The 141,753-nt window shown below is 37.8% G+C and overlaps 1 long non-coding RNA gene across 1 annotated transcript; it reads right to left on the bottom strand.

Moving 5' to 3' along the window:
• Nucleotides 1-8,186: 8,186 nt before the first annotated feature.
• Nucleotides 8,187-76,892, bottom strand: LOC122211280. Its single transcript, XR_006198587.1, has 3 exons — nt 76,844-76,892; nt 8,589-8,741; nt 8,187-8,445 (listed from the first exon to the last, which is right to left on the bottom strand). It is a non-coding gene; the product is annotated as an uncharacterized LOC122211280 (long non-coding RNA).
• Between the last annotated feature and the right edge of the window lie 64,861 nt (nt 76,893-141,753).

Below are 141,753 nucleotides of genomic sequence, written 5' to 3' on the forward strand. Positions count from 1 at the left end.
CTGCCAGTCGACCAAGGAGATTTAGGGATTTAAGAGAAAATCCAAAAACCTGGAATACCTCAGAGTGCTAAAAAATTCTAAAGATTATTATAGTTGGAGAAACCATTTGGACATGGGAAGGCAGGGCCATGGGGCATGGGAGGTGGCAATTCTCACCATATTCTAAAGCTATTAATTCCATCTGCCTTTATAATTGCTATCACTGAGCTCTTATATCAGACACTGTGCTAAGTGGTTTACATATATTATCACGCTTAACTGTTGCAACTGCTGTATAAGTTACAGACTGAAATTATTTTAGACATGAGGAATCTGAGGCTCAGAGAGGTTATGAAATTTTCTTCCAACCACAGACTTAATGACTGGTAAATCTGGGACACAAACTCTGTGATTTTGATTACAAAGCCCTTGTTTAAGTACTAATATTGTTCTCCTGAAACACTTTTCTGAGAGAGAAAACAACTTCTGAGGTAAATAAAATTTAAATTCCTACACAGGCTTATAGCTCAGATTAAATGGAACAAACGCCCTAAAAATTGTTATTAAGAAGATGTTATGGGATTGTATTGAAAGAAGAGATAAATTCCACTGGGCTGAGGAAAATGGATGAGACTGAACACAAGAGAGGAGAGGCGGTGTGGATACAGAGACCAAACTTTTCACTGGCCTTTTTAGCATGAAGTAACTACCATCTCATAACACCTTCAGAGCCGTCCTATGAAGTATGCAGTATTTTTACCAATTTTACAAAGAGGGAAATTGAAACAGAGAAATGTGAAATGTGCAGTTTATAATTATATATGCAATGGGAGGAGTAGGAGCTAGAGACCATGTTGAGGTCCTGAACTCCAAAGACCTCATTCTTTCTGCTACATTGCATTGCATGAATGGGAAGTGTGATCAAGGTGGGGCTTGTATCACATCTAGGGTTTCCACAGGAAGAACAGGAAACATCCAAATAAAAGAGAGTCTGAGCTTGAAGATGCAGAGGTGGGAAAGTGCACTAAATTTTTGTAAAACTCTGAATAGTCTAATTTAGATAACTGTGAAGGGTCAGAAGACACTGGAGAAGAATGGCTCACAAAGTCATGAATTTTACCTTGTTCAAGGACTATGAAACTTCATTCTGGACAGAGAGAGTTACTGCAGATTAACTAAACTTATTGTGGTAATCATTGTACAGCATATGTAAGTCAAACCATTATATGTTGTAAACGCACACAATGCTGTACGTTAATGATATCTCAATAAAACTGGAAAAAATTAAAAATAAAATAAATTTAAGAGAAGGTCTTTTAGTCAAAGAGAAGGTGATCAGAGCAGTGCAAATACATCAGGATATATGCTATGTAAAATGGAAAGTTGGCAACTAAAAAATTTTCCTGATCTCTCCTTCTGAATCCAGCCCTGCAGGAACCACAGAAGCAAAAGGAAGATTGAGAAATCTGTCACAATAAGAAAAAATAGAGAAACACCAGAGATAAGGGAAAACAATGGGTTAGGTCCTTGCATCTGTTCTAGGTAGAGTAATCAATGCGGAACATCTGGATATGGAGCAAGGAAACAATTTTCTGTGCACTATTTTCTCTTGCCAATATCACCTTGAGATGACTAAACTACAAAGCAGATCAGGAGCAACCAGCCCAGCTCCTGCAGTGAGACAGAGAAACTTGGGGAGACGCTAACACCCTTCTGGAGTGTAAAGCAGCTAACCACAGGTGCTAACAGGTCTGGCTGGCCTTTCTGTGTTCCCTCCTCCCTGAACATCCCGTCTCCACACCAAATGCTAAGCGACTACAAGTAAGGTTACCCATCCTTGATTAAGAGGAGTGCCAAGATCGATATATAAGTAATAATTCATTTCATCAAGTACTTTCTCTGCATCAATTAAAGTTGTCACATGGATTTTCTCCTTTATTCCATTAATGTGGTAAATTATATTGATGGGTTTTCAAATGCTACACCAACTTGCATTCTTAGGATAAACCTTACTTGGTGATGATATATAATCCTTTTCATATATGAATACATTTGATTTGCAAATATCAAATTTGCATCCATGTTCAAGAAGGGTATTCATCTGTAATTTTACTTAATTTTTATGTTTGTTTTGCATTGTTATTTCTTTGCCAGGTTTTGGGATTAGTGTTTTCAAAATAAGTTTGGAAGTGTTCTCTCCTTTTCTTTTTTCTGAAAGAGATTGCATAAATTTGGTGATAATTCTTCCTTAAACATTTGAAAGCATTTACTCAAGAACCATCTGGGCCAGGAGTTTTCCTCATGTGAAAATTGTTGACAACAAATTCAGCTTCTTTAACAAACGCAGGACTGTTGATATTTTCTGTTTCATCTTGTGTTAGTTTTGGTAAATTTTATTTTCAAGGAGTGTGTATTTCAACTAAATTGTGAACTAAGGTTGTTCATAGGATTTTCTCATTTTTTACCTAATATCTGCAGACTCAACAGTGATTATTCCTCTATCATTTCTGAAAGCATATCAGTACATGATGTTCTTGATCTTTTTTTTCCTGTCCAATCTAGCTAAGAGTTTATCAATTCATTAATCTTTTCAAAGAACCATCTTTTCATCTAGTTGGGTTTTTTTCCCTCAAATGTAGCAATAATTTTAATCTGTACATCCCTAAAACAAACAGTGCAATTATAAAACCTTGAAGGTGACATGCACACTTTCAGGTGCAGTTGGAATGGGAGGATGTTATTAGCATCTCCGATTTTCCTTACCACTTTTAAAACCTATTTCCTTATGCAAAAGCAGTGAGTCAGGAAACTTCATCTGCAATGCTGAAGTTAAAGGTGAACTTCCTGAAATCTGCACATCTAAATATCACAAACAAAACTGAAATGACCTAGAGCAGTTTCATAAGGACTAGAGTAATATTGCTGGGTGTTCAAGCTGGGAATGAATGAAATCAGGGATGCATTGTCTGAAAAACTGAAAGAGATAATGTTTGTAACTGAGGGTCCTATTTCTGTTTCATAGTTGCTACCCATGTCTTTTCACCTAGCAAATTTTCCCTCTTGTTTGTTTGATTTCTACTTCATGGACATTTATTCCAACATTTATTAGAAAATCTTCCTTGTGTTTACTTTGCTTCTCTTTTTCTTGTTTCTTAAAGTAAAACTTAGGGGCACCTGGGTGGCTCAGTTGGTTAGGTGTCTGCGGCTCAGGTCATGATCTCACGGTTAGTGGGTTCGAGCCCTGTGTCAGGCTCTGGGCTGACAGTTCAGAGCCTGCTTCAGATTCTGTGTCTCCCAAGCTCTCTGCCCCTCCCCCACTCATGCTCTGTCTCTCTCTGCCTCTCAAAAATAAAGAAATGTAATAAAAAAATTTTTTTAAGTAAAACTTAATTGTAGACCTTTAGTTTCTGTAGGCATTTAAGACTATACATTTATTTTTAAGCATCTTGGACATTTTAATTTGTTGCCTTTTTATTATCATCCAGTTCATTGTTGCCTTTTTATTATCAGCCAGTTCAAATAATTTTCACTTTCTTGGTGCTTTCTTTACAGACCTATAGATTACTTAGAAATGTTTTATTTTCAAATATTCAGGGTTTTCCTAGGTTGTTTTCTGCTTCAATTCAATTATCAGCGAACATATTCTGCATAATCGCTATAATTTAAAATTTGTCAAAAATCATTTTATGGTACAATACACAGTCTATCTCATTGAATGTGCCACACACACTTCAAGAGAACAGGCATTCTGTATATCTTTAGTGTATTTTACTGTAATTATCAATTCGGTCAAGGTAATTGATACTGTTTGTCAGACTGGCTTTGTACTGATTTTGTTGTTATTGTTACTTTTTTATCAATTGCTAAGAGATAGGTGTTAACATTCTCAAACACTATTTGAAATTTTCTATCTCTCCCTCTAGTTTTGTTAATTTTTGCTTCATCTATTTTAAAGCTCTGGTATTAAGCAAATACACATTTAGAGTTGCTATGTCTTTGTAATAAGCTGACTCTCGTGTTTTTATGGAATGCTCTTTTTTATCCCTTTGTCTTAAAGAACTTATTTTATTTGATATTAATATAGTTACTAGCCATCCTTTGCTGTTTGTATATTATTTATTCCTATCCCTTTATTTTGAATCTCCTTATTTATAAATTGCATCTTTTATTCAGCATATAGCTGAAGAGGGGAATGTTATTGCTTTTTTTTCTCTTCTGATAATTTCTGCTTTTAGTTTAGTTAATAATAGCTAATATTGATGTGGTTTGATATAAGTCTACCACCTTATTTGCTTTCTTTCTTTTTTTTTCATATTTCTATCTCCCTGCTCTTCATTTCTTGACTCCTTTTGGATCATCTAACTATTTTATTAGCGTTCCATTTCAAGTTATCTTTTGGTTATCAAGTAATCTTTTGATTATACCTCTTTGTTACTTTTTAAAATTGGTGTCTGTGAATTACAGTATATACCCCAGGGTGCCTGGGTGGCTCAGTAGGTTAAGTGTCTGACTCTTGATTTTGCCTCAGGTCATGATTTCAAGGTTGGTGAGATCAAGCCCCACATCCAGCCCTGAGCTGGCAATACAGAACCTGCTTGGGATTCTCTCTCTCCCTGCCACCCATCTCCCCCACTCTCTCTCAAGACAAATGAATAAACTTAAAAATAAATGAATAAAAGTTTTAAATAACGATATATATCCCTAACTTTTCACAGCCTACTTTGAGTTACTATCACACCTTTCGTGTAAAATGCGAAAATCTTAGAGAGACCCATCTATCACCCCGTTGTTCTGTTTGCTACAGTTATCACATATATTATATATATTTCTATTATAAAGTTGATAAAATATTATAATTTTTGTTTTCAACAAATGTATTTTAGAGAAATTAATAAGAAAAAACATACAATATTTATCATTTCTAATGCTTTTTGTTTATTGTAAAAGATCTGAATTTCTTTTCAGGTATCATTTCCTTCAGCTTCAAGAATTACTTCTAGCATCCCTTGGAGTCTATATCTGCTGGCAATGAATACTCTTAGTCTCACTGCATCTGAAAATGTCTTTATTTTACCTTTACTTTTGAAGGTTATTTTCATGGGATGTAGATTTCTGGGTTGACCATTTTGTTTTTCTTTCAGCTTTAAAGATGTTTTCCCACTGTCTTATGGCTTTCTTAATTTCTGATGAGAATTCAGGAGTCTTTTGAATTGCTGCTTCCCCATACGTTGTGTATTGCTTTTCTCTAGCTGCTTTTGAGATTTTTCATCTGCTGTTTTCAGTAGTTCAGATATGATTCCTAGGTGTGGTTTACTTCTTAATTATTCTGCTCCAGATTCAGTGAGCTTCTTGAAAGTCCATGTTTATGCCTTTGCCTGAATTCGAAAACATGTCCACTATCCTTTCTTCAAGATGATATCAAGTAAAATTCACGTAACGTAAACTATTCAACAATTTGATGGCATTTAGTATAATCTCAGTGTTGTGCAACCATTGCCTCTATGTAGTTCAAAAAGTTTCATCCCCCACTAATGGCAATCCTGTACCCACTAAGCAACTACTCCTCAGCCTTCTCTCTGGCCAGCCCTTGACAACCACGAATCTGCTTTCTGTCTTTATGGATTTATCTACCCTAGATATTTCATATAAATGAAATTGTACAATTTCCGACCTTTTGTGTCTGGCTTCTATAGCTGAGCATAATGATTTGGAGGTTCATTAATGTTGCAGCATGTATCAGCACATCATTTTTATGGCTGAATAATCTTCTATTATGTGGCTATACCACACTTTGTTTTCCTCTCCATCCATAGGGGGATATTTCAGTTACTTCCATCTTTTGGCTATTGTAACTAGTGCTTCTGTGGCATTAATGTACAGGTATTTGTTGGAATACCTCTTTTTAATTCTTTTCCTCAGTGGCTGCTCCTTTTGACATTCCCACCAGCAATGTACATAGGTTCCAATTTCTCTACATTCTCACCAACACTGGTTATTTTGTTGTTGTTTTTTTTAAAAATAGCCCACCCTAGTGGGTGTGAAATGGTGTTTCATTGTGGTTTTGATTTTCCTTTCTCTAATAACCAAAGACATTAAACAACTTTTCATATGCTAGTTGGCCTTTTGTATATCTTCTTTGGAGAGATGTCTATTAAAGATCTTTGCTCATTTTTAAACTGTGTTATTTGTCTTTTCATTGTTCAGTGTGTTATTTATATATTATGGATATTAGACTTTTAACAGATACGTGATTTGCAAGTATTTTCTCTCATTCTATACATTGTCCTTTCACTTTCTCGATAATGTCCCTTGATACACAAAAACTTTTAATTTTTCTGTAGTCTAATTTTTCTCTTTGTTTGTTCCTTGTGTTTTTGTGTCAATTTTTTTTTCTGACCCACTGTACCTTTCTTGTCCTCTGCTATTTCAGTTATGCATACACTAGACTTTGGGATTGTGCCTCAGGTTCTGAGGCTCTCTCTTCTTCAGACTCTTTCCTTTGTCATCTCCATTCTTCAAGCCCACCTAGTACTTTAAGTTTTTTTCCTTTACATCATTACACATAGCTGCCTTAAAATCTATGTGTTCTAATTTCAGTTGGACTTAGTAGATTATTCTCTTTTTGAGAATGGATCATATATTACTAGTTTTTCAAATGTCAAGTAATTTTCTATTATACCTTGAAAGATAACTCTGTTATATTCCTCTAGAGAATGAGTATTTTGCTCGTTTTAATAGACAATTAAATTGGTTGAATTCAAGTTGCAACTGTTTTGGGGGAAAGGGCTCTAACCTCAGTCCAGTTCCTTTATCTGTAGCTGGGTTGCTTTAATTCTGCCACATACATGTGTGGCTTCATGGTTAGAGAACTGGGTAGAATTTCAAAATTCAGGGCTCTCTCTCTTGCTCTTTCTTTTCCTGGATACCATCCATCCTCTTACTTTGCAGCAGCTGTAGTTCCCCTGAATTTTGTCCTCTGGTTCATTAGTCCAGAAAGTCTGTTTTCTATTAAGGTTTTAGGCTTTAGCCAACTTTCAGGCTAACTGCTATAATAATGGGAAATTAATCCCATTCTGTTCTCTTCTGGCAAATTCTGACTCTCCTTCAGAATCTGCCTGCTTTTGTCACTGTCTGGTACTTCCAGGTATTTCTGCATTTTGTCCAGAGTTGACAATTGTTGCACACAGGAGGGTAGATCCTGTTGGGGTTTACCCTATCATATACCAGAAACAGAATTGCTTCAAAGCTTTTTGAAAATATTTCCATTGCAGCACTTACTACATTTGATTATTGCTACTTATATTTTGCCTTTCCTTCCTGTTAGACTGTACTCTTCTTGAGCAAAAAGGCTATCTCCTTTTAAAGTTATAATCCTTTTACTCTTGAACAAATTCCTTTTGGAAACTCCCATTCTCTCTTTTGAGATGGTGTATCCATCACACAGCCCCATCTTTCCCACTCGAGATGTAGGTACATGCTGTAAGTAGAACCCATCACAGTCCCTTTTTTGAGGATTTGGCCACTTGAAGACATTGTATCTCCTTATGTCATTAAAATTTGGCCCATGTAACTCAGAAATTGCCAGCAATTTTATCTGCTGCCCTGTACAGAGGAAGTTCCTAAGATGAAAACCTATAAAGGGGTAGACAAGCTAAGAAAAGGAAAAATAATGAAAGAGAAGATCCCAATGGTGTAATTTAACCTTAGAATTCTATCTTGCTTAAAGAAAACTTCATTCCTTTTGCTTCCAAGTTATGAGAGTCATAAATATTTGCGAGAAACAGTTTGAGTTGAGTGTTATACTCTTAAGACATCTATAGTACTGAAGCTTCTATACCTGGCACAGCAAATACCTACTTAAGATAGATAACAAATGCTTAGATAAAGAATGTGTGATGACAGGCAGATATACTGTTAGCTGAGAAGGAACATCCTCCAAGTAAGCATGACATAGGCATCCAACATTGTCAAATGGGTCACTGATAGGGAAATTAAACAACTTTAGTTTGCCTTTCATTATTGTTCAGAGCTGACCTGACTCTTATCTGGAATCAGAATGACCTTTTTCACCTCTGCCAACATCTAGGCATACAATGAAATAGATACTCAGTTTTGTGGATAGCTTTGCTGTGAATTTGTTCACCTTCAATAATAAAAATAAAGCAGGGATATGTATGTTTGTTTATTTTTTATTGCTTGCTCCTAAGTGTTCCATTTTGAAAAGAAAGCAATTTGGCAGTGTTTAATGCCCTTTTCCCTAGTATCTTCACCTGGCATGTTCTGCTTTCTCTGTCAGACCCATGAGAAGATGGTCGTTTCTGGGTGATATGTTGTTCACAGTGTGAGAAGCCTCACTGACAGGGTCTGTTTCCAGTAGCATTTACAACATAGGGAGCACCATAACCAGCTGAGTTTGTGAAAGCTCTTTTCTTACATCTTGCCAAGAATTCAATCTGTTTCTGGTTCCTGCAGACGAACAAAAGCTGTTGCTATGTTATCACTCTAAAAGATGAAGCCATGTAGTCATATGTAAGCTTCCCTTTATATGGTAAAATGTCACCTAGTGACAGACCAAGAGCTTAGAAACTATATCTGAATGGTTAACTTACCTGTCAGCACCATGTTGACAGTCTTCAGTACAAGCTGAATACCTGCTTGGTGATCCCTAACTTATTCTGTATCCTTCCATTAAAATCAACAATAGATTTTTGAGAAACTTCAACTGCTTTGATTGATCCAAGACTCAAATCCAATAGCAGAAACTATGAAAGACAATTTTAAGAGAAACAAAAATGGGGTGTAAAATTGCAACTGTGGTATGATGGATATGTGTTTCTAATATATCAAGAACTCATAAAAATTCATAAGAACAATCCACCAAGTATCTCAGAAGAAGAGTATCTAAGGGATTAGAAGATAAAAAATCTATAGGATAAAAGGAGATAAATGGAAACTACATGACAAGAAATATTTAGCTTAACTAATAATCTAAGTAATATAAATTAGGAGATATAACTTATTTACCAATAATATTATCCAAGATGTGAAAAAAATATTATTGTCAATATTAGGGTGAAAGAAAAAAAATTTTTTAATCCCTGTGAGTATGCAAACATAGAGCCTCTCTGGGGAAAAAATGGCAAAATTTTGTGTACTGTATATTCATCCATTAATTTGTATCAGAAAAAATCCAAATTGATTAAAGGATACACAAATATAAGAAGAAGACTGAAAGAAGAAGAAGAAGTGGGAGAGGAAGGAAAAAAAGGTAGGAAGGAGAGGAAGAGAGAAGAGGACAATGTCAGAGACAACGCAGAGCTGAAAATGAGATTGGAAATGAAGAGTTTCCCAAACTCTTAAACTTATCTACCAGTCAGTGGACAAGGAAAATCATTGTGAAGAAAATTGTTCCTTCCCATCATAGTTCACTGGATCCTTTTCTTCAAGTTTTGTGCAGGTGCCTCAGCATAATCCAATGGATATTACTTTGTTTGCTTTTCAGAACTCCACAGATGGATGTGACTATCTTCCTGAGATGCACCCAATAACAGCTGGAACTATGTCTCCTCACTTGTTGGGAGGGAAAGAGCATCTTTGTTTCTACAAGGAGATAGTTGCATCCTCTTCAGTGCAAGCTTAAAGCTGTTTTATTATTGCTGCATTGAAATGTAACTAAGTGTAGAGGGTGTATACAGATCGTTAACAGACAAAGGGGTAGGGTATGGTGATTATTAAAATGCTGTCTCTCAGCTCTTCTACTGCTTTCTGATGCTAGAGTGGGAACTCTGTAGGCCATATTTCTCTTGCCAGCTGGATCCATTAGGCTCTGCACATAGAGATGCTCAAAGGAAGCCTTGAAGACTGGGGATGAAGAAGCACTTACTCTTTCCTGCTTTCTTTCCTGTTCCAGTCTCATCATTGCAGCAATGGATCTTCAATAACAATCTGTGCCATCAGCACTGCTTCTAGTCTGCAGTTCTCCCAACATCTAGAATCAGCCTCCCGTCCTCTCTCGGGAATGCAAACAGCCCCACACAGCACCCCTCCACAGAGGTCTGAGTCTCAGATGCATAGGGTCCTTCCTTTAAGCTCTTACCTTTTAATAATTCCAACTTCCTCCCTTCCCTCTTCATAGTCTTAGAGGTGCAAGTACTACTTCTGTGATACCTCAGTGCCACCTTTTTGATTTGATACTTTAAATTAAATTTTCTCTGTTGAAACAAATAACTCTTGCCCTCAACAAGTACAAAAAGATCTAGATCATACCGTGCATATTTTCAGACCACAGTGTTATGAAACTTTAAATCAACCACAAGAAAAGGTAAGAAATACTTACCTTGGAAAGGTAACAAATACTTGGAGACTAAGAACATCCTACTAAAGAATGAATGAGCTAACCAAGAAGTTAAAGAGGTAATTAAAAAGTACATGGAAGTCAATGAAAATGATAACACCACAGCCCAAAACTTTTGGGATGCAGCAAAGGTGGTCATAAGAGCAAAGTATATAGCAATCCAGTCCTTCCTTAAGAAGGAAGAAAGGTCTCAGATACACAACCTAACCTTACACCTTAAAGAACAGCAAATAAAACCCCAAACGAGCAGAAGACATGAAATAATAAAGATTAGAGCAGAAATTAATGCTATCGAAACCTAAGAAACAGTAGAATAGATCAATGAAACCAGAAGCTGGTTCTTTGAAATAATTAACAAAATTGATAAACCACTAGCCAGTTTGATCAAAAAGAAAAAGGAAAGGACCCAAATACATAAAATCAAGAATGAAAGAGGAGAGATCACAACCAACACAGCAGAAATAAAAACAATAATAAGAGAATATTATGAGGAATTATATGCCAATAAAATGGGTAATCTGGAAGAAATGGACAAATTCCTAGAAACATATAAATTACCAAAACTGAAAAAGGAAGAAATAGAAAATTTGAACAGACCCATAACCAGTAAAGAAATCAAATTAGTAATCAAAAGTCTCCCAAAAAACAAGAGTCCAAGGCCGGATGGCTTTCAGGGGAATTTTACCAAGCATTTAAGGAAGAGTTAACAGCTATTCTCTTGAAGCTGTTCCAAAGAATAGAAATGGAAGGAAAACTCCCAAACTCTTTCTATGAAGCCAGCATTACCTTGATTCCAAAACCAAACAAAGACCCCACTAAAAAGGAGAACTACAGACCAATTTCCCTGATGAACATGGATGCAGAAATCCTCAACAAGGTATTAGCCAACCGAATCCAACAATACATTAAAAAAATTATTCACCACGACCAAGTGGGATTTATACCTGCGATGCAGGGTTGGTTCAATATCCACAAAACAATCAATGTGATTCATCACATCAATAAAAGAAAGGACAAGAACCACATGATCCTCTCAATAGATGAAGAGAAAGCATTTGACAAAATACAGCATCCTTTCTTGGTAAAAACCCTCAAGAAAGTAGTGATAGAAGGATCATACCTTGAGATCATAAAAGCCATATATGAAAGACCCAACGCTAATATCATCCTCAATGGGAAAAAACTGAGAGCTTTCCCCCTAAGCTAAGGTCAGGAACAAGACAGGGATGTCCACTCTTGCCACTGTTATTCAACATTGTATTGGAAGTCTTAGCCTCCGCAATTAGACAACACAAAGAAATGAAAAGCATCCAGATCAGCCAGGAGGAGGTCAAACTTTCAATTTTCACAGATGACATGATACTCTATATGGAAAACCCAAAAGATTCTACCAAAAAACTGCTAGAACTGATCCATAAATTTGGCAAAGTTGCAGGATATAAAATCAATGCACAGCAATCAGTTGCATTCCTATACACCAACAATGAAGCAACAGAAAGAGAAATCAAGAAATCGATCCCATTTACAATTGCACTAAAAACCACAAAATACCTAGGAATAAATCTAACCAAAGAGGTGAAAAATCTATACACTGAAAACTATACAAAGGTTATGAAAGAAATTGAAGTAGACACGCACAAAAAAGGAAAAAGACTCCATGCTCCTGGATAGGAAGAACAAATATTGTTAAAATGGCAATACTACATATTCAATGCAATATCTATCAAAATAACACCAGCATTCTTCACAGAGCTAGAAAAAACAATCCTAAAATTTGTATGGAACCAGAAAAGACCCCGAATAGCCAAAGCAATCTTGAAAAAGAAAACCAAAGCAGGAGGTATCACAATCCCAGACTTCAAGTTGTTTTACAAAGCTGTAACCATCAAGACAGTATGGTACTGGCATAAAAACACTCAGATCAATGAAACAGAATAGAGAACCCAGAAATGGACCCACAAACGTATGGCCAACTAATCTTTGACAAAGCAGGAAAGAATATCCAATGGAAAAAAGACAGTCTCTTCAGGAAGTGGTGCTGGGAAAACCAGACAGCAACATGCAGAAGAATGAACCTGGACCACTTTCTTACACCATACACAAAAATAAACTCAAAACGGATGAAAGACTAAATGTAAGATAGGAGGCCATCAAAATCCTTGAGGAGAAAGCAGGAAAAAACCTTTTTGACCTTGGCCACAGCAACTTCTTACTCAACATGTCTACAGAGGCAAGGAAACAAAAGCAAAAATGAACTATTGGGACCTCATCAAAATAAAAAGCTTCTGCACAGTGAAGGAAACAATCAGCAAAACTAAAAGGCAACCAATAGAATGGGAGAAGATATTTACAAATGACATATCAGATAAAGGGTTAGTATCCAAAATCTATAAAGAACTTATCAAACTCAACACCCAAAAAACAAACAATCCAGTGAAGAAATGGGCAAAAGACATGAATAGACACTTCTCCAAAGAAGACATCCAGATGGCTAACCGACACATGAAAAAGTGCTCAACTCACTCATCATCAGGGAAATACAAATCAGAACCACAATGAGATACCAGAATGGCTAACATTAACTCCTCAGGCAACAATAGATGTTGGCAAGGATGCAGAGAAAGAGGATCTCTTTTGCACTGATGGTGGGAATGCAAACTGGTGCAGCCACTTTAGAAAACAGTATGGAGGTTCCTCAAAAAATTAAAAATAGAACTACCCTATGGCCCAGCAATTGCACTATTAGGTATTTATCCAAGGGATACAGGTATGCTGTTTCGAAGGGGCACATGAACCCCAATGTTTATAGCAGCACTATCGACAATAGCCAAAGTATGGAAAGAGCCCAAATGTCCATCGATGGATGAATGGATAAAGAAGATGTGGCATATATATACAATGGAGTATTACTTGGCAATCAAAAAGAATAAAATCTTGCCATTTGCAACTGCATGAATAGAACTAGAGGGTATCATGCTAAGCGAAATTAGTCAGTCAAAGAAAGATAAATATCATATGACTTCACTCATATGTGGAATTTAACCTATGAAACAGATAAGCATAAGGGAAGGGAAGCAAAAATAATATAAAAACAGAGAGAGGGACAAAACATTAGAGACTCTTAAATATGGAGAACAAACAGAGGATTGCTGGAGGGGTTGTGGGAGGGGGGGATGGGCTAAATGGGTAAGAGGCACTAAGGAGTCTACTCCTGGGATACCTCGGTGGCTCAGCTGGTTGAGTGTCCGACTTCAGCCCAGGTCATGATCTCACAGTTCATGGGTTCAAGCCACACATTGGGCTCTGTGCTGACAGCTCAGAGCCTGGAACCTGCTTCAGATTCTGTGTCTCCCTCTCCCTTTGCCCCTCCCCAGCTCATGCTCACACTCTGTCTCTGTCAAAAATAAATAAAAACTTTTTAAAAATTAAAAAAAAAGGAATCTACTCCTGAAATCATTGTTGCACTATATGCTAACTAACTTGGATGTAAATTTAAAAATTAATTAATTAATTAAAAAAATAAAAAATAAATAAAATAAAAAGATAAAAAAGAAATATATAAAGGATAAAACAGATAAAGATAAAATTCATCTCATGCACAATGTAAGCAACAATGGTTTCTATCCTATTAATTAATGAATAATTTTTCATTATCTACTCTATGTTCACCATGTGCTAGCATTCAAGAGAATGCAAGTAAAATATGGGTGCATGGTTCATATACCTAAGAAGCTTATCATCTAGTTGGATGGTTAAAAAAAATACAAACGAATGGGTGAAGAACAAAAATCAAGGAACAAATAACACTGTGTAACTAGGAAAAAAAAGAAAAAAAAAGAAAGGAAAAAATAACTCTCCTGACTGGAACCAAACTGATAAGTGGAGACAATAATACTGGTTTCATAGAATTGTGTGTGTGTGTGTGTGTGTGTGTGTGTGTGTGTGTGTAATATGATCTATATCTCTCAACAATTCTATATGTAATTATATGTTATATATCACATATATAAATACATTTTTTTATAAAATATACTTAGAATTTATATGGTACATAGTATACGCTCAGTATATATTGGCTATTTTGGGGGTGCCTGAGTGGCTTAGTCAGTTGAGCATCCTATTCAATTTTGGCTCAGATCATGATCCCAAGGTTGGGGATTGAGCCCCACATCAGGCTCCATGCTAAGCATGGAGCCTCTTTAGGATTCTTTCTCCCTCTCTCTCTCTGACCCCCTCCCTGCTTGTACTCTCTCTTTCTCTCTAAAATAAAAAAAAAATTTTAAATATATATATTATCTATTTTTACTAGTTTCAGTACTCCAATAATAAAAGCACCGCTTTAAGAATTGACATCTTGATGTAGGAGAGTTCTGGCTGATGTTAGCTAATGGAGTACATCCTAACTGCAAACTGCAAGACACCAGAAAAGTGAGAAATATTTATGAAGGAGGCAGGTGGTTCTACCTAAATTTTCTGAAATGAGAAATATCAAGTCTTTTTTTTAACTGAATACTCGTATGTAATCATCTTTGGACCATATGGAATATGGAAGTTCAGAAAGAGAAGAGAAACTGTTATGCATCTCCTTCTTGCTATATACCAGCTAATTTCCAATGTTACCCCATCCTCCCACTGTAGTGAGTTAAGTGTTATTCTCATTTCATGGTTGGAGCAACAAAAACCCAGAGAGGCTGAATAGGTTGTCTTGGGTTATGTGCGATAGCAGAGGGAGAGCCATGATGGGAAACAAGATTTGTATCTACAAAAAACACAAGCATCATCAGAAGGGAAATTACAGGGTGTCTTCATGTGTGTGGGGAAGACTGCAACAAATACAAGGAGTCAAAAGCTAATATCCACATGATGTTGAAGACTTTTTACAAGCCAATGAGGGAAAAACTCCACGGAGCTCAAAAGAGAAAGAAATGTGATCAAAGTCACATCACAAAACTGTTAGGATCAGGCCTATAACATGACACCGGGAAGTAGACAAGTGTTCTTCCCGTAAGCCACACGTTATTATGGAATTACCATCCATATCTTTACTGCTCACTGGAAAGAGTGACCCAGCCCTGGTCATGAAATCCACTGGCTTATATAAATTGTGAACTCTATGGGATTTTGAATGATTACCGTCACCTATTAGAAGGATGAAACATGTTATTTACCAAGGATGTTTGTGGCAGTTAGACACATAATGACTTTTTCACACAAAGAAAGAAAGAGAATTTTAAATTTGGTAGTGCAGGACATGATGCGGCCAGGAGAGGTAGAGGAAAGAGGACTGTTAATGTCTTTGTGTGCAAGGAGAAATGCACTGTGTCTTCCTATAAAGTTTACCTCAAAGGTTTCTAGTTATGTTACTGAAATAAAGAAATTCTATGCAGGGAAAGTTACATGAGAATATGCTATACAATGCTGATGGGCTGTGTCAGGGACACTTTTCATGGAAGCATGCTGATGCTGAACGAGAGCAAATATTCCTATGTGGAGCTGGGTGTGGGCTCCACTGACATAGGCACTTCCCAATCTAGAGGTCCCAGGAAATGCAAATTACCCACCTTTAAAACTATCAATTTTTGACTGTTTATCTTAGGATCCATTAAGCACTGTATTAGGACAGACTGATTTATGCTACAATAACAGATTAAATCCACAAATCCAGGGGCGCCTGGGTGGCGCAGTCGGTTAAGCGTCCGACTTCAGCCAGGTCACGATCTCGCGGTCCGTGAGTTCGAGCCCCGCGTCAGGCTCTGGGCTGATGGCTCAGAGCCTGGAGCCTGTTTCCGATTCTGTGTCTCCCTCTCTCTCTGTCCCTCCCCCATTCATGCTCTGTCTCTCTCTGTCCCAAAAATGAATAAACGTTGAAAAAAAAAAAAATTTAAAAAAAAATCCACAAATCCAAAAGCTAAAGAAACAAAGGTTTATTTCCTGCTCATACAGTCTTCTCTGGGCTTTTCAGTTTTCTAGGCTTCTATACCCCTGTGGCACCACACCAATGTGCTTATGTCCAAGAAAGAGCAGACTGGAAAGACCGGTTCCAGCAATTAAATATTTCTACCTGGAAGTGACACACATTACTTACGCTCCTATTCCACTGACTGTGTAGCCTGACCACTCTTGGTTTCAAGGCCATGGGAAAGAGCAAACTTCCTCTGGGCTTAGAAATAGAAAACTAGATAATGTTGAATAATAGCAATGCCTGGCCAGAGCCCTCTACATTCATTTCTCATTTAAACTTTCCACAGTCCTGAGATGTAAGCACAGTATTACCTTCTTTTTACAAATAAGGAACTTGAGTCTTAGAGTTATTCAGTAAATTTCCCAGTGTCACATGGCTACATAAGCAGCAGAGCTGAGATTCAAATACAGGTCTTATAACCCCAAGACATGCTTTTTATCACCATGCTATCCCATCTTCTTGGATGTCGATGGGCATCTGAATAGACATCTACTCTCTGCCATGATTATTTCTCTCTGGAATCATTCCCCCCAAAATAAAGGTTGAGAAAAGTCTAAAGTAACTTTGAATCTGTAATTCAGCAATCGACAGGAACAATGCACTGGGACCACAGTAAAAAAAAAAAAAAAAAAAAAGTTGCGACAGACAACTTCAGCTTTTTAATTTCTTTTACATTTTCTCTTGTGTCCCTTGTATTCTCCATAATTACAAACAGGAAAGCCATTAAGGGTTAAAGATACTGTGAGCTTGTCTTTGGGTTCAGCAGAAAGGATAATATCTAGGGTGATACTCTTTTTTTTTTTTTTTTTTTTTTTTTGGTGAAGTAAGAACCCTAAGGGATAGAATGAATGGTGACAGCATTAAAGAAGAGAAGAAAGTAGACTATGTTCCCAGTGCTGCAGGGAGAGGCAATGACCCTTCCTTGACTGAGAAATGTACCTGAGCAGAAGCAGAGCTATGCTGCTCTGCCCCACCAATGTTAGGATCTGGTTTTGTTTTCTGGGCATTGAAATGGGAGGGTGAAGTTATCTGTTGCTCTGTCATGACCAGTGTGGCTCATTTGCCAACACAAGAGTTAGGGTTTTCAGGATCAATTCAACAAACAATTATCAGGTGCCTATTCTACCTAAGGAGCAGCACTGGCTTGAAAGAATTTATAATCCAGTAAAACAGATAAGACAGGAGTACAAATAAGGATAAACCACACATTCAAGAGAAATCCAACCAAACTGAATAGGAGAAATTGATTTCATTTGGGAATAAAGATACAGAAGAATTCATAGGAACATTTGTCCTTTAAGTGGGCTGGAGATAAGGGTAGGGTTTGTAATGATAGAGATTAAAAGGCAAAAACATAAAATAGAGTAAAAAGCATTAGAAAATGAATGGATATGAAAAGGCAACAGATGTGAGGAAAAAGTCAGTAACCCACTTTGGATAAAGCATCCAATCATAAAAGATTTATAACAAGCTAAGTCTGGAAAGCTATGTTGGGGCTAAGTCATTGAGGTCTCTGAGAATTTTTCCCTGTGAAAATCTAACTGACCCCTTGAGTTAGCACATTAATCCTTCGATCTCTGCAGTGTAAAATATACAAGGTATTTGATATTGCCAAAGAAAAGAAGTAGGACTGTAAAGTAAGAATATCTGGGTTTGAATTATAACTCTACTACTAATCACTATATATAACTCTGAGAAAATTATTTAAATTTTCTGCTCTTCATTTTCTCACCTTAAAGTGGGGATAATATTAATTAGGGGTTGTTGATAATTCAGTTACAAAAAACATGTAAGGATCTTACAGCCTGGAACAAGGCAATCAGTCAATTAATGCTAATATTATTAACTGCTTTTATTCCATGACACATACTATCTTCTTCTTCATTAGGGATATGGCAATAACTGACACCATATTAATCTCCCTGTAGGAAGGGTTGGCACTCAGTACAAATGTTAAGTTCACTAACAACTCCCTGAATTTCAAGTAAATTACCAAGCCATCTCAAATCTGCCAAAGACATAGAAATCATTTCAAGGCTATAAATTAGCAAAGATGGGCCATAAAAACTCAAGATAAGGGCTTGAAACACAATGTTACTCACCAAAGTGTTGTGTCTCAGGGTGTTTTACAACATCCTAACAAACATAATGATGAACTAAATCTGCCTATTGACAGGCTCCATAGAATGGGTGGCTACCTGAAGCATCTTTAGGGTAGAATAAGGTGTAAAACCATTATCATTGTCATAGGTGTTCTGATTAGGTAAAAGGGCTGTCTGTAGATTTCATCACCACTCTACAACACATGTATACACACACACACATACACACACACACACACACACACACAAACACATTCTTTTGTTTGTGATAAAAACTTCTTTTATCATGACATTTAAATTAGTCACAAGTACATTCACGATATGCCCATTTCCATATGAACCAGGAGATTAGGAAGACCATCTTTTTCTGGACTTGTCTCAAAATACTTTTCTAGATCCTCTGTAATCACAGTTGAGGAGGAAGCATGAAAAATTACCTAAATGACTTGAATGTAGAATTCAAACAATACATTTTCTTGTTATTGTCATTTAGAAAAAAGAAGATTTGCTCAATTCTACCAAATGCAGTAACTTTAGCCAAAGCTGATTAACTTACTTACAATGTGGCCACCTGTACAATTTATTACATTTCAATACAATACAAAGAGCTGAGTCATTGTAAAGACTGAAAATGGTCTTAATTTCTTTTTGATTATGCAACTTCACAGTGAGTAGGGGGGAAAGGCAGTTTAGGATAGAATAGAATAATAAGGGTTGTAGAGATTTTTTTTTAAGTTTATTTATTTATTTTGAAAGAGAGGGAGAGCGCGAGCATGAGCAGGGGAGAGGCAGAGAGAGACTCCCAAGCAGGCTTCATGCTGACAGCACAGAGTTAGACTCAGGGCTCGAACTCACAAACCACGAGATCTTTGCCTGAGCTGAAATCTAGAGATGGGCGCTTAACCAACTGAGTCACCCAGGCACCCCAGTTGTGGAGATTTTTAAGAACATTTGAAAGGAACTATTTGGTAAAAGAGAAGGCTGAGAGAAGTAACATAGTAATCATAGTAATTTTTTCCTTTTTTGAGAGGAAAAAAAAAGTGACATATATTCAATTTCTAATACACTGTGCCATGGGCTTTACATATATTCTTTCATTTTATCATCATAAGAATAAACGAGGGAACTGAGGTTTGGAGAAGTTAAATTATTTACCCAAGTTTGATCACTAAGAAGCTGGCAGAGACAGAACTCAGTTGATTAAGCAAGTTATTATCAGAGAAAATACATTTTATCAAAAAGTAACGTTACTTTAAAAAACTGGTTAGTCCTTGGTATTTATTGTAATAGCACTTGACATTTGCAGAACCAAATAAAACAGAACAGAAAACTTCTTTTATCATGACATTTAAATTAGTCACAAGTACATTCACGAAGTAATATGAAGTCTGGAGAACACTTCTTAAATATGCTTTCATGATATAAAGCTGCATATGTGGAACAAGAATCCAAAGCTCTGAGATAACATGGGGAAAAACTGTTCTTATGGTTGTTCCCAACATGATGCTTTAAGAATTGTTTAAATTAAAAATCACTATGCTTTGGCTCATTCTGTCTCTTGCATCTTTTCATTTTTGTACTCAGGAGCCAAATACATCACTTCAAACAAAAATAATTAAAAAAAATCCATTCTCCATGTTTCTATGGAATTTTATTTCTTCTGCTCTCACCACCACATTTCCAAATGAACCACAGCATGGAAGAAGAAGCTTTGTGAGATTTCCTCTCGGGGGAAATGGTTTTATAAATGGAGCTCAGTTAAATTAAGCTGATAATTTGTTGACATCAGTGCAGTCATTCCTCTTTAGGTGGTTCCTAAGATTAGTTCTGAATTTCGACCCACGACCATAATTGATTGTTCACACCTTACTCTACTCTTCCTGGTATGAAGGCAAGATTTGTCCTAGAATCATTTAAGTGCAACAAACACTGTCCCTTCTAGATGTGAGGCACTAGGCTAAACACTCAGCACAGAGAGATGCTCAAGAAGCCAACCCTCTTACTCAAATCCCTGTAAAAACACAAATCACTGTGACACCCTGTGATATATGTCACAAATAAAGAATGGAGAAATGGAAAAAAGGAGAAAAGCTAGGATGGTAGGCAATGGTCTTGAAACAGAAAATATAAAAGAAGAAACTAGATTATGGGATTAACAGCAGGGGAAGGGACGTGCTGCTCTGCAGAAGAAAGGCTGTAATGTCCACCTTTAGGGTAAAGCCCGTGAAGCGTATGGGAGTGCACTTACCATCATGAGCACTGAGTGATGTATAGGGTTGTTGAATCACTAGGTTGCACACAAGAAGCCAATGTAACTATACTGGAATTAGATTTTTTTTAAATGTCCGCCTTTAGTGAAGACTTAGGTGTTACTGTCCATAGCATTCTACCTGGGTAAATTCCCAAACTTCCAGATGAGATTTAGGACTAATGCAATCATAACTCAAAGCAGCAACAGAGGACATATTCTAATTTATAAAATTTTTTCCTAGACAGTGATTTGGTGAGAAAGTGAAAAATCCTTATCAAAGGAACAGCTCTTTTGTATGTGTTATTTTAATTGGGTGATTTGGCATGCGTACCTGAGATACCTCTGACCTTACAAGAGAGTGTAATCATCATGGATACATTCTTTACTCCTTCTTTCCAAATAATAGCTTCCAAATAAATATTAATAAATTCTAAAAGGAACAGTTAGCCATCAACAAGATCTCATTTTTCTTACCTCTGGCTGAAGAACCCTTAGGCAAACTCATTAATTTTCTTTAGCTATAATGAAGCAGGCCACATTTTTTTTAGAAACTTCAAGTCCAGTTTTCTTGATTGTGTGTGTGCCTCAAGGTCTCCCTTTGAATGGGACAGAGGTGGACTGTTCCAGAGGAGGAAACCAGGGGCAGAGGAGAACAAAGAAGAAAAGTAATGGGAAAGACTCCAAACCATGAAGTCGTTCTGAATTGAGGCCAGACTCTGGAATGAAGTTCCCTGAGTATTAACCCACCTTTATCATTTATTGCTTAATTGATCTTGTGCCACTTAACTTACCAAAGGCCTCCTTCTCTCATCTCAACGGTCCTAATTGAAAAAAAAAAACCTGCCCTGTGGAGTTGCCATGAAAAATAAAATAAAAATTACATAATAGAACATAGTATGATACCTGGCCTAAAGTGTACAATAAGTATTAATTTTTCATCTATTATTTCAAAAAGCTGTATGTTCAAATTTGATGTCTTTGGATGAATGAATGTCCCTCTCTCTAAAGTGGGGTGAGTGGTGACTATTCAAGTGTCTCCATACCCTTAGCATATCTAGTTCCTTCCCCTACCTGCCAATACTCCTGTTTTCATCTCCTGCAATGGTTCATTCTTTACGATTATCTTTTTCTGCCTAATTTGGATTCACTTAGAAAACAGGTTTTGCTATAAAGGAGGGCACCATTTTTCTCAGATTAAAGTACTAAAAATGGCTTAGGAAAATAACCAAAAGAACTTTCCTAGAATTGTTGTAGATTGATGAAGGGCACCAGGCTATTTATCAAAGACAGAGTTTACGTATATAAATATGCAGAGGTGAAACTATTCCTAGAATAAGACACATGGCCTAGACAAAAGTGTAGAGCCAAGGAGTCATAGTTGTAAGACGTCATTGGCTGCATTTGAAGTGATCTTAAGGAGTATCAAGTCCAATGTCTTCATCCAGAGTGAGTGACTTTTACGGATATGAAGTCAATTAATGAACTACAGGACTCTCTCTTGAGTCCTGTGATATGTAGCTGAGTGGCTTTCTGTTGGCCCTAGAATGAACAGGCTAATAAAACCTCACAGCATCCCAGCATCCTAGAGGAAACAGAGGATCATGGAAGGGCAAGAACAGTGTTTTCTGAGGCTTCAGTGGGGAGGTTGGGCTGGTCTACTATCTCTTCATTCTAAGTGGTTCTGGTATGGCCATAAATTGGAATGGATAGGCTTGGTGAGCCAAATTCGTCCACAGTGACTAGTCTAAGAGCACAGACCCATTCAGGACCAATTAGATTTGAGACAGACAGACTTACTGCCCTCAGTAACATGAGCAACGGTGATGCCTGCTTAGAAGGCTGCCTACAGCCAGGGCACCTGGGTGGCTCAGTTGGGTAAGTGCCTGACTTCAGCTCAGGTCATGATCTCACGGTACATGGGCTTGAGCCCCACGTTGGGCTCTGTGCTGACAGCTCAGAGCCTGGAGCCTGCTTCGGATTCTGTGTCTCACTTTCTCTCTGCCCCTCCCCCGCTCATGCTCTGTCTCTCTCTGTCTCAAAAATAAATAAAACATTTAAAAAATTAAAAAAAAGAAGGCTGCCTACAGCCAATTTTTCCATCACACAGAAGGTCTCTCCATAGCAGGAGAAAATAAATCCAATAGGCTTACAGAAAAACAAAAATACAAAAATAAACAGAGCTAAAAGATGGTGACATATCTGATGACACAGTATGGTCACCTAGATCACACCATGCTGAAAGCCCATGTGACCTTGGACTTCCAAGCCACATGAGCAAATAAATTACCATTTAGCTTAAATGGGTCTAAGGTTATATTCCCAACATTAAGGGTTCTAATGCAAATACTTATGAGTGTTTCATCACTAAATATATAAATATCTGAGTCTAATCCTGAATTACCAATGTCTTAATGTCAAAACCATGAATTTTACATAGGAAAGGCTTACATCAGAGACAAATGGAACTGGCAGACAGTGAATGTTAAAAATTATTTAGTAGGAGGAATTTTTAAATGACACATTTTATAAGTGTATAAATTGCATTCATTTGTCAATCCTTTGCTGTATAAGGCCATATTTCTGAGAATAGGTCTAATGATTGGTTGCTCTGCTTTCACTGAGCTTATGTATAGCAAGGGAGTTGCTATATTAATTAAGAATTGCATTTAGCTGCCAGCAACAGAGAACATAAATAACTGTTTAAACAAATTAGGTTTTCATTCTCTCACATAACTTGAAGCCCCAGAGTTTAGCAGTCCAGGACAAGTATGGTCATTCTATGAAATTGTCAGAAGCCAAACCTTCACCTATCATTCTGCTTTATTGTCCTAAAGCACACTTTCCACTGTAAAAACTTCGTGGATCATGTCAGCTGCTAGAACTCCAACCATCAGAACCAATACCAGATTGCAGGGAGGAGAAAGGTGAATTAAATGGGCATATTTATGAGTTAACGCCTTCCTTGTCATACAACTTTTTCTTTGCATGTCATTGGCAAGAACTTAATTTCATGGCCACACTTAGGTGAAAAATTATCTGGGAAATGTCTTCTTTTAACTATGATCATTGCTGCCAATATAAAACTTGGACTCTGTTACTAATGAAAAGGAGCAAATGGGTATTGAGGGGCCCTCTCTTACGTGGAAAGATACTAGCTAAATTAGGTGAAACTCTACATTCTTCATGAGGACACCAGATTAATGGACACAGAGCCATTTTAAAACAATTAAATGCTACTTTAGTGCAAAGAAAATTTAATCGGGAGGAACACTGCTCCTTACCATGATGCAGAGAATTAAATGGGCATAGGATAATGAAAGATTCCTAAAAACCTCATTATTGCCATATGTATTTCAAAGCATCTTTGTTGGTATAGAGCTTTCATACATGTTTCAACTCAAAATTTAAACTAAAGAAGCCCCCTTAGTCTGAAAGGCAAGGCACAAATGGGTTGGGATAAAAAGATGCCCCATGTCATGACATGTGTCTCAAGCATGATTTCGGTGGTATCCCCCCAATATGTGACTTTCTGGCTTTAATCATGCCACATGCATGGCCAAGAGAACATAATTCCAAAGCTTCTGAAAAAACTGGAACCTCCAGGAATGATAAACACCGTGTTTGTCTCCCTGCCTTCCTCCCTTTGACAGCCTTCTACTTGTTAATAAGCATTTTTCAATTCTTAACCTCATTTCTCAGATCACTAATTATTATATGCCTCCCCCCCACCCCCCACTGTGGTGATGTGCTCAACAAACAGCTCCATTTCAGATCTGAGAAACTTGTGAAAACAAAACACCACCAGATTTTCTCACTGACATCATCCTGCTTCCAGTGACAGATCTGAAATGCCTGTGTATGTTAAATTTGGTGTTAAAAAAAACTTTAGTTGGTGTTCCAACTGTCACAAATGCTGTAGAGGGCCCTGACTTGTAAGAAGATGTGGTTTCTTGTTTTGACAATTCTGGGTTGTTGTTTTTTTTTCCTTCTAAAACCTGCAGGGTTTTAAAAACATGGGTGATTTTAGAGAAAAAGACTTTTCATCTTCCCTTTGGGTCAACAATCCCCACCCTTTGGGACACTTTCATTTTGCTCTATTCTGAGACACACCCTCCCTTTCACCTTCTGAAGATATTATATGGCAGGAATTCATTGTTTCAATTTCAATTAATTTTGTTTTGACAATCTCTTGACACCGCTTTATGGCTGAAGACACCCTGGGGTGTGGCAAAACAAAGACTGTGAATTACTGCTGTCTATGTTCAAAGAAAATAGAGTTGCCCCTGTAGGAAAAGACCTAGATAGAAAAGAGTAGAAAGTAGTATTCTGAGACAGCAAATTCTCCAAAAGGACCCAAACTGGTTATTAACTCTGCCTTCCAAAGTGGAAAATTTGGAAGAGAAAATTGTAGCTGATGGAGAATGACATAAAAGCCTGGAAAAACTTGGGAGAACACCTGCTTATTTTTCATTTTTTAAAGAATGTTTTATTTCTTTTTTCATGAGAAAAATAAAGGAAGAAACATCTCTAGCTTTCTTAAACTTTGGTGGAGAATGGCAGGGAGAATTCATATTTATAACCTCAAGGCTACATGATGTAGTAAAGTGATTTTCAAACTGCCCCTTGGAACCCCTTAGACAAGCAGAATGTTAGGGGTTTTAAGGGAGAGACCACCATCCTGACTTGAAGCAGAGATGATACATGCACATATACATATGTTTAATTTTAAATATAATTTAAAATATACTAATGAAAATATAATAAAATATAAGTTAGATATAGTGTATACTTACATACATAAATGTATAATGTATATTTGTATTAGCTTTTGATTTAGATAAACACATACAGAAAGAACACACAACTATGACTCAAGAAACTGATTTTACTATTCATTCTATAATTATGATCAAGTCAGTGTTTGGCTGTCATGGGGAAGAGTAGTGGATCGCAAGGTCTCCTTGAGTACTAAATTCTGTGCTTTGGTGACTCTTATAGTCCCAGGTATCCCTAGAGAAGAGGGAAAAAATAGACTTCTGAATTCAAGAATTAAAATGATCTTGGACCAAACAACAACAACAACAACAACAACAACAACAACAACAACAACAAAAACCCACAAAACCAGGTCATTCTTCACTACCAAATACTCTTGTAAAATACAATTAAAGATCAAGTAAGGAAAGCAGAAAAGTAGGCTACATGAATTTTATTCTGCCTCTAATTGAAGAGAAAATTTCTTTCTTCAGACTTTGAGGATAGATTTGTTCTTCCTACTTAGCCTTATATAGAGAAGACATATTTATTTGTGTGTCCCAAATGGGACCTGGCTGAAAACAAGAATAGAAAGATCACCTGGATGCTCACTCAGCAAAATGTTCCGTGCTTCCAGACTCTGAGGGAGGTCTGGTCAATATTTATGTCCAAGTGGCTCTACAGCCAGGGACACAAGCTAGAACACTATTCTATAGAGACCAGTGGCCCTTCACTCATAACAAAAGAGTTAGGTAGACCTTTTCCCATTGATTGGGACTATGAAGAGTATAAGCACTTCTAGAGCAGTTGTATTCATTTCTTTACCCATCATTTTGCTCTATTCTGAGATGCACCAGAATATTTTATTCTGGTTTATTCAAGCATTTAGCAAATGTCAGGGAAATAAAAAGATGAAGAAGGAATCATGAAGCATCTATGCTTTATAGTAGAGGTATACTCACAAGCAGAACAACATGTCAGGTTCACTGATGGGGATGAGTATGGTTTGCTCTAGTTGCACACAAGAAAGACTCCTAATACAGCTTGCAGTAAGCCATAGAAGTCTTCCTAAAAGAGCTGGTACTTAGGGAGAACCTTAAAGTAAGTCAAAATTCACTCACTGAACTGAGTGAGAAAACTGGGGGCAATATTAGCCTGGGAAGAGAAAAAAAGTATACAATTAAGAAACTGTGCAGTCAGACACAAGGACAGCAGAAGCACTATTGCTCATGAAAACCCCACCAGTAATTAATTCTCTGCCTCACCCTCTGTGAGCCAGGGTGAGGTTAAGATGGATGTGGTGAGTAGGAATGGGTGCCCTGGAGGATTGCTTGCACCTGAGCAAAGAAGAAAGCAGCTTTTTTTTTTTTCTTTGAGACATTCAAATGTGTAGTCAAACACATTTCTGAGCTCTGTCGCAAGCTTTAGCTTTCCAAATCCTACTTTTGACACTCTTTTGCTTCAATTCAAATCATCTGGTCTTTCTGGTTTGACAAAGAATAACGGTGACCTCCTAAATCATTCCCCCAAAACTCATCTGGATAAAGAGCAGCAACTTAAACCACACACAATCTACACATTCTGCATATATAAGCAACAGAAAAAAATAAAACTATGAGCTTGAAACACAAGTAGGAATATACTTTTTAAATCCAGTTCTGAAAAAGAGGCAGGCACAGATATTAAAGAGGTCTTAGGAAACAGGAGCAGGGACATGGGGAGGACAGAGTCCAAACAGAATTGCCCCAAAGTAACTCCCACCATGAAAGCCCCACCATGAGTTGAAAGACACTGAGAACAAATTTAAAATCTAGTAGATCAGAGCTCTAGCTGAAAAGGAAGAGATTTGAATACAAGGAGAACCCAAAGCAACACATCTGGATGGGGAATGGAGCAGCCTGAGAAGGACATATGCTCTCTGGTACCTAGTGATGAAGGGAAAAAGGAAATAAAAGTAGGAAACTGTCGTGTGTGTGTCTGTGTGTGTGTGGTGTGTGTGTGTGTGTGTGTGTGTGTGTGTGTGTGTGTGAGAGAGAGAGAGAGAGAGAGAGAGAGACAGAGAGAGAGAGAGAGAGAGAGAAAGAGAGAGAGAGACAGAGAGAGAAAGGATATCATAAGCAGAATAAATATAAATCCTCCTCCCACAAAACCAGCAAAATTAGAGAAACTGTACTTCACTATCCCAACACAAGAGGGCAGTCTTGAACTAAGGTACCTAGTAAACTTCTCAAAACTCATTTTTGGGTGGATACAACTGCCTTTGCTGGTTTGGAAAATTAGACATTCAAAATAAACAGAAAAAGCAAATGGCATCCACACAAAATTAGACTAAAGAGAAACAAAATATAAACTAAAATATATCAGCTGTTAAAAAAGCTCCTCAAATGTTAATCATGAAGTAAAAGAAAAGGTAGGGGGTGTGTAACATGATATTTCCACCTGAATTAAATACCTGAAAATAAGAACTTGCAGATGTGAAATAAATACCTCAAATCAGAAATTAAAACTCATAACCAATATGAACAAAAAGCCAGGAAGATACAAGATGACCAAACCCAGGAAAGAAATTGTAGAAAAACTCAAATTCATCTTAGAAATGAAGACATTAAAAATTGCCTGACAAAGAAAATGTTGCATTGAAATGTAATGACTCAGAAAGTCAAGAGAATAAAAACAGCCAAGAGAATGAAAATAAAATTAAAAAAGAACCAAGAGAAAGTATTTGGTGTAGGCAAAGATCTAATATACCTATAATTGGAGTCCCTGAAGAAGAAAAACAAAACAATGCAACAGAACAATATTTTAAAGCATAATCCAAGATATTTTTCCATAAATAAGGGAAGGACTATTTCCAAGTATTGAAAGGACACACTGTGTAGTGAAAATTGATCTGATCTGGAGTAGTTATATCTGAGACATATTAATAAAACTATTAGACTTTAAAAAAGAAGTCTAAAGCCAAAAACAAACAACACAGAAAAACCACAAACAAAAACCACATCATTTATAAAGGAAAGACAATCAAATTAGGAGCATCTGGGTGGCTCAGTTGGTTAAGTGTCTGACACTTGATTTCAGCTCAGGTCATGATCTCACAGTTTGTGGGACCCAGCCCTGCATCAGGCTCTGCAGTGGCAGTGAGGGGCCTGCTTGGGATTCTCTCTCTCACTCTCCCTCGCAGTCCTTCCCCACTTTCATGCAATCTCTCTACCTCAAAGTAAATACATAAACTTATTTAGAAAAACACAAAGGAAAGACAATCAGATAGGCAGAAAGACTTCCCTACAACAACATATAAAGCCAGACGAGGAGAAACATTTTCAAAAAACTCATATCTACCAATTATCTTCACAGTACCACCTAGATTGGTGTTTGATTGGATAGGACTGTATGTAAACCAAGCTGACACATAAAACTGGCCAGCAGACTAGTGATAACCTGATTAGGTTTCTAGATGAAACAACAGTCACAAGGGAATGCTAATGTCACTAGGGAGTTTCCATGTACCATTCAATTTACCTCAACAACCTCCCTCTCCTGACAATACTGTCCTCTCTGGGAGCACTTTTCAAACTTCATGGTGTGTTAAGAATCTCCTCAGGATTGGGACACCTGGTTAAGCGTTGGACTTCAGCTCAGGTCATGATCTCGCAGTTCACGAGTTCGAGCCCTGCATTGGGCTCTGTGCTGACAGCTCAGAGCCTGGAACCTGTTTTGGATTCTGTGTCTCCCTCTCCCTCTGCCCCTCCCCTGCTCATTCTCTGTCTCTCTCTCTCTCTCTCTCTCTCTCAAAAATGAATAAAACATTAAAAATTGTTTTAAATCTCCTCAGGATCCCGCTCAAAATGTAGATTCTGATTTAGCAGCTTGAGGCCTGAGATTCTGTATTTCTAACATTCTAACGAGTTCCCAGGCAAATCTGCTGCTGCTAGGCTAAGAACATGCCCTTAGAGTACAATTGCTGAGACCCCCAAATGCCCATACTAGTTTTCTATCACATCACAAAAGCTTCCTTTCCACGATGTGCCCAAGAATCCCCTTGAAGAGCTCATCTGTGGTTGGCAAAGGATGGACACTCTTGACACTGCACTTGAAACTGAAGCATGTCCTTCCCTCGACATTACACTAGGCATTAGCACCTTATACCAGATTTAATATGGCCTCTCATCATCTTGGCTTTTAAGTGTACTCAAACAGCTATTTCCTCAGGGCATGTTATCTGCCACCTGGATAACTGGGTGACAGCCTCATAGATCTGTAACCACTCTTCTTTTATCCAACCTTCTTGGTTTAGGGCACACTGATCTTATTCCTTCCTACTGTGATGATAATGATAACTCTGAGGCCTTGTTGCCCTTCCCTGTCACGAAATCTGGTCTGGGTTACTAGTGTCCACTCAAAGAGATTTTAATAACTTTCGATATTGAGGGGAAAAAAAGAGCTAGAGACTATATTTTTATGCCCAGAAGTTACCTTGGCTCATTAGATAAAACTGGCCCTCCCCACCTGTATTGGTTAGCTATTTCTGTGTAACAAAGAACACAATATCTCATAAGCATATTGTTATAGTCTCAGTTGTGTCCCAAAGAAATCAGTATGCTGAAGCTCTAGCCTCCAATATCTCAGATGGGACTACATTTGGAGATAGGGTATTTAAATAAGTATTTAAAGTAAAATAAGGTCATAAGGGTGGGTTCTACTCTTATATTAGTTCCTTATAAGAAGAGATTAGAACACCGACATGTGTACACATGGGGGAAAGTGCCACGTGAGGACACAGTGAGAAGATAGCCATCATAAGCAAAAAAGGGAGGCCTCAGAGTAACCTAAACTTGCTGACACCTTGATATTCAACTTCTAGTTTCCAGAACTGAGAGAAAATAAATTTTTGTTGTTTAAACCACCCAGGCTGTAGTATTTTGTTATGGAAGCCTTAGAAAATGAATGCACATATGCATTCATTTGCTGCTTGTGTTTCGGTAGGTTGGCTGGGATGATTTTGCTGATCTCAGTTGGACTTCTTTGAGCATCTGTTCCTAGACTGGAGGTCAGCTGATGTAGATTAGGCTCATCTCAGCTCACCTGGGTAGCTCTACTTCAAACCGTAAGGCTGCTTGTCAACTAGGTACTTTTTCTCTAAGTGTATCTCTTCCTCTTTGGATAGCCTGGGCATGTTCTTCCCATGAAGAAGACAGTGGCACAAGAAAGCAGGCAGAAACCCACTGTAATGCTTAGGGCCTATGACTGGAAGTGTCACACTGTCTCTTCCTCCTATATGCCACTGGGTGAAAAAAAGAGTTAGAGACTATATTTTTATGCCCAGAAGTCATCTTGGATCATTAGATAAAACTGGACTGAAGCAAGTCATATATCCAAAGTCAAGGTGTAGGGAAATACTCAGCATACACAAGGTCATGAAAAACATGTGAGTGTAGAGGCTAGTAATTCAGTCTACCACAGCCAGTGAGTACTCTTTAAGCTCAGCATGGTTACAATAGCCAAGATTTGTGGCATATTCACTATAGCCAAGACTTGGAGACAACTGAAATGTCCATAGAGAGATGAATGGATAAAGAAAATGTGATATATAAATATAATGGAATAGCCATTGAAAGTCTTTTATAAACCTTAAAACTTGCCATTTGCAACAACATGGACAGACATTATGCTAAGTAAAAAACGTGAGGCACAACAGGACAAAAATGTATGATTCCACTTAGATCGGTATCAAAAATAGTCAAATTCATAGAGGTAGAGGATAAAATCGTATTTGCCAGGGCAGGGAATGTGGAGTTACAATTCTATAGGCTTGTTGTACAACATAGTGCCTATAATTTTCAACACTGTGTTATATACTTAAAAACTTGTTAAGAGGGTAGGTCTCATGTTAAGTGTTCTTACCCCCCCTACACACACACACACACACACACACACACACACACACACAGCAAGAGGACACAAGAAATCCTTTGGAGGCAATGGATATACTTATTACCTTATGTGTGGTATTGGGTCATGGGTATATGTACATATCCAGATTCATCAAAATGTATATATTAAATATATGCAACTTTTTATATACTAAGTATACCTCAATAAACTTTAAAAATAAAAATAAAGATGCAGGGAATATCTTATTTGCCTTTGAATCCAAAGAGGCTAGCATAGCTCCTAGCGTACTGCGACACTGAGAAGGGTACTGTAATATGGTAATAAAGCATACGATATTGCATCAGGCTCCCTGGATTCAAATTCTAACATTTACTGGTTGGGTGATCTTTAGAAACTCACATAACTTCTCTGTACCTCTTTTCATCATGTGTAACTGGGGACTAAATACTACATGTCTCCCAAATTGTTGTAAGACTTAGAAGAGTCAATATTCAGAAAGCCATTCAAACAGTACCTAGCATATAACACAGATTCACTAAATGTCAAATAGTTTACATTGTAAATGTTTGGTTACTTGCCCTCCTCTCCCCTCCCACACTACCTCTTCTCTCTAGACCGTGAGCTCCTTTAAAATAAGTATTCTGCCTAAAATTGTCCTATGCGAGGTATCATGGAAGAAGCACAGACCTTGCTGTGAATCTTAATCTTGTTACTAATTAGAAGTTACTTAATTCCTCTTAACCTTAGTCTCTATGTTCACTTACTCATCCATCAAACATTATCTCCTCTACTAGAGTGTAAGCTCTATAAAGTCAAGGATCATATCCACTTTGCATTTAACTTCATTCCCACAGGCTAACATAGTTCACAGTGGACTAGTGATAATTTTTGATAAATGCACATATAAATAAATAAGCACTTAGTATTTACCAGGCATTGGGTATAGCCATCTAGGATAGAATGAGGAATAAGGCATGATCTTAGCCTTGCCAGAGTCTGTCATAAGGAAACAAAGAATAATAATGACTGCTCTTAAGATTATTGTAGAAATCAAGGAGATCCTATAAGAACTGCTGAGCAAAGTCCCTGGCACATAGTAAGATGCTCAAGGTTGGGGTCCTAACAGTGGTCCCATTAAAGGCATATATATTCCATATTTTAATATGACACATTACTAGTGTAATGTATGAAAAAGATCTATGAGGCAGAAATGCATCATTTAGTTTGTGTGCCCAGTTTTAAGCAAAATGGTAAATGAAGTAACACTTGAATAATGTAAGAAATATCCTGGAGCTGTTTAATGTTGAACTCTGATTGCAAGAGTAAGTAAATGTGTAAGAAAGTGAGTGAAAGAATAAATGAAGATATGAAGAAGTGAATGAATATAATGGGGCAATACCTGAACACAATAGCAAAGAAAGAGGTGATGCTGCATTTAAATAGTGCTTTCTCAGCTAAAGCTAAATCATTTTCCTGATTTGCACAGCCTGTGCCTCAGTCAGAAACAACCTTCCCTGGAGGGTTCACAGCCTCTGAGAGCAGATATTCTCAGAGGAAGTAAGATGATTCATGAGATGGCTCTTAGGGAGACTGTCAGAAATAAAATCTCTCAGAAAAAAAAGAGGGGAGACCAACAGAGAGAGAGAGCCCAGAGTGATTCAGCAGATTCATTTGCTTTTGATCATTCATTTAGTGCTATTTCTAGGCAAGATATAGTCTAAAGGGAGATAAAATGATACTGAAATGAGTTTACAAGGCTGGTTAGCCAAGATACGTAAAGGGACTTTGTCTCAAGATGATGCAAGGGAAGGAAGTTTGGCTTCAATAATCCCTGAGGTTTTGGAGGTGAGGCCTTCTAGAACTTTCCTCTTGGCGAAATAACTACACAATTTGAAGAGTTCTATACTATCTCTTTTTGAACCAACCGATAGGATTTTTACACAACATAATTCACACAATTTTGTGCACAATTCACACCTGAATGGGTAAAATGGCCTCTCTCTTCCTGGTGTGAATCGTGAAAAACAGTAACATTTTATCTGGTTGAAGGAATCACAGAATCATAGAATTTCATAGTTGGAAAGGTCCTAAGGGTCACAGAGTCCTCATTCTTCACTGAGCATTGAGGGGGGTGAGGAATTTTATGCGTTTCTGAACATGTGAGTCTCTAATGACAGCCCAGAAGAATAAGTTTAGGATGAAGGAGATGTTTACTAGCCTGGCAATTAACTAATGAGATTAAATATTAAGAGCATTATAATGAGTGAGCTAAGGGCTGACTTTTGCAGCAGATATTTTAGAAAATATTTGTTTTTGTTATCTACTAGAATTATTGACACTTTCCCTGTAACCGCTTTTCAAATCTCAAGCAGAAGCATTTACTAAGAGTGGCTCCAAGATCCTATCTTTACTTTCAGGGCCAGCATTTTTCAAAATGTGTCAGCAATGTTAGAACTTTGATTTTAGGGTTTTATGCTGAGATCTCTTCCTACCTGTACAAAGCCTGGAGGACAAATATAGTTGGTCCAGGCATTGAATGTGAAGGTTTTTCTGTGTGCTTCTGGCTCCTATAAAACAGTAATTTCTCTAACAATTTAGAGCTTCAGAAATCTCACTTCACAATACGCTGCTGCTGGATTCAGGTGAGGTCAAGGGTAATGTGCAGAGGGTATGTGTTCATTCAATCAGGATTTATTGAATAACTATCATGGGTTAGTACCTGTAATACAGACATGAATAATAATATCATCAGTACTATAGAAATATGAACAATGGTGTCACGGCAAGGAGGGCGACTAAGGCCACTTGTGTGGGAAGCAGAGCAAAACAATTTTGAACAGTCTTGAAGAATGACAGAAAAGGTTCCTGGTGGAGACACAGGGAAAGGTATGCCAAGCCGATTTTTATTGGTATCATTAACAGCTAACATTTATCGAGTGCTTTCCATGGCCACATGCTGTGCTAAGGGCTTTATGAGCATTTGTTCAGTTCACCCTCACAACCTCACAAAGTAGATACTATTTTTACTCTGTTCTTTTAATAGATGATGGAATTGAGAACTCAAGAGGTTAAGTCCTCTATTCAAGTTCACATAGCTAATGAGTGGCAGTCTGGATTAGAACTCTGGTCCTTTTGACCCAGAATGAAATATTCCACAAAATGGTTAACATTCCATTTTTTGATTTTGATGTTTACTCAACAATCCAGTGATCATTCAATTTCCTAAATTTACCATTAATGGGACAAGGTCACCTCCAAACGTGAACCTCAATATTCCAGTCACTACATGGATATTACAAACTTAAAATGTACATCTCTTTATATGGACGGACAAACTGCATTTCTGTTTTATGAAACTGAGCATCCGAAGCTGGATTGAGATTTCAGCTAGATTACAAGGCTTGGAGTAACTCTTCATTGAAGATTTCTATGTGATTTCAAAAGCAGTCATGAAGCACATGATCTGGAGGCAGGTTCTAAATCAAGTCAAATCAAGAACTGAAGAGAAAACCAATAAGAGAGGCTAAAAGGACCAAAATTCCAGGCCTTGCTAGGAATGTCAAAGGAGGTGTGAATGGTTTTAAAAAGTAAGTCACAGAAGAACACTCTGAACCTCTTAGCAAGCAACTCAGTTTTGTATTTCATTCCTAGCACTAAGGACAATGATGTCACCTATTAACGGACAAAATCACCTCAACACTTTCCCAGAGGAAAGAAAAAATGAAAAGTTGGCATCACATTTCTGAAAGGTTGCTGTTCTTTATTAAGGTTCTGAATTTTTGTCTTTACATTTGGTTATATTATCATTGTCTTATTGCTCAATATTTTGTCATGTTTATATAGAAATGCATGCTGTAGAGGATAAAGTCTGTTCTGCATTCTGTGCAGTGCGCTGGTGATACTGGCCCTGGCCCATTGATGCTATCATGTCCCTATGGTCTGTAAGTTATTTGGTAATTCTTGGAAAGCCATACATAGGCATTAAGGAGAAAACAATTGTTTATTGAATGACTCATTTGTTCACCCAGAAAATATTTCTGGAGTATCTCCTATATGCCTGGCACAATTTGAGAATAAGGGATACAATGGTAAACAGAATAGACAGGGTGCCTGTCCACAGGGTGTTTGTATTTTAGTGAGGAAGCCAACAATAAACTTACAAACAAATATCAAATTGTCAAAGCCTTTGATGGTGCTATGAAGAACAAGATTCGGGTAATGTAGTGGAGGGCAATGGAGGAAATGGGTGGTGTGTGTTCCTTTTGATGAGGTAGTTAGGGACAGCCTCTCTGAAGAGATAGTACTTGAGCTCATACTTGAAGTCCACCATACAATGAGACAGGGAAAGAAAGTCCTGGCAGAAGTAATCTTTAGATCAAAGATGCCGGAGCTGTAGCAAGTTTAGTGTTCAAAGAACAAATATGTAGGCTTGATTAGGGAAAGCTATAAAGACCTTGGGGCTCCCGAGGGAATTTTGCCATATTGGATAAGTGCTTAGCAGGCTTTAAATTTCCAGAAGGCACTGAGACTTTGGATCAGTAGCTTTCTAGGCAGCTATATTTTTTTGGACGCTAAAGGTGAAACATCCACAGATGGCTGCTGAGCTAAGTTCTGCCCTCCTACTTGAGTGTCAAAATACTCATTCTTGTATTTTTTGTTGCCCAGAAAAGCAACAGTGGTTAAGAGATGGCATCTGGAGTTAAAGAGACTAGCTTTTAATTCTCACTCTCTACCAGGTACTATCTTGGACAATTAATTTAAGCCAGTCTTTTCCCTCCACTTCTTTTTCCTCTTCTTGCTATTTATCACAGACACATCTGTGCACTGTCTCACATTCTCTTGGCCTCACTTCTGATTCCAACTGTGGTTATAGCAAATGGTTCTTAGGGTCTTTGACTCACTGGCAACATCTCACCTCAAGGATATACCACCTATTTTTCCCCCCTATGTTTTGGGTCTTCTCTGACATGGTGGTATAGCGAATAGGAGGACACTGCTCTTTCCTCATGTGCAGCCTGGAAGTGAAGGAAAATTAATGCCCTGAGGGCACCCTTCAACCAGTAAGTGAAGGAGTTTGAGAATCTTAACCCTTGAGGTTCTCCTAAATACTCCACCCAGGCAAAAGGAATTCCCCCTTATTCGCAAAAAGCAACTCCCATTGCCTAAACACCTTGACAAGGCCTTAACTGAGGCAGATGCCTTACAGAGCATTGCTTTTTTCTCTTCAAAATCCACTACCACTCAACTCTTTTTTTGCCAAGAACAAAAACTTGGGTCTTGTCTCAGCATAGCCTGAACAAAGATTCAGGATTTAATGCTCTGGCAAAGAGACCTGGAACCAGTTCAAATCCACTGTTGGATTCCTTGAAGATTGTCCACAATGATGGTGCACACTAAATGAGGTGGAGATGCCAGAACTGCCTAGACAGAAAATGGAAGGAGCCAAAAGGCTAATAAGGGATGTGAGAATGTTAGAATGGATTTATTATGTGAAACCAGAAAACCCCACTAACTGACTATTCAGCGGAAGGACCCATAGATAGAGACTCCTTTACCAAGACCACAATGAAGACTCCATGAAGAGTAGATTTTAGAAGCTCAGTGGAGACTTCTATCTGTTGGTGCTGTAGTAGAATTGCTATCTTCTTGTTAGACTGCTAAATATCAGTGGGTTATTAAATGATCTAATGATCTCAGAATAGCAAAGGCAAAATGGCAGTACTCAACCATTAGAGGCAAAGTAGATGTGATTATTATAATGGGAAGGGCCAAGATAACAATCAAAGTGACTTTACCTGAGGGATTCTATGGTAATGGCTCATAGATTAGAATGTTCCAGGGGACAAGATAGATGGACAGCTAACAAAGATGTTATTCAACTTGAATTAATGTAACCTCCTCTGTACCACCCAACAACAACAACAACAACAACAACAACAGCAACAGCAACAACAACAACAAAATTGAGAGCTGGCTGATGTCAGCCAACACAATGAAAACCTGTAGTCCTTCACTCAAATTCCAGATCTCTATTAGTTCACATACCCACAGGTTATCAATTGAAGAGGAGGCTTGTTTCTCTTAAGGAATAATATATATATAAAGAATAATATATATATAAGGAATTACATATATAAATGTGTGTGTATACACACACACACACACACACACATATATATATATACATATTCTTTAAAATTGATTTACTAGAGTAACTATACAAAAGGAACATGGTATACTTAGACCATTCAAGGACAGTTGAATACTGGATCTAAGCTGACACGGATACAGAGGATCCAAGATACTATCCAGGAGCTCCAGAAGGAAGCTAACAAAGGTCAGGTGATGAACAGTTCTGACATAAGTCCATTCCACAGAGGGTTCATTGAGTCCACAGATTCATCTTCCAATTCCCTAGTGTACAATTGAGGTAGTACACTTAACAGCTGGCAGAACACTTATTATTTCCTGACCTATGGAGTACAAGTCAAAGTTACAGGAAACTCCTGAGATTGCCTCTACCCTCTTGCCAAGAAACTTAAGCATAAGAAATACTCCATTCCAAGAGGAAATGTGGAGAATAGCCCTATCATCAGACTTAAAGGATGCAAAGATAATGCTCCCTACATATCCTTATTAAATTCACCTATATTCACCTGTATAGACCCTGAAGAAAAAAAGCCTATGAGTCATGGTGGAAGACAGTAGACTCATAAACTTCACCAAGTGTTATGGCCATCCCAATAAACCTACTGTGCTGAATGTAAAATCTTTGTGAAACAGAGCAACACAGACTTTGGTACTGGGTATGAGGCTACTGATTTTGTGAATGTGTTCTTCCCTAATTCTAACAGAAAGGAGAGTCAAAGACAGTTTCCTTTTATGTTATGAGGACAGCATTATACATCATTATCTTTTCCCAGGGCTATATTAAGTCTCAGACTTTCTGTCATGACATAGTCAACAGGAACCTTGACACTTCTCAGGAATTATACTGGTCCACAATATTGAAGATATCATGCATATTAGACTTGGTGAACAGAAAGTAGTAAGTATTTTAGTACCTTAGCAAGATAAATACATGTCAGAGGGTTGGAGATAAACCCCATAAAGAACTAACTACATACCACATTAGTGAATGTTTTAGGGGTCCAATTGTCTAAGACATGCTGAGACATCTAAGGAGGAGGGCAACTTCTGCATTTTGTACCTTTTACTGCTAAGAAGGAAGTATGGCATTTGGTACACCTCTTTGGATTTTGGATTTCTAACTATATTTTGAGAATAGCTCTCCAATCCATTTATCTGCTGACTTGAAATACTGACAGTTTTGAATGGGACCCAGAGTGAAAGAAAGCTCTGCAACAGGTCTTGGCTGTGTTGCTAGCCTCTCTGATATCTGAGCCGTATAATTTGGCAAAGCCAATGGTTCTAGAACTATCTGTGATATATAAGGATGCTGTCTGGAACTTCTGTCAAACTTCAATAGGAAAGCACAGCACAGACCCCTACCATAGCAGAGAACTAGTTATTATTTAAAAAGCACCTCCTGGAGTGCTGTTGGGTCCTGGTAAAGACTGAACACCCAACGGGGGCACCTGGTTGGCTCAGTCAGTTAAGCATCCAACTCTGGATTTCAGCTCAGGTCATGATCTTATGGTTTGTGAGTTCAATCCCTTGATTCTCTTTCTCCCTCTCTCTCTGCCCCTCCCCTTCTCTCTCTCTCTCTCTCTCAAAAATAAATAAATAAACTTAAAAAAAAGACTGAGCACCCAACAACAGATTACCAGGTAAGTGAAGCCATCAAACATGAGGTAGATATGATCAGATTCTCCAAATCATAATATTGGGCACAGCAACAATCTACTATACACTGAACAATATAAATTGTATATTTAGGATAAAGCCCAAAGAGGTCTAGAGACATATGTAAGCTATACTTAAGACGTGCTTCAACATATTAATGATGCTTCTTCCACAGTTTACATCTATGACCTCATATCACCTGATTTCCTGTGAATAAAAGTAGAGGCAGAAAACAATAACAAAAACAAAACCTAGCTTACAAGTTCTTTTTTTCCCCACTATGTTGATTTGAGCTGAAAATAGATGGTACTTCAGTATAGTCCTATTCAGGCTACATTCTAAAAGACTGTGGTAAGGTAAATCCTCTAAATGGAGAATTGTGAGAGTGCATTTGACTATTCACTTTGTATGAATTGAGAAATGACTTGAGTTAATAACATACACAGATCTTTGAGCACTGGCGAAAGGCTTGTCTACTTGGTTAGGGGCCTAAAGGAGCAAGATTAGATCAGAGATGAGGGTATACAGACATACCAATGAAAGTGGGGAAAAAATATGGACATTTTTATTTTCTGTGAATGTCCACCAGAGACCCTCCATTGCGAGGAGGTCCTTAAGTGGGTGGACAAGATGATGCACCATCCCGTGGTTGTCAGCCAGCCTCTATCCTTGGCCACGCTTGTGATTGTCAATGGGCCCATGAACTGAGTAGCCATGGTGAGAGAAATAAAGCCTATGGATGGGTCCAAAGTTTGGGGTCCTTCTTATCTAGGCTAACCTAGCTTCTGACATGCCCAAAATGCCAGCAAAAATCAACACTGCATCCCTTGATAGGGCACCATGTCCCCAGAATATCTGCCAGTAACTTTGTGGCAAGTTGCTTACATCAGGCCTCTTTCATCCTCAAGGGAGTTTCAATTCATCTTTAAACGAAATGGCACTTACTCCAGATATGTCTTAGCATTCCCTGCTGTACTTCCTCTAGTATCACCATCCAAGGACTTACAGAATGCTAGATTTGTAGGCATGGGATCCCATACAGTATTGCCCATCAAAGAGATACACTTTATAGTATAGAAGTTATAACAGTGGAGCAATGACCATGAAACATATGGAATCTTAACCATATTCCATATCACTCAGGACCAACCAAACTAATAGAATAGTGAGAAGACCTATTAAAGTCTCAGCTAAGCCACCAGCTTGGAATGTGGTATGGTCTTCAAGGAGGAAGCAAATGCTTTAAACTAATGGCTGATACGTCCTTGCTTTTCACAATTGAAAACAAACACAACCACTGTTAACATTGTTTGCATGTGTGACCAAATTTGTTTGTTTGTTTGTTTGTTTTAAGCAGGAGGAGGTGCCATTGCTTAGTGGATAGAACTCACACTTTGAAGCACTTTGAAGGTATTTAAAGTTAAAGGTATTTAAAGATTATTAGATGAGCCATAAGGGCAATGAGTTTATCTGTTTTCTACCGGTCTATCTTATCTATTCATTGCTGCATTTCTGGTACCTAGAAAAAGTGTCTGGCAATTAGAAGACACTTGAAAAAGTATTGCTGATGCAATGTACACATAACATTTAATATATTCAATGCTTAATAAAAGGTTATCATGATTATTATTTTTCATCCATATTGTGTGGCACAGTTCATTAGTCTGTCACTGTTCTAACTTATAATACCATCTCTGAGGCTTCCACATTCATGGTCTGTTCAAAGTGAATTAGCCTAGGAAAGATGGCCGGCTTTGCCATTGCTACTGCTGCTGCTGTTCGTCTCAGCCTCTCACAGCTGCATTGATCAGTATGAAATTGGGCTTTAGCATGTCATTATGGGGCCTCTTCCACCCTACCCTGCTTGTGGCCTCAACACTTAGATCCACTGTTCAGCTTTTGCCTGGGCGCCCTGCTGACATCCAACCTTAAGAAAATCCTCCAAATGCATGAACACCATAATTACACAGACTTAGACTTCTCCCTTCTGAGATAATTACAGAAATTAATTGTGTTTCTCAAACAGATCAGATCATACAGTTTTGGGGAAGGGTATCTTGGTAGGCATAAGGGATTTCAGACTTATTCTGGCTGCACGCCCAAAATCAGTGATACAAGGAGCCCTTTGCTTTAGCAGAGAGAAGCTTCTGTCAGAATCCTTATGGGAAATTTGTGCAAGCAATTCCTACCCTCATAAACAGGAATCCTGCTGGCAATTTGTTCTGTAAGGAAAACAGAAAAAGTGCTGATATAGCTTCATCAGGACCTATACCCTGGGCTTCATCAAGAAAAGAGGTAATTGAAACAATTCCTGATTTGTGGCCTGAAGGGGTTTGTCGCTTTCTCATTCCATCTTGCACAGAAGTTCTGAGCTGAGAATAAGGAAAATAAATCTAATGAATAAAATGTTGCAGGGATTGTGATTCTAGAAAGACAAAGACAAAGACAAAGGAAAGATCATTTTCTCAGTTCATTTGAGTTTGAGGGTCCAGGATGCAATTCATAAACACCTTTGAGTGGTAAGCTTTATGACCCCCTCTCTATTCTTGTCTCAACCCCTGCACTTGGAGATGAGCCAGTTTGTATCCCAGCCTGGAAAATTAGTGTTGTCACAGGGAGGTGAGGTGAGATGCATGTTGGACCACTGACACATCTTTTGTGGGGAGGTGAGAAACCAGGTTTCAGTAGCATCAATGTCACCAGGATATAGGATGGTGTGACTAGGGGCATTTCAGACACAGAAGCTTCAAGGGACTAAGATGATTTTCAGTGTCCATCTGGCCAGTGGCATGCAAGAACGAAGATCTAAGTGGTAAAGAATATCTAGTAAAGATGAACAATAGTTGGCTCCGAGTTTGTCCATGTATATGTCTCCTATCAGGTAGAAATATGAGGAGAGAAGGGTTCAGCTTTGAGAGAGAAGGCTTCCAAGAGCCAGGCAAGATGCTGGATAGAATTCAGAGAAATACCCTAAGCTGAACAGGGGTGTTAAATAGGAAAACTAAATAGAAACCATGAAGGAGGAAATAAAAATAAAGAACCCATGGCTAGGACTCATAAAACAGAGAAAAAGAAAAGGCTATATAATAAAGGACTCTCCAGATTCTCATTCCTGGTACATGGGGTCCTGAATCAGGTTGGCAGTAAGGTTACTCAGAGGGCATGTGACAGGCCATCAATATTAGCTGGACTTGGGGTCTAAGAAATGAGACTAAGTTCCAAGGTCCATTAGATAGGGGAAGAGAGGGCAAGGCTGCCAACATACCTCTTCATCAGAACTATCTCAGGATCTGAGATGAGTCTGGAGTGAGCAAATGGGGCTTTGTAGCTTCTATTTATTGAGGGCATACTATATATCAGGCCCTGGACTAAATACTTTACAACCATTATCTCTTTTTTACTCCCAGGAAATACAGTGGGAAGCTGTAGAAAACTATGGCATTTCTGGTAGTCAGATTTGCATGGCTATCTACTAAGAAGCTATAATATGCTTACAGCACTACTATAGCAGGATAATTTTCACCTAAATAAGAGAACAGAAATTTTGCTTATTCAACCAAGTACAGCTTTACTGTATAGAGCATACACTTTCTGAATCAAGCAAAATAAAGAATGACATTGAGATGTATAACAATAACCTTATAATGACATATCTGTCATATGTAATTGTGCATTATTTCATGTGTCCCCTCCATCTGAGTGAGCAAAAAACTAACTTGGAAAGGAATGATTTCTTCTCTGATCAAGATAGTTTTCTGGGATCTCCCATTGCTCTCAGACATGCTACTTGTGATTTTCAGTTAAACTAGCATTAGTATTGCTAGTACTTTAAAACTACTAATTGTTTCACGTCCCCTTTTCTGTGTGTCCTCCCTTTATTTTACCCTCTATAGTACAACAAAAGACTATTTTCAGGGGGGTAAAATAGCAATCAACTTCCATGGCAATAGTGTCATATGTATGATGCAGATTGTGCCAGAGAGGATTCAATCAAATGAGAATGTTGGCATTACCTAGCATATATAGGTATGTCCATTTCTGATTGGGTTTGATGTTCTGCTTTGGTATTTTGTTTATGTGGTTTTGATGTCAAAGTAGCAAAGTGTTTCTTGAGAAGAGCAGAAACCAGAATCCTTGGTACCTTTTTTCATTACAGTTATGGTCAGACTGGAGAGTGAGGTATAGTCTGATAGTTTAGACAGAGGTGTGTGCCTTTCCCACTAAGCGTATATAATTTTTTGATGGACTCTGGTGAAAGCTTCCACGCTCACCATTTAAGCCAAATTTGCTCAGGTTCTCTGACTCTATTAGGGTACCCTGACAAAGTAATGTATGTGATATACAGACTGCCAGCTAAAATTTTACCACTGAAATTTGAGATCTAAATATTCTAATATACATCACAAGTGATTACATTGCTAAGTTTCTAAAAGAGGAAAGGTTTACTCTGTGGCATTCTCTGACAATTAGTGTAATTTTTTTCAGAGAATATACCTCGAATTTTTGCCATAGAAGATAAATGCTTGGTTCTAGGCCACCTACATGTGTCCTTGGATGGGAAGGACAGAAGTAGGAATGCTGATGTAAATGCTGACCATACCCTTTGTATTATTTTATTAGGTTCATGTATTTTTTAAATTTTTTACATTTTTAAACTCCAGTATAATTAACATAGAGTATTTTATAGTAGTTTCAGGTGTACAATACAGTGATTCAATAATTCTGTACATTACTCAGTGCTCATCATGATAAGTATACTCAATCCCCTATCAGACTATGTTTTTTTGAAAGATAGTGCCTTTACCCTTGACTCATGTTTCCATGAAGAGGGACATAATCAGTATAACATTCTTGATTTTCTCTATGCCCTCACTAACTTTTCCTTATGGGAGAAGGATTAAATTATCTGATTCATAAATTTAGGAGTAAAAACTGGACAACTATGGCTGATTCCCTTCCCTCCTTCTCTTCTTTGGATCTACGGGATTTGGGGAAGATACACTCTAGTCTGTTCTTGGTCATTCAATGAGCTTCACAGTAGCAGCCCTGATCTTGTGTGTGAAAGGCTGTGGTTGACCAGCAGTACCTGACATTGAGTGACTAAGTCTGGACTTTAATGGAGTTAAGCATTAAAAAGCCCATTGTTGCCTTATGTGTAAGACTCATTTTCCCATAAATCCATCAGTAATGAACTAGGCACTTTAATCTCCATCTACCTGATTCCTTGCTTGTCTCCCAGCAAAGAATTTAGGCAGGAAACAGAATAACATACTCTATTAGGCTGCACTCAAACACCAACATATGCCATCAATAATTTTCACATTGTTTAGATTTACCAAGTTCTCTCCTTTGGTGAACTCCCAAATAGCACCATAAATGCTACTGCAAAGTGGGAGTAAACTACAACATTCTAAAAATGCATTCTTATTACGGCCTCCCCCCTCCCATAATATCCCCTTATTTTTTTTCGTCATAAGGCATCTCTTTTCCTAGAAGTATTAATGTTAGATATTAGTATTAATCTTAGATACCTTTGAGACATGTCTGATGTATGACCAAGGAGTAAGTCTAAGATAATTGCAGAAATAGGCCAATGGTAAATTTATACAAAATAACCAAAGAGTGGTTCACTTCTTTAAAAGATAAAATTCAGATTTTTAAAGTTATGAGATTTTATAAAATGAAAGGTAAAACCCCTAAATAGCAATAAATATCATTCCAGAGCCTGGAAGCCTTGGAGCATGGGTAGGGAGTTAGAATGAAATCACTCCAGGTTTTCACTCCAAAATGCTTTCTTACATTTGACGAGGCTGGGAAATGCACACAGTTGGCATACAATATGGAAACTACAGTTTAGATGGACAATAAGCAATTATCAGTAGGCTTAGAGGTAGGTAAAGCAGATAATAATTCAGGAATTCAAAAGTTGACCACCAGGTTTTCAGGTTTCGATTTTGCTCAGCAACATTTTAAATGATTCCCTTGTCTCATTTTTCTCTTGAGCAGAAACAGAAGTTATGTAACCAAAATGACAGGTTTTAATGGTCTTTTTGAAAGAAAGTCTTCAGCTCTATATATGTAGGCTTAAGAAATGTTATTAAAACTTATGCCAAAATAGATCCCATTCAGATAAAAATCAAGCACTTTATAAGTGAATTTTTAGTGAGGTTTTCTCATTCTCATTCTAATGCCATGTAGTTGCTTTTATTTTTTAATTGAAGTATAGTTGACACAATGTTATATGCAATGTATTTTTTTTTTAATTTTTTTTTAACGTTTTATTTATTTTTGAGACAGGGAGAGACAGAGCATGAACAGGGGAGGGTCAGAGAGAGGGAGACACAGAATCTGAAACAGGCTCCAGGCTCTGAGCTGTCAGCACCGAGCCTGATGCGGGGCTCGAACTCACGGACCATGAGATCATGACCTGAACCGAAGTCGGCTGCTTAACCGACTGAGCCATCCAGGCGCCCCTGCAATGTATTTTTTAAAAAGAGTTTTTCATTAAACTACTAGTCTTCCATGTTTGGGTCCAAATCATGTTCCAAAAGTAGTTTATCTTGATAGGTTATCCTTGAAAATATTTCAGGATACGCAAAGTCCTATGCCAAAGTGTTACCACTGTTTGTTACATCAGGGGGCTGAGAATGGAGCAAAATGTTAGGGAGATGGTTCAAATTTTTCTTTTTTCATTAAAAATGTTTAGCAACATATTTTTCAAAAGTTCACACACTGGGTTATGTTTTGAAAGCAATTGAAAGCTTCCCAAGAATTTTTAGTGTGTTTTTATTGTAGGATGGATAGGAGTAATCAGTGTTAATCCCTACATTGTCCCTACATTTCAAACCTCTGAATAATACAAATGCATAATCCCTTATTTGAAATTCTTGTGCAATTATGTTTCAGAATTTGGAAATTTGGGGCTTTTTAAACATTGAATGTGGTGCATAGACCAAATGACATAAAACAACCCTATCAGGGCCTGGAATAACACCCTTTAATTAAACACACATTAATATTTCCATCATGAAACAGATGAGGTTCATATGATGAGATAAAAAAAAGCAAACATTGATATTATCTATGTGTGATACGTAAAGACTCTAAATAAGTTCAGATGAGCCCTTGCCATCAAATGAGTTACAAAATAACTTTCATTTTTTCAGTGATTTCTGGATTTCAGGATTACAAATGAGATTTTTGTCCTAAAGTAATACAGATAAGCACTGAAAATAATTATGCTAATCACCTTACATATATTATTTCATTTAATCCTTTCAACAACCTTATTAAGAGGCAACTATCATAGTTCTCACTTAAAGATGAGGAAACTGAGACATGTTAGCTAGTAAGGGTAGAACCAGGAGTTGAATTCAGGCATTTTGGCTCCAGGACCATGGTTTTAACTACTATATTGTCTTTCTAAAGGGACAGTGTTGGCCTCAACAAAAAAAGAACCCAACCCCATACATCGTTGGTGTTGCCATCAAGAATGGCCATAACCAGTGGCTGTGACCTTATATAACCACTGCTCCCCTATTCCTCTGCCAATAATCAGTGTCTTCCATAAAGGCATTCCAATTTTTCTGGTCTTCTCTCCCATTAGCTCTCTACCTTATATTCCAGACAAGTAAATTAATGCTTTTTGTATTAGACTCAGCTTATGTGCCACCATGAATCTGCCCATTTGTTTTCTGGCTGCAGTGGCTCTAGGAAAGTTTTGCACTGTCCCCAAAGTCATGAAATCAGGTCACTGCTGCTGCTGCCACTACTGCTACAGACCAAAGAGCTCTGCTATGGCACTGACTGGCAAGGAGAGACAGGTACACGGGCAGTGAAGCCACCCCGAACATATGGGGCTCTTACTTTCCCAGTAGCTAAGAGGACTTGGAGGCATAACCCAGCAGTACAGGGAAGTTAATGGCCAAAGGAGTGAATTGGCCAAAGAAATCAAAGAGAAAGGACAGAGAAAGAGATACATAGGGAGGGAGGGGGGGAAATTCTTCCTTCATTCCTCTACTCTACCATGTGGACTGTTCTGAAATAAATCCAGCCTCTAGGAAGCTGTCCCCAAAGTCACAGCAATCAGCTGTGCTTTCTAGGTAGCTGTGGCCAGCCTGGGAAATGCCCCTCTTATATTTTCTGTCCCTCCATCTTTTTCTCACTCCATTTCATCTCTGCTTTCTGCTTCCCTGGGATAGCTCTACCCAATTAAGTATTAGTACAAAGCTTTGACCTCAGATTCCATTTTCTAGGGGATCTGGACTAAGACACATCCCAAAACTCTTAACATTTCTTTTTCGCCTGTAGGCTAATTTCTCTGCTTGTGCCCAACTGCCTCAGTAGCATCCCCCAAAATTAAAGCCATCCTTCAAGGTGCACTATTAGCATTAACATAAATTAATTTTCTCATCTCTCCAATCAGATATGATTTCTTCTTACTAAAAGGATCCTCATTATGTTTCATTTAGACTTTTCTATGGCATGTATCTCATTCTGTTGTGTGCTTTATTTAATGGCTTATACATCCTATTGGAGGCCAAACTTCACAAGGTCAGAGATTGCGTCCTACTAATATGGGTATCTTGCCATGCTGAATATTTGCATGTGAAGTTTTCAGTATGAGGTCCTTCCATATAGGATCTGGATCCTATTGCCCCCTCTAGCCTCCAAAACCCAATCTTAGCCACCCACCCCAACCTATGCTTCAGCCAAAACAAGCAGTGGGCAGATTTCTAAAACTCACAAGTGATTTCACAGTAATATATTTGTCATTGCTGTTCCCAAAGCGCCACTCTTATTTCTTCATGCTCAGAAACTTCTCTACGTCTCACAAAACTGAAATCAAATCCCACACATCAACCCTTCTTTGAAGCTTTCACTAACATACCTGGCTCCGTCTATAATTTATTGAACTCCAACCTAACTCCACTATAACAACTGTATTTATCTAGCAGTCAGCAAACTTTTTCTGTAAAGAGTAAGATAATAAACACGTTTAACTCTTGCAGGCTATCCAGTCCCTGTCCTGATTACTCAACTCTGCCACTGTAACACAATAGAAGCCAGAGAAAGCATGCAAATGAATGGGTCAATGAACTTGACAAAAACAGGCAGTGGGCACATTGGGTCCACAGGCTATACTTGGCCAACCCCTGAATTAACCCACTGTGATTCCTTAAATATCAGTGAGTTCTTCATTCTTAGAATCTAGTGCAGCACTTAACACTTACTATGTGTTCAGCAAATCTTCATTACAATGAATTAAACAACAAATAAAAACAAGTGATTAAATCACAACCTTAGATTTCCCCTTCTCTGTTTCTAACATGAACACTCCCTCCTGCATAAATAGTAGTTTCTTGCCTCTCTTTCTAAGCATGGAATTGGCCTGGCAAAATATAAGAGACAGAGAGAGCCACAAAAGTGGTGGAGTTTCATGCCAAGCCCAAAGAAGCATTATTGCTTTTGCCAGGTTATTTTCTGCCAAAATCTGGAATCAATCTTTCATTAAAGGAGCCATAGCACCTGTTGGAATCATAGCATTTATCTGGTCAGTAAACATTTTCATTCCTGACTCACTTCCCCTCTGTGTAATAAAGTTTTCTAGCTGTGAAAGCCATTGTTAAATTACTAAGAGCTACTGAAAGTAAAGGTGGTATGGAAGCTGGAGAGGTGTAGACCCTGTTCTTTAAATTCTGCATTTTTCCTCTTCTCCAGTAGTGACTTTTCATTCTGGTGGTGACCTTCATCTTTGCCAATGGTTTTACCATCATTCCTTTTTTCTGCCAGTTCTTCTGAACTCTTCCATTGTGTCTAATGCTTCTTTCCCATTTTTGGCTCCTCCTGTCCTCAGCCCCTCACTTCTTGTGGTGCCTTTCATTTCCTGCGGTACCTCCTTTACTCCCACTACATGAAGACTGCCATACATGCAAAGGTAGCCTCACTTCAAATTTTCCTTTCCTCTCTAGCCCACTGCTTCCTCTTTTCATCCTCACCAACCTCCAGGCTCTTCAATTTCTACATTAAATATTAATTTTCCATAAGTGCCAATTTCAAAAGGCAAGTTGGCAAGTTCTAGTGACAGAAAAACAGAAAATATGATAAATCAAATGTATCAACAAATTTAATGGCAAATGGAATATTTGTGTTTGTGGTTTAAAGACATATGTACTTGATTTATTAGGGCACATTAATATGCCAAAGAATTTTTAACTTTAAAAGCTGTGTTTATACCAAAAGGAGAAAAACATATGGTCATCTATGAAGTGCAGACTGTGCTAAAGACAATATTCACATAAATTGCAATGGATGCTGATGGGGGAACAAAATACAGCAGCCTCATTTGGGAACTGGAACATGCAACTGTAGCAAGTTTTCATTATCTTACAGTATTTTTTTAGCCACAGGAAACTCAGTAATCTTATGTTGATCAAAGATACTAGTAATCATGGTTCTAGTAGATGGCCAAGGAAACCAGTTAATTAAGATCTCTCATGGCTAAATGTTCTGAACTCATCTATAGGATTCCAGGAGCCTCTAGTTATATTGTGATGAAACATTTTCATTATAAGATATTAGGAAAAATCAATGACTCCTGAACTTTCTTCCAAAATATCATGATGGCAGAAGCCACACAAACCCAACTAGAGAGAAGCCTGGGAACAGATCAGTCCCTTGGCCCATCCCCAAGTGTCTGAGGAGTTCTGAGTGCTTCTAGTGGACCACTCCACAAAGTGTGGAGATTGGTTGCAAGTGTCCAGGGTCTTAAAATATGTTCAAGGAAATCAGGGAATAAGATGTATGAGGAATAAGTGACATTAAGATTATTAAAGATTCATTAAAGGAGTTGTATAATGGGTTGCTAAATTTTTTAAAGCCTGCTGCTATTGTATACATTATGAGCAGTCAATCCTTTAGGGGAATCTGGAAGGTGAAAGTCCAGCACTGGAGAGGAAGATGGCAAGAGCAAAGGCTTCATGAAACAGGTCATTGTTTAGGTGGATTTGGAGAGTTGGGAATTAGGTGGGGTGATAAAAAGAGGTGGAAGGGCACATAGGATCAGTGAGAAAACCAAATTTCTAGAGATGAAGCTGCATATTAAAGAAGTGTGAAGACTGAAAGGACAGTGAAGTGACATTTACTTGTGTACATCAAACTGCCACATGAAACTACAACATATGGTGGGATTTAAAAAATTTTTTTTGACAAAAGCCATACTGAGAATCTACTATGTATCTAGCACAGTGGTAGGTATTGTGAATTAAAAGGCAAATGAGGCTCACTCTTGCTCTCAAAGATTTCACAGTATAGCAAGACAGACTGAAGTATTATAAATAAACAAATATATTATGATCGATGCTATAAGAGAGTAGTTAAGATAAAAGTTTTAATAGTGGACATGTATGACTAAGGATTCCATGTCTCTCTCAGGGAAAGAGGGAAGGCTCATATACTGCATATATTGAATGTAAATCGTATAAATCTTTTTGAAAAGTAATTTGACAACAGGATGTTTCTTCATGACCCCTTATTTAGTAATTCCACTGTTGTTATTTTTTTTATTAGAAAGTATTAAACGTGTGAACAAAGAATTCTGTATTAGGAGAATTTGTCATGATTATATTCATAATGGTTGTCACTGGTTCTTGAGCCAGATAAACGGGTTTGAATTCCGGCTTTTGGATAAAGAACCCAACCTGTATGGTTATTAGTTTGCTCGTGTAAAAAAGGTATAATAAAAGCACCTCCCATAAAGGACTGTTATAGATCTTTAAAGTGTCACTAAATATAAAAGATAATATAAATATTAAGACCTATGATTGAGCATCTTTTCATGTGTATGTTGGCCATCTGGATGTCCTCTTTAGAAAAGTGTATATTCATGTCTTCTGTCCATTTCTTCACTGGATTATTTGTTTTTTGGGTGTGGAGTTTCGTGAGTTCTTTATAGATTTTGGATACTAGCCCTTTACAATAGAATACTACTTCACAATGAGAAAGAATGAAATCTGGCCATTTGCAGCAACGTGGATGGAACTGGAGGGTATTATGCCAAGTGAAATAAGTCAATCAGAGAAAGACAGACACCATATGCTTTCACTCATATGTGGATCTTGAGAAACTTAACAGAAGGCTGTGGGGGAGGGGAAGGGGAAAAAAGTTACAGAGAGGAAGGGAGGCAAACCATAAGAGACTCTTAAATACTGAGAACAAACTGAGGGTTGATGGGGGATGGGGGAGAGGGGAAAGTAGGTGATGGGCACTGAGGAGGGCACTTGTTGGGATGAGCACTGAGTGTTGTATGGAAACCAGTTTGACAATAAATCATATTTAAAAAAAAAAAGACTTGGCAGGATACCTGGCCCATAGAGAGTACGCAATAATTTTTAGCTCATTAATTTGTAGCAATGAAAAACTAGAAATACGTAAATGTTCCATAACAGGTGATTGGAGACATCATGAAACATTTTATGTAATGGAATATTATGTAGCCATAAAAAAGTTTTAATTCACTATTAAATGGAGGAAATGATGATAATATAATATTAATTACAAAATAGCAAGGTACATAATTGTATTTGCTGATTGTTTTGGAATTGTCTCAAAACTAAGCAAATAAATATAAAGATACATAACCTTGGGGTTGGGGAACAGAAGAACAAAATACCCTCAGAAGTTATCTCTGGGTGTTGAAATTAGAAATAATTTTTATTTTCCATGTGCTTTTTCTGAAAATCCTACAATAAACATTTATTACTTTTATTATGAGGAAAGGAAATTACTTAAAATAGTGCATTTTTCAAAATGCTGAAATCACTTGCCAGGATATGATACTAATTTTTGACAAATTATCATCTCAATCCTTTGAAAACATTTCCATATGGAAGGCTTTTCCCTTACTTAATGTTTTCCACTCAGTAGTCATTTGCTTACACAATGAGTCACTGGATTCTACTAGATTCTCAGTACCATTGTGGATATTTTATGGAAGACAGGGGAAATGAAGAGCATGGCCTTTATCTTTAGAGCATCTAGGAGAAGAATGAGACGCATAAGGTATTTAAACACTAATATAAGGTAAGTAATACAGGAATGAAGACTGTAGATAAGAACAGTCAACGCAGGCTTCAAGGGAATGAAGGGGTTGAATTGGATCCTGAGAATGGGGAGCTTTGAACAGCTCAAGTGCATGGGGTAGGATAAGCCAGATAAGAAGAATAAAAACAAAGCAAAGGTAAAAGTTAAGTGATATGTATAAACCATAAACCACCAATTCCAGGGAACCATGAGTGCCTCACCTAGAGACAGACAAAGTTTCACATTGAAGATGAGAGAGGTAGGTTCCACTTCACTTGCCAATTTGATTTTTTTTGTAGGACAGTGTTGATAAAGATCCTGGGACTGTACTGATAATTCTAAGGATGTATCTGAGAAGAAAAGAGTGTTGTCATAGAGTAGACTTATCTGTCTTGGACAAAAGAAAAGAGAATTGGTTTTTGCCATTATAGAGCTTACATTATAGAGTAATGATTTATGTCATAGAGGAATGGTTCTGGGTAGAAATGGAAGAGAGGAGTCTAGAACTTATCTGATCTCACTGAAGGTTTCCTAGGAGTGGCATGATAAATGGGGGGGGGAGAGGAGTGGGGGATACACAGGGAAGAAGAAAAGGGTGACTCAAGGAATTTTAACCTGGAAGATGGCATTGAAAATGACTCATGAAACAGAGATAAATAGAGGGCACAAACCATCAACTGTGCTTCTATAATTTGGGGGGAAAGTCACATTAAATTCTTCATATCTACTGTTGCTCCTGCAAAGGAGGAAGGCAAACTGGAGGATTCCTGATGCCTCTTCTAATTCTATGATCTATGACTCTAGGACTGCTAATGTGTTCAATGTAAAATCAAGTAATTAAAATCCAAATCTTCTTCCAGTGGCCATAATTCCGAATGGCAGTTTATCCCTGTCTATGTGTGTTTGAGCTGCTATAAAAAAATACCACAGACTCGGTGGCTTATAAACAATAGAAATTTATTTCTCACAATTCTAGAGGCTGGGAAATCCAATATCAAGGTGCCAGCATGATTGTGTTCTGGTGAGGACCTTCTTCTTTGTCCATAGCTGGCACCTTGCTATGTCCTCACTGAGTAGAAGGGCTAGGGATCTCTTTGGACCCTCTTTTATAAGGGCACTGATCTCATTCATGAGGGCTCCACCCTCATAACCTAGGCATCTTCCAAAGTCCAATCTTGTAATACCATCATTTTGGGGTTCAGGATTTCAATGTATGAATTTTGAGGGGACACAAACATTCAGACTATAGCAATTCTCTTTCAGAGGATTTTTTTGAGTGATTAAAAAGATCTTGACTACCGAATGCATAAACTTAATTAGCTTTAGTAGTTAATATTAGAAACAAAATGTGAACTAGAAGAGAAATAGCCAAAGAAGATAGATACATAAAATGTGGTCTATTTGGATGATGAGATACCATACATTAATTAAAAGGAAAGAATTATGTCTGTGTATCGCAATGGGTAAATCATAAAAATATATTGTTGAATAAAGTAAAAGCAAATTTCAGGACAATAAGTATAGTATGATCTTACTTAAATAATAAATAAAAACCTACAAGCAATACTCTATGTGTTCTATGAAAATAGACACAAACATGGTTATGTATATATTCAAGGGCAAGGATACTCAACACTTACATGGTTAATTCTGAAGACCAGAGTAATGAACTAAAATTAATAGTGTATGGACTTTATAATGTAACGTTTAAAAAGATCATAAATTCATGTATTACTTGGGTAATTTTAAAAATAAAAAAGAAGAAGGAAGAATCAACTAGAAAAGCAAGCATAACACAAAGAATATAACAGTGGAGTAAGAATCAGAAGACTAAAACTCCATGTGTTACTCTGTCAATAACTAATAGTTTAGTTACTAAGTATAACTCACTTATTTTCTTTGGGCACCAGTTTCTTCCATCAGATAAAGCATAAGGATCACAAAAGTTCTAAGACATTGAGATGTTTTTGAATTGTTGATATTTCATAGGACAGTGAGCAAATAACCAATGATATTTAGCACAAATGTCAGAACTTCTATGGGTGAAAAAGCACAATGACCTAACCTGCCAGGATACTTCTCTACTGTTTAGTGACTTGGAAAGGTTAAGCTCCCTGGGTAACACATTTGATCAGAATTCTATAGGGGGGCTGCCTACCTAGTTTTCCCACTCAGGACAACTGAATCTGGTCTGTAATCTGTATAATGTAATTATTCAAAATATCTAAATGCAGTAACGCCCATGTGGGGGGTGTTAACTTGGGATATGAACAAAAATGACAAAAGGATTTGTTGAGAATGACTAAAAAATGTACACTCTGAAATGAGAATATTTACAGTTTAATCTATAAATGATACACAGTGGATTCTGGCAACACTTTGGTTTCTCTTTTGCAGGAATTGATAATAACTCCTTCAACACAGTAGCTAAGGGAAGAGCCTTGTAGGCTAGTCTTATCTGGAGCCTCCTTTCTATGTTCCACCTTGTTCTATCACAAGGTCTGCTCTGGGTTGTCCACTCCTTGATGGAGGAGCTCCTTGCCACGTCTGAGTCTTTCCAGGAGAGTTTTGCTTGACTTGAACACTTGTTTGCCTATGCACCTTTGCAGAGAAGTCTCTGATGTGAACATGCTATGCTTATACTATCTTTGTAGGAATGCAGATTCCGTGGTGAATCCATGCTACTTCACTGCCCATGGGAAGAGTTTTAAAGTCACTTTTTTCTGGGTATTTTTTTTCCTACTTTGAATCCACATACAAACCAATGCCTTCTTTGTACAATGTCATGTCACTTCTTGTGTGTAGCAGGAATTAATGTTTCCATCCTTCTCTTTTTCCTTTAGTAATAAAATCCTCAAATGTTAGTTGGGTACATGGCCACCTAAAGTAAATACTGCACTTGCTAGAAATCAAGTTTTATCTTATTTAAGCCATGGTTATTTTGGGTCTCATCAGAACCATGAAACAATGTACTAATGAATCCAGAAACTGTAATGCAATGTAGCATATAGGACATTGACTTAATGGTTAGGCAGTGAGTAGCAAAGGATATAAAAATTAAGGCTGAAAATCTAATGGCAAACATTTGGTAAAAATGTTTCAGGTCAAGTCCTTCTCACATCAAATCACTTTGACTTCTTTTGTCTGTTTCATCTCCATTTGAGAACTGTTGGGCCCACGCAGAGAATCCAGGATAATTTTCCTCTCTCAGAGTCATTTTATTAACCTTAATTCCATCTGCTACCTTTATTCTCCTTTGCCACGGGAGTTAACATATTCACAGATTTCCAGGACTAGTACAGGACATCTTTGAGAGGCTATTGTTCTGTCCACCACAATGTCTTCTGTGATCATTTGAAAATGAGAAACCAAGCTAAATGAGCATATTACAAGAAGATGTTGAAATTTTTCAGAATACTGGTGCATGTTGACTACTTCTTGCCATTTTCCACAAAGCCATACAAGAGTAAGTTGAGCCAGAGGAAAAGTCAGCCTGCTTAGGAAGATGCTTTATTTTCATTTTCCTTTTTATTGGTCTGGGACAGGGTCCAGATATCTGGATCGTCACAGGGTTGGAAAGGCAATAGCTTCTATACTCTGGTGATTCTAAAGAAGGACATAAGTCTCTATAGCTCAAGATTTTCTAGAGCATATCTTGGTAAGTGTTCTCTGACAAGATAGAGATACACACAATGACACAAATCAGACTAAGGATATTTCCCTCTTAGCTGGGACTATTTTTAATGACCTCAGATACCTTGCAGGAAAAGATCAGTGTGGAGGTAAGTAGAGCACAAAAAATAAAACGCTAGAATTTTCATGCTTAAGAAGTATGTTACATGAGACCATTGGCTGTTGTTATTGTTCTCTGGGATTGATTAGAATCAAAAAGATCAGAAATTGACCTGGTTTTTCAGGGGATTATGATACTAAATGAATGGAAACTTTGTTGGGCAAAGCCTGAGACTGTTACACACTAAAACACCTATAAATCTTTGAACCTGCTCCAGTATAAGGTAGTTCGGTCACCAAGAAGGATAACCTTTCCAGTATCCACTTTGAGTGTACTGAAAGAGGACAATGGACAAGGCAAAATTCCCAAAAAAAAAGGCCAGGGTTTAGGGGAGGGGGGGAGCAGAATGATGACGAAGCAAGTAAGGCACTAGCCTCAGGTGCAAAATTTAAGTGACTAAAAAAAAGTCAGTAATGAAGATAAATGTATTTTCACGAAATACTTTGAACAATTGAAATTAATGCAAAAAGTCCTTCATGAATAAAATATAAAAAATTTTAAAGATGACAGGATCAGTAACAGTGTCATAGGAAGCCATACTGGAGCCTGAGGCAAAAAGGAAAAATCAGTTGTATTGATCCTGTCTTTATTAAAAATTGATATTTTGTTCATTGTGGATCTGTTGCATTCATTTTGTTTGCTTAAAATATCACATTTCTAAAATATTGTTCTCTTGATTACTGAATTTTTTGTACCCCTTTAAGTTTTGTGCCTGGGGCAAATGCCTGTCTCTCTAATCCCACCTCACTCTAATATGGGCCATAAGGAGATAGGACATTAATTCAGAAAGTTCTGCCCAATGAGCAGAACCAGCAATGCCAGAGGAATTAAAGAAGGAATTTACTCCACTGCCAAGGAAAGGAATTATAGACTCAGTTGTGTCCCTCCAAAATTCATGTTGACATCCTAACCCCCAATACCTCAGAGTGTGACTGTATATTTGGTGATGTGGCTTTCTAAAAGGTTTTTAAAAGCCTTGTTGAAAATGAGGCCCTTAGGGTGGGCCCTAATCCAATCTGACTAGTATCCTTATATGAAGAAGAAATTTGGACTCACAAAAGAGACATTATTAGGGTTGGATACGCAGAGGAAAGGCCACGTGAGGACACAGAGAGAAGACAGTCATGTATAAGACAAGGAGAGAGGACTCAGAAAAAAACCTCATACCTATCAACACCTTGATCTTGGACTTCTGGCTTCCAGAACTATGAAATTTTTGTTATTTAAGGCACCCAGTCTGTAATATTTTGCTATGGTAGCTCTAGAAAAACTAATATAGGAGTATTTTGGTATTTGATATTCCTTTACAGCAATATTTGCTAATTATTAGAAAGTAAGTGCTATATTGTTCTGATACTTCCTTTTTCTAAACAGGAGGTTTGGGGGATTTTGTGTTTCTTTTAATTGCCACTATACATCTCCTAATCTGCTGTTCTGCATTGCTGAGGGGTCAAATAACTGGCCTTTTATGTTATGTAGGTTATGTAGTTCACTGGGCCACAAGCAGCCACACCTTGTCATGGTAGAAAAGACTATGTATCACCTACAGATATTGGGTTTTGAACTGATATAATGACTGGTGTGTGACCTTCAAGGGTCACATACAAGGAGGGGTGAGTGTATTCCAAAATCAAGAAGAAGAATGCAAAAAAAAAATATTAGGGTGACCACAGGAACAGACTGGGATCAGAATTTCTATTGTTTCCCAACATCTACTTTCTCTTTCATCCTTTAGTAACAGAACTCTGAAATCTCAACTACAGACATGGCCATCCAGACTAAAAGTCCCTTTGTCAATAAATGGGACCATACACTTAATTCTGAGCAATGAGACATGAGTGGAAGAAATGTGTACAACTGCAAGATCATGTCCTAAAAGACGTGTGCTACATGCTCCCCATCTTTTTCTTTATCGGGCTTTTCCAAAGGCTGACATCGTGATGAGTCATTTTCAACTGTGCTGATAAGGGCTACATGCACCACTCCAATGAAACCACAGTTGTTTTTGTCACTCAGTTGGCCCTGGCAAGTATAGACAAGAACATATGGTTGGGAAATATTCATGGCTATATCCCCAAACCTGTGACAAAATAAGTGCAATTTTACTGTTCCCTGGGTTTAATTGGAGTAATGTGAATAGTTCAAATTATGTTGAATAAGAAGTGATGCAACACTTTGGGAGGTTGGTTAGGCTATCAATTTCTTTACTCTAAGACTAAAGAATCATGGTCCCAACAAGATAAAACCATCCTTCCTTCTCACATAACATCTGAACTGTAAGCAGTTGAGGTTAATATGGTGGCACCACAATGCCTGACACCAAAGTCTTGTCTATTTTGCAGCTTTGCCATCCCAAAGTTATAGTACTAGCCTTGACCCATCTCTCCTGAGTTTCAGACTAATGTGTCCACTTGCCTAATCAACATCTCCACTTGGATATCTCAAAGGGAACTCAAACTCACATTTCTAAAATAGAAATCTTGTTTTTCTCCCCTAAACAGTATCTCCCCCTACTGTTTCTCATGTCAGTAAATGGCACCACTACTCACCCTGTTGTTCAGACTCAATGACTCCAACCATAGTCCTGGGAATTATTGAGGACAACTTCTATTGGTTTGGAAAGATATGCCACGTCTGCTAACCTCCCAGCACCCCCACTGCAGCTACTCCAGTCTAAGCCGCCATTACCTTTAGACTACACAATCACAGCAGCAACCTAATCAGACTCCCTACTTCTACTCTCAGATTGTATATTTCTTCCACCACGCAGAAGCCAGAATGTATTCATACTCTTGTTGCTGTAACAAGTTACTACATAGTGGCTTAAACAATATAAATAAATTTATGGTATTACTCTTCTATAGCTCAGAAGTCCAACATGAATCTCACCAGGCTAAAATCAAGGTGTTGTTCAGCTACATTCCTTTTTTGGAGGCTCTTATGGAGAATCCATTTCCTTCCCTTTTGCTTCCATATAGAATACCCATGCTCTGGAGCTTGTGAGCACATTCCACCACCTTCAAAGCCCAGAAAGGTGGGTGAGTTCTTTTCACATAGTATCACTCTGACCTCATCTCCTACCTTCTTCTTCCACTTTTAAGGACCCTTGGGATCACACTGGGACAACCTGGATAAACCAAAGTAATCTCCCTATTTTATTTTTTTTTAATTTACTTATATATTTTGAGATAGAAAGCAGGGGAGGGGCAGAGAGAGGGAGAGAGAAAATCCCAAGCAGGTTCCACAGTGTCAGCACACAGCCTGCCACAGGGCTCAATCCCACAAACCATAAGATCATGTCCTGAGAGGAAATCAAGAGTCAGTCACTTAACCAGCTGAGCAACCCAAGCACCCCAAATCTCTCTATTTTAAGATTATCTTATTAGTAACCTTAATTCCATCTGCAATTTGAATTTCTCTTTGTCATGTAAAGTAACATGTCCATAGGTTCCAGGGATTAGAATATGGACATTTTAGGAAGGTCACTATTCTGCCTACCACATAGTATAATCTTAAAATGTGTAAATCAGGTTGTATTTCCCCTTCTTATGTCCTCCATTGCTTTCTTATTCACACTTACAAAAAATCCAAAACCCTTACCCCAGCAAACATCCTTTTTGTGAGCTGCCCATTTCTAGATTTATTCTAGCCTCCATAACCCTCTCCCACAAAATTCTATGTAGTCTCACCAACATTCTAGCTATCCCCAGAATGCCAAGTATATTCCCACCTCAGAGCCTTTGAATGTTCTTCTTCTTCTTTTTTTTTTTTTTTACAAGGAACTTCTTTTCTGTGTATCTACTTGATCCCCTCCCTCACTTTATTCATGTCTCTGCCCCAAAGGCACTTACTAAGAAAACAGTGACATTATCTGTCACTGTCACCATAATGCCTGGTACCAGACATTATGGTGCCACCATATCAGCCTTACTCTGAGTTATTGGTATTCATTGCTGACATTATGTGACATATTTATTTGTTCATTTCTGCTAGAATGTGAGTTCCATGAGGATAGGGGATTTGTCTTATTCTCTGCTTCATCTGTAGCACATAATAGGTGTCCAACTGATATTTGGCAAATGACTGAATGAGAAGCTGAATGTAAGAATAAAATAGCTGATACACTTGATATTTCTACCAAGTCTCAAACATCAATATAACTCAACCACTGTCTTGCAAGAGATGAACCATTTAGATTCAGAACAATCCAGGCAGAATTCTACACTTAAACCTCACTCAGTCCTATTTGCAATGCAATTGAAAGCAAGGGATTTGTTCCATTTCCTTCCTTGTGCGTCTTGGTTTTCAAATGAGGTGTTTAATTCCAGCCAGCATGCTAAGCATGTGCAGGCTCTGTGTTGAGCCTCCCATTCTACCTTGGGGATTCTCGCACAAAATAGGACAGAGTTGCTAATCCACTCTCTACAGATGCTGCAGCCACACCTTGCAGATTGTCAAAGAGGAGTGACAGATGTGCAGTGCCCAACAGCCCCAAAAGTTGCTCTATGGGATTCTGGACTAATGGCTTTTAGAAGAGTCAGTAAAGTTTCCACTCTGGGAAAGTGATGGCATAGGGAAAACACATTGTTTCATAACAGAAATGGCTTGAACTGATTTGCTCTTAACAATCTGAACCTAATAATCTCAATTCACAAGCCAGGGACTACAGGTCTATGTCAGGGACCATAGCATTCAAGAGAGAAGGAAATGCTGTCTTTATTCTCTGAATTCACTCATTGTAGTGATTTACACTAAAGTCCATTAATATAGAAAGAGGAAAATGATCCTGTCTTTGGAAGACCATTTAAAATATTGTGGGTGATATTTGACCTTGGTTACAGAAAACAAATGGAAAAATAGCCATTGTCAGGAGTTATTGTCTATTCTTTTGTACCATGATTATGGAGTATGGTCAAATTCCCTAATCATGTGAGCAACAAAGGATATAGTGGCAAAGATGGATGTTGGGTATACCTAAATTAAAACAGCTTCCCACCTATATTAGTTTCTGACTTTGCATTCTGTCTCCTGTATCTTGACTTAATGTATCTGAACCCATCTTTTATTCCAACTTGACCTCTTCTTCTCTGATCTATCTGCTTCTCCAAGCTTTAATGCTCCCCTTCTATTCTTGATCACTTTTAGATTTCTGGTCACTTATCTCAAACCTTGAAGACAAGCAGATTACTAAACCACTCAACTGTCAGACCGCAGGCAAAACTCCTGCCTGACTTTCTACCAATATCCTGCCTAGAGAACTATGCTATATTGCTGCAAGAATCACAGAATGACAGTCATAGAGATAAGGAGGTTTGAACAGGACACATTTGGAGACTGACCTGGTGTTGGATTCCCTCTGCTGGACAGCTTCACATTTTCTGAATAACTGAAATTTGAGTTCTGAGGACAGGAATGATTTTGTTTGGATTTCTTAAAAGAAATCATATGCAAGTGCACATGGTAGGAATTCATTTCGTTAAATCGAATTTAATTAAGATACACTGAAAGATAACTGAATAAAATGGCTAAAGTAATTGGTTTACTTTCACTCTGAAAACCTATTTGTGAGCCTTCTACACAGGTCCCAAATCAAAAAAATATTTGGCATCTGTGTTAAGTATAGGCATAGACAGGCTTATATAGGTAGGTAGGTAGATAAGTGAGTAGACAAGTAGATGATAGATGATTGGCAGAAGATAGATAGAGATGAATGAATGATAGGAAAGATAGAAAATAGGCTCCCACAGGAAGTCTAGAAGAAGCCATGAATATCAATCAATAAGAGAACCAGTATCCAATCTACCTAAGGGAATCTTCAGCTTGGCTTGTCTGAAAAACGTGAGATAGTGGAACACCAAGATCTTTTAAAGGCAGGTCTCTACATTGTGTTTGGCTATGAGAACATCAAACTTTCCGAGATTAGCAAGAAAGCCAAGCAATGGCCTGAAGTCCAAGGTCACTAAAAAGACAGTGAGTTAGAATTCATCATGTCAGTGATTTGTTTAGGGACTTCCAAGTGGAGGTACATACAACTGGTAACAGTCTCAAGATTTGCCCTTTTATATGTAAGTCATGAATCACAAAATTCTACTCCTGAAATCATTATTACACTATATGTTAACTAACTTGGATTTAAATAAAGTTAAAAATAAATAAAGAAATAATCAAACAAACAAATACATAAAAATAAAAAAATAAAATGAGGTTGTTAGAGTGGGCCCTAATCCAAAGACTCGTGTCCCTCTAAGAAGAGATTGGGACACAAGAACACACAGAAGCAAGACCATGTGGAGACACAGAGGTGGCCATCTATAAGCCAAGGAGAGATGCCTCAGAAGAAAACAACCTTGACCACCTCTTGGTCTCAGACTCCCAGCCTTCAGAACTGTGAGGAAATAAACGTCTATTGTTTAAGCCAGAAAAGAAAAAGAGAAAGAAAGAAAGAAAGAAAGAAAGAAAGAAAGAAAGAAAGAAAGGATTTGCCCTTTTAAATAAACATTGCTTAGAAGTATCTAAGCCCATTTCAATTAATAATTAGCTTATTTTTCTCTCTTAACCATTTGCTTCTCCATGTTCTCCCAGTGAAGGGAATGTGGTGGCCCTAAAGCAAATTTGTGTTTTTTTAATGTTTATTTATTTATTTTTGGGAGGGAGGGAGGGAGGGAGGGAGGGAGGGAGGGAAAGAGAGAGAGAGAATGAATGAACTGGGGAGGGGCACAGAAAGAAGGAGAGAGGGAATCCTAAACAGGTTCCACGCTGTCAACACAGAGCCTGATGTGGACTCACAAACCTTAAGATCATGTATGGCCTAAGCCAAAACCAAGAGTCAGACACTTAACTGATTGAGCCACCCAGGTGTCCCTAAAGCAAATGTTTTATATCTTTTGTGTTTGGAGAAGGTGGGGAGGGACAGAGGGAACCAGTATTTACTGAATTTCTCCTATGTACCAGATATCTTATATATATTAACAAATTTAATATTTACTAGTAGCCAGCATTTCTCTAATATACCAATTTTTTAAATGTTTATATATTTGAAAAGAGAGAGAGATAGAGTGCATGAGCAAACAGGGGAGGGGCAGACAGAGAGAGAGAGAGAGAGAATCTCAAGCAGGCTCCATGCTTAGTGCAGAGCTCCATGTGGGACTCAATCAAAATCAAGAGTCAGATGCTTAACAGACTGAGTCACCCAGTCACTCCTCTAATATACCAATTTAAATATATGAAGCAAAACTCAGAGAGTTTTCTAATACCATAGGGCTGAGATTTGAACCCAGGTATGTCTGACTCTTGAGGCAAAGTTCTTACCAATAAACTGCCTGCTAGAAAACCTGAGATTCAAAGGAAAGGACAGGGAGAATTACAAGGAGAAGGAAAGCAGAGAGCTGGAGTTACATTCTGCCTGTGTCAGACCTTACAGTTCAAATACAGAGCAACATGAGCTAGCCTGCCCTGCCTGTAGTGGACTGCCTGTATTAGGCAGACCTGCAAAATCTTGATGTGGAAAGGGTGTTAGTGGTAAATGAGTTCAGGATCTTTATCTTAGAGTTAAGGAAAACAAGATTTGGAATAAGAAAGCTCTTTGTCCATGGTCATATTTTATTTTTGACAACTGATCAGCATCAGAGCCAAACTTAGAACCCATAAATCTTGATTCTCCATTCAAGGCTCTTTCCATTATTCCATTCAATGTTCTCAGGAAGAAATTCTCAGACATGGGATCTGCACTCACTTTATGTGGAGACCAAAATCACCTGCACAAGAAAAGACTTGAGCCTGGAACTTCAGACTACTCAGAAAACCTAACACCTATACAGACTTATGGGTCCTATGAAAAGACTCTCTCTTATTACAATAAAGCATGAATTCAAGTTGCTACCAACCAAGAGGAAATAGATTTACTCTTAACCCCAATTTTGTCTGTTCCTTTGCATAAGAAGCATGGATTAAGGTAGCATACTTAACTTTCTGTGTTGCCTTAAACCACTAAACTTCTCTGAGCTGCATTTTAATCATCTATAAAATGAAGATAGTAATAATATACAAGTTCCTCATTATCTCAATTTTATTATCTGAGTCTGCACCGTAATGAGACTGCACAGGAAAGCAAAAGCCATCATAACATGAAAATATTCTCTAATGGTCTAATGAGTTGATCATGTATAAAATTAGTCTGCTCTCCACATCCCTTCTCTCTTAAGATTCGTATCTATCTCTAACCATTAAGTCAATGTCTTTGATCATTAGTCTATAAATATAACACAAGTTCTTTGCCAAGAAAAACTATAAATCTCAGAAAAGTTTCAGAATTTTGAGCGATAAATGGGAGTAGTGCTGCCAAACAGTGCAAATCACATAAAAAGCCACCACCATAGAAGGATCTGGCCTAGGTGAGCAGTTCAGAATTGCAGAAGAGAGGAAAGGCCAGGTTGATAACAAGGCAGGCATGTTGAAGGAGAAAGGTTCCAATAGCAAAACAATAATACAGGTCCTTGGGAAAACTGATAAAGCCTTGAACACTTCTAAAAAGTGACCTTCTCAATCATGCTTTGAAAGTCAATTAAACATTAAAAGGAGGGCGCCTGTTGTGATGAGCACTGGGTGTTGTATGGAAACCAACTTGACAATAAATTTCACATTAAAAAATAAAATAAAAGGATATTGCATTGTGCTTCATATCGTTTTGCCAGAAATCATGTTTTAAAAAAATTCACTATTTTCACTAATTAGCCCTAGTTGTCATTATAACCAAAATTATTATATTTATAGAAAAATACTATTTTTCATTACTTAATTCCATATTTCTCAAGATAAATTCTCAATTGAAATATTTTCCCCTTACACACTGTGAAAGTCTTGGTGCAGCTTTAAGTGGATTCCCTCGTAGGGAATAATTAGCCTTACACAACAAGACTCTTTTATCTGTACAACTTCATATTGTTATAGGGAGCAAATGAGATAAAACTGGCAAATGCATTTCTGGAATTCTAAAGTGCTATATCAATTCCGGAATTTATTCTGTTTCCAAAAAGAAAATGTTTTGTTTACTGTGTGCAAGTTACTTCCACATACATTATTTATTTTATTCCCATAACAACCCTTGGAGACAGGTATATATCATCTTCAAACTATAAATTAGAAAAATGAAGAAACCTGCTCAAGGTCACAGAATAGGTGGCTTAGCTATACTGAGAGTTGAAGCTGACTGTCCCCAAGTCCAGAGCATTCATTCTATTCATTTGAGCCATGCAGTCACGATTTTGTAGCTCAACAATGGTTGAACATCTGCATTTCACATGGTTCCACCTAACACATTCATTCGAGAAGTATTTACTGACCATCTACTCCCCATCAGACAGGAGTCCAAATTCTGGGGATATTGTGGTGATTGGTGCGAAGTCCTTGATCTCATGGAGGTTATCATCTAGTGGAGTACATTATATAGAAAACAATGAATCAAATAATGTAAATAAACAGGACAAATATCTTACCGTGTTATGTGCTATGCAGAGAATTAATAAGAAGTAACAATAGAAAAGTATTCTCAATGGATCAGACAACTCACCACTTTGCATAGATTAACTCATTTAACTCTCAACATTACTCTGTGAATCAGGGAATATCATAACCCTCATTTTTTAGATGAGAACATGGAGGCACAGAGAAGTTAAGTCACTTGCTCTGAGTTATACAGCCAGAAGAAGAGCCAAGCTTCTGGCCTAGGCAATCAGCTCCCAGAAGTAATCTTAAGCACTATGCTATGTAACAGGCTGATGTGATAAAAAGTAACTAGATAGCTAATAGATAACTAGAACTGCTTCTCTACATGACATTCTTTATTAGTATAGTGTTTAGAGTCTTCTAACACATACCTGAAATATAATGGATCAACTCAAATAACTTCTTCTAATTCTATTGCTAAATAGGGAGACTCTTTGAGGAATCAGAGCACATCAGCCAAGAACAATTTCACCCAAAGTCTACACAACTGCTTAGGTTCTCATTATCTCCAAATGGCCTCTTGCAAGAGTCTATTAATATGCCCAAAGTACTCATAGTCTTTAGGACAATAGTTTACCATTCAGTAATATTGGAATTGCACCATGCAGCCATGTGGCTACTGCTTCCAGAAAAGTGTAAAACTGGGAAGAAGTGCTGGATAAACTGATAATAGCCAACTTCAGGATGACTTCATCTCTCTCCAGTTGCCTCTTTACTTATTGTTCAGCTGTGATCCTTGCTCATCCCCAGATCCGAAGATCAGAGGAAATGATGATCGTATTTCCAATTAGAACAAATAGTAGCTATCTTGAGCTGTATCATTAATCCTTTCAGAGACATTTGTATTGTGTTACTTATTCTGTAGCCTAATGAGGCATAAAAGAAGAATTTCTTTCCTTTTCCTGTCTCTAAATGTAGGTCCAAATAATTGCTCCTGCTGCTGGAGACTAAGGTTAATTTGAAGTAAAGACCCAGCTGGGAAGTTTTCACTTGTCTAAGCAATGGAATCAAGTGTGTAGAGCCACTGTCATAAAACTGTCACCTGGTGACTTTCTTTTTGCAGTTTGAGCCTCAATTCTGCAATGCCTTCACTTGATTGTGCTTGCTGTTTATGAATATAAGCCAAGAAATATTCTATCAAATATATGCCAAGAATATTCTATCCTTATGCACCAAAGATTTTTCTCATTAAAACTGTTTAACATAGCAATTTTAGTATTTATTAAATCATTCATTTATTGACTAATAAATGTAGCAAACCTTACATTAAGGCTGGAGATGCAGAGATGACTAGAGAATTATGTCTACTTTTAAGGAGTTTAGAAAGCAATGGGGAGGAGTGCCTGGGTGGCTCAGTTGGTCAAGTGTCTGACTCTTGATGTCGGCTCAGGTCATGACCTCACAGTGGTGAGATGGAGCCCTACAATGGGCTCTGCACTGACAGCGTAGAGCCTGCTTGGGATTCTCTCTCCCTCTCTTTCTCTCTCCCTCTCTCTTTCTCTCTCTGCCTCTCCCCCACTCACATGCACGTGTGCACACACACACACACACACACACACACACACACACACACACACGTACTCTCTCTCTCAAAATAAGTAAACATTTTTTTTAAAGTAATGGGGAAGCAACGGACATACATTAATTTAACAGTGATGCTTCAGAATAGACATGATGAAAAATAAAAATATGGAAATAATTTTCCTTCCTAGCCTCTAGTGTTTTTTTTTTAAGTTCTCTCTAATACTAATCTTATTCAGTAGAGCCTGATATCCTAGATTTATCTCCCCAAACAATCTAGGGATATGACATATCCAAGTAGTGATAATGGTTTGCTTAGGTATGGGGGAATACCTATCAGTATCATGGTTCAAAATTTACCTTATAATAAGAATTAGCCATGGGGCGCCCAGCTGGCTCCGTGGGTAGGGCCTGCAACACTTGATCTAGGGGTTGCAAGTTCAAGCCACACATTGGGTGCAGACATTACTTAAAAATGAAGTTTTTTGTTTTATTTTGTTTTGTTTTGTTTAAAGAGTCAGCTGGAATGCTTGTTAAACACACAGATTCCTGGGCCCCTTTACTGGAGATTCAGATTCAGGAGGTCTGGGGTAGAACCCATAAATCTGTATATTTAGTAAACATCAAGGTGATTCTTAGCATCACACCTATTTGGGGAATGGAGTTTTAGAAACACTTTTAAAATAGCCCTATATTTTAAGCATTTGTACTACTTATTCTTTAGCTGCTATTTTGTAGCTTTTAAACTAATTCTCAACATTTGATGGAAAAATATTAATTTTCTTTCTAGAATCTTATTGACAGGTAGAAATTTCCAAAGCTGTTTCTTTGTTTTTCTCATCTAATCTCTACATATATTAAAAACAAAGGGATGTAGCTAACCAACTGGGAAGTTAAAACTTGCCCAAGTATGTTATAAAAGCACTAATATTTCCCCCAATCAAAAGGAAACAATGTTTTTTCTATTCAGTATATGGTAGGATTAGAAAAGAACCTTCTATCTGCATTCTCAGACATAGAAGCTGTGTCTAGGCAGCTGCTAGGTACTTTAACAAATTACTATGCCAAGCTCCCAAGTGGTTTGTTATGTCCACAACCAAATTATTGATTTTGGATCAAACTGCAAAATGCAGAAATGAAAGAACATGTTTATTAAAACTGAGCAAAAATATAACAGATTTATATTTGAAAACTATCTAGTATCAAGAAGTAAAGGGACTAGAGTTCAACCTATCCCCCAAATGCTACCAAGTTAGATGAAAGCAGCTCTCAGCAAAATTGTATGCTTGGAGAAATGTGGCATATCACTCCTAACTTCTTCCTCAGCTCATTTCTTCATCAGTGACATCATTTCCTTTTAAGAATTTGGAGTCCTTGTAGTATGCTCACCTACTTCCTGATCAAAACCTACTCTTATAAAAAGATCATATGATTTATTTGCCTTATAGACATCTGTCTGAAAACTACTTCCATGTAAAAAAAGTAATTCTATAGTTATCAAAAAGATAAGACATAACAAGTGTGGGTGAGGGAGTACAGAAAAGAGAGCTCTGGAACACTGTGGGTAGGCATGTAAATTGCCACTATGGAAAACAGTATGAAGGTTCTCCCCAAAATTAAAAATAGAACTATCATACAATCCACCAATTCCACTTCTAGGTATTTATCCAAAGAAAACAAAAACACTAATTCAAAAAGACCTATACACACATATGTTCATCACAGCATTATTTGCAATAGCTAAGACATGGAAACAACCTAAATGTTCGCTGATAGATGAATGGATAAAGATGTGTGTGTGTGTGTGTGTGTGTGTGTGTGTGTGTGTGTGTGTGTGTGTGTAATTAAATATTACTGAGCCATAAAAATGAATGAAGTCTTGCCATTTGCAGCAACATGGATGGACCAATAGGGCATAATGCTAAGTGAAATATCAGACAGAGAAAGATAAACACTGTATGATTTTATTTATATGTGAAATCTAAAAAATAAAAGAAACAAACAGAAACAGGTTCATAGGTACAGAAAACAAATTTATATCTAGAGGGATGGGAACAAAATGGTGAATAAAATAGGCAAAGAGGTACAATCTTATAGTTATAAAGTAAATAAAACAAGGGGATGTAGTGTACATCACAAAAAATATAGTCAATAATATTGTAACAACTTTGTACGGTGACAGATGGTAACTAGACTTCTTATGGTAACCATTAAATAATGTATGTAAATATCAAATCACAGTGTTATTCACCTGAAATTAACACAATATTGTATGTCAATTATACTTCAATTAAAAAAAGATAGGGGCGCCTGGGTGGCGCAGTCGGTTAAGCGTCTGACTTCAGCCAGGTCACGATCTCACGGTCCCTGAGTTCGAGCCCCGCGTCAGGCTCTGGGCTGATGGCTCGGAGCCTGGAGCCTGTTTCCGATTCTGTGTCTCCCTCTCTCTCTGCCCCTCCCCTGTTCATGCTCTGTCTCTCTCTGTCCCAAAAATAAATAAAAAACGTTGAAAAAAAATTAAAAAAAAAAAAAAAAGATATAATTCAGGGCGCCTGGGTGGCTCAGTTGGTTAAGCATCCAACTTCAGTTTAGGTCGTGATCTCACAGCTTGTGAGTTCAAGCCCCGCAGCAGGCTCTGTGATGACAGCTCAGAGCCTTGAGCCTGCTTCAAATTCTGTAACTCCCTCTCTCTCTGCACCTCCCCTGTTCATGCTCTGTCTCTGTCTCAAAAATAAACATCAAAAAAATTTTTTTAAAGAAATAATTCTAGTTGTAGTTGTAAAAATGTCAAGAATCATAAAGTAGGCTATGGAAATTTTGTTGTTTTGTCCCATAAGGGTGAAGCATCTGATACACAATATCAAACAATGTAAGCTAGGAATGTAATTACAACTAGATAAGAAATCATATTCCTATGAAGACTTTTTAGGGGCTAGTGATTACATTTGCCAAATTATAGAGTTATTGCTAATTTTGTATAAGTATAAACTAACAACTTTTTTATAATAGTCATAGATATCCAATTTATATATAATAAATTCAAAAATAATTAATATTTAAACCAAAACAGATTAAATCTACTTCTGTCTAGTTATGGTACAGTTCACATCATTGGGGACATAAATCTTTGTGGTCCCCCTACTCTCATATCCTTATAGCGGCTCAGAGAAATAAGACCACAAGGAGGTAGTACATGGCTTTGATTTTGAAACCTGAAGATGAGTTTTAGAATAAGAGCTGGAGAAAACTGCATGAATAAGTAGAAATAGTTTGGGAAGGGGGTGGGTAGAGTTTATTCCTAAGGACACTGGAAAGAGAGAAAAGGGAAAGGAAAATGAGATGATGTTGATGGTAACAAGTTTTGTAAAGGAGAGCAAATTTGCAACTTAGTTTATTTTTATGACTATATAAATCATCTCCATCTTCACAAACTTTCAGTACAACATCCATTGAAGCCACCCAAATACCACGTGAGAATGTTTTAATTTTCACAGTTTTGGTGGAAATGGGATAAAGAAGATGCATTCAATGTGTATATTATGGAACGGAGACAACATCCACAGCAAAATAGAATAATCCATACGCTAAACTGATTGATCAGAAACAAGATATCAGTACCAGAGGAGACCAGGATGATGCAGACATAACTCCCCCAACATCACCACCCAATCATATATACACATGCGCAGAGTCTCTGCTATTGTGCAATTGGGTGGGGTTTAAACAAACTTCATTTGAGACTCAAAGATAAGCTCACATCTGGGTTTTACATGTAATACATAGTACATAAAATAGGGCATTAGAAATAAAATGTATATTTATTTAAATCTTGTCCAAATATGGGATATAAATAATATAGGCATTAGCATTTGTGTATGTTGATGATACCATTTGGTCATTATTAATTTACTCTAAGTTCTCTTAGAATTTTGAATTCTGCTAGGCATTAGAAAGGACAGATCTATGGAAATCAGGGAGGTAAACAAGGAAGTATAGTATTCTATCCTAAAAAGAAACTTCACATCTAATTCTAAGTATTATAAATTATCGTTACAACCCAACTTCCTACTTTGATCCTAAAGTAAAAATTCTTGTCATAAAATTTTTTAAATGAACCAAACATGCATGACCCAAGTGCTGTCTCATTTTCTTTCTTCATACCCCTGCCCATGAGGAGTTAATTGTGCTCTGCTCCTACTTCTTTGAAATGAGTACACATAGGTCAGGACCAAAAAAATTCTGCTAGATGCATGTCTGTAGGCCTGTCTCTCTCAGTCAACACTAACAGGCTCAACAGGCATGTGGCAACAATTCTGGGCAAGTGAACCTACTTGGCAGATCCAAATTTCCCTTTGACTATGTTGTTCCAGTTGGGATAAAGGTAGTAGAAAGCCCAGTTGTGGCCATAGATCCAAGTAACATTTTGTAAACTATGTTTACTAAAAATATGTCTCTAGAAATTTGATCACTGTCCATCTTGTTCCTACCAAATTTTCTCAACTGACTCTAAACTTATACTGGGGCAGGAGATGCAAGATTAATTATACCTCAATAGTATAATCTATTTCCAGTGAGAATTCTGTTATAACTAAAACAGAAATAATCAGGTAATTGATGGTGAATGCCTTGCAGCTATGTCTTGGATGCCATTTCTAAAAAGGAAGCCAATTTTCTAAAAATGCATGTTAAATGCTGCACACAATTGATTCTGTGTGTCATTAAGCCAAGGAGGATATTACTTAGGGGGTTATTCATTTTTATTTTACTTTAATGAATGTTAAGGACCTCTAAATCACTTACAACAATTAAGACAATTAGCTCTGTGCAGAACTGTGAAGTTGGACCTCACTGTATTCTTTCAGTTTCTGATATTTTCTTCCTTTACTAGAATTCACTTTAATAGAACACAAGTCATAACAGTAGTTTATTTGGCCCCCTTTATTCATACATTGTGTATATTCCTGATGAATTTTAGTTTCCCTTTAAGATTTCCTGAGGAAGAAAATATTTCACAAGGCTGAAATATTTTGACAGATTCTGACTATAGAAATACTTTTCAGTTCTATATTTCACATAAAGTTTAGAGATGAACTTTCTTTTATTGAGTGTTCCAACAGATAATCAAAAAATGCTGGGTCATGGAGTACTTTAGTTAATATCAGTAATAATTTGAATATATATAATCTTATTCTATTAATAGTTTCAAAATATTTCAACTTATGGCACATCTATTTAAAATATTTTTTTCTAAATTGTATGGGTAAAAGATAGTGAGATGACAATTAGTATTTATTAAGCACTATGTTTCAAGTGTTTCATGAAATATGACTAATTTAACCTTTGTAATAGCCTTATTATGGTGTTCTCAAACTTTAGTCTACGTAAGGATCATCCATACAACTTGGTAAAAAGACAAATACCCAGGGTTGATTCAGCCATGATTCTGTCTCAGAAGATTTTAAAGGATCCTAGGGACCTATATTTTTAACAATCTTCACCAGATATCTCTGATATAGGTGGTATGTGGAACACATTATGAAAAAAAATTACCTATTATACCCATTTTTAGATGAATAAAGTTAGAGTCAGGAAGGGTAAGTAACTTGTCTAAGATTACTGATTCATAGAAAAGTGGGTAGAATTCTTTTGCTCTTGAGAGAAAGAAATTAAGTCTTAAGAAGAATGGGGAAAAGGTTACTAAACAAGAAGGAAAATATGAGACCTTGGCATAAGCAAGGAATGGCCATGGAAACAAGGGATATTGATTGGTAGGGCCTTAAGGATTTGGTATCAAACCTACCATCTACCAAAAGCAACTATAAAATGTGGACAAAATACATAAAGTAACTGTTTGTAGACATTGTTTAATGATCAACACAGGACTCTGGTCATTGAAAGAAGGGAAGCATGAAGGTGAGTACCACATTTATCTTCACTTTCTCCCTGAGGACACTATCTAAACTATGGCACAGAGAAGTAAAGCCCAACAAGAGGGGCAATCTTGCTGGGCTACATAAACAAAGATTGAAGTCTGAGGCTGCCAATACACAAGGATTTGGAGATAGGTTATTACATAGAAAGGATCCACAGGTAAGGAGCACCAAAATCAGTATAAACATCTTCCTAGGACTCTTGATTAATTCCTAAATTGCATGTTTATAAGACAAGTATCCCAAAAGCCTATCATAGGAAAACTACTGGGACGCTGGAGAGGTCTGCAGAAATTTCAGAAGCTGTAGAGTGTTGAGAAGATGTTGGATTTCAGGCCCAATTCAGTAAAGAGACCTTTGAAAACATCTCAGGCTTTCTTTCAAGTGAGACCATGGAAGAACCATGTTCTAGGAGTAATGACCATGTACTAGGAATAAAGGCTACTCTATAAAAAATACCATTGGAATTTTGATCAGTATTGCATTGAATATAAATATAGATGTGGGTAGTATGGACATTTTAATAATATTAATTCTTATAATATAAGACATTTGTCTTTCCATTTATTTGTCTTCCTCAATCTCTTTCATCATAGTCTTATAATTATCAGTGCAGAGATCATTCACCTCCTTGGTTAAATTCTTAAATTTATTTTATTGTTTTTTATTCCATTATAAACTGGAATTGTTTTATTTCTTTTTTGCATATTTCATTTCATATTCCAAAGGTATTTTTCACAGAAATAGAAAAAAATTCCTAAAACGTGTATGGAACCACAAAGATGCCAAATAGCCAAAGCAATTCTGAGAATGAAGAACAAAGCTGGAGGCATCATACTTCCTCACTAAAAACTATACTATACAGGCATAATAATCAAAACAATATGATACTGGCATAAAAATAGATACAGAGACATATGGAACAAAATCAAGAGCCCAGAAATACACCTACATATATGTGGTCAACTAATATTTGACAAGGGAGCCAAGGATACTCAATGAGGAAAGGATAGTCTCTTCAATAAACAGTGATGGGAAACTGGTTAATCAGATTCAGAAGAATGCAAGTGGACCCCTATCATACATGACTTACAAAAATCAACTCAAAATGGATTAAAGACTTAAACAGAAGACACAGAATCATAATATTCCTAGAAGAAAACATAGGAGAAAAATCCTTGACATTAGTCTTGGCAATAATTTTTTGGCTGACACCAAAAGCACAAGCAACAAAAAGCAAAAATTAATAAGTGAGGCTACATCAAACTAAAAGGCTTCTACACAGCCAAAGAAACAATCAACAAAATGAAAAGGCAAACAATAGAATGGGAGAAAATATTTGTAAATCATATATCTGGTAAGGGTTTAATATCCAAATATATAAGGAATTTATACAACTCAACAGCAAAAAAAAAAAAAAAAGAAAGAAAGAAAGAAAGAAAGAAAGAAAGAAAGAAAATCTGATCTAAAATTGAGCAGAGAACTAAATAGACATTTTCCCAAAGAAGATATACAAGTGGCCAATAGGTAGATGAAAAGGTGCTTACTAGTCATCAGGGAAACTAAAATCAAAACCACAATGAGATATCACCTCACAACTCTTAGAACAGTAACCACCAAAAAGATAAGAGATAAGAAGAAGAAGAAGAAGAAGAAGAAGAAGAAGAAGAAGAAGAAGAAGAAGTGTTGAAGAAGATGTGGAGAAAAGATAATCCTTGTACATTTTTGGTAGAAATTTGAATTGGTACAGCCACTATGGAAAACATCATGGGGGTTCCTCAAAAGATTAAAAATAGAACTACTATATATATGATCCAGCAATTCCACTTCTGAATATATATCCAAAAGAAATGAAGACAGGATCTCAAAGCTCTATCTGCATTTCCATATTCATTGCAGCACCATTCATAATAGCCAAGATATGGAAACTACTTGAGTGTCCATCAATGGGTGAATGGATAAGCAAAATGTAGTGTAAATATATACAACTGAATATTATTCAGCCATGAGAAAGAAGGATACCCTGGTGTTTAGAACCACACAGATGAAACTTGAAGACATTATGCTAAGTGAAATAGGTCAGAGAGAGAAAGACAAATACTGTATGATGTCACTTGTATGTGGACTCTAAAAAAGCTGAACTCATAGAAACAGAGAGTAGAAAAAATGGTTACCAGGAATTACCGGGTAGGGAAAATGGAGAGGTGTTTGTCAAACGGTACAAGCTTACAGTTAAAGGACAAATAAGTTCTGGGGGTCTAATGTATAGCATTGTGATTATAGTTAACAATACTCTATTACATACTTAAAAGTTGCTATGAGAGTAAATCTTAACTGTCCTCATCCCAAAAAGAAGAATAGTAATTATATGGTGTGATGAAGGTGTTAGCTAATGCTAGGGTGATAATCATTTTGCAATATATGTGTATCTAGTCAACAGGTTATGCACCTTAAACTTGCATAATGTTATATGTCAATTATATCTTAATAAAGTTGAAAAAAAAGAGTAAGGGCTACTCTTTAAGAATAAGAGCACACATGCAATAGCTCCAACCTGATCAAGCCTGAAGCAACCTTCAGCAGAATCAAAGTAACACCCAATTATTAAAATGCTTAACAAAACAAAGCATAACTCTCTTTAGGAAATGATAACATAATCTAGACGCTCTATAGTTTATCACCCACAAAGTTCAGAAGGTAAAATAAAAAATTACCAGATAAGTGAAGGAGGAGGAAACTGTAAATATTAATCAAGAGAGAAAGCAATCAATGGGAGAGAGACTCAGAGGAATTACAGATATTAGAATTAGCAGACAAGATCTTCAAATAACTGTGATTAATATGTTTAACAATATAAAAAGAAAAGATGGGCAAAAGGATGAAAAGTTAAAATATTTCAATGGTGTATCAGAGAAAATGATTCACATTAGCATTGAAGATCTAAAACATATAATAATTTAAAACTTCATTAGGTAATTAAAGAGAGGACTGAAAACAGTGTGTCACAGGATTGGTGAATTAAGAAACTGTTCACTAAAAAAAAATCCAAACTGAAGAAATGAACCAGAAGAATGCATGAGATACATGGGAGAAATACTCAAAAGGTCTAACACGTGTGTAATTGGAGTCCCAGAAGAGGAGGAGAAAATGCCACATTCAAATGAAAGTTGGCTGAAAATTCTCCAACTCTGATGAAAGACAACAACAAATTCAAGATATTCAACAAACTCCATGCAGAATTTTTAAAAAAATAAAAATAACATAGGCATGATATAGTCAGAATACTTTAATTCACCAATGAAAGAGCAAATCAAATAGGCAGGGGGAAAAACATATTACCTTCAAAGGAACAATAAAAGTGATAATAGACATTTGAATAGAAACTATGAAAGTTTCTTTAAGGAGCTGAAAGTAAAAGAGCTGCCAATGTGGAAGTTTATACCATGAAATAGCCTTCAAAAATAAAGGCAAAGACAAAAAAATGTAAAAATGAACAAAAGTTGAAAGGAAGACAAACAACAAAACCTGAATTAATTGCCAGTTGATTTGCATACAAGAAATTATCTCAGGTGGAAGTGCATACCTATGGAAATAAATAGAAATAACAGGAAAGGGTAAAGGTTTGAGTTATTCTTCAAATTTATTAAATAAAGAAGAATACAATGAAGATATCCATTTTTTAAAGATATACCATCACACCAACACATGGGAAATATTATTGAAATATCCAAGATTTTTACTTCAAGTCTTTGTATAAATTTCAAAAAGTGTTGTTTTCATTATGATCATTTGGTAGCAACAAGATGAAATCTATCAATAAAACTGACCCAATCCAACATATTGACCATATGCCATATATGTCAGAATCTGGTATGATAATTTCCACTATTCATTTTAGTCACATCAGAGACTCTTACCTAAATCAGCAGGTTTTCACAACAAACATTTTCTGGCTTGTAGTCTGAGATTAACAAGAAAGAAATGGAATGTGCAGTTGTAGTTCCATTCTCTAAACTTGATTATGTGCTCACTGAGGGCAAAGTATCAGAAGCAGATCCCTCTGAATATAAATACAAGGTAGAAGACACCGGGCCAGCCTTAATCAATTCTTAACTTCCTGTGAGCTAATGCAAATCAAGACAACTGAATAGTAGATGATTATGGAATTCTGTCTCCCAAATTTCCTATCCATGTGTCATTTATTATGATTTATATTTTTATAAATGATGCTGTCCTAAATGCTACGGAAACAAATATTAAGTAGACATACTCCATTCTCAAAAGTTTACAGTCTAATAATAGAAGAGAGAAACACAATAACTGATAAATGCAATAAAATGTTGTAGGTGAAAAATAGAAATCTAGAAGGTTGCAATGTGACACAAGGAAGAAAATGAGCAATTCATCCTGGAATGTGTCAGAAAAGTATTCATAGGGGAGGTGACATGAGCTCTAAATTATGAAAGATGAGAGGCCATTTGCCAATGGCCGTGAAAGAGAAAAGCATGTCAGGCAGAAGAGCAGAGAGGAAGGCATGGGTTAGAACAACAGTGTTACTAATTTGGTAGTGAATGCGGCACTATGTGTGAGGTGAAGCATGGTCAAATGGGATGCTGGGGAAGTTCATGGAGGGCATATCAATAAGGACATTCTATGCCATGTATAAAATATAGGCTCTTGTCCTGATGGCAAAAACGTAGTCCAAACTTTCTTCGAACAAAAAAGGAAATGTAGCCAAGTGCTACTAGAACTGTGATAATATGGTTGTCATGAAACACATAAGGAAATTAAAATTAAATGTGCCAAAATTAAAAATTCACCTCCTGGGTTACACTAGCCAAATCTGAAGTAATTATAAGATACATGTAGCTAGTGGCTTGCAGACTTGACAATGGCTTAAGTTTGTCTTTCACTTTAGCAAAGGTCAGAATGGGAGCTCCAGATCAGAGATAATAGAAGTTTGATTATCATAGTCATCCACGCTGATAGAATCTCTACCATATTCAAAACATAGTCTTCTGAATCACCAAAACATCAATATCCAGACAGTAGATTGGGGTAGAGCATAGAAGGTCACTTGCAAAAAATTTTGGACCTGACTCTACAACAGGAAACACATATCCCTTCTGCTAACATCTCATTGACTAGACCTGTCTCACAGACCATGAAGTCTGGAAAAGACTGTGTAGCTGGAAAGCAGCAAGAAAAGGAAACACAGATGAGATCTGATTTGTTTGTTTGTTTGTTTGTTTATTTTTGAAGGAGAGAGAGACAAAGCATGAGCAGGGTAGAAGCAGAGAGGTAGAGGGAGACATAGAATCCAAAACAGACTCCAGGCCCTGGGATGTCAGCACAGAGCCCAACGTGGGGCTCAAACTCATGAACTGTGAGATCATGACCTGAGCTGAAGTCAGACACTTAACCGACTGAGCCACCTAGGTGCCAAAGGATTTGCTCTTTTTAAATCTAGCTTCTTATGGTGGAAAGTTAGATGACTAATTTTAGATAGAAGTATTAAAAACTGTAAGTTCTATGCTAGACACTAATTAGCTGCATCCCACAAAGCTTGATATGTGATATTTTCATTGGGATTCAGTTCAAAATATTTCTCATGAATTACTTAAAAGCATGTTAATTAATTTCCAAATATTTTGGCTTTGAGATATATATATCTCATATATATATATCTCATATATATCTATATCATATATATGTATATATCTATGAGATATATATATCTATGATATATATATCTCATAGATAGATTTAAAATATATATATATGATAGATATAGACATATAGATATAGATCTTTGCTACTGATGTCTAGTATAATTCCATTATATTCAGAGAGCACATTTCACATGATTTCAACATTTAAAAATTTTTGATATATTTTATGGCCCCAAATAGATCTCTTTAAACATAGCATGTGCACTTGAAAAGAAGGAATATTCTTCATTTTTGTTGTAATGTTCTATAAATATCAGTTAGATCAAAATGGGTAATAGTGTTGTTCAGGTCATCTAAACCTTTTCTTTGTTGTTTACTTCTTTTAAGAATTGCTTAGAGAAGAATAGTAAAATCTAGTCTGATTTGTGAAGTTTTCTTCTCCCTTTAATTTTGTTAAGCCTGCTTCATGTATTCTGAAGTTTTGTATATAATTTTTATGTCTTCTTAATGAATTAATTCCTTTATATCTATGATATTTCCCTTTCTATGTCTGGTAATACTATTCACCTTAAAGTCTAATTTTATATATTAGTACAGCACTCTGATCTCCATTTCCTTAAAATTAACTGTGTCTTTGTATTTGAAGTGTCTCTCCTAGAAAGCATGTCATTGGGTCTTGCTTGTTTATATATTCTAAGTATCTCTGTCTTTTTAATTGGGATATTAGTTTATTAATATTTAATGTAATTAGTGATTCTGTTGGACTTCTGTCTTTTTAAGCTTGTTTTTTTTTTGTCCCTCTTTTTTCCTTTGTTTTCCTTTATTTGCCTATTTTGGCTTATTTGAACTTTTTTAGAATTCCATTTTAATTTATCTATTGGCTTGTTATTTTTTTTTCAATATATGAAATTTATTGTCAAATTGGTTTCCATACAACACCCAGTGCTCATCCCAAAAGGTGCCCTCCTCAATACCCATCACCCACCCTCCCCTCCCTCCCACCCCCCATCAACCCTCAGTTTTTCTCAGTTTTTAACAGTCTCTTATGCTTTGGCTCTCTCCCACTCTAACCTCTTTTTTTTCCCCTCCCCCATGGGTCTCTGTTAAGTTTCTCAGAATCCACATAAGAGTGAAAACATATGGTATCTGTCTTTCTCTGTATGGCTTATTTCACTTAGCATCACACTTTCCAGTTCCATCCACTTTGCTACAAAGTGCCATATTTCATTCTTTCTCATTGCCACGTAGTATTCCATTGTGTATATAAACCACAATTTCTTTATCCATTCATCAGTTGATGGACATTTAGGCTCTTTCCATAATTTGGCTATTGTCGAGAGTGCTGCTATAAACATGGGGGTACAAGTGCCCCTATGCATCAGTACTCCTGTATCCCTTGCATAAATTCCTAGCAGTGCTATTGCTGGGTCATAGGGTAGGTCTATTTTTAATTTTTTTGAGGAACCTCCACACTGTTTTCCAGAGTGGCTGCACCAGTTTGCATTCCCACCAACAGTGCAAGAGGGTTCCTGTTTCTCCACATCCTCTCCAGCATCTATAGTCTCCTGATTTCTTCATTTTGGCCACTCTGACTGGCGTGAGGTGATATCTGAGTGTGGTTTTGATTTGTATTTCCCTGATGAGGAGCGACGTTGAGCAACTTTTCATGTGCCTGTTGGCCATCCGGATGTCTTCTTTAGAGAAGTGTCTATTCATGTTTTCTGCCCATTTCTTCACTGGGTTATTTGTTTTTCGGGTGTGGAGTTTGGTGAGCTCTTTATAGATTTTGGATACTAGCCCTTTGTCTGATATGTCATTTGCAAATATCTTTTCCCATTCTGTTGGTTGTCTTTTAGTTTTGTTGGTTGTTTCCTTTGCTGTGCAGAAGCTTTTTATCTTCATAAGGTCCCAGTAGTTCACTTTTGCTTTTAATTCCCTTGCCTTTGGGGATGTGTCAAGTAAGAGATTGCTACGGCTGAGGTCAGAGAGGTTCTATTGGCTTGTTAGATAGATTTGTTGTTGTTGACTCTTTCTTCTGTCATCTTCATTTTGCTGTCAAGCCCACCCTGTGAATTTTTTTATGTCAGATATTATATTTTTCATTTCTGGAGTCTGAATTAGATTTATGTTTATAGTCTCATTACCTTTTCTGAGATTTATAATCTCTCCATTCATTATGAGCATATATTCTTATACCTTATGAACATAATTATAATAGCTGCTTTTATGTACTTTCTGCTAATTCCAACTTATTTGTTATTGGATTTAATACAGATGTAGAACTTGAAGAGTCAATAAGAATGACCCTAAATCTTTCTCCTAAGAGTCAGATGTCTCAAGATATTCTTTGGCAAAAATTGGAAGTAGGGGTCAGTTTACAGTTGTGTGCCTGAAATGATGTGCCTAAAATGTTATTAAAAGTAAATCTGGAAAAAAATAAACCTGGGGTGCCTGTATGGCTCAGTTGGTTAAAGGACTGACTGTTGGTATCAGTTCAGGTTGTGATCTCATGGTCATGGGATTGACCTTGGTGTTGGGCACTGCACTGACAGCATGGAACCTGCCTGGGATTTATTCTCTCCCCCTGTCCCAGCTCCTCTCATCTCAAAAGAAATAAACTTAAAAAAAGTAAAACTAAATCTACCTGGAGTTCCTTATATGATGTAAGCAAGCACACTTGTACTAGAATGACCCTTCTGCAGATAACTATAAATTCTGGAAAAAAAATGTAAATGGCAACTACCTGAAGGCTCTAAAGAATGAACAAATCAAGGCAGATTCTGAAGGGAAGTTGATGCCTTCAAGAAGGGATTCATGTGATGTGTATCCCATTTTAATGTTTTTTTTTTTTCTTTTTAGTTTGTAGGCAGCCTAAGCAGGTTGGCTAAAACTCTAATAAAAAATTTACAGTTTTCCTATCTTGAAGAACCAGAGGACAGAGTTCAAGGAACTCTGACTATTGGAAAGTAAGAGAGGAAACAAAATGAGAAATCTGGGGCATGGGAGACAGGCAGCTCAAAGTCTCTATATAAACTGTTCCAAAATCTCTGGCCACCCATGAACCATGTGGATGGAGGGTGGGAGGGACAGACTATAATCAGCCAGAAAGAATAAAAGAACTGAACTGGGATTTGAATTTGTTGCCTCACAGGCACAGTTGGCAGTTGTAGTCTAATCAACTTAGTTTCCTGTTAAAATTAAAATATCAATGCTATTTGGAAGAAAGTGATGGAATCTAGAGACTCTTCAACATAGGTCTATGATGCAACTAAACATTTCATGGAACAAAATGAACAAGAAAAATGGCATTTATTCTTAAAAGAAAAGATAATTAATGGATGGATAACTTACATATTGGATAGAAGACACCAGAGAATCACTTTCTGCAGAGATTAAAGAACTAAAAGTTAATCAGGCCAAAATTAAAAATGCTATAACCAAACTACAATCTGAAATGAATGCCATGAAGGCAAGGATGGACGAAGCAGAGTAGTGAATCAGTGATACAGAAGATAAAATTATGGAAAATAATGAAGCACACACACACACACACACACACACACACAAAGAAGGAAACAAAGCCAAAAATCACAATATAAGACTTAGAGAACTCAGTTACTTATAAAAGAGGAATAACATTCATATCATAGAAGTCCCAGAATATGAAGAGAGAGAAACATGGGCAGGTTCACGTGAGCAAATTATAGTTCAAAATTTTCCTAATCTGGGGAAGGACACAAACATCAAAATCCAAGAAGTACAGAGAAATCCCATTAGATTCAACAAAAAAACAACCATCACCAAGGCATATCATAGTCAAATTCACAAATACACAGACAAGGAAAGAATCAAGAAAGCATCAAGGGGAAAAAAAGTCCTTACCCAACAAGGAAAGACAGATCAGATTAATAGCAGACCTATCCACAGAAACTTGGCAGGACAGAAAGGAGTGGCTGTATATATGCAACGTGCTGAATCAGAAAAATATGCAGCCAAGAATTCTTTATCCAGCAAAACTATCATTCAAAATAGAAGGAGATATAAAGAGCTTCCCAGACAAACAAAACTAAAGGAGTTTGTGACCGCTAAACCAGTTCTTCAAGAAATGGTAAGGGCGCTTTCTAATTGGGAGGAAAACAAAACAAAACAAAAAGACCAAAAGCAACAAAGACTAGAAAGGACTAAAGAGTATCACCAGAAACAACTCTACAGGCAATATAATGGCACTAAATTCATATCTTTCAATAATCACTCTAAATCTAAATGTAAATGGACTAAATGCTCCAATCAAAGACATAGAGTATAAGAATGGATAAAAAAAAAAAAAAAACAAGACCCGTCCAAATGCTACCTACAAGAGACTCATTTTAGACCTGAAGACATCTGCAGATTGAAAGTAAGGGGATAGAGAACCATCTATCATGCTACTGGAAGCAAAAGATAGCCAGAGTAGCCATACTTACAACAGAAAAACTAGACTTTAAAACCAAGACTGTAACAATAGATGAAGAAAGGCATTATATCATAATTAAGGGACATATCCACCAAGAAGATCTAACAATTATAAATATTTATGCCCCCAACTTGGATACACACAAATATATAAATCAATTAATCACAAGAATAAAGAAACTCATTGATAATACCATAATAGTAGGGGATTTTTAACACTCAACTTACAACAATGGATAGATCATCTGAGCAGAAAATCAACAAGAAAACAATGGCTTTGAATGACACACTGGGCCAGATGAACTTAACAGATATATTCTGAACATTTCATCCTAAAGAGGCAGAATACACATTCATTTCAAGTGCACATGGAACATTCTCTAGAACAGATCACATACTGGGTCACAAATCAGCCCTCAACAAGTACCAAAAGATCAATATCATACCATGCATATTTTCTGACCACAATGCTAGGAAACTTGAAATGAACCACAGGAAAAGTTTGGAAAGACCACAAATACTTGGAGATTAAAAACATCCTACTAGAGAATGAATGGGTTAACCAAAAAATTAAAGAAGAAATTTTACAGTACATGGAAGCCTCTGAAAATGAAAACACAACATCCCAAAACCTTTGGGATGTAGAAGGGCAGTTATAAGTTCTGGCAATCGAGGCCTTCCTAAAGAAGGAAGAAATGTCTCAAATACACAACATACCTTTACACCTAAAGGTGCTGGAAAAAGAACAATAAATAAAGCCCCAAATCAGCAAAGGAAGGGAAATAAAAAAGATTAGAGCAGAAATCAATGATATCAAAATTAAAAAAAAAAACAGTAGAACAGATCAATGAAATTATGAGCTGGTTCTTTGAAAGAATTAACAAAACTGATAAACCTTTGGCCAGATTTATTACAAAGAAAAATGATAAATAAATAAATAATAAAACACAAATGAAAGAGCAGAGATCACAACCAACAGTGCAGAAATATAAACAATAATAAGAGAATATTATGAGCAATTATATTCCAACAAATTGGACAATCTGGAAGAAATGGATAAATTCCTAGAAACATATAAACTACCAAAACTGAAACAGGAAGAAATAGAAAGTTTGAACAGACCTATAGCCAGTAAAATTGAATCAGTAATCAAAAATCTCCCAACAAACAAGAGTCAGAGCCAGATGGCTTCCCAGGGGAATTCTATCAAACATTTAAAAAGTTAACACCTACTTTTTTGAAGCTATCTCAAAAAATCAAAACGGAAGGAAAACTTCCAACCTCATTCTATGAGGGCAGCATTACCTTGAGTCCAAAACCAAAGACCTCACCAAGAAGGAGAATTACAGACCAACTTCCCTGACAAACATGAATATAAAAATTCTCAGCAAGATACTAGCAAACAGAATCCAACAACATATTAAAAGAATTATTCACCACAACAAGTGGGATTTATTCCTAGGATGTAGGCCTAGTTCAATAACAACAAAACAATCAATGTGATACATCACATTAATAAAAGAAAGGATAAGAAGCACATGATCCTCTCAATAGATGCAGAAAAAGCATTTGACAAAATATAGCATCCTTTCTTGATAAACCCTCAACAAAGTAGGAATAGAAGGAACATACCTCAAGATCATAAAGGCCATATACAAAACACCCACAACTAATATCATCCTCAATGGGGAAAAACTGAGAGCTTTCCCTCTAAGGTCAGGAACACTATGGGGATGTCCACTCTCACCACTGGTGTCCAACATAGTATTGGAAGTTCTAGTCTCAGCAACCAGACAACAAAAGAAAGGAATACAAATGAGCAAGGAAGTCACACTTCCATTCCTCATAGATGAGATGATATTCTATGTGCAAAACCTGAAAGACTCCATGAAAAAACTTCTAGAACTGATACATGAATTCAGCAAAGATACAGGATATAAAATCAACTTACAGAAATCAGTTGCATTTCTATACACCAATAATGAAGCAGCAGAAAAGAAAGCAAGGAATCGATCCCATTTACAATTGCACCAAAAACCATAAAATTCCTAGCAATAAACCTAACCAAAGAGATGAAAAATCTATACACTTAAAACTATAGAAAGCTTATGAAAGAAATTGAAAAAGACACACAAAAAAATGGAAAAACATTTCATGCTCATGGGTTGGAAGAACAAATGTTTTTAAAATGCTGATACCACCTAAAGCAATCTATATTCAATGCAATCCCTATCAAAATAAAACCAGCATTCTTCACAGAGCTAGAACAATCAATTCAAAAATTTGTATGGAACCAGAAAAGACACCAAATAGCCAAAATAATGTTGAAAAAGTCATCAAAGTTGGAGCCATCACAACTCCAGACTTCAAGCTGTAACCATCAAGATAGTAAGGCCCTGAAAGAAAAGCAGACACATAGATCAATGGACCAGAATAGAGAACCCAGAAATGGACCCACAAATGTATGGCCAACTAATCTTCAAAGCAGAAAAGAATATCCAATGGAAAAAAGACAATCTCTTCAGCATACAGTGTTGAAAAAGCAGCATGCAGAAGAATGAACCTGGACCACTTTCTTACACCATACACAAAAATAAACTCAAAATGGATGAAAGACCTAAATTTAAGACAGGAAACCATCAAAAATTCAAGAGGAGAAAACAGGCAACAACCTCTTTGACCTCGGCCACAGCAACTTCTTACTAGTCATGTCTCTGGAGGCAAGGGAAACAAAAGCAAAAATGAACTTTCGAGACCTTGTCAAGATCAAAAAACTTCTGTACAGAAAAGGAAACAATCAACAAAACTAAAAGGAAACTAACAAAATGGGAGAATATATTTGCAAATGACATATTGGATAAAGGGTTAGTACCATGATCTATTAAGAACTTACCAAACTCAACACCCAAATATAAAAATAATCTAGTGAAGAAATGGGCAAAAGACATGAATAGACACTTTTCCAAAGAAAATATCCATATGGCTAACAGACACATAAAAAGATGCTCAATATCACAGAGAAAAACAAATCAAAACCACAGTGAGATACCACCTCACACCCATCAGAATGGTTAAAATTAACAACTCAGGAAACAAGAAGGGGAGAAGTAGAGAAGGGGAACACTTTTTCACTGTTGGTAGGAATGCAAACTGGTATAGCCATTTGGGAAAACAGTATGGAGGTTCCTCAAAAAATTAAAAATAGAGCTACCCTACAACCCAACAATTGTACTACTAGGTATTTACTCAAAGGATACAAAAATGCTGAATCAAAGGGCACATGCACTGCAAGATTTACTACAGTACTATCAACAATAGCCAAAGAATGGAGAGAGTCTAAATGCCCACTGACTGAAGAATGGATAAAGAAGATGCGGTATATATGTACATAATGGAATATTACTCGGCAGTCAAAAACAAATGAAATCATTCCATTTGCAACAATGTGGATGGAACTAGATTGTACTATGCTAAGGAAAATAAGCCAGTCAGAGATAGATAAACACCATCTGATTTCACTTATATGTGGAATTAAAGAAACAAAACAGATGAATATAGGGGGGAAAGAAAGAAAAATAAGATAAAAACAAAGAGGGAGGCAAACCATAAGATACTCTTAAAGACAGAGAACAAACTGAGGGGTGTTGGGGGGGGGGATGGGCTAAATAGGTGATGAGCATTAAGGAGGGCACTTGTTGGGATGAGCACTGGGTGCTATATGTAGGTGATGGATCAATAAATTCTACTCCTGAAACCACTATTATACTATATGTTAACTACCTTGGATGTAAATTCAAAAAATTGTTTTCCAAAAAAAAAAAAAGAACTCACCTGGATAATAAGAGTTTCATGAACAAGGTCTTTACTGATTTAAGATTTAATTCAGGAGACATTAGGAAGATGGCGACGTAGGAGGACGCTGGGCTAACCTTGTCCTGCTTGATCACTTAGATTCCACCCATATCTGCCTAAACAACCCAGAAAACCGCCAGAAGACTAGCAGAACGGACTCTCTGGAGCCAAGCATAGACAAGAGGCCCATGGAAGAGGGTAGGAAGGGCAGAGAGGTGGTGTGCACTACACGGACTGGTGGGACGGAGCCAGGGTGGTGGAGGAGCAGCCCGCCCAGAAAGGCAAAATCCCCAAGTCTGGCTTGCAAAAGTGGAGGGGCTGGACCATGTGAGTTCTGACAGCCAGCAGGACTTAACATTTGGAAAGTTGTAAGTCAACAGCTCTGCTCGGAGAGCAGGAGGGTAAGAGGACACTGGGAGGGAGAGGTGTTGAGCCCAGGAAGATAGAGCTCAGCTCAGAGGGGGAACAAAGGCACTGGCCAGCGCCATCTCCCTCTCCCATCCCCAGGTGAAATCCCAAGGGAACCAGTTCCTGTCACCAAACTTGCTTGCACCATGCAAACTCCGAACACTGTGCTTATGTGGATCCATCCCTCCAATGGGTCTGCCTCCTTCCCAGTGCTGCAGGGCCCCTACCGCAGGGGACCACCAATGGCAGAATGAGCTGAGCCTGCCCCTCCCACCCCTGTGCACCTTGCAGATCCACACTGGCTAGTACGCCAGATCCCATCAAAGACCAGCACCACAAGCCTGACAGTGTGCAAGTAGCCCAGACAGGGGCCACACCACTCCACAGTGAGTCCTGCCCCTGGGAAAGGGGAAGATAAGATACACACCAGTCTGACTGTGTCCCCAGCAGTGGGCTGGGGGCAGACATCAGGTCCAACTGCGGCCCCATCCACCAATGCAAGTTACTCCAGACAGCACAGGGGAAGAGCCCTGCAGTTCCGCACCACTCCAGGGACTATCCAAAATGATGAAACAGAAGAATTCTCCTCAAAAGAAACTCCAGGAAGTAGCGACAGCTAACGAATTGATAAAAATGATTTAAGCAATATAACGGAACAAGAATTTAGAATCATAGCCATAAAATTAATCGCTGGGCTTGAAAGAAGCATAGAGGACAGCAGAGAATCTATTGCTACAGAGATCAAGGGACTAAGAAATAGGAGGAGCTAAAAAATGCTATAAATGAGGTGCAAAATAAAATGGAGGTGACCACAGCTCGGATTGAAGAGGCAGAGGAGAGAATAGGTGAATTAGAAGATAAAATTATGGAAAAAGAGGAAGCTGAGAAAAAGAGAGATAAAAAAAATCCAGGAGTACGAGAGAATTAGAGAACTAAGTGATGCAACCAAACGCAACAATAGCCGTATGATAGGGATTCCAGAAGAGGAAGAGAGAGAGAAAGGGGCTGAAGGTTTACTTGAACAAATCATAGCTGAGAACTTCCCTGATCTGGGGATGGAAACAGGCAATGAAATCCAAGAGGCACAGTGAACTCCCTTCAGACGTAACTTGAATCGATCTTCTGCATGACATATCATAGTGAAACTGGCAAAATACAAGGATAAAGAGAAAATTCTGAAAGCAACTAGGGATAAACATGCTCTAACATATAAAGGGAGACCCATAAGACTAGTGGCAGACCTATCTACTGAAAGTTGGCAGGCCAGAAAGTGATGGCTGCAAATCTTCAATGTGATGAACAGAAAAAATATGCAGTCAAGAATCCTTTATCCAGCAAGGCTGTCATTTAGAATAGAAGGAGAGATAAAGGTCTTCCCAAACAAACAAAAAGTGAAGGAATTTGTCACCACTAAACCAGCCCTACAAGAGGTCCTAAGGGGGACTCTGTGAATGAAATGTTGCAAGGACCACAAAGTACCAGAGACATCACTACATGCATGAAACCTACAGACATCACAATGACTCTAAACCCATATCTTTCTATAATAACACTGAATTTAAATGGACTAAATGCTCCAACCAAAAGACATAGGGTATCAGAATGGATAAAAAACAAGACCCATCTATTTGCTGTCTAAAGAGACTCATTTTAGACCTAAGGACACCTTCAGATTGAAAGTGAGGGGATGGAGAACTATCTATCATGCTACTGGAAGTCAAAAGAAGGCTGGAGTAGCCATACTTATATCAGACAAACTAGACTTTAAATTAAAGGCTGTAACAAGAGATTAAGAAGGGCATTATATAATAATTACAGGGTCTATCCATCAGGAAGAGCTAACAATTATAAATGTCTATGTGCCGAATACGGGAGCCACCAAATACATAAAACAACTAATCACAACATACGCAACCTTATTGATAAGAATGTGGTAATTGCAGGGGACTTTAATACTCCACTTACAACAATGGATAGATCATCTAGACACAGGATTAATAAAGAAATAAGGGCCCTGAATGATACATTGGATCAGATGGACTTGACAGATATATTTAGAACTCTGCATCCCAAAGCAACAGAATATATTTCTTCTCAAGTGCACATGGAACATTCTCCAAGATGGATCACACACTGGGTCACAACACAGCCCTTCATAAGTATAAAAGAATTGAGATCATACCATGCACACTTTCAGACCACAATGCTATGAAGCTTGAAATCAACCACAGGAAAATGTCTGGAAAACCTCCAAAAGCATGGAGGTTAAAGAACACCCTACTAAATAATGAATGGGTCAACGAGGCAATTAGAGAAGAAATTAAAAAATGTATGGAAACAAATGAAAATGAAAACACAACAATCCAAATGCTTTGGAATGCAGCAAAGGCAGTCCTGAGAGGAAAATACATTGCAATCCAGGCCTATCTCAAGAAACAAGAAAAATACCAACTACAAAATCTAACAGCACACCTAAAGGAAACAGAAGCAGAACAGCAAAGACACCCCAAACCCAGCAGAAGAAGAGAAATAATAAAGATCAGAGCATAAATAAATGATATAGAATCTAAAAAAAAAACTGTAGAGCAGATCAATGAAACCAAGAGTTGGTTTTTTGAAAAGAAAAAAACAAAAAACAAAATTGATAAACCTCTAGCCAGGATTCTCAAAAAGAAAAGGGAGGTGACTGAAATAGATAAAATCATGAATGAAAATGGAATTATTACAACCAATCCCTCAGAAATACAAGCAATTATCAGGGAAAACTATGAAAAATTATATGACAACAAACTGGACAACCTAGAAGAAATGGACAAATTCTAAACACCCACACACTTCCAAAACTCAAACAGGAAGAAATAGAAAACTTGAACAGACCCATAACCAGTGAAGAAATTGAATCAGTTATCAAAAATCTCCCAACAAATAAGAGTCCAGGACCAGATGGCTTCCCTGGGGAATTCTACCAGACACTTAAAGCAGAGATAATACCTATCCTTCTCAAGCTGTTCCAACAAATAGAAAGGAAAGGAAAACTTCCAGACTCATTCTATGAAGCCAGCATTACTTTGATTCCCAAACCAGACAGAGACCCAGTAAAAAAAGAGAACTACAGGCCAATATCCCTGATGAATATAGATACAAAAATTCTCAACAAGATACTAGCAAATCGAATTCAACAGCATATAAAAAGAATTATTCACCATGATCAAGTAGGATTCATTCCTGGGATGCAGGGCTGGTTCAATATTCGCAAATCAATCTATGTGATACATCACATTAATAAAAGAAAAGATAAGAATCATATGATCCTATCAACCGATGCAGAAAAAGCATTTTACAAAATTCAGCATCCTTTCTTAATAAAAACCCTTGAGAAAGTCGGGATAGAAGGAACATACTTACACATCATAAAAGCCATTTATGAAAAGCCCACAGCTAACATCATCCTTGATGGGGAAAAGCTGAGAGCTTTCCCCTGAGATCAGGAACACGACAGGGATATCCACTCTCACCGCTGTTGTTTAACATAGTGTTGGAAGTGCTAGCATCAGCAATCAGACAACAAAAGGAAATCAAAGGCATCAAAATGGGCAAAGATGAAGTCAAGCTTTCACTTTTTGCAGATGACATGATATTATACATGGAAAACCTGATAGACTCCACCAAAAGTCTGCTAGAACTGATACATGAATTCAGCAAAGTCGCAGGATACAAAATCAATGTACAGAAATCAGTTGCATTCTTATACACTAATAATGAAGTAACAGAAAGACAAATAAACTGATCCCATTCACAATTGCACCAAGAAGCATAAAATACCTAGGAATAAACCTAACCGAAGATGTCAAAGATCTGTATGCTGAAAACTATAGAAAGCTTATGAAGGAAATTGAAGAAGATATAAAGAAATGGAAAAACATTCCATGCTCATGGATTGGAAGAATAAATATTGTTAAAATGTCAATACTACCCAAAGCTATCTACACATTCAATGCAATCTCAATCAAAATTGCACCAGCACTCTTCTCGAAGCTAGAACAAGCAATCCTAAAATTTGTATGAAACCACAAAAGACCCCGAATAGCCAAAGTAATTTTGAAGAAGAAGACCAAAGCGGGAGGCATCACAATCCCAGACTTTAAGAGCTGTACTACAAAGCTGTAATCATCAAGACAACATGGTATTGGCAGAAAAACAGACACATAGACCAGTGGAATAGAATAGAAACCCTGGAATTAGACCCACAAAGTATGGCAAACTAATCCCTGACAAAGCAGGAAAGAATATCCAATGGAAAAAAGACAGTCTCCTTAATAAATGGTGCTGGGAGAACTGGACAGCAACATGCAGAAGGATGAAACCAGACCACTTTCTTACACCATTCACAAAAATAAACTCAAAATGGATGAAGGACCTGAATGTGAGACAGGAAACCATCAAAACCCTAGAGAAGAAAGCAGGAAAAAACCTCTCTGACCTCGGCTGCAGCAATTTCTTACTTGACACATCCCCAAAGGCACGGGAATTAAAAGCAAAAATGAACTATTGGGACCTCATGAAGATAAAAAGCTTCTCACTGCAAAGGAAACAATCAACAAAACTAAAAGGCACCCAATGGAATGGGAAAAGATATTTGCAAATGACATATCATACAAAGGGCTGGTATCCAAAATCTATAAAGAGCTCACCAAACTCCACACCCGAAAAACAAATAATCCAGTGAAGAAATGGGCAGAAAACATGAATATAAATTTCTCTAAAGAAGACATCTGGATGGCCAACAGGCACATGAAAAGACGCCCAACGTCATTCCTCATCAGGGAAATACAGATCAAAACCACACTGAGATACCACCTCACGCCAGTCAGAGTGGCTAAAATGAACAAATCAGGAGACTAGATGCTGGCAAGGATGTGGAGAAACAGGAACCCTCTTGCACTGTTGGTGGGAATGCAAACTGGTGCAGCCACTCTAGAAAACAGTGTGGAGGTTCCTCAAAAAAATTAAAAATAGATCTACCCTATTACCCAGCAATAGCACTGCTAGGAATTTACCCAAGGGATACAGGAGTGCTGATGCATAGGGGCACTTGTACCCCAATGTTTATAGCAGCACTTTCAACAATAGACAAATTATGAAAAGAGCCTAAATGTCCATCAACTGATGAATGGATAAAGAAATTGTGGTTTATAAACACAATGGAATACTACATGGCAATGAGAAGGAATGAAATAGGGCTTTTTGTAGCAACATGAATGGAACTGGAGAGTGTTATGCTAAGTGTAGTAAGTCATACAGAGAAAGACAGATACTATATGTTTTCACTCCTATGTGGATCCTGAGAAACTTAACTGAAGACCATGGGAGAGGGGGAAGAAAAAAAACAGGTTAGAGAGGGAGGGAGCCAAAACAAGAGACTCTTAAAAACTGAGAACAGGGGCGCCTGGGTGGTTCAGTTGGCTAATCATCCGACTTCGGCTCAGGTCATGATCTCACAGTTCGTGAGTTCGAGCCCCGCATCAGTCTCTGTGCTGACAGCTTGGAGCCTGGAGCCTGTTTTGAATTCTGTGTCTCCCTCTCTCTCTGCCCCTCCCCCACTCATGCTCTGTCTCTCTCTCTCTCTGTCAAAAATAAATAAAAATTTAAAAAAAAAAGCTGAGAACAAACTGAGGGTTGATGGGGGGTGGGAGGGAGAGGTAGGTGGGTGATGGGTATTGAGGAGGGCACCTGTTGGGATGAGCACTGGGTGTTGTATGGAAACCAATTTGACAATAAATTTCATATTAAAATAAATAAATAAATAATAAATAAATAAATAATAAATAAATAAATAAATAAAATAAGTAAATAAATAAAGTGGAAAAAAAGATTTAATTCAGGAAGATCTCAACCTTTAATATGCATGAAAACCATCCCTGTAGATTTCTGTAAATAAACCTGCCTGTACCTCTATATCAGAGATCCATATCAGGAGGTCTAGGGTATATCCAAACATGTTGTATTTTTCAGACTTTCAGTTAATTCAGAGGCAATCCAGCTAGTAGAATCACTGACATAATGGTCTACCTTTAGCTCTTTCAAAGAAGAAAATAGAATTGAATTAAGAGTCAGAAGACCTGAGTTTAAGTTTCATTATCCCTCAACTTTACCATGTTCTATTTGTAAGCTTTTAAATTGTGTCTAAAATGATCATTGCCATGTGTCGTATGTAAATCATAGGGTTGTTTGTGAAGATCAAGTGAATAATTATATTAGGTGATAAATTATAAACCACTAAATAAACATAAGTTACTCATAAATTTCTTTTTTTTCATTCTTTTTTTCTTTTGTGAAAATCATAATAAAAATATTGCCCTTTGTTTTATCTAGTGTATAAGTAATTATTTTTTAATACCAGAAAAGAAGTGTTAATGTTCTGATAAAGTTTTAGGTTGCTTATTATTTTTGTTGTTGTTGCTCTTGTAGTTTTAATCCAACGATACTAGATCACTTCTCCCTTTGCCCGAATCAAAAGCTAAATACACTTCCATAATAGGAAGCTCTATTCAAATACCTCTTCTCACTTCACTTTATTTCTTAAATCCTTTGTTTTACATGCCTTATTTTATGGTAGCATTGTAAGTCATTTGGGGTTTGTTTTTCATACTTTATTTATTCTACATCTCATTCCAGAAAGGATTAAATAGTTCCTACTTAGAAATAGATTACAAAACAATATTCCATAAATACAAATAGTGTATTTAGACTAATTAACACTCTTGGTTTATCCCTATCCAAAATTATTCTGTAGTCTTCCATGGTCTCAGTCCCTCACATTCTCAACTGCTTTAAAAAGCATCCCTTTGATAGGTTTCCTCTCTCATTGTTTCTCACTCTTTTTGAGCTTTCTGTTCCCATTCTCCCTTTGTTAATGTCTTTTTTTCTACTCTCTTTTCTTTCTGTTCCCACGTCAATTTCTAAGTCATTGGGTGTTTAGTGGAGGAAAAAGAACTTCAAAATTGTAAAGTGTTTCCGAACTTGTTCGTTTTCTGCCCAGGTCAGTTCATTACTTTTTGCTTACTGAACATTTCCATGTCAGGAAATTGATTCCAGGAAAGTTTGTTTGTTTGCCATGTGGAACTATCTTAGCCCTAACCTGATAAATCATTTTTTATATCATCAGATGATCTATGATCACAGTTTAGATTCAAAGTGATTGGACCCTAGGTAAGTTTACATTATGCCCATTTATCATCTGAGAGTCTTGAAGATTTGATCATGACAAAAGAGTAGGGAGAATTCTTGTTTCAAACACTTTTGTGATAATGCAATTCCTCCCCACCAGCAACTCTGCTTCTTGACCCTAAAAACACAGTCCATTAGACAAGTGAAAAATTTACAGCTGGTGACACGTCTCCATCAATTTCTTGCTTCTGGCCCAGGCCCCACCTCTCATAATTTCACCTCAAGCAGTACTGCTAGCAGCCAGAATTTGCCAAGTAGCGTGTTATCATTATTTGTAGAGACACCATTAGTTGTTAAGACAGTGCCCTCTCTCAAAGCTACCCTGCTTTCTAAGAGAAACAGCATGTCATTAAAGCAGGGTTTGAGCAGAGGGCTTGGTGACAGGTTGGATATAAAATTAACTAGGAAATATCCAGTGTTTCCTTTAGATCCTGCACAACACCTAACACATTGCTAGAGGTTTTAATACTATGCCTTAATGGTTTGTGTGAAGGTGGAGGAGTAGGTGTGTGATTTGCCTAAACAGAAACCCCTCAGTAAAGACACACACTGTGTTGTTGTCTCCATAAGAGAGATTATGGAGAGTGTAAATGGGAGGCTTGAATTATTTATGAAAACTGTTAATAGCAAGTATGGTTGCCAAGGGAATGAGGCAATGTGGCCTCAGGTAGATAGCTTACTGCCAAAACTCCAACTTCTTTTTCTTTTATTCTTTTTCTAATTCTAGTGATCCTTTCAAACCTCCCTTTTTGTTGACAGATCCCTAAAGGTGTGTGTTTGTGTGCGTGTGTGTGTGTGTGTGTGTGTGTGTGTAACGTGGAAGAAAAAAAACCTGCGAATACCTCTAATAAATCTGAAACACAAGTAATTTATAAATGAGAGCTGAAGTGGGAGTAGAAGCTGTTTTCTGGATTAAGAGTAGGAAAAGTGAGGGACTTGAGGACCTCTGTTCAAAGAAATGTCAAATGATTATATGCTTTGTTTCATAGCTGTGATGTCACCCCATGTGACACTGATGTCCCTTAGAAGAAATATGAGAAACAAAACAGTCTGATTAAGGATGATTCTCCCTTTGGCCTCAGTCTCTCTATCTGTGAATTGGAAACAAGAATGCAAATATAAGGATTGCTTTTTCACGGGGATATTTTAAAGATGCAAAATTATCTCAACAATCTCAAAAATTATATAGTAATCTTGGTATACTGTAATCAGACACACACTTTTAATATTGAAGTCTGATCATATCCTACATCTCCTGGTTTGAAACACTTCAATAATTCCTGGGGATTATTCAATATCACTGGGGATAAAGATGAAACTCTGCATTCCAGCCCAAGCCATCCAGGTCCTGCTTGATCTGGCTCCACCTGAAGCCACTCCTAGCTCTCCATCCTCCAGCCTCGCTGGCCCTCCTTCAGTTCCTCACAAGCACTGTCCTGGCTAGGGCTGCAAGGTCTGTGCACATGACCCCTGACATGTTCTTACAGCATGTATTTGCTCTCTGACAGACTTCTATAGCTCCTCTTCTTGGTAACACTTATCACCTTGTTAGTTTACATTTATTTGTGTGATTATGTGTTTAATGCCTACTTCCCCACACTACTCTTAACCCTGCCTATGTTCACCATTCCATCTCCAGAAACCATCAGGGTTCCTGGTACATGTTAGATATTTAATGTATAGTAAATAAAGGGTGGAAAGGGCACATAGATGGAAGGAAATATTAATGAAGGAATGAAAAAAATGAAAGAAAGCAAGGAAAGAGAGAAAATGAAGAAAGGAAGAAACACCTAACTGGAGAAGGAACAATGAGGTAAATGACCATCTGATGTAAAACTAATGAACCAGCACTGTTAAAACTACTTGTTAAATGTATAGAAGTGTTTTGTTTCTTTTATCTTTCCCAAGGTATCACCCTGCCTTTCCTTAAAGCCCACCTCCACCATGCATGCCTACTCTACACTGCTAATCTACGAGCAAATCTTGTTAATTGTGTTGTTATTGAAAACGCTGGCATGGATTAAGATGAAACAGGTCCTGAATACAGTCAGTGAGACAGTTTTATATTGACTAATCTGGCATTCATTCCATGATGTTGGATTCTTACTATCACATGAATTAGGATAATCTGTTCTTGTAAAACAGCCAATTCTTTGATGTAAATTATCCTCGATATGACTGGTAAATAGGGAAAGATGTTGTTATAACTCAGAAGTAATGCTGGTTCTTATATATTGTTTCCCAGCAGCTTAATCTTTTAAAGTTATCCAGAGCAAGCACAATTAAAGAAAAAGCATATATAGAAATCTTTAGAAAAAGGCTTAGAAATTGACAAAAGCACTTCCCTTTGGTGCTTCAAGGATATCTTTAGATGTGCAATGATGTTAAGCTTGCTGGTGAAGTTGCCAGTACAGTTAACAAAATTGCAAAGATGTTACTCCTTGTATTAAACATTAGATGACATTTTTAGTTTTGATAAAAACTGTTCATATTGGAAAAATCTATACCTCAAAGTCTAGGACTTAAGGCTGCTAAGGACCAACTTACTTTAAAGTCAGGTGCAAATGCCATTAGTGGGTTAATGATGCCTATGTATATATTTTTTAATAGTAATTGTTTTGTTTTCTTAGTGACCTGCTCTCCAAATTCCACAGTTTTGAGTGGTCTCCCCTCATTTTATTTCTCCCATGGGCCCTGTTATTTTTACTGTTCAATTTTGCAGAATGTAAGGTTTTTCAATAGTGCAAACATTGGCATTATAGGAGAAACACTCATATCTCTATTTTATGCCACTGACTCTGGCTAAAAAAGAACAAAGATTTTGTCTGGCTACCCGATTATGTTGGGAAAATTTGAAAGCAAAGAAAATATGTGTTGTTTCAATATTTGAACTGACTTCTATAAAGTCTAGTCAAGTGGGAATTTAGGACTTCCTCTGGCTTTCAATGAAGATATAACTCTTCTCTGTTGGCAGAAAATGTTCTCCAACCACCTCCATACATCTCATTGGAGTCAATACTGCCTATCTCCCAAATCTCTTATTTGGGTCTGTCACAATTACAAATCTTTTCATGAAAACTGCATAATCTCTTCTCTGTTTCAGAATTATAATTCTAACATCCCCAAGGTCCTGGACTTCAGATCTCCTGCTCTCCTTCTCTGTTTGTTCTTATTGTCCTGTGTCCTGTGTATGTATATGTACATGTATATGTGTATACACATGTATATGTGTACATGTATATGTATGTGTATATGTATATATGTGTATGTATTTGTATATATAGATATTATCTGTAAGATATATATGTGTGTATATTTCTGTGTGTGCATACATATCCATCTTATGTATGTATACATATGTACACACACACATATATCTGTGTGTGTGTGTGTATATATATATATATATATATATATATATATATATATATGATGGATATATATATACATATTCTATAGAGGTATGCAGATTAGCCCCTAACATGACCTTGTCTCACAGAGATATCTATGCACAGACATCTGTTCACTTGAAGAAGTGTGTTGTTTTTTTCTCCTACTGTTGAGCAAAATTATCCAAGTGTGGATTTATACTAGCTTATGCAAATATGACATAAAAACCATTAGCCTTGGGTTCCTTCCTAGAGAAGACGATTTCCTTCACAGCACACACACATGTTAATACAATAAAATCCATGATGTTCATTCAGTGGTAGAATAAAAGAAGGAAACCTCTGGCTTCAAAGCTTCAAACTCTGGCTTTCTCTTTTTGTGTGACCTTAAGCAAATTGCTGAGCCTCTGTGAGCCTCAATTTCTCCAGCTGTAAAGAAGAATATTAAAACCAGAATAACAGAGGGTTATTATGAAAATAAAGTAAGTAACAGGATGAAAGTAACTTCCTTTACAGTTCTTGGCACCTAGTAGGTATTTAATGTCTGATATTGTATGATCAATAATTACTACAGATCAAATATTAGACTGTGTTCCAGGAATATAGAGATGGAAAAATGACATTCCTGCACAGAGTGAGTTCAAATCCTAACAGTGAATATTGGTAAGTAAATAAACAAAGGCAAGCTACTATGATTGAAGGATACATATGAAGACTAGGAATGTTCAAGGAGGATCACCTAAACCCAACTCAAAAATTCAGAGGTTTCCCTGAGAAGTCATGCTTGAGCTGGACCTTAGAGACCAGGTAGACATAAGCTAGGTGAAGAAGAGGAAAAATGCAATTCTGGACAGAGGAACATGTTCAAAGACATGCAGACAGAGGATAGTGCATAACAAATTCAAAGAAATGGAGACAATCATCAGTCTACCTAAAAGATTAATACATTTGACAGTACATGATCTTAGAGCTTATGCCTCCACTGGTATCATATATTTCACTGTTTTATTATTGCCTGGTAGTTTATCTTGGCTCGTATACAGTATGTCCCATGAAGGCAGGGACAGTGTCTATCCTGTTCAATGTTGTATCTCAAACAAAAGGCACAGTGTCTAGACCACAGAAGGAACACAGTAAATATTTGAAGAAGTACATGAATGTTACTCACCTCTGTTCATTTTAAACTATGAAAGCATCGACTCAGAAAGTTTAATTCACTTGTCTAAAACACATGGTAGATCTGCTATCAAAGTCTGAACTACTGCCGTCCTTATGGTAGGTTTCCTTGCTGACCACTTTCACTGCAAGCGGGTAAGAACTGCTTTTGGACCCCATTAGAGATGAGTGAGAAGAAGCCATATTAACAGCATTCAGCACAGCTCTCAGTATTCAACCAGCCTGAAACCTCTGAATTAAGAATACAATTTAGCCTTTTCTCAGATAATCTGGTCATTGAGGATTGGAGCACAGGAACACGCAGATTGTAAAATTTGTAAATTCTACTCTGGCAACTAAAAAAATTAATACACCTCTTTTTTTTAAATTTTTTTTTAACGTTTATTTACTTTTGAGACAGAGAGAGGCAGAGGATGAATGGGGGAAGGGTCAGAGAGAGGGAGACACAGAATCCGAAACAGGCTCCGGGCTCTGAGCGGTCAGCACAGACCCCGACGCGGGGCTCGAACTCACGGACCACGAGATCATGACCTGAGCCGCAGTCGGCCGCCCAACTGACTGAGCCACCCAGGCACCCCATTACGCCTCTTAAAAGTAAGAAGTTTTTTGGTCAAAGGGTACAAATTTTCAGTGACAAGATGAATAAGTCATCGGGATCTAATGTACAACATGGTGACTATAGTTAATAATACTGTATACTAAAACTTTGCTAAAAGAGTAAATCTTAAGTGTTCTCACCACCACTGCCAAAAAATGAAAACAAAAACAGAAGCCATATTAAGTTATAAGTGTGTTAATTAACTTGATTATACTCATCATTTCACAAAGCATATCCAATCGTCACATTGTATACCTTAAATATATACAATTTTATTTATCAGTTTTATTTCAATAAAGGTGGGGGGGTGATGAAAGTAAGCATTTTTTTTCTCCCTTTCATTAGACAATTTAATTCAGTGAGCAGCACAATAGTAATAACCTAGGAGCAGGAGGCATGGCCATTAAAATAGAAGTTGCTAGGAATACACAATTAAGTCAACAGAGAGAAATAAGCGTGAGTTCATTTTCATGGTCTGAAGTAGCCCATAGTACATCCAGACAGAAATAAGACTTTATCATGAAGAGTTTTTTAAGAGTACTATTTACATGGTCCTCTGGACTAATCACATTGTCTTGACTTCAGTAGTCATTTGGAGTCAAGCCTGTTAAAGATCTCTGTATACAACAATACCTGAAGAAATTCTCTAATGTAGCTTTATCAACATGAAAAATTACTGAGACCCCAACTCACATTTGAGAATGAGCTTTAACATACTTTACTACAGAATTCACTTAAATATAATCATACAAGCTATAAATCATGCTCAGAAGTCCAAGTCTTCCTCATCAGAAATAAGCCTAGCATGTCCAAAGGAAATACTTTCTTTTTGTTTTGTCAGGCTTTCTCACCTTTCATTGACCCTCTGCTTTGGATTTTGAACTATTTTCCTCTCATTCCATTCCCTGCTGAAATGGACATTTGCATTTATCAAGAACTGCTACAATTCTGCCTTTCAAAGTTCAGATTTTTTTAAGGATAGAATGATAAGTCTATTTGCTCAGTGTGACGGTATCTCTACTTCTCTGGAACTCCCAGGCTCTCACAATTTCATGAGATGTGAGCTTCCCTGAAAAGCTGAATAAAATCTGAGATTTCATATTTGGGGCAGAGGTAGAAAGAGAGAAAAGAAAAAAGCAAAGACAATGATGATTACAGGCACAAATTAAGAGAGGTAGGCAAAGATACCTTGAAGGCCCGGACTGAGACAGAAAAAGAACAAAGTATATCCACTTCTGAGCGCAAGAGAGAGTGTGGCAGTCAGAAGGATGGTCTGTGGTTTGAAGGGAAAAGAAACAGGGCGTCTGCTTGCTCATTGCTCTTGAATTAGGGCTGAATAGCATGGTAATGCGTTCTTTTCGTAAGTAATCAAACTATTAGGCACATGTCAATGTCAATACTTTCTTACAACTCTAATAAGCTTGAGTCTAATACTTCAAAATCCCTTGGGATTATGGGGTTAGCATATGAAAACACAAAAATTCTAAAAAGAAATATTTGTTTCATCTAATCTGATTCAAATTGGAGGCAATTTAGCATGTTAATCAAGACCCTTAATAGGGTACAAACTCAGAAGTCCCTACTTGTTGCCTTTGTGATTGGGCAAGTTAGTTAACCTCTCTAATGATCTGTTCCCTCATCACAAAGGCAGAACCACCTAACCTATCTAACTATTCAGTTATTCAACAAATATTTATTGAGGGCCTACTATGTGCCAAGCACAGTTCTAGGCACTGGGAAGCACAACAAAGAGCAAAATGTAGGAGCTTGGGAATTGTAGTGTGCTGTGGGAATTGGACTGATGTAAGTAAAGAAAATAGGACTTTACCTGGCACATTTAGTATCTATTATGATAAACAATGTGTCCTTCAGAAATGTTCCTTGCCAGCGACCTATTTCTTAGAAATCTGATATGTGGGGGTGTGTGTGTGTCTGTGTGTGTGTGTCTTGTGTGTGTGGTTTGTCTTTGAGCTTTCTGTTCTGCCTCTGGCATCTCTGTCCCTACCCAGCTGCCTCTGTGCTTTCTCTACACTGTGGCAATATCGTCAAATTCTTGCTACCTCCTAGACACTTGCCATAATCATTCAGATGTGTTACAGTCTCTCTCTCTGTTGTTTATTAAAAGCAACAACAGCATGACAACAATAACCTCCTTGACTCAAACATGCCCCCAAGCTCCTGGCCCCTCTCTTTCCTTCTAACAGCAACTGTTATCCAAAGAATGCCTTTGCAAGCAGCCTTCACTTGCACACATGGCATTCACTCTCAGGTAATTCCATTCTGGCATCTGTTCCCATCACCCAAATAGCCTTCTCTTGCTTAGGCTACAGGTCACCTCCATGTTCCTAAACCCAATGTACATTTTCCAATCTTTCCAGATCTTAGGCAATTTCTCATCAGCTTCCTCCTGCTAGAAATATTCTCTTCCCTTGGATTCCACAATTATACACTCTCCCAAATTTCCTTTTACCTTTCCAATGCTGCACTTAAGTCTTCCTTGGAAACTTCTCACATACCATCTACCTTTTAAATGTTGAAACTCTGTTTTGTCTTGGCCCTCTTTGTGTCTTCACTCTTGCTCATGATCACTTCTTATTTGTGTCTTATTTCACCGTCATTTACCATCTTGTTCTTTAAAACTTAAAATACATTTAATATTCTGTTTCCTTCCAAGACTTTCTTCTGGGCTCTAGACGCACACAAACAGCTTCCCATCCTAGATCTGCATTTGACTGTATCACTAGAATCTCAAATTGAGCATGCCTCAACTGGCATGCTTTTCTTCCTACACACCCACCCCCATTTTGAATATTTTCCTCCACTATTCTTCAACATCATTCATCCAGTTGCTCCTGTCAGAAACGTGAAGGCATACTGGGAAACTTCCTGTCCCTTTGTCCCATGTACAGCCCATCACTTATTCCTGTCCATACTACTTCTTAGCAACACCATGCAACTGTTCACTTCTCAAAATCTCCACACCCTCACCCAACAACAAGCCACCACTATGTCCAAAGAACTTCCTCACAGTTGTTCTTCATTTACTTTTATCCTTTTCTGATCTATTTTCTACCCAGAAGCTGCAGTATAGTATTAAAATTAATATCTGATTATTTCACACTCCTACTTAACATTTAAAAGATACTGTACATCTCTTATGAAGACCAAAGGCTTTAATTTGATTTTTGAAGCTCTAAACAATCCAACTTACTAAATTTTTGTCTATGTATATGAAATAGGCAAATAAAAAATTCTTTCCTTCTAGCAGAACTGGGTAAGAGCAGAGGTATAATGACCTCATTTCACAGAGTAAGGAATCAAGAAACACAGACTACAGTTTCTAGGACACGAAATAACACAGACAAGATGTTTATATAATTTAAATGTCCTGTTCTGATTTTAATGGGAATGCTTACAAAGTTTCACTAGTAAATATCATGTTTTCTGTGAAAATATATTATTTCCCTTTAATCTTATGAACTTTAAAATCTACAGGTCAGTAACTACGTACACACACTGTAATGCATAAGTGAGCACACGTGTACACACATACATCACAGTTTGAACCCAAATCTTGCTGAATTCATATTTTTCATATATTGAGTGTCTGTTCTTAGTTTTTAACTTGTATTTCAGTAAGGGCTTAACAACTCTTACACAAAAAGAAAGTCCTAATCACCTTGATATGCCATGCTGGTAGAAAATATCAAGGGATTTCCTCTCTAACCTTCTCTCTTTCCCTTACCCCTATTTCCCTCACAGAAATCATACTGTGTGACATGAGACAAATGACCCTCTCCAGAGGTTATTACAGAGATTTCCTGGGCTCTACTTTTCCTTAATATACAGATCAATCTGGGGGAAAATGCCCTTTACATCTTCACCAATAGAATCTTGATAGAAGTAGTCAGATCTGCGAAACAAGCATGTCTAAAAAGTTGCTCTGCATTTGTTTCTCTTGGTATTTGTCTATGTGTCTGATGAGACACCCATAAATTCTCCCTTTTGTTCCTTTCCACACCATTATTCTGTTTGTCTCAAAATAAACGTTGTGATAGCTGGATCATTCACTGGATGCCAATCTCTGTGCTTTGAAGCTGATTGTTAGATAGAACAACCACCCTATTGCTTACTTTTTAGTGTTTCTCACCAATCTCCATATTTGTCCAGATGTTTGAGGTTCAGCTGGGCAAAATATTTACCTATTTACTCAGGTGTTTAGGAATCAAAAAAAGATCCAGTTTACAATCAAGTCTTTACATTGCCTTACTTGAGGATATATTTCTGTTGTACAAATGCACTTAAATAAATCAGTTTCTGAAGAGTGGTAAACCACGGACACCATTTATACTACATGATGGTGCTTCCCAATGGTCCAGAGAGGTTTCAATTATCTTGGATGGGGACCACTTCCGAAGTGACATGATCTATATTAAGTTAGCCTTTATTGTCTTTATAGCCATCATAATGGGGCTATGTCACAGTGTAATAGAAAGAGAAAGTGGCTGGCATTAAAATGACTTGTTTGTGCAAACTCAATCTCAAATTCCTGAGACCAATGGGTACAGAATATGTTCTGGAGTATCACTAATTAAACCACCTGAGACACATAATTTCATACTGCACACACATACCACACATACACACATACAAACATTTTAATTTTTGGTTTTTTTATTTTTTTAATTTTTTTTGAGACAGAGAGAGACAGAGCATGAGCAGGGGAGGGGCAGAGAGAGGGGGAGACACAGAATCTGAAGGGGGCTCCAGGCTCTGAGCTGTCAGCACAGAGCCTGACACAGGGCTTGAACTCACGGAGCATGAGATCATGACCTGAGCTGAAGTCGGACACTCAACCGACTGAGCCACCCAGGTGCCCCATAAACATTTAAACATCATTCCATTACAACACAAATTTGTAAGCACTCTCCCTATAACAGAAAACGGGGATATTAGTGATAATAAGAAACTTTTATTTCATATCAGGTATTCCACGTATTTAGTTACAGATTACTGGCAATGAGCAATTACTGGCAATGAGCAGGTGACTTTCTAATGATCAACCAGAGAAAGTGAATGAAAGCTCCATGTGAAATGGTGGATGGAAATGTAGGGAAAAGGAAAGGTAAATAAAATCCAAAGTTACAGACAGACTTGCAAATAATAAGGAAGAATTAGAATGCAGTGGTAACTACAAGGAAACATGTATTTCACAAGATATCTGGATAAAGTAGTTAAAACTCAGGAAGGAAAGCCCCATGATATCCATTCAATTTGATGTTATGTAATGTTGGGAAGTCCTAACTGTAAGAACTGGTCATCTAACAGGTGTGCTTTATAAAATCCAAGTGTAATGGACATTTTTGTAACCTAATTGTAAGGAATGCAATGTATCTTGGTGATACTGCTGTCTTTAGGTTTACAAAGGGAGTGCCCACTGCACCTTGGACTTACTCCTGAGCTTGGAAGAAGCTACTATTGGTTATGCACATGTAGTGGGTAATGAGGCTGTACTGTCAGGTTACAAAGGAACATGGCCTTACATCTGATATCAACCATCAAATCCCTTCTGAAGACCAATACAGAGCAGGTATCCTGTTCAACTGCTTCTAGAAATAGAGGCCTGGCTCACGGCCTGTATGTCTCCTCCTCCCTTAAGTGTTATTAAATTGTTATTTTGTAAGCCCATCAATGCCCTTAAGTTATCCTGGATTATCCAGCAGGTCAGCAAGTGGGCTGCAGGGTTGGTCCCTCACTGGGTTTTCTTTTCGGTTTTACCTCCTCTTAGGAAAAAAAAATACAGAGAAAGAGATCTGGGGGATCATAATAAGGGGACTTACAGTTTAAGCACAGGTGAAAGCCTTAAGTCAACAAGAAAGTAAAAAGTGTATATACACAAAATTACTATTGAAAAAAATTTCTTTTTTATAGAAATCAAAGTTTGAAGATGCCTAATCTATACTAAAGAAAGAAAGAAAAGAGATGTCAAGGCATGAAAACCATTCTGTTTCTAGGATAATTGTGAAATCCCTAGTGGTAAGTGAGGGATCTGTAGAGAATTTTTAAATATTCCATTTTACAAAATAGTTTGTCCCATTCTATTTTAAAATCAAGTCTAAACTTCAATATGTGATAGTAGGCTGTGGATTTGCTATTGTTGTGAGAGCTTGGGTGGAGAGAGCTGGATGTTAAATGCAAGTAGGAAGGGACACTACTAGAAGGAGGAAGATGCTGAGGTGGACTTATTCTCTCCTTCCCTTACATCTCCTAGGGACACAGCAACGGTCCCCAAAGGTCTATAAGGGGAGGCATTTCAATTCCCTTTACTCCTTCCATGATTTCTTACTCCATATTATTTATCAAAAAGAACTCCCTCCACCCAGCCCCACCAATGACAAATTGAAGTCAGTAGCCTTATCCTTATTCTCAAAGAGAAAGCTCCTAGCTCCAGTGGATCTATTTAGCTCTTTCCTCAGTAAGTAGGTTATTCAGGGTTATACAGAGCTTCTTCAGTGCTTTCTCTTCTTCCTGTCAACCCCTAGGTTGCCCTGATACACACACAAGTGCATATGTGAATGTGTGTGCTCCTTTATGCACACGGGCACGTGCGTGCACACACACACACACCATAGAACATAAAAAATCAAATAATAAGGACCAACTTCATACTTCCAAGAGGCAAGGTGGTATTTCTTTTTCCTTGCATGAATCCAAGATTGGTTGCTGTGTAAAGATTAACCACTGACCTGCAATTAGAGACTACAGTTGAGTAAATGTTACATGATGATGGTGGTGATTATGTTCTCACTTGGAAGTCCATTCAGAACACCAATCCCTTATAAAACTCAAGTAGGGATATCAGTTCCAGATGTGAAGTTCCAATCATGGGCTTTTATAATGACACATTTCAGATTGACATTTTTTCCTTTGTCATCATTGAATTTGTGTTGTAAGAAGGGTAAATATTCTCAAATTAACCAACTTTCAATAAGGAATGGAACTTATATAAACAATTGTTCCTTTCCATCATTAATCTAATGGAAATAGTGCAATTATAGTAAGAGAGGAAATTGCAATCACCAACGCTTCTCTACGGCTCATTCTTCCTGTGTTTAAAAATAAAAATTATCCTCCCAGCAAATGCTCTTTATAAAGATATAAGTTGCAGGGTAGAATTATTTCATGACTTCAAATAAGTTTTCAAATATTCAAAGAAAACACTTTGCAAAGTTTCCAAAAGTTAAGCCAAGCTGCAAGATATATAAGCGAGTTTAGATACGACCAAGACAGTATCTTCCCCTCCCAGATAACCTTTTATTAAAAACCACACACTTTATTTCAACATTCTGAGCAGATCCTAGACAACTATGTGCATACAAGTCCCAAAGCAGACATAAAAACCAGATGGGAAAGAGATTTACAAGAACCAATCTCAAAAGAATATTTGCAAGCAGAATGTCAACTCAACATTGATTTCAGCAATGTATTTTGATTTACAATACAGATGTCTTTTCAGAATGTTCATTTCTCCTTATGTATGAACAAAGTGCAAGGAAGATATAGTCCCAGCTGCTCACTTTAAATGTTCCAGCCCTAAACAACAACAACAAAAAATTATCATTTACTTGTATCCGCTGGGAAGTTCAGAGATTTTTTTTTAAAGCAGGCTTTATAGGCAAATTGTTAAAGCAAGCAAGCAGTTGCCCCTACATTTAAGAATATTTTCCTGAGGATACCACCTTGTCATATCTCAAGGATCTTAGCAAGGTGGAGAAAGAATGAAAGTATTTCTTTTGTTACTTTCTTATTATACAACAGTATAGTGAGATTCTTTATGGTGGCGACCCCGGGCACTGTTCTAGGTACTAATGATTAAAGAAATAAATAAATAAACAAATACACCTTAAAAAGTTCAAAGTCCTTGAGTCCTTGAAACAATTGTTTCTAATGCAATGTATTATGGAATATACAAAGAATTACTTGAACACAAGAAGGAAACACATAACTTTATGAGAAAAGACAAGGTAAGAAGGCAATGATGTGAGTAATGAGATACAGCTGTCATAAATACAGAACTATAACAAAATTTGAACCTCTAAAGACAGATTGTTTCTCATCTTCTTTGGTCACAATAAACAAATTCTAGAAGATTTCATTATGAGAATCATTAGCAAACATTTACTGAGCCAATTATATAATGATTTCCACTTGATAAGGAGCACTCACTCCATGGAAAAATATTTGAAGTACACGTTGGTAATCCCTTGGGCAAACAGTCTCTGATTTTTTTTAATGTCTGAAAAGTTATAATATTTAATTTCAACGTTATTCCACGGAGCTTGGTATTTCTACCATACGTAAGTATAATGACTACTTTCAAACAAGATTTACTGAGCTCCTACGGACTGTGATTGGATCTGTGACACCGGAAGGGAGAAATGCGGTCAGGAGTAGATACTGATAAAGCTGAACATAGCAAATGCGTACACACATCCTGACAGCATGTGATCACACAATCTAATTTATTTTTGGAGGACTATATCCATCAATTGGCTTATGTTGACTTTGACAGTGCAATTTATGCAAAAATACTCAAATTTCACTGACACTATCAAACTATGATAAGCTAGAAATATTTGCTCGCTCAAAAAAGAAATCCACAATAAGCCCTCCAAGATGAAATTTCACTTTTTCTCTTTCTTTGCAAATGGAAAACTGGGTTTAGAAAAATAACATCAGTTTTTAAAAAATGGTGTATTTCTATTCTGTGAAAAGATAATGTTCTCCATTAGGCCAGATGTTACTTGTTAGCTGGTCCTCACTATCAAGCTATGGTATGCAGTGTATCTCTATATTAATGATATTAATTCCACATATGATACTCATTCACAGATTTTATTATAAAGCTCAGCTAGTCTGAAAACATTTATCTTGTTACTTCATAGCCATATCTCCTGTAATGGGTTTTACGGTTTACAAGGCACTTTTACATTCATTATTTCATTTAATGTTTGGAACAAACCTCAGAGGTAAGTAATGTGGTAACAGCCCCATTTTTAGATGAAGAGGCATCTTCAAAATGCTTATGTAAGTTGATAAAGGTTACACAGCTAGTAATGAATATTCATAATGGTGAACCCAAGACCTCACAAGAATGGTTGAACATGGCCTATATAGCTTGTGCTAATTATCTGGTCTTATTTTATTCCAGTTCATTGAAAATATGCAATCCAAGTATGACAAAAGTGGTCACTCAGAATTAACTAGAATATTTGATTAACCAAAATACCCTAATACAATATTAAATGTCCTGAGTTTTTAATTTTTTAGAAAGATAGCTCAAATTTGTAAACTTTCTTAAAGAAAGCACAGTGACCCTAGGGTAGAACTTTTGGGATGTAAATCTCCCACTCCTTCTTGAAAGCAATAATTCATGAAAAGGTGCATTTGATGAAAAACTGGGCTAGGACCTTGAAGGCATGTGATTACAGTCAGTTTATGCTCCAAGCTTCCAAGAGCATATTCTGTGTGGCCGACAGGATTCAAGAGTGAAGAAGTTGCTGTACCGAGTTTTTCTTTTTCTTTGCAGTTCAACCTCCTTGGAATGATAAATGGGCTTACTTGCAGCTTTTCTGAAGGACATTATTCAATGCCCTGTTGGTTTAATCTGCCAGCGCTGGGTGGGGTGCATGCTGGAAGGGGAACTTCTTGAAGGAAGGCAGATAGTGGACAAAAGTTTTAAAGCTCAGACTCCAGTGGAGGGAGCTCTTACTCAAGTACTAACTTGGCCTTACTCTGAAACACATTGAAACCTGTAAGGAAATCCTGGAGTCTAATTACCTACACTTAAGAAAAATACAAGAAACACCACCAACCCATAAGGTTACCCCAGGCCTATGTTTATATATTTATCAATACAAAACAAGATTTCACTATAAGAAAAAGGAGATTTTGGAGAACAAAGTGTAATCTCTCTCTCTCTCTCTCTCTCTCTCTCTGTCTCTGTCTCTCTCTCTCTCTGTCTCTCCCTCCCTCTGGTGTGTGTGTGTGTGTGTGTGTGTGTGTGTGTGTGTGTGGTCTCAAGGCATATTTGGCAAACAGTGTTACTATGAATTATATGACTAATATATGAATTCTACAAATATTTATTATTGCAAGTGAAATCAAGAATTAACTCAATTATCCTGATCATGGAAGCAAAATGAAAAGACCTCATTTGCTTTGATTAGCTTGATTATTACAAGTGTCTCATTGTTTTATGACTAGAAACAGTTTTGTTATTTTTCCTGCTAGAAAATGTTTTTAGTCTGTTGGAAGTCAAACACTTTTAAGAGATTCTAAAGGAGCTGCGAAGAATAAATAACATTATTCTCCAAGGAACCTAAGAGTCCTTTATAGGCAATGTAGTACTTACAATACACAGGTAGAACCTCATTGTAATGAATTCCCCAAGACATGCAATTTGGTTGTAGTGGATCTATGTAGTAATGAAGGCATTGATAGAAATGACTTTCCCAGTCTTCTGGAGCAGGGAAAGAAATAGCCACTTTGCAGCAAACTAATAAGTGAGAAAAAATTAGCCCCGAGTCAAGCAGGGACAAAATGGAATGTGTCATGCACAAAATCTTACTCTCTTGTGTCTTCTCCTCCCAAGCTCTAGTTTAGATAAATGTTGTGGATGAGCATGCTCAAGGTGAAAGGGAGGAGGAACATTCCATAACATTCTACAATTAACTTCTTGAGAACACCCAACATCCTTCAGTCCATCTTGTACATGGGACCTAATCAATGTTTCTATAAAACTTCTATCGCTAAGCTATTCTTTTACAAAACCAACAAAAAATTAATGGGTCCCAATCGCCCACAGGAGAATGAATATATTCTTCAGAGGAGCACTGAACACTCTCAACCCCTGAGTTCGGCCCATTCACCTGTCTTTCTTTCCTACCTTACCTCCCTTCCTCACCCCACAAGCTCTCTGCCACACTAAGTTCCAAAAGGTCTGCTGCCCAGGTGGCTGCAACCTCGACCTGCTACAGAGCCCTCTCCTACTCTAGATTTCATTCAAAGTGGGCAGCCTCTCTCGTCATTATCAAAATCAGAGCAGTATTCCTAGGTACAGAATGTGTGTTGCCTTCAAACCCTGAAGTGGATGACCAGGCACTTCAAGAGATTCCTTTGAGATGAAGATGAGTGCAAGCTCCCACAACTTACTTGGAAAGAGGTGACCCAGCACACCCTTCGCTCCGGGACCCCTAAATCTTCAGTGGATGCCAAGTCCCTGAGTGTTCCAAGTATTTACCTCTCACCCTCTGGAGAGTCCTGCCCTGAATGCTGGCCCCTTCTTGCTGGTTCTGCCTGATCAACACGATGCCACCAATGTAATGGATCAATGTGACATTCTGCAGGATGTCCATATGGGCTGGAGCTCTTCTGACTGTAACAGGACTAAGAGTGAGTTTTGTCTTGGGGCAAAACAGTAAATTAAATAGTATTGTTTGTTCCATATGAAGGGAAATTGTTTCTGAGCATTTTCCTGATTTAAATAGAAAATGCATTTGCCAACTTGGTAGCTCCATATCATGTATCTGATATAATCTGCTATAGTAATTAAACCACACCAAGCACAGTAGCAATATACAAGCTACAACCTGGTTGATTTTGTGGTTGTCTCTAGTCATTCTCTAGGATCCATCAGGTTTTTGCAAATGGGATTAAATGTAGATATGATATAAATTACCACCACTGAATCCTTTAAATTTTTAAGAGTAGCATTAATTTCCAACATCTGTCTATAGGATGTGATGCTGTTTTTCACTGACCATCCTGGCCAAAGCATGGAGGGCAGTTTAAGAAACTTCCACTTGACCTTCTCCACTATAATCGCTTCAATCACACAGAACCAGAATGCAATGTGGGAATTATTCTAAAAGCCAAGAGTGCCAATTCCAAATAAGAATTCAAGAAATGGGGAAATGACCAATGGGTGCATCCACAGACCTGTAGATCTGTAGATGTATTTCCTGCCCCCCAAATGCTATACTCTAATAGAAGAGGCATGGTAATGCATCAGGTCACTTTATATCAGTGTCAGAACACTTGCTATGTCCAATAGGCCTCTGTATGTTTCGGTATTATCCCTTCCCCAACATATAGTCACTGGAATAGATTGCTGGCTCTTCTGGAGAAGGACTATGGGAACCGTCACAGTGTTTAATACAGTGCTTCCCCTGGGGATCCCACATTTCTTGAGTCAGTGGATCCTAGTCTGCAAACTGACTCAGATGCAGAAAAACAGGGCAGGAGAATGTGGCTTTATTCAAGCAAAAGACCTCAGACTCCTGTTCATCAATTCTTGTTTTCTTTTGATTGTATTGGCAATCCATTTATTTTCCTATGGCAAAATATAATAACATTCGATAAGCCATTTTCATAGTTCTCTGTGGGTTAGGTGCCCTTGGCTGCCACTCTGATCTTATCTATGCTTAGGAGAGCAATGATCTCCCAGGTCTGGTGTTAAGAACTATTTCCTGGCCTCTATTGTGTTGGAACCCAATTATCGTGTCTCTTCTACCTTCAGCTCTGGTCCACAAAAGAGAGGCAGCATTGAACACCATGGTGATGCTGATGTCCTTCTCCCCAGTGAATTCCTGATGGCCTAGGTCAATGTTTGATTTGGGGACCTCTCCAACTATGGAACATAAGAACATCTGGTGCTTCTTTTTGCCTTATGTTATATAACCATTCCAGCACATCCACATCTTTTGGTCTTTTAGTTCCATCCTCTTGTGTATATCACTAAGCAACATTAAGTATTTCAACCTTATTTGGTGTGGGCCATTGCCTTATCTAGTAGGAGCTGCAAGTTTGTACCATTTCCTAGAGCCCTTGCCAGGGTATTAAATCCTGTACCTCAAACAAGTGCCCCAGGTCAATAAACTCTCTCAACCAATCTTATATTTGGACTCCCTGATCACTCTCCAGCACATAGGTTCACTCCAGCCCCTGTTGGTCCCTATTAGCTAGGTCTTGTAGCTCCTTTGAAGTGCAGTTCTTGTTTTCTTTTATAAGATGTAGTTCATCCCTGGCTGCATTATGCTGCTACTTAACTCTGGTTATAGGCTGGGAGTCAGGAAAGCAGAGAGGGCAGCTTCTGAGGTGGAATACCTATTTTTGTATCTTCTGGCTTGGTGGGGCATGGGAATGGGTAAGGCTAGCTCTTAAAGGGAGGAGTGAGCAACTTCTTCAAGGCCAGAAGATCAGATAAGTCTGGAAAATCAATCTTCAGGTCAAATGTCCCCATCCCATGTATAGAGTTATAAGTTTTTCCAATTTGCCTTGACTTTGAAAGAACATATCTGGTTCGTTTGAACATTAAATCATCTTTGAAGTTCGGCCACTCTATCAAATCTTGAGCTTGATCTTCAGCTTTTTCTGCTCCTCTGCTGTATAAGTTAACAAAGAGTCTCAATGCAATTTAGTAATAATTATCCAATTCCATTGTTTTGATCTTATTTCTTGGCACATTTTAAACCCTCAATGATTTCACTGGCCAGTCTATGTCCTATCCCAGCTCAACCTCCCAGGTCACCATGGGTGAACATTTTAACTGGACTACCACCTTGTCCTAGGGGCTACCTATGGGGGATAGGATCCTTATTACTAGCTAGCCAGTGAATGATCAATTTCCAAAGTCGCATCTTACCACCTGTTTTTTCAGACCACTTCTGGTACAACTGTACCATTTAGGATTTGCCAAGAGGGAAAGGCTGAGATGGAGTTTGAAATGCAAATAGTTTCTTAGAGAATAAACTCCTATAAAAGGAAAATGAAGGAAGCAAATTGGTCAGGGAAGCCAGGAGGCTGCAATACAGATCTCACAATCCTCTCCCAGCCAAAAGGACAACTTCAGAGCAAGAACTGCTCACTGAAGTAGCTCTCACACTGGGTAGAAATGGCCAGGCCCTCATACCACCACCTTCCCTGAGACTTCCCTGAGAATAGCAAGACCTTGTCTCAAAGGTTGAGGTGGGTCAAGAGGAAACAAACAACTGGAGACCATCAGCTAACCACATCCTTTGCAGCAGGGCAGGGAGTCCTTTCTCGAAAGGGGAACAAACTGCACACCTGCACATCTGCTATGTCTAGGTTCTCTCATGCAAATGCCTTGGGGGTTAAACAGGCCCAAGCTCTAAATCACAAGGCAATTTTGGTACTGTATTTTCAGTAGATACACAAAACAAGGTGTAGTCAAGGTGGGGAGAGAGAGAGAAGGAAGACTGGGACTATTTAATTCTAATATAGTGTTTCTCAGCAGGGTTTCTGTGAATTGCTATGGTTCTCACATTTGTAACTATGGGTTCCACAGCAGATTTGGACCAAAATAAAACACACGCACAGACACATTTTTTTAACTTAATGTGCCACTCAGTGCTTAGAGAGGTAAACAGTGAATGACCCTGTTGGGTATATTTTGATAAAGGTCTTTCAGTCTTGCATGACAGGGTTTATAGTAGGCCCACATTCATTTGCTTGAGTTAATTTTTAGTTTTTGATGTGGGATTAAGGAGGTCATTGATAACTGGTAAGCATTTCATTGTACAAAAGGAAGGACAGAAGGCAAATAGTGTGTCAGCTTATCGCTCCCAACTTCCCATCATATACTACCAACTGACTTATGAGAAATTTCTATTCTAAAGAATTTTTACATGCCATGGCTTAGCTATCCCTTGCCACTTTGCTGTTGCTGTGAAGGTTGCAAAATATGAATTGTGTAATTCAAACTTGATTGTGTTGAGAAGTTTTGATACTTTGGGTGATTTTCTCATTTAATTCTTTTTTATGCCTTTATGTTTTCTAGACTGTTTTAGAAACATCGCTGATGATACAATGTGGTGAGTTTTTAGGGCATGTATAAAATGGAAAAGAAGGATTCTAGTCCTTGGCCTACAAACAAGTCTGATACATTTACTGATGAAGAATTACAATCTTCTGAGTCATTTCACTGTGAGAGTGAAAAAGACACACACACACACACACACACACACACACACACACACACATACACTGGCACTACAGTGAAAGCTACTTATCAGTGATTTTAAATGGGCTAATAATCTAAGTTGTCCAATTTTTTGTGCCTCCTCTATGGCCAGAAAGTTAGAATTGCAGCAAAGTTTAAAAGACACAAATATTAATCATATCCTTTTGACAAATAAGAGGGATAATTATTTTAAAGGGCTACTGGAATCTCAAAACAGTAAAGCTTTTGTTAAAAAAAATTAAAATAAGTAATATTCAGTGAAAATGCTCAGGAGCCAAGTTATTTAGCAGTAGAAACTACTGACCAGAAAAGTAAAAGTAACATAATTGCTAAGCATTTGCCAGCATATAATATTCAAGTGAGTAAAATGCCAGGACATATGCAGTATCAAAAGTTGGAAAGGCTCCACTATTCATATAAGTAGGTCAATGTATTAATGACACTATCAGTAATTTTCATATCATAAATAACATTTATTAAAATCTATTGTGAACTTTCATTTAAATTAAATCTACCAAGCCCCTCTTTGGTTGCCTACCAAGCCCCTTTTTTGACTTAAATCATTTATTTAACAGAAATTTGTTACCTTGCCTTATGAGTTTTAAAATTTTGTTAAAAGAAGGGAATAATTTCAAAAGAGGTGAGCTGAGCTTACCTACGTGGTTTTTTGTAAAGAAAGTTTGGCTATAGGAGCTCCTAGGTGGCTCAGCTGGTTGAGCATCAGACTCTTAATTTCAGGTCAGGTCATGATCCCAGGGTCATGGGATCGAGCCCCATGTTATGTTCAACACTGAGTGTGGAGCCTGCTTGAGATTCTCTCCCTCTCTCTCTCTCCCCGCCCACCTCTCTCTCTCCCTCTGCCTTTCTCCCCCACTTGTGCTCTTTCTAAAATAATTTTGTAATTAAAAATTAGAAAAAGAAAGTTTGGCTACAAAGATTTTTTTCTTTTTAGTTTTAGGTAGACTACACTGCTTTTGTACATGTCATCTATCACATTCAATAGCTCCTCAGCAATTGTGTGGTAAAAATTAGTGATCAGACTGTCAAACCTACTTGGATGAAGCTTAAAAAACAATCAAGTAAGAATTCAGAAACCAAAAGCACTGATGTTTCTTCCACCCTCACTACTGACTAGCATTAGCATGTGAAAAGGAAGAAACATACAAAAAGAATCTCAGAAGTTGACTGAATAAACCGATCTACGGAAAATATCTTTTACACCCAAAAGAGCATTGAGAGTTTAGTTGGATTATTGTATTTACAACTTAAACATCATACCAATGTATACAGGGCTAAAGATATAATAATTTTATGCAGGGATTCCCTGAGACCTGAAAATTATTTCAAGGGTTCTTCTGGGATAACAAGTCTAAGAAAGGCTTCTCTGAGTTCTTCCTCACCCTCCCTCTTTCCTGCCATGTACAATTTCCAAATCAGGGTGAACATTTCTAAATACTAAATGTTTTTTTAAATGACTTGAGAACAATTTCCTGGATTCTTTGCTGAACTAACAAACATCATTCCTTCTTAACTCTATTAGAGCTTAGTCTGAGACACAAACTACTAACTCAAATACTGGGAAGATAAGAAATATGAATGGTTAAAATGGACAGTTCTTTAGTGAAAGAGACCGAAATATACTCAGGAGAAAGATCTTGGAATAAAATTAAAGTCTAAACTTGGAAAAATAAATTTGGAGTGTTGCCATGGCTGATTTAGAGGCAAGCAAATTAAACTTAGTGAAATTCAAATTAATTTCACAGATGGTATCTAATTCTGGTGTGGCTGGCAAGGTTCCAGGTTATATTGGAAACATAAAGAAAAAGCAAAAATCTTATTTCAATTTTCTTTGGAGATGTGAGATGCCTGATCTTTATAATTGTGTGTTTATACGTATGTTTGTGTGTATGTGTACATATGAGTGTATGTGTTTTTGCGTATATCTAGTAAACATGAGATAAAAATTAAGAAAGGGAAGAAGTCACCGAGTCTGCTAGACAGCTAGGAAATAAATTTTCAGACACATGTCAAGGGAAATATCAAGTAAATATTTATTGGGTCTAGCTTTAAGAACTGCCAGATACATCTTGTTATGACATTGAAAATAAACTTGAACCTTACTCAAGGGACAGGACTGTATACTAGTGGCATATATATTATAGCTGAAGTCTTGATTCCATACTTCTTGTATAGAAATTTAAAAAACCCAGCCACCTGAAATATATATGTAATATCTTATATTTAATATCCAATATTATATATATAATACATTTTTACTATCCCAGGATATTATTTATTGATAGTTATATACATGAGATTATTCACCTTCTGATTGACTCTTGTCCTCTGAGACATGCTGCTCTTTTTAGATATTAGCAAGCAGAACCATGTCTGTTACGAGAACTTCTTGGTCACTCAGCATTCTACAGTTTGGAAGTTCCCACCCAAATCATTTCCAAACATGCCAAAATAACCCACATCACATGTTAAATATGGTTTCTCTAAAAAAAGTTTTTAAGTTTTTTTAATAATTTTTATAAACTGGAGTTTGCTTAAAGATAATTTATTTTGTTCTTGTGGTTTAAACTTACTTACATTTATATTTAGGTAGAGTTGGACTGAATTGTGTTTAACTATTTGACATGATATTACATCCCGTAGAAACTTATTTATTTATACTTTTATTGATTCTGATTTTCCAGGAATTATTTTTTCTCCATTTTAAGCTAATGATTTTTTTCCAGATCCTAAAACAGCCTTTGACAAGCTCATAGACTAATATAGTCACTAAGCCTATAGTAACCTAATAGATAAAACTCATGTTTAGTTACCATTAATAATGCTGTCTTCTCATTGTACTTGGTATAAAACCAAGTTTTGTGTTATGACCTATAATGCTCTGTATGAATTTTACTAGGTCTTCTCTGGCCCCACTTCATGCACGATTCCCTTTTGTACTGTGTCCAAGTCATACTGGCAATCTTGTTCAAAGGACCCTTCATGTGTTGAAAAGAAAAAGGACAGTAGTTTGAAAAAGCATCAGTTGTTGAGGGAAGGGTTTTAGGGTTTTCATCTTTATTTGCATAGGATAGGGAAGACCTCAGCATGCCTATAGGTAGACAGGAAGTAGCTCTGGAAGCAAAAACAACCAGAAAATAAGAAAGGGCCTCTGTCTTTTTTTAATTGAATGACTCCCTAGCTTAGTACCTGGGTAGCACATAGGAGGAGACCTAAAATAAACCTTTCTTGAAGGCAGTGTGATGCAGTAGATACATTGATATCAAAGAGAGTGTGCTGCAAAGACACTTTTTTCCAAGCTCCCTTATGTGGTTGCTGATAGGATTCAGTTCCTCACAGCCTATTGGGCTTAAGGCCTCACTCTCTCACTGACAGTTTGCCACAAACTGCCCTCACCTCCTCCTCACATGGACCTCTCCAAAGGGCATCTCACAATAAGGTAGCTGGTGTCCCTCAGAGTAAGCAAGAGAACACTAGAGGGTAAGCTTCCAGGATAGAAACCAATGCTTTATACAATCAAATTTTAGAAGGGAAATCCCATTACTGATGCCACACTATTTATCAGAAGTAAGTCAATAAGTCCAGCCCACACTCAAGGAGAGGAGCCTCACAGGCATGAGTATGTGGAGATAAGACTCATTGGAAGCCTTCTTACAGCCACATTCACTATCTAGTAGACGAGTCAGACATTAAATAAATAATAGCAGAGGATGTTGAGGAATAATTTAAACAGCAGATAACCTATAATATTTATTCCTATCTGAAGTAGAGAAGAAAATCTTCAGAGAAGGTACTGTTTGAACTAAGACTTGAAAAAAGAAGAGAAAAAAGCATTAGAAGAATAGATGCATAGATGTTTATGGTATATTTCTAGGACTTCAAGAATTTCAGCGAGCTTGAAGGAAGTGTTGGAGAATGTAGCCATTGATGAGAGAGAAACAGATTAAAGTAGACCATGTAGCTTCTCATCTCTTAACATCAAAGAGTTTAGACTCCATCTTATACTTAAGAATATTACCAAAAGGGAAGAGATGAAAATCACATCTTAGAAAAAAACTCTAGTAACAGACTGTAGAATGACTGAAAATGGGGGGGGGGGGGGGTAGAGATGTCATGTAGACCATTTGGGAGCATGTTGTGCCAACCTAGACAAAGATACAAGGCACTAGACTAAGGTAACAGCCAGAGGTATGGAGAAGTAGTCACATAATTTGACAGATACTGACAGGAGTTGTTTAAAGAGAGCAAGAAAGGATGGCTTCAATTTTCCTGGCTTACATGATTAGGCAGATGTTAATGCCATGAATCATAGACGTATGAACAAGGATGAATTTCTCTTTGGATAGGTTGAGTTTTGAGCATCGATAGGACACTGTAGATAGAATACGCATAGGCTTTACTTCACAGACATGGAAAGGGGAGGGAAATAAAGAACAGTCATTACTTGGATGGAGACCAGCAAAATCAAGTCCAGTTTCACAAATATTTATTGAACCTACTATATTCTTGGTACCATACTAAGTGTGGTATCATAGTGAATTATGCCAGAGCATTAATATATAGATTACATTTAATTTTTTTAACATTTATTCATTTTTGCGAGACACAGAGAGATAGTACAAGCACAGGAAAGACAGAAAGAGAGGGAGACACAGAATCTGAAGCAGATTCCAGGCTCTGAGCTGTCAGCACAGAGCCCGACATGGGGCTGGAACCCACAAACAGTGAGATCATGACCTGAGCCAAAGTCAGACGCTTAACTGACTGAGCCACCCAGGCACCCCTATATAGATTATACTTTAAAGAAAAAGTAGAGCTTCTGAATTAGTAAGTCATTAAGGTCAGATTCACCACTCCACGTACACTATTCCCAGAGTATAAATTCTAGACCTCTAAAATAAACACAGGAATCAAGGTGAACATGAAGAAAAAAGTACATGATCAAAATACATGCATGCCAAGCAACTATATTTCAATCATATACACTGTTTCCCAGAGTTTGCCTTTGATATTTATTTTCTTTCCATCCAATTAGGAGTGCAGTCTGTAATTTTGAAGCAGTTCTACATTTTATGTGGCTGAGTTTTCCACAAACCATTAATAAAACGTAGGAAAGGACAATACTCAATGAATCTCTTAGGTATTAACTTGATTACTAGAATTAAGCTGGCTAGTTCCATTAGAAAGTCCTGTTTAACACATAATGTTTATGCAGCTTAGAACAGCTTGCATTTCACAGCTAGTTAATTAAAGTTTGTCGTTGTTAAAATTGTAATTGCACAGTATCATGACCGGGGGTCTTTTAAAAATCAAATTATTATTTACCCAAATGACACTGATTTTTAGTGTGTGTGTGTGTGTGTGTGTGTGTGTGTGTGTGTGTGTGTGTGTAGGTGGATATGGATATTTGTGCACACACATGTGTGTATGTTTTAACAATACAATATTTCAGGCTTTTTGTTCTTTATTAATCTGTTTTTGAAAAAAACTATGTGCTATAGCTGCTTAGTTTTGGTGACAGGTTTGTGTGTTCTGTCCCCAGATGTTCCTCTAACCTGCTTTTTCTCGCTTCTCAGAAGCACAGCTACAGGACTTTGCTTACCTTCTCAGGATCCTAGATATCACGTGTTTAAAAAAAAAAGTACACACACATACATATTGGGATAACTACCAAATGGCAGTGCAAGATGAATTCAAACAGTTCCCATGGTATCACACTTTATCCAAAGCAATACTGAAAATTTGCGCCTTTCCTTACGTATAGACCTCAAAAATAATATAAAAGACTTAAAATTGCACTTATTAAGAAAAATGCATTTATTTAACTAGCTTTACCTTTAATTCTTATTTACTTGACTTTGCCATTTAGTTGGCTTTTTACAGAAATGTGCTTGTACGAAAATTTTCATTCCTTGAGATTCTCTATGAAGGCTTGAAATGCACCAGGATATACTTTCATTTAGATGCAATCTCACCAAAACTCGGCATAAGTCAAAGATTTCCAGGAAGAAATGCCAGCACACCAACGCAGGACCTTCTCAATATTGGAAGAATCTTGTCTATTTTATTCACCAATATGTACCTTGGACATAACAAAAGGCCTGGCATTTGGAAGGCACTTGAAAAATATTTGTTGATTTAAATAAATGAAGAGTGAATGAATGAATGATCAGACTGCACAAATGAAACATGATCCTGTATCCAAAACATGAAAGTCAGAGAAGAGAGAGCAGATAGATGCTGAATTAGACCTACCCACTAAGGCACAGCCCTAGACAGATGGGAGGGCAGGCTAAAATGAAGTGATTAAGTGTTGAGATGTTAAGTAACTTTCCCAGGTCTATACAGCTAGTAAGCATTTCTTTTTACTGTTGTTGTTGTTGTTTTTAGTTTATTTATTTTGGGAGAGAGAGGGAGCATGTGCAGGGGAGGGGCAGAGAGAGGGAGAGACAAAGAATCCCAAGCAAGCTCTGCATGGTCAGCACGGAGCCCAACATGGGGCTCTAATTCATGAACTGTGAGATCATGACCTGACCAGAAATCAAGAGTTCCACGCTTAATCAACTGAGCCACCCAAGTACTCCTCACCTCTTTTTTTTTTAATATATGAATTTTATTGTCAAATTGGTTTCCATACAACACCCAGTGCTCATCCCAAAAGGTGCCCTCCTCAATACCCATCACCCACCCTCCCCTCCCTCCCACCCCCCATCAACCCTCAGTTTGTTCTCAGTTTTTAAGAGTCTCTTATGTTTTGGCTCTCTCCCACTCTAACCTCTTTTTTTTTTTTTCCTTCCCCTCCCCCATGGGCTTCTGTTACGTTTCTCAGGATCCACATAAGAGTGAAACCATATGGTATCTGTCTTTCTCTGTATGGCTTATTTTACTTAGCATCACACTCTCCAGTTCCATCCACGTTGCTACAAAAAGCCATATTTCATTCTTTCTCATTGCCACGTAGTATTCCATTGTGTATATAAACCACAATTTCTTTATCCATTCATCAGTTGATGGACATTTAGGCTCTTTCCATAATTTGGCTATTGTTGAGAGTGCTGCTATAAACATTGCTCACCTCTTTTTTTTTTTTTAATTGAAGAGTGTGTGTGTGCACGGGGAAGGGGCAGAGAGAGAGAGGGAGAGAGAAAATCCCAAGCAGGCTCTGCACTGTGGAGCCAGATGTGAGGCTTGAACTAATGGTTAGATCATGACCTGAGCCGAAATCAAGAGTCCCACACTTAACCTACTGAGTCACCCAGGCGACCCCAGCTAGTAAACATTTCTTATGTAACTCTGCACATTCTTTCATGGTTGAAGGACTTAGGGAGAGGCTTGGAACTCTCTTGCTTTTGTGAGAGTGACCTTAGGGGATAAGTTGGAAAGTGAGAGGCAACAAGTTGACAATAAAATCTTTCCAGTAATTGGAGGTCTCCTTCTAGCTACAAATCTCTATAGACCTTGAAGGAGAATTTTCATGATAGGGCCACCACCTTGGAGATGCACCGAGAAACATTTGAGTTTTACTTGTTTGGCCCCGTCTACAAGTTGAGGGTCGCTGTTCTGATTGAGTGGACACTTCAAACTCACCTTGCCTTGTAGTCAGTGCTTTAATAAAAAATGAAGACTAGATAAGAGAAGTCAAAAGCCAAATGATTTGGGTTCTCTTCACATCTTACAGAGTTTGCTTTCCTATCTCCTGAAAGTACCTAGTTAATTCATAGTGACATGAATGGTAATATACTGTTCTTATCCTTTTTTGGTTTCAAATTGAAAACACTGTGTTGGTTTCCCTGACTCTGCATGTTCCTGCTCAGAGTGGGACCCTGCCCTTAGCTTCCTTTCAGAGGTACTTTTTTGGGTCTTCTTTGTCCTTTCTTATCCATCGGCACTATGACCGGTCTTACATTTGTTTATTACATCTTGCAGTGTTTTCCAAGGGGTCCTGATCTCACCTGGATTTTCAGGTTGGATTCTCTGCTCTCATGCAAGTGACAAGAGTCAGGATCTTCTCTTAAATCTTGCCTCTCAAATACCAGCTTCTCTCCTCACCAATGATCTCAGAGTCTAAGAAATAAGAAAAACATTTCTGTATCTCTAAGGACCAATGACTCTTCTACCAGGTTGTCTGAGGTTTAAGTGGCACTCATCCTCAAATGTTTTATTTTCATAATCTGCCTTCTGACCATCAGTTCTCTCTTCTGTGTCTGAACACTCATCCATCGCTGGGAAGTAAGAAGTCCTGGATGAGTGATATCTTCAGATAACTGAAACATATTTCCCGAAGTGTTAAAACACTTAAAACAAGTGTTAAAACAGTTAAAACACTTAAAGCACAGTCAATTGCATGTGAATTCATAATTTCCCTACCTTAATGGAAGATATTGAAAAAAAAATTAACCTTTTGGGTAGCTCAGGAGCATGAGTTGATATTTCATTACTAGAAATGACATATTAGAGACTATATTTGATTTGTCAGGAAACTTGGATTTCTGATCTGGTTCTACCACCTATGGCTCTATAACCTTAGATAAGTTACTTAACTACTTTAAGATATCAATTTCCTCACCTGAAAAATTGGTCACAGTCACGCACAACTCAGGATTGTTATGATGGTTGGATACAATAACACGAAAGACTGAAATTCATGGTTTCCTATTACTATATGCCTACTTGGTAATATTTTATTTATTGATATGTCTTCACAGAGAAATATTCCATTTAAAATATTATGTTTACCAACTAAGATGATAACTTTTTAAGGAACCAAGTAACACAATGTAGTGAGCCAAGAACAGGATTATGAGATAGAAACCATGAGTTCTGGCATCAATTCTACCAACAAGTAGCTAATAACTTCCTGGTCTCAGTTTTCTCATCTTGAAAAATGAAACACTGAACAAGCTGACCCCTTCCAGATTTTGTGATTTTTCCCAGTAAAATCAAGAATTTTTATTATGCCTTTATGTTATATGCCAACATAGTTGTAAATGGTTTAATCTTCCTTGGTATCAACCAGCAGCTTTGGCAATTGGAAGGAAAATGCCACATGCACCTGTCTATCTGCCAAGGGAGTCAGGTCTTCCCTCCTGTTTGCTCTGGATGAGCTGTCCATCCTTCATCTAAGGCCAGCCCCTCCCTTGTGTTCTAGCCTCCGTCCCCTTCCCAACTTTTGTCAGTATTTCTCCACATGGTCTCCTGCATCATCATTTCTTCTTCTTTATTGGGTCATTTCCAGGAGCACCCAAGCAAACATCTTGCAATTTCTCTGATGTTATTAAACTAAAAAAAAATTTAAAAAAAAGCATTCTTGACCCTACACCTGCCTCCAGCTACCCCCAGTTTGTCTACCTCTCTTTTAGAGGTAAATTCCTGAAAGGTATTCTCTACACTCACTGTTGGCAGTTTCTCTCTTCCAAGTATCTCTAAAATACTTTTGCAACCAATCTTTTGACTCTTTTACTTGGCTTGTCTTACTTTGGCTTGTTTTAATATAGTCGTGATCTCCAACAACCTCCACATTGTTATTCCTCATCTTATTTGGCCTGTTAGCATCATCTGATGCATTGATTGCTCACTTCCTTGAAATATTTTCTTATTTTGGGTTCCGGAACAAGCTGCTCTCCTGGTTTGTTCCCTACTTCACTGACCATATCTTCCCTGCCTATTGTTCTTCATCTCCCAGATCTCTTAATTTTACAGCACTCTAAGAATCAGTGGTAATCTTGACCATATTCATGGTATTAATTATTATTTATATTCTGATAACTCTCGCAATTGTGGCTCTAGTCCAACCCGTCTCCTAAACTCTGGATTCTTGCATCCGACTGCCTACTACTTACTGTGTGTCTGATGGACATTTCACACTTCACATGTAAAAACTATATTCTTGGGGCACCTGGGTGGCTCAGTCAGTTGAGCACCTGACTTTGGCTCAGGTCATGATCTCACAGTTCGTGATTTCAACCCCTGAGTTGGGTTCTGTGCTGTCAGCGCAGATCCTCTGTCTCCCTCTCTCTGCCCCTCCCCAACCTGTGCTCGCTCACGTGCATGCTCTCGCGCGCGCTCTCTCTCTCAAAAATAAATAGAACATTTTAAATAAACAAACAAACTATATTCTTATTCTTTTGTAACATAGTCTTCTCAAGGCCTTCTCTATCTCAGCTAATGACAACTACATTGTTCTTGGTGCTCAGGTCAGGATGTGGGATTCATTCTTGACTTCCTCTTTTCTCTCATTCCACTCAGCAAACCCTTGCAGCTCCCTCTGCAAATGCATCCAGAGTGTGACCACTTCTCTCCCCTTCCCCTGTCACTACCCTGATCCAATCCTTCAGGATCTTACCTCTGAATTATTTTCATTGCCTCCATTATTTTGTTCCTTTGATCTGGATCTCCTAGAGTCTATTCTATTCACAGAAATCCTGCTGAAATAAGAGTCAGACAATCTCCCTTTGCTCAAGTCAACCCTCCACCTACCCCACCCCCATCCCCCCCAGGGTCTTCTTCAGAAACAGTGCTCTATGTGCTATAGCGATCTCACTCTCCCTGTCCCTAACCCCCTTGCTTGCCATGCGCTGGTCCCACCGGCCTATTGCTGTGCCTTGAATGTGCCCACAGCTCCTTCCTCAGGGCCTCCCCTATGCAGGCCCCTCAAACCATTGGTCTTATAGGAAAGATAACAAGCCATTAAGGACTCTCAAACTGTCTGGGATGCTTTTTACTCAGATAGCCCAAAGCCTGATCCCTCATCTTCTTTAGGTTCTGGCACAAAGATTATCCACCATGTGAGGTATTCTCTGGCTTATTTAAAAAAGCACTATCTCCTTTCTCCGACTTCTTTTTCTTTACATCCCTTATCAACACTGACATACAATATATTTACTTTCCCCTTTGTTATTTTATTAATTTATTAGTCTATTCTCTGTCTCCCCCACTAGAAGGTAAGCTCATGTGGCCAATAGTGGGTTTTTTTGCTTTTGTTTTTGTTTTTAATTTTCCTCACTGCTTTGACCCCAGGATTCAGAACAGTGTCTGGCACATGTTAGGTACTAAATAAATGTTTGCAAAATGCACACTGAATGAGTCATAGAAAGAAAAAAGCCCTACCCTTTTCAGAAATAACCAAGTTCACAGACATAAACAGAACTATAATGTTATGGATAGAAAAGAATTCAGGAACAAAACTGCTGTGTTTTTGACTCTGAAAGAAATTAAGAAATGTTGAGAAGTTTCTTAAGAATATATAAAACTTCTCTGACTTTGGTATGTATATCCATTAGTCCCCATTTCTTCTGTTGTGAAGCAGAGCAAGAAAAAAAATCTTGTAAGTGAAAGCAGACCATTGATCATACAAGACAGAGAACAGGCAGTTAATGAGTTTCAAGTTGTTACAATATATGTGTTAAGGCACAACTGAAGGTACTATTAGATCTTTTAAATTCTATATGATTTTGAACTGCCACGGTTATTTCAATGATTCACTTGATCTCACTAAACACTTTCCCAAAGACTCAATTCATTTCAACAAGCATTTATTGAAGGTTTGTGTGAGCAAACACCTGGAATGTACTTTTTGATAAAAGGGGAACTACCCAGGGAAATGAGACTGGGCTTCCCTTTGTGATGCAAATAAAATTCTTCTAAGGCCCCAGTTTTTGTACAGATCTGGAAACCTACTGCATAGATGGTAACCCTTTTGGGAGGGACCATTAAAAGCCCCCTAAGTCAAGAAAAGTAAATGATGCCTATGTCAAAATAATACAGAGAGGCAGAGACACGTGCGTGTAGAATTCAAGCCCAAGAGGTACAGTGATGAAGGAAGAGGGGACAAGGCTTCAGTGTCAGAGATAAAAAGATCTGTCTCCCAGGCTCCACTGCTTATAAACTGTGTGACATTGCACACTGTGTTTAACCTTCCTGAGCCCCCACTCCCTAACATAGGGACACATAGTTGAAACAAATATTTAATCCTACACACATACAGATTAAAGATAATGTATATAAAGCACCAGGTGCAGTGTCTGGCACATAGTCCATGTTCAATAATGGTATTCATTATAAAGAAGCAGAAAAAAATTAAATATAGTCCATGTATCGGCACCCACTTAAGACCCAAAATATATACTCTGTAGTGGTCGGGAAACCTTGACACTTTTGTCCTCTCCCCCAACCTCCCAACTTTTGTTTGTTGCCTATATGTCCTTTCATTTGTCTTGGCTTTACATATTCACGAAAAAGCAGAGAGAAAAACAGTGACCTGATCTCTAAATCCCTGCTCTGGTTCTACAGCTATTAGAGCAAGGAATAAAAGAGATAGAAGAATGTATGGCAGAGTTTTACTTCCAGCAAGGTGGTATAACTCATTTATAGATCAATCCTCCTGCTCATAACAACTACAGACCCTGGAAAAGAATTCAAAGCTGAGGATTTTGAAGAGTAAACAAAAGCAGGCAGATTTTTGGAGGGCAGTAGGAATTTGCAGCACCAACAAGCAAGTTTGGTGTTTTCTTGTGGCTTTGCCCCACAGTTGGGCTGCAGTTACTGACTTTTACTGTCACCCAGGAAGCTTAAACTATGAGAGAAGCACCACCATCTTTCTGGATAGAAGAGCCAAGGAAAGAGCCTGGGCAACCACAGCTGCCCCAGGAAAGTGAGAAGGAAACTCCCAGGGGGAGGAAGTAAGATGAGTGAACCCCCTAGTTCTACGTATGAAAACTAAAAAAGGTTCAGGTTGCCCCCTCAGCCATGCATATGACAGATTTAAAGCAACACAGTAAACAATTAAAGGACTGAAGATTTAGAGCACTATCCTCATAAAATCATAAAGGAGTTATAGCTTATGTCATTCCTGGTTAACTGATGGTAAAAAAAAAAAAAAAAAAAAAAATCCTCAGAGGAATATAATAGAACCCAGAGTCTATGCAACAAAATTTTCAGAATGACTATAACAGACTCCAAAATTACTCAAAATACACAGAACCAGAAAAATACAACCCATTCTCCATGACCTAAAATTCCACCTCAAGCAGATAAATGTAAATATTTAAAAATTAAATCAGGCAAAGGACTTGAATCCAAAATATAAAAAGAACTCTTACAACTTGCCTATTGATACATGGACAAAAGATTTGACAGACATTTCACAAAGGAATATATACAAATGAACAGTAAGCACATGGAAAAAATGTTCAGCATCGGGGAGAGAGCGAAGATGGCGGCGTAGGAGGATGCTGGGCTCACCGCGCGTCCTGCTGATCACTTAGATTCCACCTACACCTGCCTAAATAACCCAGAAAACCGCCAGAGGATTAGCAGAATGGAGTCTCCGGAGCCAAGCGCAGACGAGAGGCCCACGGAAGAGGGTAGGAAGGGCGGCGAGGCGGTGTGCACTCCACGGACTGGCGGGAGGGAGCCGGGGCGGAGGGGCAGCCCGCCGGCCAAGCAGAGCCCCCGAGTCTGGCTGGCAAAAGCGGAGGGGCCTGACGGAGTGTGTTCCGACAGCAAGTGCGACTTAGTGTCTGGGAGGTCATAAGTTAACAGCTGTGCTTAGAAAGCAGGAAGGCTGGAGGACAAAGGGAGGGAGAGCTGCTGAGCCCCCGGATGACAGAGCTCAGTTTGGTGGGGAACAAAGGTGCTCGCCAGCGCCATCTCCCTCGCCCATCCCCCAGCCAAAATCCCAAAGGGAACCAGTTCCTGCCAGGGAACTTGCTCGCTCCTCCGCGCAAACACCCAACTCTGTGCTTCTGTGGAGCCAAACCTCAGGCAGCGGATCTGACTCCCTCCCCCTGCCACAGGGCCCCTCCTGAAGTGGATCACCTAAGGAGAAGCGAGCTAAGCCTGCCCCTCATGCCCCCGTGCACCTTGCCTACCCACCCCAGCTAATACGCCAGATCCCCAGCACCACAAGCCTGGCAGTGTGCAAGTAGCCCAGATGGGCTACGCCACCCCACAGTGAATCCCGCCCCTAGGAGAGGGGAAGAGAAGGCACACACCAGTCTGACTGTGGCCCCAGCGGTGGGCTGGGGGCAGACATCAGGACTGACTGCGGCCCCGCCCACCAACTCCAGTTATACACCACAGCGCAGGGGAAGTGCCCTGCAGGTCCTCACCACTCCAGGGACTATCCAAAATGACCAAACGGAAGAATTCCCCTCAGAAGAATCTCCAGGAAATAACAACAGCCAATGAACTGATCAAAAAGGATTTAAATAATATAACAGAAAGTGAATTCAGAATAATAGTCATAAAATTAATCGCTGGGCTTGAAAACAGTATAGAGGACAGCAGAGAATCTCTTGCTACAGAGATCAAGGGACTAAGGAACAGTCACAAGGAGCTGAAAAGCGCTTTAAACGAAATGCAAAACAAAATGGAAACGACGACAGCTCGGATTGAAGAGGCAGAGGAGAGAATAGGTGAACTAGAAGACAAAGTTATGGAAAAAGAGGAAGCTGAGAGAAAGAGAGATAAAAAAATCCAGGAGAATGAGGGGAAAATTAGAGAACTAAGTCATACACTAAAAAGAAATAATATACGCATAATTGTTATCCCAGAGGAGGAAGAGAGAGGGAAAGGTGCTGAAGGGGTACTTGAAGAAATTATAGCTGAGAACTTCCCTGAACTGGGGAAGGAAAAAGGTTTTGAAATCCAAGAGGCACAGAGAACTCCCTTGAGACGTAACTTGAATCGATCTTCTGCACGACATATCATAGTCAAACTGGCAAAATACAAGGATAAAGAGAAAATTCTGAAAGCAGCAAGGGATAAACGTGCCCTCACATATAAAGGGAGACCTATAAGATTCGTGACTGATCTCTCTTTTGAAACTTGGCAGGCCAGAAAGGATTGGCACGAGATCTTCAGTGTGCTAAACAGAAAAAATATGCAGCCGAGAATCCTTTATCCAGAAAGTCTGTCATTTAGAATAGAAGGAGAGATAAAGGTCTTCCCAAACAAACAAAAACTGAAGGAATTTGTCACCACTAAACCAGCCCTACAAGAGATCCTAAGGGGGATCCTGTGAGACAAAATACCAGAGACATCGCTACAAGCATAAAACATACAGACATCACAATGACTCTAAACCCGTATCTTTCTATAATAACACTGAATGTAAATGGATTAAATGCGCCAACCAAAAGACATAGGGTATCAGAATGGATAAAAAAACAAGACCCATCTATTTGCTGTCTACAAGAGACTCGTTTTAGATCTGAGGACACCTTTAGATTGAGAGTGAGGGGATGGAGAACTATTTATCATGCTACTGGAAGCCAAAAGAAAGCTGGAGTAGCCATACTTATATCAGACAAACTAGACTTTACATTAAAGGCTGTAACAAGAGATGAAGAAGGGCATTATATAATAATTACAGGGTCTATCCATCAGGAAGAGCTAACAATTATAAATGTCTATGCGCCGAATACCGGAGCCCCCAAATATATAAAACAATTACTCATAAACATAAGCAACCTTATTGATAAGAATGTGGTAATTGGAGGGGACTTTAACACCCCACTTACAGAAATGGATAGATCATCTAGACACACGGTCAATAAAGAAACAAGGGCCCTGAATGACACATTGGATCAGATGGACTTGACAGATATATTTAGAACTCTGCATCCCAAAGCAACAGAATATACTTTCTTCTCAAGTGCACATGGAACATTCTCCAAGATAGATCATATACTGGGTCACAAAACAGCCCTTCATAAGGTTACAAGAATTGAAATTATACCATGCATACTTTCAGACCACAATGCTATGAAGCTTGAAATCAACCACAGGAAAAAGTCTGGAAAACCTCCAAAAGCATGGAGGTTAAAGAACACCCTACTAACGAATGAGTGGGTCAACCAGGCAATTAGAGAAGAAATTAAAAAATATATGGAAACAAACGAAAATGAAAATACAACAATCCAAATGCTTTGGGATGCAGCGAAGGCAGTTCTGAGAGGAAAATACATTGCAATCCAGGCCTATCTCAAGAAACAAGAAAAATCCCAAATACAAAATCTAACAGCACACCTAAAGGAAATAGAAACAGAACAGCAAAGGCAGCCTAAACCCAGCAGAAGAAGAGAAATAATAAAGATCAGAGCAGAAATAAACAATATAGAATCTAAAAAAACCGTAGAGCAGATCAATGAAACCAAGAGTTGGTTTTTTGAAAAAATAAACAAAATTGACAAACCTCTACCCAGGCTTCTCAAAAAGAAAAGGGAGATGACCCAAATAGATAAAATCATGAATGAAAATGGACTTATTACAACCAATCCCTCAGAGATACAAACAATTATCAGGGAATACTATGAAAAATTATATGCCAACAAATTGGACAACCTGGAAGAAATGGACAAATTCCTAAACACCCACACTCTTCCAAAACTCAATCAGGAGGAAATAGAAAGCTTGAACAGACCCATAACCAGTGAAGAAATTGAATCGGTTATCAAAAATCTCCCCACAAATAAGAGTCCAGGACCAGATGGCTTCCCAGGGGAGTTCTACCAGACGTTTAAAGCAGAGATAATACCTATCCTTCTCAAGCTATTCCAAGAAATAGAAAGGGAAGGAAAACTTCCAGACTCATTCTATGAAGCCAGTATTACTTTGGTTCCTAAACCAGACAGAGACCCAGTAAAAAAAGAGAACTACAGGCCAATATCCCTGATGAATATGGATGCAAAAATTCTCAAGAAGATACTAGCAAATCGAATTCAACGGCATATAAAAAGAATTATTCACCATGATCAAGTGGGATTCATTCCTGGGATGCAGGGCTGGTTCAACATTCGCAAATTAATCAACGTGATACATCACATTAACAAAAAAAAAAAGAGAAGAACCATATGATCCCGTCAATCGATGCAGAAAAGGCCTTTGACAAAATCCAGCACCCTTTCTTAATAAAAACGCTTGAGAAAGTTGGGATAGAAGGAACATACTTAAACATCATAAAAGCCATTTATGAAAAGCCCACAGCTAACATCATCCTCAACGGGGAAAAACTGAGAGCTTTTTCCCTGAGATCAGGAACACGACAGGGATATCCACTCTCACCGCTGTTGTTTAACATAGTACTGGAAGTTCTAGCATCAGCAATCAGACAACAAAAGGAAATCAAAGGCATCAAAATGGGCAAAGATGAAGTCAAGCTTTCGCTTTTTGCAGATGACATGATATTATACATGGAAAATCTGATAGACTCCACCAAAAGTCTGCTAGAACTGATACATGAATTCAGCAAAGTCGCAGGATACAAAATCAATGTACAGAAATCAGTTGCATTCTTATACACTAACAATGAAGCAACAGAAAGACAAATAAAGAAACTGATCCCATTCACAATTGCACCAAGAAGCATAAAATACCTAGGAATAAATCTAACCAAAGATGTCAAAGATCTGTATGCTGAAAACTATAGAAAGCTTATGCAGGTAATTGAAGAAGATATAAAGAAATGGAAAGACATTCCCTGCTCATGGATTGGAAGAATAAATACTGTCAAAATGTCAATACTACCCAAAGCTATCTACACATTCAATGCAATCCCAATCAAAATTGCACCAGCATTCTTCTCGAAACTAGAACAAGCAATCCTAAAATTCATATGGAACCACAAAAGGCCCCGAATAGCCAAAGTAATTTTGAAGAAGAAGACCAAAGCAGGAGGCATCACAATCCCAGACTTTAGCCTCTACTACAAAGCTGTCATCATCAAGACAGCATGGTATTGGCACAAAAACAGACACATAGACCAATGGAATAGAATAGAAACCCCAGAACTAGACCCACAAACGTATGGCCAACTCATCTTTGACAAAGCAGGAAAGAACATCCAATGGAAAAAAGACAGTCTCTTTAACAAATGGTGCTGGGAGAACTGGACAGCAACATGCAGAAGGTTGAAACTAGACCACTTTCTCACACCATTCACAAAAATAAACTCAAAATGGATAAAGGACCTGAATGTGAGACAGGAAACCATCAAAACCCTAGAGGAGAAAGCAGGAAAAGACCTCTCTGACCTCAGCCGTAGCAATCTCTTACTCGACACATCCCCAAAGGCAAGGGAACTAAAAGCAAAAATGAATTACTGGGACCTTATGAAGATAAAAAGCTTCTGCACAGCAAAGGAAACAACCAACAAAACTAAAAGGCAACCAACGGAATGGGAAAAGATATTTGCAAATGACATATCGGACAAAGGGCTAGTATCCAAAATCTATAAAGAGCTCACCAAACTCCACACCCGAAAAACAAATAACCCAGTGAAGAAATGGGCAGAAAACATGAATAGACACTTCTCTAAAGAAGACATCCTGATGGCCAACAGCCACATGAAAAGATGTTCAACGTCGCTCCTTATCAGGGAAATACAAATCAAAACCACACTCAGATATCACCTCACGCCAGTCAGAGTGGCCAAAATGAAGAAATCAGGAGACTATAGATGCTGGAGAGGATGTGGAGAAACAGGAACCCTCTTGCACTGTTGGTGGGAATGCAAATTGGTGCAGCCGCTCTGGAAAGCAGTGTGGAGGTTCCTCAGAAAATTAAAAATAGACCTACCCTATGACCCAGCAATAGCACTGCTAGGAATTTATCCAAGGGATACAGGAGTACTGATGCATAGGGGCACTTGTACCCCAATGTTTATAGCAGCACTCTCAACAATAGCCAAATTATGGAAAGAGCCTAAATGTCCATCAACTGATGAATGGGTAAAGAAATTGTGGTTTATATACACAATGGAATACTACGTGGCAATGAGAAAGAATGAAATATGGCCTTTTGTAGCAACGTGGATGGAACTGGAGAGTGTGATGCTAAGTGAAATAAGCCATACAGAGAAAGACAGATACCATATGGTTTCACTCTTATGTGGATCCTGAGAAACGTAACAGAAACCCATGGGGGAGGGGAAGGAGAAAAAAAAAAAGAGGTTAGAGTGGGAGAGAGCCAAAGCATAAGAGACTGTTAAAAACTGAGAACAAACTGAGGGTTGATGGGGGGTGGGATGGAGGGGAGGGTGAGTGATGGGTATTGAGGAGGGCACCTTTTGGGATGAGCACTGGGTGTTGTATGGAAACCAATTTGACAATAAATTTCATATATTAAAAAAAAAAAAAAGAATTCATTTACCCCCAAAAAAAAAAAAAAGAAAAAATGTTCAGCATCATTTGTCATCAAGAGAAAATTAAAACAATGATATACCTTTAAAAACCCATGAAAATAGCTTGAATTAAAAAACACTGGCGATACCAACTGTTGGGATGATGTGTCCTCATAAACTGCTGGGAATTTAAATGGTATAACCACTTTAGAAAATAGTTTGGCAGTTTTTTATTTTGTTCTTTTATTATAGAGAGGGCAAGGAGCAGCGAGAGAGAGAAAGAGAGAAAGATAAAGAGAGAGAGAAAATCTTAAGTAGGTTCCACACTCAGCATAGAGCACAACATGGGCTCGATCCCACGACCCTGTGATCATGACCTGAGCCCAAATCAAGAGTCAGACATTGAACCAACTGAGCCACCCAGGCATCCAAGCAGACTTTTTAAAAGTTAAACATATGCCATGTATAATCCAGTGGTTCCATCACCTATAACCCTAATCCATATGAAAACCTATGTCCACATAAAGGCTTATTCATAAGTTTTCATAGCACCTTCATTTGTAATATTCTAAAACTGGAAATAACACAAATGTTCATTAGCAGTGAATAAACAAAATGTGGTATAATCATACAATGGAATGGGACTCAACAGCCAAAAGGTACTACCTACTAATATATGCATCAACATTGAATGACTTTCAAAATTATCATATCAAGAAAAGAATACAGCCAATAAAAGAGTAATACTATATGTTTCCATTTCTATAAAAGTCTCTAAAATGTAAATTTACCTATAATCCTAGAAATATATCAGTGATTTCATGGCACAAGGAATGAATATAAGGGTACACAGAAACTTCTAGATGTGTTAGAAATGTTTGGTATCTTCACCTCACGCCAGTCAGAGTGGCCAAAATGAAGAAATCAGGAGACTATAGATGCTGGAGAGGATGTGGAGAAACAGGAACCCTCTTGCACTGTTGGTGGGAATGCAAATTGGTGCAGCCGCTCTGGAAAGCAGTGTGGAGGTTCCTCAGAAAATTAAAAATAGACCTACCCTATGACCCAACAATAGCACTGCTAGGAATTTACCCAAGGGATACAGGAGTACTGATGCATAGGGGCACCTGTACCCCAATGTTTATAGCGGCACTCTCAACAATAGCCAAATTATGGAAAGAGCCTAAATGTCCATCAACTGATGAATGGATAAAGAAATTGTGGTTTATATACACAATGGAATACTACGTGGCAATGAGAAAAAATGAAATATGGCCTTTTGTAGCAACATGGATGGAACTGGAGAGTGTGATGCTAAGTGAAATAAGCCATACAGAGAAAGACAGATACCATATGGTTTCACTCTTATGTGGATCCTGAGAAACATAACAGAAACCCATGGGGGAGGGGAAGGAAAAAAAAAAAAAAAAAAAAAAAAAAAGAGGGTAGAGTGGGAGAGAGCCAAAGCATAAGAGACTGTTAAAAACTGAGAACAAACTGAGGGTTGATGGGGGGTGGGAGGGAGGGCAGGGTGGGTGATGGGTATTGAGGAGGGCACCTTTTGGGATGAGCACTGGGTGTTGTATGGAAACCAATTTGACAGTAAATTTCATATATTAAAAAATAAAAAAAAAATAAAAAAATAAAATAAAAAAAAAAAAAAAAAAAAAAAGAAATGTTTGGTATCTTGATTATAGTCATAGTTTTGGGTGTAAGTATATACCAAAACTCATCAAAGTGTACACTTTAAATATGTACAGTTTTATTGTACATAAAATTTTAATGAGAAGTAAAACTGAAATAATAAATACTTTTTAAGAAAAAAGATATCATATCTACTCTCAAAGATTTTTATAATCTAGATCTGGAGATGAGATACAGATGAAAGAGTAAAATAAAAAAAAAATTGAGTAGAACAGATACAAAAAGTAGAGCCAAGAACAATAATTTTGAATTTTTTATGTTAGTCAACCTAAAATCTAATTTTTAGATGAATAAACAGGGCTCATTTACCATTTAATGACTTTCTTCATGCAAAAGTAATCATGAGTCTGATTATTAGTACTCAAAACACAAAGCAAGTCTTATTTGTCTAAGTTTTAATTGAAAAACATTTTAGAACTATGTTTACAAATGGTCCTTAAAATTTCCCCAGTGCTAACTCCAGAGCTCAGTACCTGTGGGCCTTTACTCCTCAATTAGTGGGACAATGATGATAGAAAGCACAGCTCCTTCTACTGAAAAGCTTTATTCCTGATAAAAGTAGTCTAGAACTTCAAGGCACCCTGCATCTCAATCTTTTGGTGAAAGGGTCTTGGGTCATCAAGTATTTATTAAATTTTCATAACAAGTCTGGTACTGTGCTAGGCACTCTGGGGAAGAAGGGGTTACATGGCATGAGCCACTGTCCCTACTTCTACTAGTGTATACTAGTGAGCACATAAAACAATTAAGGAATAACAGATAATATAATAATAAATGTCAAGTGTGCTTATAATGGTCAAAGTATACACGCAAAAGATTAGAAAAGAAAGAAACACCAAGATAGAAAAAGGAGGGAAGGGTCTTATGTCTGAACTTGAGAGAGATAGATGGGAATAAACAGAAGTGGAGGAACCATTCATTCATTACTATTCATTCATTCATTCATTCATTCATTCATTCAAAGGATATTAAGAATATACAATGTCCTAGGCACTGAGCTAAATGATAAGAACACACTGGTGAACAAAAATGCACATAATCTCTACCCCACATTGCTTCCAGACTAATGGAAGGAGCAGTCATCAAATAAATAAATATGCAAATAAAAATGTAATTGAAAAATATGATTAATGCTATGAAAGAATGGCATGTGAAGTGCTAAGAATAAAACAGGGATAGTGTTTCAGTTGGGAGGAGCCATGGAAGTGACATTTCACCCAAGACTTAAATGACAGGAAGCAGCCAGGAAAATAATAGGGCTGGGAGTGACTGGGACGATGTAGAGCAATCCATACAGAGAGAAAAATCTGTATGAAAACATAGAGGAGGGAAAGACCTTGGTACCTTTGAAACACTTCAAGGACAAGGAGACAATGGACAGTGCGTGGATGGAAGAGAGGCAAGAGCTGCATAAAGGTAGGATATGAACGGAACATGCAGGACCCACTGGCCAAGTTCAGGATCCCAGATTTTATGTGCAAAGGTGTTGTACTTGGTGTAAAACAACATGCCCTCTGAGGTCAAATAAATCAGTGTAGGTAGACAGTACCCTAGGTTATACGTTCCTCAAAGGCAAGTTCCCTCCATTCATCCCTCCTAACACCACCAACTTCTCTGTCTCTCTGTTTCTCTTGAGGTTCACATCTCCTCCAGCTTCAACCATCTTGTCCCTTTGACTGTTTCCTGATTCACTCTTTACCCTTTCAAATCCCTGAGAAAGACTATCTGATCGGCACAGTTCATTACCTCAAGCCTTGTTTGGGCAGAGATTTTTTTTGTAAAAAGCCATGCAATGCATTACTGAGCAGTTTATCAATTGGTTGCCTTTGGGTCACACACCCGTCACTAATCCATTCAGCTGTGACCAGGGATCACATGGTACATAAGTGACTGTCACTTCAGTAGGAACAGCAGTTCCTTTAGGAAGGGCCATGAGGATGTCAAGCCGTGTGACTGATCTGCCCCATACAGTGAGAAAAAAGATTGCTCAAGTAAAGTAGGAGTAAAACATGGGAGGCCTTGAAAGGTCAAAGAAACAGACTTTTTATGGCAGTGACCAGAATTCGTATGAAGAGATAAACAGAAATTTACATGATGAAAGTAGTTTCAGAAAGATAGTAAGTTTATCTTAATTTTCTGCTTCTTTTCCAATTAGGCCATGCACTGAGATTTAAAGGTCATATAAGATGGCCTTTCTTTTAAACTCCCGGATCATATGTGATGAGCAATATGCACAGAAATCAAAGGGATGAGGATACAACACCAGCCTTATTATTGATAAAGCTAGATAATAGAACAAGGCTTAGCTTTGCCTTCCCCTGGAATTGCCTGCCAGTCCCAGGCAGGGTAGGGGCATAGTCTGAGGGAGAGGAGGAGAAGGCATGCTCTGTGGCAGGACTAACCTAAGACCAAGGCGGAGAGAGAGAGATTCTGGGTCCAGTCTCATTATGCAATCACCTCTCTGACCTTGGGAAGGTGTGAGTGAAAAGGGGGAGCTGTTTGTCATAACAGGTACTTTCTGAAAATTTGGCAAGTGGCAAGTAAGTTCTTTCCCCTAATATCATCTTTATCCTAAACACTTGTGATTCTTCACCTCTGATTCGTCTGTTTCATCCTCTGCCAATACACAAGATGCCTTCCCCTCCCTCTTCACCATGGTCTGTTACTCCTTTCTAAAATATGCTCATAATTCAATCTGTGTATGATGGCCCCCAAAAGAAACACCTTGACTTAGCATACCTCTATTGTTTACCTCAGAATGTGTAAATATTTTATAATAGGTAATACAGGTAATTTCCACTTTACATCATCACCCTAACTCAACAAATTCACCCTATGACAACTCTCTCTGATGCAAGGATATTTTTTTTTTCTAACAAAAGGTCTACTCTTTTTTTTGGGGGGGTCAGAGCTTCTCAATAGGATGAGTGGGACATGGGGGGAAATTTTAACAGAATACAAATATAATTGAGAAGCTAAGGGAAGGAGAGAGAATGGGTGCTATTGAAATAGTTTTCTAGAATACTACGTGGCAATGAGAAAAAATGAAATATGGCCTTTTGTAGCAACGTGGATGGAACTGGAGAGTGTGATGCTAAGTGAAATAAGCCATACAGAGAAAGACAGATACCATATGGTTTCACTCTTATGTGGATCCTGAGAAACGTAACAGAAGCCCATGGGGGAGGGGAAGGAAAAAAAAAAAAAAGAGGTTAGAGTGGGAGAGAGCCAAAACATAAGAGACTCTTAAAAACTGAGAACAAACTGAGGGTTGATGGGGGGTGGGAGGGAGGGGAGGGTGGGTGATGGGTATTGAGGAGGGCACCTTTTGGGATGAGCACTGGGTGTTGTATGGAAACCAATCTGACAATAAATTTCATATATTAAAAAAAAAATGAAATAGTTTTCTAGGCATCAGCCAATTAGATACTGGAGCAATAGATTTTATGCGGTTTAAAACAGGAGGAGTGGAGGTAATATTGATATTTTTGAACAAGTATCCAATCATTTTAATGTATTAAACAAATTTGAAGACTATTCTTTAGGCCATTAACAAAAATGCAGAAGATATTTCTATGTTGTACTCTAGGAGAAGTTTGGGGGGAAAAAACTTCAGGAGAAGTTATAGCAGAGTAGGGTACTGGATATTCTGACAGGTGTATTATTTGCTTTATTTTTCCTTGCTTACTACCCACCTTGAAGTATCATTATCACAAATGCCTTATAATAAGTTTTGATTAGTTTTTGATGACTACAAAACCTAAAAAGGAGGAGTAAAATATTCACTTCTAGCACAACACAGGTACATCTATTACTTGGGCACGTGGTCATGAGAATCAATCACAAACAATAGGCAAATTCATATACAGCTTGACTACTTTCATCTCAAACCATGTTTCTTTAATTAAAGCCTCATGCTTTCATTAATGGTATTTACAAATGTCTCCTTATCCTGGCTATTTCTGAATACTAGTCTTTGATGCTCAAAGAGTCCAAAACAGTTTACCAGGGCATACAAATTCTCTAAACTTGGGGGAGGAACCATTCTTGAACATGACGTTGTGGTTTAATTCATTTATTTCTTAAGTATGGAATTCTAAGTGAGCATTTGTGAAGCAAAGGAAACCTTTACTAATGAACCTTCAGGGACCAGTTAGCACAGTTTGTTAAATTGGAATACTAATTAGGTTGTAGGCAATAGTCTGAATCAACCTAAATGCTTGTTAGTTTGACCAATTATAGGTGCCCAATAAGTGTTTGTTTAAATTCAATAATTCTATGCCCAGAGGGAATATTCCTGACATGCATGGCTGAATTGAAAAATATAGGCTATTCGTCATGAATAAATTGCACATAAACTGGGGGGCACTTCAACATAGCTACTGGAAGGCCAACGTCATGGCAGTAATGTTTACACACTTCCCTTTCCTTTGCTAGGTCCAATGCAGTGATATTTCCAAATGCACCTACATTGTTTTGAGGCTTTTCCATGGCTTGTGTAATATATTGAAAAGTGTAAGAGTCTTAGGGTGACAAACCTGGATTATAAGGCAGTCAAGGACCACCCAACTATTTAAAGATAAAACAAGTCTGGTACCCACTGCACTGACTTGAGAGGAGTCTTCCTTCCATTATGTCCCACTACATCTTTCTGTAACCTACATTTCTCCCTTTTCTACCCTCAAATCCCATACGTCTTTCCACTCAGTGTGTTTTCAAATATTGATTTTTTTAGGGTCAGACTAACAACATGAAAAGAAGACTGACACAAACCTGTATTCTGGGTGACTTGCTAAAATACCAGAAAACCAGATGTTATTTTGCAAAGGATAAGCCAGGGCAGATACCAGGTAAAAATAGTACTCTTGGTTTCACTCTCTCACTACTTACAGGACTTGAGCAAACATTTCTTCTGATGAATACTCTCATTCTTTAAATTAAGATAATAACTCCTTCTTGTGAACTATTTTGTTTCACCTCTCAGCAGCATCTGACACTGCTCCCCCTGAGCTCCTTCCTGAAACAATCCGTGCTCCCTGAGACTTCCATGGTGTGATACTGTCTTCATTTTCCTCCAATCTCTCTGGCCAGTCTCAACTTTTGTTGTTATTGCTGCCTCCTTGCCCTCTGTGTCTTAGTGTTCCTATTGGCTCTGTCCTGGAGTAACTTCATTCCTCACTTCCCACTTTACCCATTCTTTTCACTGTGCCACATGGTGAAAGAAAGTATAACATATGTTTATTTACTATATGCACGGAACTGTGAGCACTTTATACATACACTCTAACTTCATCCTATCAACAACCCCAAAGGTAAATGCCATAGTTATCCCCAAGTTTAATACAGAGGTTGTTGTGATTTGTCCAAACTTAGACTGTGCTGGGTGTGAATTTTAGTCCAGGCTACCTGTTTTTGAGCTTACTACTACATCCCACCAATCAAAAACAAAACAAAATACCACATCCCATGAGTATACTCAGTTGCCTACTGCGTAGCTCTGCTTGACTATCTTGTAAGCATTTCCAACTCAAGATGCCCCACAGTAAACTCATACTTCTCTCAATAGTTATTTATTGAGCACTTACTGTATGCCAGGTGTTGCTCTAGGTGCTGAATCTACCAATGTAACTTAAAAAGACAATCTCCGACTTCATGAAATTTACTGTCTAGCAGGGGAGACAAAGATTAAACAATCAGCAACCATTGTGATCAGCACTATTAAGAAAAATAAAGCAGAGTAAGTAGACAGAGAGATGGAGACGGCCAGGTGGCAGGTAGAATAATGGCCCCACAAAGATGTTGACCTTACCCACCTAATCCTGGAACCAGCAAATATGTTTCACGATATGGGAAAAGGGATTTTGCAGATGTGATTAAGATTAAGGACCTTTAGGTGGAGAAACTATCCAGCATTATGTAGATGGACCCAATAAAATCATATGGACCCTTAGAAGTAAAAGAGGAAAGCAAAATCATGAGTCAGAGCAATGTGACAATGACAATGGAAGAAGAGTCAGGAGATAGTCAAAGTGTGAGAGGGACTCAACCTCCATTGCTGGCCTTGGAGATGGAGGAAGGGGCCTTAAGGCAAGGAATGTAGCAGCCTATAAAGGCTAGAAATGGCCCTTAGTTACAATAAGCAGAAAATGGAGACATCAGCCCTACATG

The sequence above is a fragment of the Panthera leo genome, chromosome F2, assembly GCF_018350215.1.
Source record: "Panthera leo isolate Ple1 chromosome F2, P.leo_Ple1_pat1.1, whole genome shotgun sequence".
In the NCBI taxonomy this organism is placed as follows: domain Eukaryota; kingdom Metazoa; phylum Chordata; class Mammalia; order Carnivora; family Felidae; genus Panthera; species Panthera leo.